At 49.6% G+C, this 116,347-nt stretch overlaps 16 protein-coding genes across 22 annotated transcripts; 9 read left to right on the plus strand and 7 right to left on the minus strand.

The window, feature by feature from the left end:
• Nucleotides 1-7,576: 7,576 nt before the first annotated feature.
• LOC112874266 lies at nt 7,577-9,112 on the minus strand. The gene has a single exon (XM_025937495.1). The coding sequence runs from the start codon at nt 8,914-8,916 to the stop codon at nt 7,708-7,710; it is 1,209 nt and encodes a 402-aa protein (XP_025793280.1). The 5' UTR covers nt 8,917-9,112; the 3' UTR covers nt 7,577-7,707.
• A 6,894-nt stretch (nt 9,113-16,006) lies between these two features.
• Nucleotides 16,007-19,741, minus strand: LOC112874264 (tubulin beta-3 chain). Its single transcript, XM_025937494.1, has 3 exons — nt 19,261-19,741; nt 17,127-17,396; nt 16,007-17,026 (listed from the first exon to the last, which is right to left on the minus strand). Exons 1-3 carry the CDS (start codon nt 19,652-19,654, stop codon nt 16,353-16,355), a joined length of 1,338 nt encoding a protein of 445 aa, XP_025793279.1. The 5' UTR covers nt 19,655-19,741; the 3' UTR covers nt 16,007-16,352.
• A 14,403-nt stretch (nt 19,742-34,144) lies between these two features.
• Nucleotides 34,145-36,220, plus strand: LOC112878172 (homeobox protein B-H1-like). Its single transcript, XM_025942596.1, has 2 exons — nt 34,145-34,625; nt 35,389-36,220. Exons 1-2 carry the CDS (start codon nt 34,488-34,490, stop codon nt 35,944-35,946), a joined length of 696 nt encoding a protein of 231 aa, XP_025798381.1. The 5' UTR covers nt 34,145-34,487; the 3' UTR covers nt 35,947-36,220.
• Nucleotides 36,221-39,224: 3,004 nt separating this feature from the next.
• Nucleotides 39,225-39,608, plus strand: LOC112872719. The gene has a single exon (XM_025935785.1). The coding sequence runs from the start codon at nt 39,225-39,227 to the stop codon at nt 39,606-39,608; it is 384 nt and encodes a 127-aa protein (XP_025791570.1).
• A 6,813-nt stretch (nt 39,609-46,421) lies between these two features.
• On the minus strand, nt 46,422-47,014 carry LOC112872571 (auxin-responsive protein SAUR71-like). Its single transcript, XM_025935607.1, has one exon. It carries the CDS (start codon nt 46,896-46,898, stop codon nt 46,596-46,598), a length of 303 nt encoding a protein of 100 aa, XP_025791392.1. The 5' UTR covers nt 46,899-47,014; the 3' UTR covers nt 46,422-46,595.
• A 3,368-nt stretch (nt 47,015-50,382) lies between these two features.
• LOC112877730 (auxin-responsive protein SAUR71-like) lies at nt 50,383-51,178 on the minus strand. Its single transcript, XM_025942086.1, has one exon. The coding sequence runs from the start codon at nt 51,032-51,034 to the stop codon at nt 50,723-50,725; it is 312 nt and encodes a 103-aa protein (XP_025797871.1). The 5' UTR covers nt 51,035-51,178; the 3' UTR covers nt 50,383-50,722.
• A 4,587-nt stretch (nt 51,179-55,765) lies between these two features.
• On the plus strand, nt 55,766-56,407 carry LOC112877015 (auxin-responsive protein SAUR71-like). The gene has a single exon (XM_025941212.1). It carries the CDS (start codon nt 55,910-55,912, stop codon nt 56,261-56,263), a length of 354 nt encoding a protein of 117 aa, XP_025796997.1. The 5' UTR covers nt 55,766-55,909; the 3' UTR covers nt 56,264-56,407.
• A 6,778-nt stretch (nt 56,408-63,185) lies between these two features.
• On the plus strand, nt 63,186-74,282 carry LOC112872655 (membralin-like protein At1g60995). Of its 2 annotated transcripts, XM_025935723.1 has the most exons (15): nt 63,186-63,791; nt 64,915-64,977; nt 65,142-65,304; nt 65,398-65,564; nt 66,021-66,102; nt 66,247-66,308; nt 67,342-67,436; nt 71,368-71,447; nt 71,652-71,732; nt 71,976-72,092; nt 72,190-72,275; nt 72,396-72,502; nt 72,798-72,889; nt 72,988-73,064; nt 73,408-74,282. In XM_025935723.1, the coding sequence occupies exons 1-15, from the start codon at nt 63,627-63,629 to the stop codon at nt 73,867-73,869; spliced, it is 1,899 nt and encodes a 632-aa protein (XP_025791508.1). In that variant the 5' UTR covers nt 63,186-63,626; the 3' UTR covers nt 73,870-74,282. The 2 variants fall into 2 exon arrangements, with proteins under 2 accessions (XP_025791508.1, XP_025791507.1); XM_025935722.1 differs by having other exon boundaries at nt 63,627-63,791; nt 65,142-65,564.
• Nucleotides 74,283-75,022: 740 nt separating this feature from the next.
• LOC112872656 (uncharacterized protein At4g15545) lies at nt 75,023-77,903 on the plus strand. 2 transcript variants are annotated; one of them, XM_025935724.1, is made up of 10 exons: nt 75,023-75,593; nt 75,698-75,766; nt 76,245-76,298; nt 76,398-76,467; nt 76,558-76,632; nt 76,740-77,003; nt 77,091-77,136; nt 77,215-77,293; nt 77,409-77,518; nt 77,620-77,903. In XM_025935724.1, the coding sequence occupies exons 1-9, from the start codon at nt 75,315-75,317 to the stop codon at nt 77,499-77,501; spliced, it is 1,029 nt and encodes a 342-aa protein (XP_025791509.1). In that variant the 5' UTR covers nt 75,023-75,314; the 3' UTR covers nt 77,502-77,518; nt 77,620-77,903. The 2 variants fall into 2 exon arrangements, with proteins under 2 accessions (XP_025791509.1, XP_025791510.1); XM_025935725.1 differs by having other exon boundaries at nt 75,025-75,593; nt 76,401-76,467.
• Nucleotides 77,904-78,087: 184 nt separating this feature from the next.
• Nucleotides 78,088-81,075, minus strand: LOC112872657 (LOB domain-containing protein 4-like). 2 transcript variants are annotated; one of them, XM_025935728.1, is made up of 2 exons: nt 80,289-81,075; nt 78,088-78,849 (listed from the first exon to the last, which is right to left on the minus strand). In XM_025935728.1, exons 1-2 carry the CDS (start codon nt 80,511-80,513, stop codon nt 78,475-78,477), a joined length of 600 nt encoding a protein of 199 aa, XP_025791513.1. In that variant the 5' UTR covers nt 80,514-81,075; the 3' UTR covers nt 78,088-78,474. The 2 variants fall into 2 exon arrangements, with proteins under 2 accessions (XP_025791513.1, XP_025791512.1); XM_025935727.1 differs by lacking the exon at nt 80,289-81,075 and adding an exon at nt 79,057-80,278.
• Nucleotides 81,076-86,103: 5,028 nt separating this feature from the next.
• LOC112872653 (E3 ubiquitin ligase PQT3-like) lies at nt 86,104-91,115 on the plus strand. The gene is made up of 7 exons (XM_025935721.1): nt 86,104-86,745; nt 87,886-87,988; nt 88,302-88,442; nt 88,531-88,580; nt 88,986-89,375; nt 89,545-90,304; nt 90,432-91,115. The coding sequence occupies exons 1-7, from the start codon at nt 86,562-86,564 to the stop codon at nt 90,823-90,825; spliced, it is 2,022 nt and encodes a 673-aa protein (XP_025791506.1). The 5' UTR covers nt 86,104-86,561; the 3' UTR covers nt 90,826-91,115.
• A 620-nt stretch (nt 91,116-91,735) lies between these two features.
• Nucleotides 91,736-94,145, plus strand: LOC112872662. Its single transcript, XM_025935735.1, has 3 exons — nt 91,736-92,202; nt 93,630-93,715; nt 93,943-94,145. Exons 1-2 carry the CDS (start codon nt 91,821-91,823, stop codon nt 93,674-93,676), a joined length of 429 nt encoding a protein of 142 aa, XP_025791520.1. The 5' UTR covers nt 91,736-91,820; the 3' UTR covers nt 93,677-93,715; nt 93,943-94,145.
• Nucleotides 94,146-94,205: 60 nt separating this feature from the next.
• Nucleotides 94,206-94,869, minus strand: LOC112872660 (ferredoxin C 1, chloroplastic). The gene has a single exon (XM_025935734.1). It carries the CDS (start codon nt 94,797-94,799, stop codon nt 94,365-94,367), a length of 435 nt encoding a protein of 144 aa, XP_025791519.1. The 5' UTR covers nt 94,800-94,869; the 3' UTR covers nt 94,206-94,364.
• A 1,730-nt stretch (nt 94,870-96,599) lies between these two features.
• Nucleotides 96,600-97,730, plus strand: LOC112872720 (cytochrome P450 87A3-like). Its single transcript, XM_025935787.1, has 5 exons — nt 96,600-96,737; nt 96,979-97,057; nt 97,197-97,303; nt 97,414-97,544; nt 97,640-97,730. Exons 1-5 carry the CDS (start codon nt 96,600-96,602, stop codon nt 97,728-97,730), a joined length of 546 nt encoding a protein of 181 aa, XP_025791572.1.
• Nucleotides 97,731-102,957: 5,227 nt separating this feature from the next.
• On the plus strand, nt 102,958-104,799 carry LOC112872659 (probable WRKY transcription factor 3). 4 transcript variants are annotated; one of them, XM_025935733.1, is made up of 4 exons: nt 102,970-103,091; nt 103,269-103,353; nt 103,609-103,833; nt 104,206-104,799. In XM_025935733.1, the coding sequence occupies exons 2-4, from the start codon at nt 103,346-103,348 to the stop codon at nt 104,411-104,413; spliced, it is 441 nt and encodes a 146-aa protein (XP_025791518.1). In that variant the 5' UTR covers nt 102,970-103,091; nt 103,269-103,345; the 3' UTR covers nt 104,414-104,799. The 4 variants fall into 4 exon arrangements, with proteins under 4 accessions (XP_025791517.1, XP_025791518.1, XP_025791515.1 ...); XM_025935732.1 differs by lacking the exon at nt 103,269-103,353 and having other exon boundaries at nt 102,958-103,091; XM_025935730.1 differs by lacking the exon at nt 102,970-103,091 and having other exon boundaries at nt 103,103-103,353.
• Nucleotides 104,800-105,709: 910 nt separating this feature from the next.
• On the minus strand, nt 105,710-109,961 carry LOC112872658 (TATA-box-binding protein 2). Its single transcript, XM_025935729.1, has 9 exons — nt 109,651-109,961; nt 108,287-108,374; nt 107,894-107,965; nt 107,455-107,505; nt 107,324-107,368; nt 107,145-107,237; nt 106,938-107,039; nt 106,785-106,858; nt 105,710-106,232 (listed from the first exon to the last, which is right to left on the minus strand). Coding segments are annotated over exons 1-9 (603 nt in total). The 5' UTR covers nt 109,728-109,961; the 3' UTR covers nt 105,710-106,231.
• Between the last annotated feature and the right edge of the window lie 6,386 nt (nt 109,962-116,347).

Here is a 116,347-nt window from a genome sequence, read left to right on the forward strand (position 1 = left end):
TGCTCGTTCCACGCGCACACAGGGAATCTTGTTGCAGAACAAAAGGTGAAAACAAGCTGTTATGCCTCGCCAAGACAGGATGAGGGGGATGCAGGCCCGGCAACTGAATGAAAGCTCTGTCCTGCCACATTGGCATCATGCCAAGAGGGGTGAGGAGGGGAGCTGCCTGTGCCTGATTTGAAGCTTCAGTAGCATGAACCGGACATCCACGTCAGTGAGTGTGTCTGACTGCCCAACTTGGAACTGAAAGGTTCAACCAGTCGCTGTCCTTAACAGATTGTAATCATGCTAGTAGTTGATTACCAAGCTTTCGCTAGCTACTATTTATTCAGCTAGCAAAAACTATTAGCCATGAATTGCTCATAACGTTTCACAGACGATCTTAAAACATAGCACCCCCCCCCCCCCTCCCTCTATTTCTTGTTTGAAGGTGTTAATGCATTCAAAGATTTAAAAGTTCCTAATCTCTAATAAATTAAAAAATATATATAATTTAACATCAAATCTGTATCGATAGATTCATTTTTAGAAACGGAGGTAATACATGACAACTCGCCAACTCGGTAGCAAATGAAGTATGGATTTATAAGATGGTTTAAAAAGAAGTGACCTTGGTGACCAATCTGACGTAAGGGTAGATGTTTTTCCCTTGCAAAGAAAAGGCCCCATTCGGCCGTGCGGTTGCTGCCCAAAGCGGAGGAAGTTGGGGGGCGGAGCGGCGCAACTCTCTTGCCGCTTTACATTAGTTTCCCGCAATCCAATCATAAAAGCGGAAAAGGGAGGGCGGGTCGCCATCCTCCCCGGCCGGCCGTATCCTATTAGCCCTAGCTACCCTGCAATTAGTAGTTGCATGCTTTGGTGGCCTCCGTTCATTCCACTTGATGATCTCTGGAGACGGGTACTCATTGGCGAGCTAACGGCAAAGCGAATGAAGCATCGATCGGAGGTCAAAACAATAACCCGGACTATTGTTTTGACTGGATTGGACTCCGTAATAACGCCTTCGTTACAAAAGAGCACAAGCTGTAAATCAAGCATGACGTCAGATTTTCCATTTTTGGGGAGTATATGTGCCATTGCCTTGGTTTGTTGGCTAGGGAAGGTTATATTATATATCTTGTGCGTGGGAATTTAAACGTAACTAGTTCCACGACCACATGTGTATAACGAAAACAAAAGAATCGGTGCTACTTTTATAAAGAAAGGCACATATTCTGAAAATGACTCTACTATTGGGTGATGCTGACTGTATTAGAAATTTAAAGCTACATACATTCTCCAAAAAAAAATGTATCTATCCACGTGTGCTCTTCTTTGAGGAAATTTAGCCAGAATCAGGGCTCCCACCATCCTTTTCTCCCTCAACTCCGTATATACGCAGAGAATGTATCCTGAGTTACGAGCAGATTAGATGTTACCGCACGGCACCATATATATAAATATAAATCGGTGCATGTAAAACTGTAGAAAAATCCGGTTGTGAAGGATGTCGCTGGTCGAACTTGCTAGGGGCCGAGACAGTGGCAAGAGAGGAAAACGAACACCTCTAGGGACAGTGGGAAGCAGGCCATCGTGCGGGGACGAGCACAGGAGACGCGGATAGAAAAGGAAGCTAGAGCTTGAAGATGATGATCTGGCTGTCCAATCACGATCGAACAACTGCTGAGCATCACATGAGAGATGAGATGACTGCTTGCTGGCATCTGAAGATTAGCATCTCCCAACATTAGCCGTTGAACTTGCTGAAAGCTTCGCCTCCACACACCAGTCCTAGCCACCCGTTGCGTCATAAATAAAGAGAGGAGAAAAGACTTGGCCGTGACGCCGGGCAAACCGTCGATTAACAACATTCCGTCGCCATTACCTGACGCTAGCTCGCAATGAATGAGAAGCACATGGGGAGGCCATCATGCTGTTCAGGTGCGTGACGCGGCCGGCCTCATCACATCAGCTCCAGCACGCCCGTCAAATCCCGCGACGCGTGCTCATCTCACGTCGTGGAGCCGACGACGACGCCCGCCAGCCCGCCCGCGCTCGTGCAGCTCGACGTGTCGACGACGACGACGCGGCGGTGCCGGTGATGATCGATCGACGGGGAGTCCCACGTCCATCCGTCCGTCCGTCAGTCAGTCACCGTGCGCGTAGCATGGTCCTCCATTGCGATGGCCGTCTCGTGGGCCACTTGGCGGTGGTCGGACTCATGGCTGCTGATCTGAGGTCGATAGATTCTGCGAGCTCATCCGCCGCCGCCCCACGCCTTTACTGGTGATGGTGGCAGCCACCACCTGCGAGATTAAAAGCGTTTTCGATTTCAATAAGCGCATCATGATCTCACCTTAAGTACCCCGCAACCATGCATAGGGCCGCCGGCCGGGCAATGATGCTCAGGGTGCCACGTCACTGGCCACGTGGGACCGCCACGGGCTGCGACGCGATCTGGGCCGTGCGATCGGTGCGGATCAGGCGAATCGGGGCTGTCGGTTGCTCGACAACATCTGGCTTTTAAATTGGAGCTCACGCATTCACCCTACTAGGCTAGCCAAACAGAAGTGCTAATACGGTGGGCTAAATTTTAGTTAAAATTAAAAACTTAGCATAGAGTATAAATGCTAATAAATACTAAAATTTAGCATTCAACTTTAGCCTATCCAAATGAACCCTAAGTCAGAGATGCAATAGATACATGTGGTTATAGGTTATAGCCACAGTCATCAGGAACGTGGTATACCGGGAACATCGTTCCCGTACCGGGAACGCGGGTACGTTTCCGTCCCAATAGTATTAAAATTACTCTTAAACAACGTACGATGTCCCATGTTCCATATTTCTCGATACATCGATCCGGAAACTTCCGTGACTGTGGTTATAGCCCATCCATGATTTTCACGCTTGCAAACCGGATTGATCGCTACAGGTTTGAATTGTTTTAAGTTGCTATGGTTAGAACATACATGCTTGGCGAATGTCGATCGACCATTGTTGGAAGGCAAAAGGGCTTATGGTAAGCATGGGTTTTGGCTTTTTGCTACAGTAGTCACAAATGTTTTAATTACTTTGTTAATGGTTCAGAATATTGCGAGAGTGATTCAAAGTTCAAACAGCGTCTTGCTCAGGATTACAAGCCAAGACCACACACAAGCTCCAAACGAAGAATCCAATCTGTCACATCCCGTGGTACAGCCTAGTACCGTAGTACGTACCCCCACATATGCCGGCACGCAATGGGGGTTCGTGGCGCCACAGGCAGGCAAACCCGGCAGCGCCCCATGTCCTGAATACAGGGGGGATTCGGCATGCATGCAGGATCGCGGCAGACGGAGACGCTCCGCCAGATGCAGGCCCAGGCCGGTAGTAGCTCACACGGCATTGCTCTGCTTGCAGCTTGCAAACCGGCAGGCGGCAGCAGCAGCACTGCTGCATTTCACTGCTCTACATTTTCACCTTGTACCGGCGACCGTTTCACCTTTGCTTTTTCCAGACCTGAGACGACGACGTCCGATGTGCAATTACTGGCCGCCTGTCGCCTGTGGTTGTGCAGTAAACTTTCGCTCCCTAACTGTATCTTTGTTCTTCACCTTGTCGTTCTCATCTCTCGACGGAGACGTTGGTGGAGCCGTGCTGTGTGCCTGTGTGGCCGTAGCTGCACGGCGTCAGGCTGCTTTGCCAGCTTGGGGGGCAGGTTAAATTCCCAGCAGCTACCGTTCAAGCGCGGGCGGAGCACTGATCGAGCAGAGTAGACCGGCCGGGCTGACGACGGCAACGGGCCCTGGTCCCTCGTTCACTGCAGTGGTCACCACACCTTCTGGACAGAGCTTTGTAGCGCATGGATACCCTGCGGCGTCCCCGCTCGTTGTTGACAGGTCGCGGGGGTCAAAACATGGTTTGCTGCGCGTGGCAGAGCAGCCATGCAGGTGGTTACATATGTAAGCAGTCGACCTCTGCCTCTTTTCTGATCGCCTGTGCAAGTGCAAGGTCAAACTAGGAGGAGCAGAGAGGAGGGCTCGGAGCACCACCCGCCGGCTCTCGGGTCGTTTTCTCGCACGGCTCCACGGGCCACGGTTGGCGACCGCCCGTATGGCGCGGCGGTAAGCCAGAGAGAAGCAGGCAGGCAGGCAGCCGGCGCAGCGCAGGGCTCGGCGTGCCACGCACAGGCTCGGTCCCGTCGGTGCCGGGGATATCGCGTGTGCGTCATGACAGCCGAGGGCTCGCCTAGGCCAAAGGTAAAAGGCCACGGCCAGTCGGCCACTCCATTCCCAACTTTTTGTGTCCCTTGCTTGCATCATCGCCTGAATGCGGCGCGGTTGATGACTCGGCCGATCCTCCGGGCCCGGGAGGAGGAACGAGACGAGGTCCCCCCGGCCCGGCCGGCCGGCCGGCGCGCAAAAGGTGCACTCGATTGTTATGAGCAGCCGAGCAAGCCGGGGCTCTGCTGGTTCAATCTAGCCGTTCATTAGGCGCGCCACGCGCGGACGCCGAGACCGAGGCGAGGCGAGGCTCGCGCGACGCTTTCCGACTCGACTCGACGAGGTGTCCCATGCGTGCACCTACCGTCCGTAAGGGCCGCATGGTGGCATGCCCCCATGCTCATGCTCGACCTTGATAAATGAGGCACACAAGCACGGCCACGAGCGAGGGGCTCTCTCAGACTCTCAGTCTGCCGAGCTCCGGGAAGGAATTGTGGAAGCACGAGCACGGGAGGAGATGGGAGCTGCGCGCGCGTGAATCACTGGATGGGACCGTTGCCGAGGAGCCCGTCCGTGGGCCGTGGTCAGGTGGAAGTGTGGTGTGTACGAGGCGAAAAGATTGGGCCGCCTCGTGTCGCGGATTACTGGCCCATCTCCGGTGTGCCGTCGTTAATAAATACGGCGGGTCATTCAGCTCTGGGCCCGATTTTACGTACATGCCGATTGGTCACAGTTCCTTCCGGCTACACCAGCTGTATTTTGACTCGGTCAAATGAGCATACGACGGATCGTTTCCGGAGGCTGTGGGATGCGAGTCATCGCGGAAGGTCCATAAGGCCCATCACGAGCATGCCCCCACCGCTGGCCACCATCCTGGTCTCCAGCGGCTCCCACCGCACGTGGGCTTCCGTTCTAGTCCTAGCCCACCCATTGTCTAACCGACCGTCGACCGTCGGAAGGCAGTGGCTCGCCGCCTCCTCAACCCACCACCACCGCGGCCCTTTTTCGAATTTTAATTTTTTTAACCTTTTTTAAAAAAACTCCCCACCACCACCACGGCCCTTTCTTTTTTTTTTGAGAAAGAGAGCTGGCTTGGCTGCGCTGCGTCTCGGCCTGCCCGGGGATCAGCAGGGCCTCGCGGCGGGCCGGCGGCTACCAAGTACTAACTAATTGGGCCTCGCCTTGCCGTGGGCTACCAGTTTCATCGTTACTGATGATGGGCCGTTCGCAGCTCCGTCCGTAGAAGGACCGCGGCGGCCATGAGACGGGCCGTAGTTTCGTCGGACTGGGAGGAAGCCGTGGTCGTCGACCTACCTACCTTTTCTTCTTTTTGCGTCCACCCATGTGCTACTGCTGCTGCAGTGCTGTAGCCGGCGCCGGTCGCCGTCGGTCGGTGGTCCGGGCACTACGACGCTTCACCACCGTTTTGAGTTCCATGGGTCATAACCGTGTCAAGGTTGGGTCACCGTTTCAGTACCTAACGAGCGTCAAGCGGGCCATTTTTCTTTGGCCCAACTTTTCACCTGCACAAACCTTCCCCTAACCACCCTCTCACCTGTTTTCTTTTCCTTTTCTTTTGGACAACCTTCCCTCCCTCTCACCTTGGTCAGCGCCTCGAGCCGTTCTGCCGCGACTCCCGTCCGTTCTCCGTTCCGCTTCTCAATCTCATCACCCCTCCTTTGTTGTCCCGTCGCTACCGCCTTGGAAGGGAACCAGCCAGCTGCACGAGCACCACAAGGCTGATTCATACCAAGCTTGCATCAAGTAATTAGCAACCAACACAGTCACTTGGCGAGACTACTAGTGCACAGAGTTAAGAACTGAATAAAATGAATGACACCTATCTGCAAACTGAAATTGACCTTCTAGTATTTTACAGCACAGGGGATAACTAACCAACCTTCATTCTGAAAAACGATCCATACGAAAGCGACAGTTATTCAGCTCCCTTCTTTCATGTCACCGTGAGTCCATCACGACTACAGCTCGTTTCCTCAGACGCTGACGCATCACGAAAACGAAACGCTGCAAGATCTGATCGGAACATGTGCAGGAAAAATGGCCGAAAGCTCCGAACGTCTGAATGGAAACTTGCAGGTACGGTACTCCAAAGTAGCTTGGCGTTACCTAGTAGCACAAAGAGCTTGCTAGTTAGCTACTGATGATGCAGGTACCTACGGGCGGGGTCTTCTTTTCCCCAGCTCCTATACCGGCTATAAACTTGCTGAACGGAACAACGCGCCGTAGTCCACTGGTCCGTCCGGAGCTACGGGGAAGAAGATGTTAAAGTCTGACGCGTTTTCTCGCCAGGAATTTCAGGACGCCAACCTATCACGGCCGGCCGGCGAGCGATCACAGGGAAAGCATGGCCGCCGGGTTCTAGTTGAGTCGAGTCGCCCTCTTGAACCGGTCAAAGGGAAGAGATCTCACACAAAACTAGCGCTTGACCTAATGACTTTGGGTGGGTGACCTTCAGGTTCGAGCTGAATGGATTTGCCAGTCTCAGGATCAAGGTGCCACGCGGATGCCAAAAGACGCCATGATGCCGTGCCAGACACCAGGAAGGAAGCGGATGCGTTTCGCTCGCTACCCACCCATGCCGCCGATTTGCGCCTGAACGGACGTGACAAAACCTGGCAAGGCGACAAGGGCACAAGGCCGGAGGGCTCCCCGGATTCGGGAGAACGGCCGCCAGCCCGGACACGGTGCTGCGGCACTTCCAGTTCGGGCGGCGGTTCAGCCAGCCCAGATAAGGCCGTCACCGTCAGGCCGTGCAGGTGCCGCGCCGAGCCAGTATCACCACCGACGCGACCGGCGGCGCGCGGACCAGCCTCGCGCGCGGCCGGGACGTGGCGGCGGGCGAGGCCCGGCACGCTCGCGTGGCCCTCGGGCGCGGGGTCGGCGATGCACGCCGCCGCGCCGCGGCCGCCGAACGCTATGATACAGGGAAGCTGGGCCTGCCTGCCTACTGCCGCTGCTTTGGAATGATGGAACCCTGCCCGTCACCGTCAGATCAGGCTTTGCTCGCCTGCCCGCAGCTTTTGCGAGCCCGTGGTCCACCGCCGGGGAAGGAAGAAGGATCCAAAGTCTCGCGACATTTTGTTTTGGCTGGCACGGATCGGGAGCGCAGCCGCAGCCGCAGCGCGTGCCTGCCCTGCTGCTTAAGAAGTTTGTCGGACGAACGACATCAGAGAATCAACAGTGCGTGCCTCTGTTCATCTTGGGGAATCGAACGCCCAATGCGATGAGAGAGTCTCACATTCAGATCGGAGGACGCGGCAGGCGGAGCCTGGAGTTTGGGGAATTTTGAGGGTGCGGTGAAAGACGGAACGGCAAAAATGCGAGCTTGGCAGCGCCAGCATAATGTAAAAAATGCACCGAATTACCAGCAGTTTAGCAATGAGTTAAGTTAATGTTGCTCCGACCCAATCAGCAGGGGGATGCAAACACAAACAGCAATAACTGAACTGAACCAACACGTATCTTTTCTCCTCTTTTGCTGCTCACTAATTTACAACAGTTACTACAACATGGGGACCTCGGATCGCCTCCCCGGCGGGCAACCGCCACCGCAGGGCGATCCCTGAACCGAGCTAAGGAAGGCGTAGCAGAGCACCGTGAGCGCCACGGCAGGGAGCTTCCCGGCCACCAGGCCGGCGAGGGCGACGGCGACCAGGACCAGAGCTGCAGGGAACCGGTTTCCTGCTTTGCCCTGCTCCTGCTCTTCCTCCTCCGCGACGAGGGCCACCGGCGCGGCGACTATCTCTATGCCCCCCTGGCTGTGGCGAGACCCCCTCAGAGAATCCGGCTCTTTGGCCACGGCGGCATCCGTTTGATTGGTCGTGCCACGGCGGGAATCAGAGGGATCCGCCGCCGTGGCATTGCTGCCGCGCACCGTGGCGTCCGCTTGGTCGCCGTCGCTGCGGAAAGAGCCTAGGGAATCCGCCTCCTTACCCTTCCGGCCCTTGTGCAATTTTTTGGCGCTGGCGATCAGCTTCTTCCAGGAACGCTTCTTCGTCTTCGCCTTTGGGCTGGTTGAATCGTCGAGGGCGCCGCTGTCTTCTTCCACGGCGAGGATGGAGACCTCGCTTCCCCTGTCGGTGTCCGAGCAGCTCGGCCGGGACGGCTCCGTCTCCGCGTCCACCTCCCGGATCGGCGAGACGCGCCCCCGGCCGTCCAAAAAGTGCAGCCTCTCCGTCGCCGCCGGCCGCGGCAGCCGGGGGCGCAAGGAAGACCTCACGGACTCGAGCAGGAAGAGCGAGAAGGAGGCCAAGGTGACGGCCGCAACCACCTTCTTGCTCCAGATCACGAGGAGCGCGAGGGACACCACGCCGCTGAACGCGAGGAAGCCCAGGCCGAGGCCAAAGCCGCCGCCTTTGCCGCCACGCGCGCGCCGGGCCGGCGGAAGGTCGGGCCTCGGTCGATCCGACGGCGAGACGGCGACGGCGGCCGCCGGGGGTGGCGGAGGCGGAGAGGCAGGCGGCGGGGATGTCGCGAGCGAAGGGGAAACGGAAGGGGGCGGTGAAGGCGAAGCGGCGGCGCCGCGCTTCCCGCGCTTGGAGGACGGGGAAGAAGGCTGCTTCTTGAGGCGGCCATGGTTCTTGACGACGAGGTCGGCGAGGGAGGTGGGGAAGCCGGTCTGGACGGGGAGGGGCCCGGCGCGGGAGGGGCGGAGCGCGGCGAGGAGGCGGCCGAGGCGGCCGGACGGGCGTTCCTTCGGCGGGCTGGGCATCGGCGGCCGCGCCCCTCGCCGGCGAGCATAGGAGGACGCCGGCGCGCGGGCCGGGGCGGGGCCGGGGGGCGATTGGGAGGGGGTTCCTGGCTTTCTGGTTGGGTTTGGTGCTCGTGCTCGCTCTGGGTTGGTGACTTGGGTGGCCGAGTTCTTCTGCGCTTCTGGGGTGTCGGGAGACCGAGGGAGAATAGGAGGGGGCGCGAGTGGGTTTTGTTTTCGTTCAAACTTTCCTTTTCGTGTCTCTTTTGGATGGAGGACAGGTATTGTGATTGTCTAAATTTGAAATGGGTGAAAGGGAAGCGTGTTTGCGATGCTTTTTGCAGGGAGCGGTTGAGGATGAGGATGGCGGTTTTCAAGAAAAAAATGGAACATGTGTATGTTACTTTTTTTTGAGGATTCATATGTATGTTATTTAAAAGCATTATACATGTCTTGCATAAAAATACTACGAGGTCTACAATAAACCCCATTTAAATCAATCAAACCTGAATGCTATCAACTTTTTATGAATTTTTTATCCCACACAGGTAGATTCACAACCAAACAAAAACCAAGATGATTGCAACTGGCATAGTTGTCGAGATCTCTTTCCAAAGATCGTTACCATTTATGATGGGAGGCAATGAAAAATGGCACCAATGACCTTCTAAATTAGACCCTCCAAATAATAAATGCAGGCTGCCTCTAAAAATCTTCAAATTTGCTTTAACTCCATCAATAGTCTTTAATTCTAACTTATAATAGAGAGTCCCTAGATAAACCCTAGGAATGAAGGGTGGAGCATCTTTTAATCCTCTAAACTTGAGATGCAGAGTTGTTTATAGGGTTTGCTGGAGTTACTCATTTCAACAATGGATGACACATCTTATTTCTCTATGTCATTGTATAGGGTAGCAATGCTTTTATATTTTCTATATTAGAAAAAAATCCAATATGTTGAATGGCGTGAAACATTTCAAAGTACATCCATTTGGCAGCAATGGTGTTCTTGAATCTTGACTACAACAATATAGATCTTTATCAAATGTTGCATCACAATTAGCGAATAAATTGGAGTTTACTAACTAGCTACATGCTATCTAAGTCCTCAATATCAATCCATCATAGTCATCGTCATTTGGGCGATGATGACATGCTTTCCTTTTCCTGATTACAAGACCAGAAATAGGGAAGCAATCATAATTCATGCAAACCTCGTGCCATCAGGTCTATCACCTTAGCTAGCTTTTTCCATACGTTACCTTCATACGAACGGTTTGTTACTATAAGAAGTTTTCATATGGATTCGGATAAGGATGGTGGTGGACCTCAAAATTACATCTTACATCAAAATTTAAATATTTGTAATGGCCATTTGTTTTCCATATTGTGAATTTCTTCTGGTCCATGGGTTTTAGATGGTCAACGCAACCATGCATAACCTATGCATATTTTTGACCATGATCCTACTACAAATAAAGAACAGAGGTCCAAACCATCCCACATCCTAGGCTCTGCTAGATACCAAACAGAAAAAAAAAATAAAGGTGTGGTTCACTAAATTCCACCTCTACTAGTATCTTTGTGAAATGTTCCATGCAGGAGTCTTCTCAAAGAAAAGGTCAATACATTTTCTTTCTAGGGTTGTCACATGCTTACACGTGAAACTATCTGTGACTGTCACATTTTTTTTTAACCGGGGTTCGGTTCCGGTGCTTTCTGAAAGACGATTGGTGGACATATATGCACTATGCTTCATCATCTTGTAAAATAATAATGTGCATTTCGTTATAACAAGGATTCATGGAGTACGTTAATGAATAACAAGAACTACTCTTATATTATGATTATCACGGGATCTTGGTATCAACGAGTGGTTTATGGTCACACTCACACGATGATATTATTGTTGCGTTGCTTGCGTGATTCATCAACACGACGGGCCAAGAGGAAAATTAGTTTTCTGCGTCAAACAAGAAATGGGAGCATGAGCGAGCCAGCTGATCACTATTCAGCAGTTTGACATTTATAAGTGCATGCATCAAAATTGTTGGCAATTAAGACGGAAGTTTACTAAACTAGCTGGTAGAAGTGCAAGTAGCTGCTAGCTCCTACCAGCAACTTGTGTACTCAATCTGAACCCGCCAGAGGTCTCTTGCTATTTGGGCACTGATGATGCATGCGTGCTTCCTTTTCTTAACTGATACCAGACAAACCACGTAGCGAAGCATTCGCAAATCATGCAAACCTCGTGGCACAGGTCAGGTCTGTCACCTTGCCTCTTTCCAACGCGCGCGTCAACCTGTATTGTATCACTAGGAGCTTCGTATACATGCATGAACAATGTTTCCCGTCTCTTTCAGGCAGCAGGTAAGGCCGAGGCCGCTCACATAATTTGCAGCATGGATACCAACATCCGTGGTTTCCATAAGATCACTGCGGACTCAGCAGTATGTACAGCAATGCATGATTGCCGGTGGACTCAGTCCGTACATGATGCAAATACAAATTTCTAGAGATCATGAACTTCTTTGGGTCCATGGTTTTGTTGAGAATTATACTGGTCAAGTAAACCACGGGCGACGACAGCCGCTGCACACGTGTTTGACCTCGGAGACGCGGCGCAAAGATAAACAATGCAAGCGCATACTCCTTCCGAATCCCAAATGTGAGTGCTAGGTTTTTGCCTTCTCAAGTTTGATCATTTTACCAATTTTCTTACTCCCCTGCTAAGATTAGTAAATGCTACAACTCTCACGGTTTAATGGGTCATCTTTATGATATACTAATATAGATAAAATGCACCAAAGACTACTTTTTTTAATCCTTATGTACAGTCTAATTAATGTTTCCACAGTCTAAACGACTTACATTTTGAAAATAGGAAGTACTAGTAACACACAATCTTCTTTTAATTTCCGTGGCCTTAAATTCATCCTCGAGTGAGCATGTATCTGTTACAGAAAAAGTAGGGTAAATAAATCCATCGATAAATCAGTGGAAATCCATTAGTTTTCCCAGGTTCTCTTTCTTCTTATCAAAAGATTGAGCCAAATATTTTGTGCCGGGGACTTCAATTTACAGATAGCCCCTTGAGAAACCATGGAGGTAAGAGGTCAACCCAATTTTTTAAACGGGGGGCATGTTGAGTTGTGTTCCAAATTCAGTTGCACAAAAAAGGCCGACTCGTGACGAAGCGGAGTGGAGGCACAAGTGGCCCATGTGGTTCGACCTAGTGTCGCCTGACGGGGGTGCGGGGGCCACGGTACATATTATATACCCGATTAGGGTTTCTCCTCAACTATGATGTTCTTGTAAGCCGCCGCACAGCGCTGTAACCCGACTCTTGATATATTGAAGTTCTTGATGGCTGGTGCCCGTAGTTTTTTCCTTCCACATTGATTGAGTTTTCCACGTTAAATCTCGTATCCCCTTTCAGTTGATTCTGTTTACTTTGATCGTTTATTCGTCGTCGTTTATAACAGGGCAGCCACATGCTCGCACGTGAAAGCCGGACGATATCTTGCGGGCTTCTCGTGCTTTCTGAAAGAGGAAGACGACGGCCGGTTGACAAATGACGTGCATGCAAGTACCTGCAATCTGCCCCTCGATCCTCTTAAAATAATGTGGGTTCTGCCAGAGAACCAGTATCCATGCTACCAGGAGTTCGTATTACGATTCTTATTATCTCTGGAACGAGTGGCCGCGCGTAGCCAGACGATTCTGCCGCGACGCTAGCTAGCTAGCTGCAGGTCCCTGACCCTGTGTGATCCGTCGAGGCACGATGGAGTCCACTTCTCCTATGATCTCCCTCCCTTATTTTTTTCCAGGCCGTCTCCGTCCCGCCGGTCTCGTGACGTAACATCGTGCGCGACTTCAACGACCCTGGCGAGCCGGGCTTTTCTTTTCTTTCTTTTTGAGAAACCCTGGCGACCCGGGCTTGGTACAGTGCACAGGACCTACAGGGCCATGCCGTGCGGCGTACGAGCAGGGGCGGGGGCAGGAGCGCGCGCCGCCGGGCCGGGCAGGACCGCATGCTACTTCTGACTTCTCCGCGGAGGTAGGGGATTCCGAGTCACGCGCTCGGCCGGCGACTCCGGTGCTGATGCCGCCGGGGTGCGGGCGCAGCCTTGTACTAGCTCGCCAGGTTATCAGTCGGTCAGCAACTCAGCATCATCCAGCGCGAGGAAATTCCAGGCTCCTCAGGAAATTCGGCTACCACTCGGCCTCGGTCAGCGGTGGAGAACGTAACCTAACCAGGTCCAGCCGTCCAGGTGCAGTCGAAACGATGGGGTACGGTCGATGACCGCGAAGTGGCCGGCCGATGTCTGAACGGACGCAGAGCAGTACCGTATCAGTTATACAGAGAAAGAGACCCGGATGAGTACAGATGAGGGCGAGGGCAGGTTCTAATCTGTGCAAAATTTTGAGTACAGATGAGGATGTAAGGCTGGCAAACTTTGGTCGTGGCTACCAAACCTACAGTTTTTCGTATGAAAATCGTGCAAGCCTATGGTTGAAGTCTTCTTTTGAAAATCCGAGGATTCTTTTTGGAAATTTGTGCACATCGTCGCTTTTAACAGTTTTCAGTTGTTTGTTATTTGCAGGCATTCCAGGTGTCCAGGACGGAAGCATGGGCGAGATGGAACCTGCTGCCTGGCCTGCCCCTGTTCATCATCATAGCAGAAAAAAATGTAACCACGAATCTCCGAACCTCCTCAACATGCCGACTCTAGTTGTCTCTATCATGCTACTTAAATACAAGGAAAAACCTAGCTAATTTTCACACTCTTGAGAGTCCCCAACAATGGTGTCCAGGCCACTCATTCAGATTTCAGGCCATGCCTTTGTGCATGGTCTAACCTACTCTGCATGCTAAACACATCATGCGTATCACTGTCGGTTTGTCAAGTCACCGAGCCCTTTGCACTTGCACCGCTGCGCATCATTGTCCGCGAGACAGAGACGCGTACAACGAGCAGAGCTCGGACCAGTTTATCTCCAGGAGGAACAACTTTGGAGGGGAGCATAGAGCAAAGCAAAACTCGAACGTACCAAATCTGCCTCTTTTCTCTGTTGCTTTCTGTCACATCTAAAAGCCTACCTTTAGTTCCCCCTTTTGAGTGCATATAAAATCAAGTCACTTGTATATTTCACAAATTTTCACTTCATAAAGTTCATTAATTACAAATATCTTAAAAATCAAAGAGCAGAAGAGTTTTTTTTTATAGCAAGAGCAGAAGAGTTGTATACCGGTCGTATTTGAGTTACGCTGCCTATTCTGCTAGCCATGTGAATATTCGGCACCCTTTTGTCTCATCTTCTTTTGCTGTCTTCTTCCCTTTGTTCTGGCCTTGTCACTAAAAATCTCAGCAAAAAGGCTCCTGCTGTTGTCAAAGGGAAGATCCCAGGCCCAGCAGAAAGTTGTGACGAGGGCTGCAGCTGAGCACCTGGCCGCTGCTGCGTTCGAATCCCTCAGGAATGCATCGCACTTGAGGTACGGCGAGGAACCATTTGCCGACGGTGACGACGCCTTGGAAATAAAAGCAGATGCGAGTTCCTGAACCCAGCTTGATTGGACGCCGGAAAATCGCAGCAGCGGCTAGACTGCTGCTACATGTCGGTGTCACCCGGCCCCGCGTTTTAGTTTCAACGAGCTCTGAAGATGTCCACGTTTCAGATTCAGAGGAACCCCTGCGAAAACGGTGACGACGGATCCGTTGCCGGGGAATATAATGTTTGTTTCGGAGTCCCCAGTGTGTTGCGGCGACTTTTTGGGGGTTCCCTTGTGCTGCTCGTAAGCTTTGCCTTTTCACTTGAGAAGTTCCAAGGCTGCCGCCGGCCATGGCGTTGCAGATCAAATGACAGCTGAAGCCTGCTGTCATTCATTTTGTTCCAATTTGTAATCTCCTGCAGTTTTTCTTCCTCTCATCGCTATGCATTGTAAAATTGCTGAACTCCTGGTATTCCCAAAAGAAACTTCAGAAGTTGAGTTTGGCATTCCTGATCCACGCTGCAAGAATTAAGAAAGGAGGAAGGTGAGGATATATCTGCTGACGGATTTGGAGAAGGGAGAGGATGTGGTCAGAGTTCAGTATGCATGCCGCAACACTGCCGTGGAAAAAAGAAAAGACTGTAGCAGATGACCTGCGTCCAGGTCTTGGGCACCGGAAGGGATCGGAAGAAAAGGTCTGCGCGACGTGCTGATTAGTATTTCGGGTTCGAGAAGATTCTTCTCGGTCGAGAGATAAGACCACCCCATAAAAAAAGGCAGCAAAATGATGGTCTCGTCGCTGAAGGACGTCACGGGCTCACGGCTTGGCTTGGGCAGATCTCACTGAAGAAAGTTGCATTGGCATTCTCAAATGAATAAGCCCGGTGCCTGGAGCACTACGACCCAACCCTGCCGTCCTTTTGTTTGTGCCGCGACAGAGACATCTGAACGAGCAAGCAAGAGGCGGCGACGCAGGGCCTGGTTTTTTAGGCAGGCGGACGCAGACAAGCACGAGCGGCCTCTTTCGATCCTGAACCCCTGCATGCCTTGGCCACCAGAAGTGCAGCGTAGGGCAGCCTGCCAGTTCTTTCGGTGACACACGTTCAACTCCGGCGGCGAGCGAGCGATGTATCGGTCCCTGCTTCTTGACGTTGGATCTGCACTAGCTGAGTGGAAAAACTTTAACGAATGGGCCATGGGTACCTTGGCCCGGTCACGTGAACTGATCAACTGAAACGTGTCTCTGCTTGTTGGCCTTGTCCACACAGTTCTTGCGCTAGTGCCTCGTGGAGTGTTCGTTGTTCGTTCCTAGTGGAATGACCTGAACAAAAAGAGAACGACGGTCGACGAGCAGGTGCAGACCTTGGAGACAGGCCTAGCCCGAGGTTGGGCTGCATCTTCCTCGGCTGGGCCCTCCACCGCCTCCTGATGAAGAGCTTCCTTCTTCTATGGGCTCTTGATCCTAGGCCCAGGGCTCAATCCACCACTTATGGAGTGGTACAAGCCCTAGCATAAACAAGCATCGGTATCAGGATGACACGGCACATTGAGGAATTTTGGCACCTCAAGCGAAAGCGATAAATCAGACATCTACTACACAGGTGCAACAGGGCGACAGAGGAAACACAGCAGGTTTTCAATAAAAATGGATATTCCTAACATTTGCACAGGAGAGAGTAATCCCCAACACACATGAATAAACAAATTTAAACTCCTGAACAAAGATGGCCATAAAAAAGTTGACAACAACACAAACCAGCACTAGCACTCACACAATCATAGGTACACACACACACAAGCTAGAAGCAGCAACAAGTGCAGACACGGCAGTACACGCATATACGTACAATACTTTAGCCTTTGGGTAGTAGGGATGTATATATTGAGAGCGCCTCTCGATTGGCATAGCGTAGGTGCGAAGCTGAAGAGACCTTCGTGCAAACGATGGGTCGACGTCCGGTCCTCAGGCGTGGTCCTCTTCGCCGTCGACCTCCTCGTCGTCGTACTCCTCGGCGGTGGCGTCCTGGTACTGCTGGTACTCGGCGACGAGGTCGTTCATGTTGCTCTCGGCCTCGGTGAACTCCATCTCGTCCATGCCCTCGCTGGTGTACCAGTGCAGGAAGGCCTTGCGCCGGAACATGGCCGTGAACTGCTCGCTCACGCGCCGGAACATCTCCTGGATGGAGGTGGAGTTGCCGACGAAGGTGGACGCCATGGACAGGCCCACGGGCGGGATGTCGCACACGCTCGACTTGACGTTGTTGGGGATCCACTCCACGAAGTAGGACGAGTTCTTGTTCTGCACGTTGATCATCTGCTCGTCCACCTCCTTGGTGCTCATCTTGCCCCGGAACATGGCCGACGCCGTCAGGTACCGACCGTGCCGCGGGTCCGCCGCGCACATCATGTTCTTGGCGTCCCACATCTGCTGCGTCAGCTCCGGCACCGTCAGCGCGCGGTACTGCTGCGACCCGCGCGACGTCAGGGGCGCGAACCCCACCATGAAGAAGTGCAGCCGCGGGAACGGGATCAGGTTCACGGCCAGCTTCCGGAGGTCCGAGTTCAGCTGGCCGGGGAACCGAAGGCAGCACGTCACGCCGCTCATCGTCGCCGAGATCAGGTGGTTCAGGTCACCAACTGCATGCGCGTTCGTTATTAGGATTATTAAATCATCCATTAGCTGCAGATTAAAGCATTGCAGCAACTAACATGCATGGAAGAGAAGATGCATGCTTACACGAGGGGTTGGTGAGCTTGAGGGTGCGGAAGCAGATGTCGTAGAGCGCCTCGTTGTCGAGGACCATGCACTCGTCGGCGTTCTCCACGAGCTGGTGCACGGACAGGGTCGCGTTGTAGGGCTCCACCACGGTGTCGGACACCTTGGGCGACGGGAACACGGAGAAGGTGAGCATCATGCGGTCGGGGTACTCCTCGCGGATCTTGGAGATGAGCAGGGTGCCCATGCCGGAACCCGTGCCTCCGCCCAGAGAGTGGCATACTTGGAACCCTGTCAGCAACACGGGCAATGTCGGTGGCAGTCAGTTTCAGTTTGACAGAAAATGATCAGAGATTCAGAGTTTTGCTTTATAGTTCAGTCCTGTAAAAGCTCAGGCCGTCAAAATAGCCAGACAACTGTAGCCTTAATCTCAACACATACACCATTTCATGTTATTCATTGCAAGTTGCTAGCATCTTATTAGGTTTTTTATGCTTCATTTATTAGGTGTATGTACATTTCACCTCATGTAAGTCCAAATGCAATCATGCAAGTATACACACTAAGCAAGTAAGCAACACATGAGTAATCGACCCAACCACCAGCCACTTGGTACAGCCTGTCTCACTGTCTCATTCGTCGCAACCACCACCGACACTATTACAGTAGTAGCAGATCCAGATACTTCCTTTTTTTATTTTGGTAGGTCGTACCACATTGTCATTAATCAGAGCATGATTTGTATCATAAGTGGTGCGTTATTGTGATAATCTCAAATACTTTCGCCATCCCAGGAAGATGTTGACAGGTGATATAACGTTTCTTCAATACTGAAAACTGGTATTGACCGACAAAACCAGGTGTTGGGCACCTCAAAGGTCTGAAAATCTTCTCTGAACAACAAAAAATACAATTTTACAAGTAGCAATGATTTTTTCAGTAAAATTAGCTTTCACAAATGAGGTGACATTTGGTCAGTTAAATCTCGCATTAGTCATAGCCTGGTAGGACAACAAATGCTTGACAATAAGTTCTGCTTGGCTGTGATGATGTTCGTCTGTACCCAATGAAAGATTATTAAACTGAAAGCACTTGGCCCCACGGCCAATAGCAACGTTGCAGGACAGCTTGATGAGAAAAAACTGGGGAACAGATGAGACATAGCCTAATCTAGCTTACTTTCAGAACTGCGCCAATGCATGTCTGAAGTCATAACCTCATGATTTCTTTTGGTTAGGAATTAGCTACATCCACACACGCACATGAACGTAACTTCCAACAGATTAATCAAAGGTCCAGGAATGAAAGAATTCATCTATATTATGCAGTATTGTGTATCACCCTAATGGTCACATCTGTTATGTTGTGTAGCATCTAATATTAATCAATTTGCGAGTACTATTCTGTGACTCTGTCTAGCAAAGTTTCAGTCACGTAATTGAACTGAAAACAAGCATCCAAGATGAATTCAGACAAGTACTGATCCATTTTGATCCCAATCATCTGAATGGACATTAGACAATGCGGCGACCTGTGAGGCAATGGGAGTATCATTCGAATAGTACCAGTACAGTACAAGGGCAACACAATAGCTGTGAAAAATTCTTGGCCTTTCAGTTCATCCTGCTAGTAAATGAGGTGAAGCTTAGATTTCAAGGGAAAATATCAATTCCCTGCTTTGGCAGTGAATTAAACTCTATATTTATATAATGTCCTCCAACCTATTTTCGTCCAGACTTTAATTCGCTAAATCGACAGCATTGATACCTGTCGAGGCCTGGCCGTCAACGCTGCCAAGTTGGCATAGCTGTGTTTAATGCAACCGAATTCCCCTGTAGGGTGTTAATGTTGTGGTATTCCCGTCCTCGCAAAAACATAAAAATCAAACCACGGTCCAACAGTTGCCTACGTCCCTCTTTGGCTACTGGGCAGGGCGATTGCGGCAGATTTACAATTAACGTGACAAATTTCAAAAGTTTAGTGCCAAATTTGAACCAAATTGGTGGTCTTCTGCCTGATCCGATCTACGCACGAAACAGGGAACGATCACGGCCGAATCCATGTATGGAAACGGAAGTACGGAACACGGGATCGGCGAGGGGATCGAACAGCGCGAAATAATTGATTGATGGGTAGCGAAGATGTGTGTCCGCACCTTGGAGGCAGTCGCAGTTCTCGGCCTCCTTGCGCACGACGTCGAGGACGGCGTCGATGAGCTCGGCGCCCTCGGTGTAGTGGCCCTTGGCCCAGTTGTTGCCGGCGCCGGACTGGCCGTAGACGAAGTTGTCGGGACGGAAGATGCCGCCGAAGGGGCCGGCGCGGATGGACTCCATGGTGCCGGGCTCCAGGTCCATGAGCACGGCGCGGGGCACGTAGCGGCCGCCCCCGGCCTCGTTGTAGTAGACGTTGATCCGCTCGAGCTGCTGCGCGGAGGCCCCCGAGTAGCGGCCCGTGGCGTCGACGCCGTGCTCCCCGCATATCACCTCCCAGAACTTGGCGCCGATCTGGTTGCCGCACTGGCCGCCCTGGATGTGCAGGATCTCCCTCATCTTGGCGGTCGTCTGTGTTCCTGGACGATGGTGGTGGGTTGGTTTGTGGAGGGAGGCGAGGCGAGGAAGGGAAGGGAGGCTGAGGGAGGAAGGAGAAGCGGGTTGGGCGGAGGGCGTCGTGGGGGGCGGTTATATGGCCACCCCAGTTTGGAGGGAGTCACGGATCGATCGATCTGTTCATGGGTCTCTCTCTCTCTCTCTCTCTCTCTCTCTCTCTCTCTCTCTCTCTCTCTCTCTCTCTCTCTCTCTCTCTCTCTCTCTCTCTCTCTCTCTCTCTCTCTCTCTCTCTGTAGGTCATGCTGTTTGCCCCGTCGGTTGTGCATGGACCAGGTGTATCCACAGTTCCGCTGGTGCTGTGCATGGACTCGATCGAGATTTATTATACGCCTTTTCGAGTGAAAATCGTGCGAGTGGAATGGTTTCAGATACTACGACGAATGCATCGAAGAAAGAAAAGCAACTGAAAAGCATGCAGGGTTGCGAGCGGGTCCGAGGGCGATCTGCAGGTGGAGTATTTTCTACTTGGGGGGTCACTGGAGAGTGATGGTATTCTCAGGCACCCCCTATATATGTGATCACCTCCTCAGCTACATGTGCAATAATCTCTTTCTGCTGAAAATTGAACTTCAAAGAAAACCGTGATACGATTTGTGCGGTTCGAACTGTTCTTTTTTTCTCTCTCTCTTTTTGATTGCCGAGAGAAGCAAAAAAGGAAAATATTCTAAAGACATGCAAGGATAAATAAAGTGCAGAGGATCTGGTTCCTCCACCATTTCCATGGTCTCTCACCCCTCAAATGGGTCGCTTTCAATTTTGCAATAAACTTGAGGCCAAGCTCTTTCAGCTCAAGATAGTAATTGCTACCCAGATCGGAACACCATGCGTTCAACCGAAACCCAAGGCCAAAAATAAAAACAATTGTGCATGGGCAATGTGGGTGTGTATGTACTAGAACCTTGCCCTCCGTCAACTTGCCAAGCCATCGTTCGAACCGTCGGTGTATCCTTTTTCTCCATTTGATTTGGAAATTGCAGTGAGCCGGTAAGCATCATGAATTTCTTTTGCGATGAAGTAAGCACCATATTTAACTTGCGCGCAGCCAGATTTACGAGACGTCTAACGTCCTCTCCTAACAAATATATCTCCCGTCCAATGTATTTATTATGCAAAAGGTTAATTTGGCCCGCCTAGCTCGCGTGGGTAACGTACGCACCAAGACAACGGGCTGGTGCGTGCACAAGCCAGGAAGTGGATTCTGGGGGGAGAAAATAAAATACCAGTCGGTGCGGCTGGGCGTCGCTTCTGTGTCGTGCATGCTGAGCTTGTTGACGTTTGGGTAGCATCATTCGCAATGTTTTCGTGGAGATATTCTTCCCCGGCGTCGTCGTCGATCATTATACCGGTGAATAGAGATAAAAATGGTAGCACCACCTACCAATAATTCCGCGGGGGATACGATCGAGCGAGACCAGCGAGTCCACATGCGCAACCACATGGACTGTCTCGCTCTCTGATTTGGACCAACCAACTCCAGGAAGGCGTGTGTGTGGGTGCGCGCGCGCGCGCGCGTCCTGTATGATTTCGAGAGAGAGAGAGGGCACGGGTCCTAGTGCCCAACAAGCAACGAGCACGGGCCCGCTGGGCCTATTAGCACAACTTTTTCTCTCTCACTTTTCTCGGCCTCATGTTTCATTCTGGGCTTCCGTCGATTAAGATAATAACAGGCTCCCGGTGCATCCTTGGGCCAACATACTTTCTTTTGGCCCGTTGGACTAGCCACGTGACGTTTGGGTGGGACCGGCCCAGAAGTGATTAGTAGGAGGACGCGGCGAGGCCCGTTTAGAGCACCACTCCTCCGCTGCACGCCTACGCTGACCATATCGTGCTGCTCCTCCGATACGCTGCTCTGAATTTTACTGGGGCCATCCGTCCATTGATGACGAGCGCACCGTACCAGCGTCGTCACGACCTGCGCGTGATGGCTGGCGGGTGCGTGCGCACGCTGACACCGATTCCCCAGTCGCCCGCACACGTGTCACTCGCATCGTGTTGCCGTCGCAGAGGATTGCACGTACGGGCGTACCACCGGTACCTAGTAAAGTGCTACGTACCGAAGGTGGGTGCGTGCGTGCAGGGGCATTCAGTGCGACCGATCGGGCATTTGATCGCGTCGAGCCGGTTGCAGATGGGCAGCTTGTTGCATGAGGCGAACCCAACGGCGTGACTGTCGCCATCAACCTGTCGAGTACATGCAGAAGCGCTCACTGGTCTTCTCATTCCCACTCCCTTTCTCGTATCCTTTTGTACAGAGTGTGTACGTATATGCTGCACTATCGTTTTCTGACTGAATTCGTCAGCTCCCGGTGGTAGTACGTGTGCTACAAAACTTACACAAAAAAAGATTTTTTTTAATGGAAACTAGATTCATTGTGAAACATAATCTCATGGTTCACACAACTGCATGCTCGATCTCCATCACCCCTTACTGTAGCGAGTTGGGAGTGCTGTCTCTTAGTGCCTGATAATGACACCAGCTGTGGTTCTGAAACACATTGATGCGGACGGTACACAGCCGAGAGGGAGGGCCATGCGTGCATGCAGTGATCTGCACCGGCCTTCTGTAACTCGACAAACCTATTGGGAAGAAATAGCGGTAGCAGCATGGTCGAGTTTGAAACACTAGGTGGGTGCTCTGCCTGGTAAAAGGGGTGGAGAAGGATAGTGCTCTGACGTCTGCATCTAAGTGGGAAAAGGCTGAACTGCAATTTTCACAAACTTTTTGTGAACAAACTAGCATTTGTAAGCATTCTGTGGGACACAGCAAAGCCTGTGCACACATTTTATTATGCTCCTGCCAGCCGTACCATTCTCAATGCGTTGCTCGTGTACATACTCCCGGAAAAAGGACGGAAGCTACGCTGCTGCGCCATCAATAGTTTCCTGCCGAAATCAAAACGCTGCGCAATCAATGAGCCGCGTTTAATCCTTCGCTATGGTCGCAGGCGTAGCTTCAATGCGACCGGGCAGGGGTGCGGGCTACCCATTCTCTTCGTTCCATTCTCCCTATCCGGACGGACGAGGGATGGATCCATTGTTCAGAAGCCAAACCATGTGGACGGACGATTTTTCCTTTTGCCACCGCCCCCACCACCCCCCCCCCCCCCCCCTCAATCTTCCGGCCGCCGCCACTTGTACGCGTCGACGTCTCCCAGCACTGGAGCCGGAACACGATCTGCAGGCTGGGAAGATGTGCCCTGCTGGATCGGAGTCGGAGCTAGCTAGCCAGTGATGGCAGCTCCTCTGGGCCGGGCTACGAAACCGGGAGGTAGCGGCCGGGCTTGAGCGGCACGCGAGGCCGGAGCCCCGCGCAATGTACAACGACGTCGAACGGCCGCCGGCCGGCCGGACAACACAGGGGTGAATGGAAGGTGCCGTTTGGTACGTGCGCGCGTGCAAGGACATGTTTGTTTCGCCGCGCACGTACACGAACGTACGCGTGCCGCGGCGGGGCCACGGTGCCCCTGTAGGCCTGGACAGCGGTATCCGGCCGGCCGATCGGGGCGGCGGGTACCACGGCCCCCGGCTTCAAGACGCGTGCCATGCATGTATCTCCCGCAGCTTTCAGCCTCAGGTGCGATCATCAAGCATCGACGTTGCAGCGGTTGCTCGTCGTCAGTTTCAGGCTTCAGAACAGTACCACGTTGCAGCAGACGGACGCTACCAATCTCTGTCTTCAGGAGCATGCACACCTGCCAAAGTGCCTATCGGCGAGTGTTTACCAAAGCCCAGAGCACAGGATGAAGGGGGTGACCTACTGGTACTGGATCCTACTGATGGGATGCTCGTTCTGCATCGTTTTCGTCTTCAAAAACCGAGGTTGCTGCTTCACATCCTGTTTCGTACTCCTCTCCTACTCCTGCTGGTCCTGCAGGAGTACCTGGAAATGCACTGTGCCCTCATTAGTGTGTTTGATACGGAAGCGAAAACGATCGGGAAACCAAAGCCCTACTAGTTCGCGCATTAATTCGGCCCAAACCGAGTGTTTAATGGGGTGCGCAACTAATGAATGGGCGTGTTGAAGCCCTGCCATGGTCGCGGGAATAAATGAGCTAGAGCGACCGGTATCTCCCCGTTCACTCCGAGGAGGAGGAGCTCGACAGGAAAATCAGAACCTGCTGGGATTTGCTCCGGCACCGTTGGATGTGCGCCGTCTCCGCTCGACAGTTCTGCCGTGGCCCACGGCCAAAAAGCCCAAAAGCGTCAGCCGCCTTCACGCAGGACGACGACAGGACGCGATCGGCCATGGATTCCGTGAGATCTCTCCCTCTGCTGCTGCTGGTGGTGGTGGTGGTGGCGGTGGCACGAGCGAGTCATGAGTTTCATGCCCCCGGCCTTGAATGTCTCCTCCCTGAACCCTGATGGACGACGCATGGAGAGCATTCAAGGGGCCGGGGGCTCTGCTCTGAATCTGATCGACCATAGTAGGAGTAGTGGCTTCGCACTGTTGGTCTGTTACTGCACAGCAGTCCTGATCCCCCAGATCACACGGCCAGGTTTTCAACTGATGCCCGTGTCTAATCGTCCATCACTGCTCGCCACGCATTGATGCGGGGTAGGGTAAAGCTGTGGATACTGCATGCATTATTACAGTACCCCAGTGCGTGCACCGATTGATTGGCACTTGTGCTGTGGCGCGGCAGTGGAGTGGTGTTACAGTACGTGCGAGAGCACAACCTTGGCCGGCCAGGGCACGGAAGCATGCGTAAAGACAGTGGTATTATCATGCACTATGCATGTACCCAGCATACACTTCATGACGCAGTAACCGCCGTCGCCGTAGTAAGTTACTTGTACGGTGAGCAGATCAAAATCAGAATTCAGAAGTACCGCCCGGCCGCCGGGCTTGAACAGGGCGCAGGCCGCGACCGACTCGTTAACAGCGATGTCCATCGTCCGGGCCCCCCGGCCGTAACTTCTGACGAGCGAGAGCCTGCGATGGACGGTCGTAACAGCGACGCCGATGTCCCGTTCTCATACGACGCCGTGTCTGGACGTGCCCGTTTCGCTTTCGCGGCGACGCTGGGCCACGCTGCCGGTAGTACCCGGGCCGGCCCCCCTCGGTGCGCGGTGGTTACGGGGCTACCACGGCTACGGGGCGTTGCTGCGCGCGCGCGCCCGCTCCACGTTTCGAGCCGGCACCAGGACTGGAGGAGGAACATGGATGGATACTTGGCGCAGCAAGTGATCCATTACCTCTTTGGTTTCGCAAAAGGTGTCCAGCAAATCAGGTGGCGCTGGACGGATCGTTCTCCGAACACTATAGCACTGCACGTCTGCGTTACGTAAACTGGACGCCGAGAAGGGGGGAATCCGGGCGCAGGCAGGCGAGGGCAACGGCCGAGCAACTACCAGTCGTCCCAGGCGTTCACGCATCGCATTGATTGGAGTCTGCTAGCCTACCTGATCGATAGACATCCGCCAGCCCGCTCCAATGCTACTGACCTGGACACAATAGCCTCGACGCAGCATGGCCGAATTGCTTCTACCATTCTCTCTCTCTCTACCCAAACCAAATTTGCCACGCCCGGGCCCACCCCGCAGCGACCACACTAGATTGCATGCGCGCCCCCATGATTGCGTGAGGATTTGCTTTGCGGAGACGCGAGCGCCTCCCCGTGGACCCAGGCACCTAGCGCCATTGAATTGCGAGGCCGGTCTGACCCGGCCCCCGGGCCGCATTAATGCCGCTGCTGGCCGCGCTCCCCTTGACCGGCCTCCATCTCCGTCTCCGCCTCCGTGACGAGGGTGAGGTCGACCTCCTCCGCCACCGCCCGTGACCCTCTCTCTGACTGCGCCACCGCCACCTACCACGCCCAGCCACCGCGCCCAGCGCGGGCGGGGGGCGCCGCCCGTCTCGAGCTCCCCTCCAACTGCTACACTCGGCCGGGCCGGGGAGTCTTCCTTCAATGTCGACACGCCGTCGCGCGCGCGCGCGCCTCATTAAACTCGTCGCCGGCCCGCCAAGCCCAGCTGCTGCTTGATCGATCGAGCGATGGATCGCGATGGGGTCAGTGGGTCTGAATTGGGTCTATTTGGGACCCATTTTTTTCGTGAAGGAGCAGGGAAAGGCAGTTCAACGGTCTGCAGCGGCAGAGGGGTGTTTGCTGGCGCGTATTTAGTGCCGGTCGCGACTCACGTACACGGCGGATCAATCACGTCAACTTTAGAAATTGATTCCATGCGACGAAAAATCCTAGCGCGCTGCTAGTATCGTGTCACGTTAGATCAAGATGAACGAACGACGGGGAGGGTTCTGCTTGCTCCGACTTTTTCATCGAACCTGAACGAGTTGAGCCGGCCAGCCGGGCCTCCTCTGATGGTGGAAAAAAATTGAATTGGGTCTGTGGGTATGAAACCATCGGCAGCATCATTCAGGGCCCCATGAAGACAATTGAACATCATAATGCTCGTATGGACTCGTAAAAACCTTTAATTTACTAAACAAGATAGCTGTACAAAAATGATTTTTCTTAAAACTATTTGGCAGAGTAGTTGATTTCATCCTCAAACATTCCGCTGAAGCTCAACTTAATCCCTAAACTCCAAAACGACTGTTTCAGTTTCCAAACTTCTCCATAAGTCTAAATTTAGTTCTTCGTAGTATGCTATTGTCGGTACATACGAACAGGGGTACCTTCTGCTAGGGTGTCCAGGCCTTTAGCGGCTCACAATCCGTAATCTCCGGACCCTCCCCGTGCTCTTCCACGTCCGGGGCCTCCGCGTGCCCAGGGAGGCTGGAGAGGGTAGCTCTCGCGGACCCGGACTCCCCAGGGAGGTCCGGGGCCGCCACGTGTGATGGCCGGACCATCACAGACCTGGCCGCTCCAACCGGCCTCGGGGGCCCGGACCCCTTCCCCCGAGAAAGGGGTCCGGTGCCACCACGTGCCGCCCCCGCGGTGGGAGCGCGGCTGGCCCTGCCACGCGCCCGTTGCCGGGGGCCCTTCGTGGGTCTTCAACCCACCTACCGGCTTTTAATGCGGTAGCTGGGCCGGGTGTGCCTAAGTCAAAAAGCATGGCATGGCACTGACACACGGGGCAGGTAGGCTGATACCACGGTAAGCCCGCCTGTTTCCGAGGCGGCGCGTCATGTCACCGTATACTGTGCGCAGGCGGCGTACAGCCCCGTCACAGCGCCGCACACGGCGTGATGATGGCCCGTAACAGAAGAGCCAAGGCGTGCGCTCCCACAGTGCACGCGAAGGCAACGGCATAGCGGGTCAGCGCTGCTCCTTCGCCTGACAGGTTCCCACCCAACAGTGGTAACACAGCTCCACTGTTGGGTAACACTGACAGCGGTCACTATGCAAGACAAGTCTGCACACGGCCATATCCTAGCTGTAGATACGCACATCAACTTCTCGATAGAGAAGACTACGGAGAGGAGCTGGAGATGAAGATCTCCATATCTCTCATGGAACAGGCTCCTGTTGGCCGGGTCCACCTGTCGGGGCCCCGCACAGTGTAAGCATATCCCTTGGACTATAAAAGCGAGAGTGCACTCGTTAGAAGATAAGGTTCACAGGACTCACAGACAGGCTTCTACAACCAATACAACTTCTAAGTGGACGTAGGGTATTACACTCCGGCGGCCCGAACCACTCTAAATCCTTGCGTCTTTCCTGCGTTCATCTGTTCACCGATCTAGCGCTTCTAAGTCTCCTCCAAACCCATTCTTAACTAGGATTAGGTGGGTGCATTCCGCCACCCGGCTGGAAATTTCCTCCGACAGCTATGTTGGCACACCCTCGTTACATGATCTAGTCAGCTATAATTCATAAAAAAAACTTTATTTCTATAATTCTTTTAACAAACGGGCACGAGAGTGTGCCTATTTCATTGATAGAGAAAGGAGAGTTAACCGGCAACCGAGTAAAAAGTAAAGAGTTTAATCTCGCAAAAAGAGAGACGCTAAACCCTTGGCTCTTGCTAGAGCCCAAACAGGCGCCTCATTCTTGATTTTGGCCAGTAGCCCTGGTACCGCCTCATTCTGCAGATAGCAAAGTCGTGGCGTACTTAATCGCCTCCTGGTTGCAGTCGTACGACTTCTTCAGGTCACCACGGAGTGTGAGTACACCTGTCTTGCCTGGCATCTTGAGTAGCAGGTAGACGTAGTGGGGCACGGCCATGAATTTGGCTAGTGCCGGTCTGCCAAGGATGGCATGGTACGACGAGTCAAAATCCGCCACTTCAAACTTTATGTACTCGGTGTGGTAGTTGTCTTTTGTCCCGAAGGTGACTGGCAGGACCACTGACCCAGTGGTGTAGCCGCGTTACCTAGGACGATGCCGTAGGAGGGAGTTTTGCTGGGAGTGAGCATCTTGGAGATGTCCAGTGAAACGCCCCGATCTAAACAACCGGAGCTAAACATGTATTTAAACACCAGAAAACAGTCTCTGGTGAAAATAAATTACACAAGTAGTGCCACAGTCATACAAAGCTTTATTTAATACGTTCGATTACAATAATAATACAAACTAGGAATATAACAATAGCGGTGATAAACGCAACGCCAAACTCTTCATCTGACATGGTGGCTTCTACTGCAACGGCACCACTCCAGACTTGGGTATAGGGCACGAACTACTCATCTTCCTCAGGCATAAAATCAGGATCCTCTGCAATAAGTCATAAACGGGTGAGTACAAAATTACTCAGCAAGTTCCACCTCACCCTACGGGAGGGGAATGACATGCACGACACACATTAAACACAATGCATTAGCAATGCAACTCATGGTATGCGACTCTTTCCGACACAACTCACAGTAGGTAGCTCACTAGTTGTCAGGACCACACCGTAGCCTATCCATTCCGTGGACACGGACCATTCGAATGGATTCTACACTCTGCAGAGGTCGTACACTGTACCCACAAGCTCGACTGCCCGAACGGACAACCGACATAGCCGACACCCAGCCGTGGTTACACCCCAGCCCGGCCGCACAAACCCTCGGGTCCTGACCCCAATGGTCTATACCCGTGAACCATCCCTGCGACCGTCAGGCTAACCAGTGGGATTAGGCTAAGTCCGGCCCATAACGGAACCTGTGGTCGTACTAAAATAAGCTAGGTGAGATGTCAAAACAACTCGGTCCTTATGGTTCACCAGGGCAGCAACCATCCCTCAACATGTTAACTCGAGCCTACCTCCACGGTAGCACTCACCTGCTAGTCTACCACCACGGTAGCGCCGGCTCCAGCGTACCCAGCTGCCCTAGCCTCAGCCAAATTCCTTCATATCCTAGTCTCAACTCTGGATATGCATAACTACTTATATGCATGGATGAGCACACTCAATCACTCAAGTACCGGTATATGTAATCGATCCTACACCAGCGCTACAACTAGACGTCCTCACATGGATGCAACCGCTCGCCTAGGGGTCGATGAAACTTGCCTTCGCTTACGTACGCGTCGGTGGCGGCGGCTTCCTGCTCGCGGTACGGGTCTTCTGGCTCCGGCCCGCTGTACTGGCCTTCGTACTCCTTGACAGGCTCCTCGTCGATCACTCCGTGATCTACGGTGGAAACGGCACAACCGGCAAACAAACACAAGCAAGCTATAAAATAAGCTCAAATGGAGATGAAAATAGGAGGAATAGATAGTATATGATTTGAGGAGAGTTTAGGAAGAAGAGTTATGTGAAAAGGAGTTGATATGAAGGAGATATTGGGTTTACAGTATTGGCTGGTATTCAAATAGAATGATTTGGATTAGGTGCTCACGGCCTGGTGGGTGTTTTGGGTCTTTATTAGTATTGCGGAGTTAATAGTCGGGGAGCTGCCTGCTATCTCACCTTGACGCGGAACAGCTCGATGAAGAGGGTTAACTGTTGGAGCTTCGTCTCTTGAGTGAGCTGGGCTCGTGAGAAGTGGTTTAGCTAGCGGAGTGAAGCGGCTCGGTGTGCTTGGGCTGATGATGGGGTTCGTCACGGCCTTGCTCCTTTTATAGGCGAGGGGAGCAGCAGCGGCATCGCGCAGGGACGGGTGCCGGCGTGGGCTGCGGCAGCTCGCCGTCAACTCAAACAGCGGCAGCGCTGAAGGCGCGAGCGTCGAGGCGGCTACGCCGGCGAGGACGCTGCAGCGGCGTGGGCGAGGTGGGGACGCAGAGGTGGGCGGCACGGCGCGGTGCCGACGGCAGTGCGCAGTCCCGTCGTGGGGCCAGCGTGTCGCGCGTGCGCGAGCGGGAGCGAGTGCGGGTGAGGACGGCATGGAGGGGCGTCGGCTTCTTTTATGAACGAGGTGAGGCGGTTCGCGCGGTGGAAAAATCTAGGCCGGCACTGTGCGCGACGACCCCGATTTATGGCGAGGTGGAGCCTACCAACAGATGAATCACAACCTATATACTAAGTAGTCAAGTTTAACCAGGAGACTAACACTTATCTTATTGGAGCGACAAAGTCACGAAGGAACGCACACCTTTAAGTGGCTAGTCCAACACTCACCCTTCTAGCCTTACCACAACTTATCTACCTTGCTCATGGGTGGATGGCATGGCAAAGGGGGGCTCTATTTATAGGTCAAGGGAAGCCATGGTACTAGGACAAGTGTCCCCTTTCTAGAGAATTCCAAAATATCCTAGCATTTTTAAAATTTTACTTATTACTAATTCTAGAGTATTTCTTGAAAATATCCCACTCTTGCTTAATGGAGAAGTAACTAGAGGGTTGACTTCAAAATATCCCACTCTTACTTAATGGAGAAGGAACTGGAGAGTTGCCTTGAAAATATCCCACTCTTGCTTAGTGGAGAAGGAACTAGAGGGTTGCCTTGAAAATATCCCACTCCTGCTTAATGGAGAAGGAACTAGAGGGTTGACTTGAAAATATCCCACTCTTACTTAGTGGAGAAGGAACTAGAGGGTTGTTTTGCATTTCTTTCAATAGTGATGAAAACTGGGATGTTACATCCAGTACTATCTTCTTCAGAGTACACGCAAAGAGCAGGTTGAGGCCGCTCCCACCGTCGATGAGTACTCGGGTGAGCTGTGAGCCCACCACGATAGAGTTTAGGACGAGCGGGAACCACTCGAAAAGCGTGTACCCCGACTTCGGGTGTATCGGGTATTGTTTGTGCATGACTTACTCATATTCTGAGTGGTTGTTCCACGACTTCTTGCCACGCGGGTTGCGCTCGACAGCCGTGATTTTATGGTCTGAGTTGCGCTTTCGGGTGTTCCCCGAGTGGTTCCGCTGGCTTTTATTGAAGTGGCAGTTGCCACTGCCGTGCTTGTCGTGGTTGCGCTTGGGGAAGCTGTCATTTTTCTCGTCCTCCTGGTCAGCCCACCGCGCCATCATGTCGCGCAGCTCCACGGCAGTAGTCGGATAGTTGCGCCCGAAGTTGTGGTACGTGTTCTTCGAGAAGAGGTCATTTTGGAAACAACGGATGATGTCCTCATCGGTGATGTTAGCGATGGAGGCGCGCGTCTCGAATAAACATCGTGTGTAGGATCTTAGGGTCTCGTTCAGCTCTTGCTTCACCTGGGACAGGTCGTGGTGAGTGCCCGTCCTGATCATGGATCCCTAAAAGTTGTCGATGAAGGTCCTCTTGAGGTCCTGCCACGAGTTGATGGAGTTTGGCTTGAGGCTTTCAAGCCACCTGAGGGGTTCGGGCTCTAGAGCCATCGGGAAGTAGAGAGCCTTGGTGGAGTTGGATCCCGCTGAAATTTCAATGGTGATGGAGTAGCAACGAATCCACTAGTGCGGGTCTTGCTTTCCGTTATACTTGGGGATTCCGACTGGTTTGAAATCCTTTGGGTAGGACTTGTCGGTGATGCTGGTGGTGAAGGTGGGGAAACAGTCGCTGTTGTTGTCATCGTGGTGCCTGCCGGTATGGTCCCTTCTCCTTGCTTCAATAACAAGCCACATCGCGGCCTTCATTGATCTTCTACCTAAGGTCGATCGTAGGAGCATCGTGGAGGTTGGCCTCGATTGGATCATGGCCGTGATGCCTTGCCCCACGCTGGTTGCGAGTGGGTTGTTGTACTTCTTGTTCATTGTTGCCATACGCGGATGGGGGGGCCCTCATTGCGCTGGCGGTTGTCGTTCGTCCGGCTCCCGGACCCTCCTCCAGGGGTGCGACTGACCAGCGCGGTATCACCATAGTGCTCAGACCTCGAGGGCTGATTCTGAGTATAAGACACTGGATGTTGCCCATCGAGTTGCACAAGCGCGCGCTGGATCAAGTACTATAGCCTTTGTATCTAAGGATTGGATGGGAGTTGTTGAGCTAGGAGCCGATGGCGCCAATCGGCGTACGGTACTCACGATCTGCGACTGCTGCAAAAGCGTTGTTGAGATCCCTTGGTTCGCAGGCAGGATTCTATGTGTTGCGCCTACGTTGAGCGGGCTTGGCGTTCTTTGCCTGCCGGGTCTTTCGGTGCTCCTCGTCTTCATCTTGTGGAGCATTAGCTGTGGGCTCATCGGCTGAGATATCCGTGAGTTGTTCATTGTCATACTGGGTGCCCAGCTCATCTTCCTTCGTGTTGCGAAGGGAAGCTATGCAGATTTGGCGATCCGGTGACTGGTTAGCCCTAAGACTGTACTTAAGTAGCTATGTGCTACTCTCTCCTTCTTCCGCAATGGGAGAGAGGTGTCTACCCTCCTGGAAGGGTAGCTCCTGCGTGAAGGCCACAAGGCGGGATTTGTAATCGAGTAGTTCAGAGGGCTCAAAGCCCTTCCAGTACATAAAACGTCCTTATGGTGTTGATGTGGCGGTTAAACCGAGAAAGTTGCCCGAAAGCGTTTCGGTGTAGCCGTCGGGTTACAAATGGTTTTCAAGGCGGGGGCTGTGTGACAAGCGGTGGCTCCCTCATCTCCGAGTCTTTTTCAGAGCCGACTTGAAGGTGTAGTGTTGCACGGAGAGTACTCTTCGTTAGAGTCCGAGTAGATGTCAAAAATGGGAGCCTCCCGGCAAGAGGTGGCGCCCACGTCCTTGATCTTGAGCGATAGTTCCAATTCTTCTCCAAGTTGGAGAGGGATTTAGATCGTGTGGTTTTTACAAATCGGTTTGGATCCGACCCGACTAGACCTGGTGCGTCACGAGTGGAAATCGCGTTGAAAACAGACATCTTTTCGGTCTGCTGGGCTAGATCGGGAAGCAGCATATCATCGAGGTTGCTGCTTGTAGTTGATGAAGAGTCCTCCGGCTCCTTGGAGTTGGCTAGGTGGCTGTTAAAGCCACCCAAAAGGTTGGCGACGCAGATCCAGGAGCCGAAGATGAAGGTTGTGCCCTCGTCGAGCATAGCATTCGTGAAGGATGCCATCGAATTCTCCGGTGGATGCTCGATGAACGCCCCTACCTGGCGCGCCAGCTGTCGGTGTTTTACCGCCACGTCCACTGAGGGATTACCCTCGAAGTGGTGAGTTTGTAGGTAGGGTGTCATCAAGATCAGGAACTCGAATGTGTAAAGGAACATAAGGTTTAGACAGGTTCGGACCACCGAGAGTGCAATACCCCATGTCCTGTGTGGTTTGTATTGCCTTTGATGATGATTCTCCCTGAGAGGGTCCCTGTCCGCCCTTATATAGTTTGGGGTACAAGTTTACATGGAAATTCTAGTCGGGTATAACCCAGGAGTCCTACCCGAGTACTTCTCGGGTAGTTTCACTGTTGTACGGGTAATCATACTGCATTACGAGTAGTTACAACAGATGTAGGGCGTGGGCTATGTCTCATCCCGTATCCTAGAAGAAGTGTGCCACGTGGACAGTCCCGTGTGCCGAGATGTAACGAGAACTCTTGAATGCTATTATAGCACACTAACATGGCGAGATATGTAGGACGAAGAAGTAAATTGAACTGCATAGAGGAGTTTGAGGATTGAAAAGGTAATTTGGTAGTTCATGGATGAAATTATCCTTCATTAAAATTTGAGGATAAAATCAGCTATTCCACCAAACTATTTGCAGCATAAAGATTCTAAAATGCTTATCATTTCCACATAAAGGACCTATACGGCATAGGATTGCATGCTGCGAAAAAAAGATTATCGTAAAGGAACTTAACAGACCGTAGCATATTAAGTTTTTTGGCATAATGAACCTCTCTCTCCTCTTTCATCCCCTGTGCTCGAATAATCCTCAGGTTACCGGGTCTGTATTGTTTACCGATCCCAAAGAAGATCTCGGGGCGTGGGTCCCGCGTGATCCCCACGCAACGCGCACAACCCAACTGCTGCGCATGGAGTTGTGGCTGTACGACCAGTTCGGGCTACGATACGGCTCCTCCCCCTTTTATTGGTACGCGTACGCGAGAGGCGTGACGAGGGCGAGGCGACCCCAGGCCTTGGTGAGATGGGAGTACTATGCGGGCCGGAGCAGCAGTAGGCAGCAGCGAGTGGTAGCGTAGGCTGGTCCATCCCCATCACACAGCGGGCGCCATCTGCCATCAATGCGGCCCTCCCGGCCTACCCCGCTCGCATTCATTGCCAATCTTGTCCTCATGCCTTGCCTTTCCAACACCTTAATTAATGGCGCGCCCATACGTGCCCCGATGCCTCCAAGACCCGACCCTTTATCATTCCCTCCCTCCTCCTCCCCTGCTCGCCGCCACACCCTCCTCCCGTAGCCGAGCGTCCTTCCACAGTTCCTCCTCCCTCCCCTGCTCCTCCTCCTCGTCATCTCTGCTCTTCGGTTGCTCGCCTGAGCCACGCTAGCTCCGTGTCAAGAACAGCCGCCGCTGCTGCTGCGAAGGCGTGATCGGTCGAGAGGCCCTGCCCTGCCCTTGCCCCCCGCTGCATGCTGCTGCGGTAGGAAGGAAGGAGAAGAGGAGAAGATGGCGGCCGAGGCGGTGGGGTTCATGGCGCGGGGAGCCAGCGGCGGCAGGGCCGCGGAGCTCGTCACCAGGGACTTCCTCGGCGGGTGCGCGGCCGCCGACGACGCCAGGGACGCCGCCGCCAGGCCTGACGCCGTGGTAAGCCCCACCCCCCCGGCTCCGTGTTCCAACAACTCTCTCGCGGCTCCAATCTTCCCTCCGTTCCGTGGCTGATTATCTGAGGAGCAAGCAAGGAAATTCTGAGCGGAAAAAGGAAGCTGATCGGCTCCGCCGCTCTGGGTTTCTTGCGTGCTTGCTACTGGCGCAAATTATAGAAAGAAATGTTTCGTTGAGCGACGGCACCTGGATGTGGAACAAAAAATCCTCTTTTTTTTTCGCTTCTTTTGGTTCATGTTTTCCAATCGTAAGAGGTAACGTGGAAAAGTCTTGTCCAAGGCTTTCAGGTTTCAACACGCTTACTATATCGGTATTATAAGTTGCAAGTTTGATTCCAAAACTCGCTTGTTCTACAACAGGCCCATTTTTTCTTTTTTGCCCATTGTGATCTGAGCCATTCTTTTCTGGAACTCTGAATTTTACATGAAACAGTTGCTCCACCTGAGTCAGAAAAAAATTCCCACTAGATTCTGCCCAATAACAAAACGCAGACTACTGACACCAAACGAGAAGAATTCACAGTATGTGTTTCCCGAAATACATGTGGTACTCATAAAAAAGAAGAATCTGTACTTGCACACGGAGTATGTTCATAAGGCGGAGTCGTTTAGAATAAGTACCAGCATCAGTAGCTGCATTAGCTTACGCTTTCATGGAATTATTATTTTATTCGTACCCCGCTGAGGAAGTATGGCGAACGTGCAGCTAAAGCTAATCCTGTCTGACTGTGTCTCCCCCCGTGCAGCCCGGGAAGGTGTCCCTGCAGAAGCACGCGTGCCCGGCGGCGCCGAGGGACCTCAACCTGTTCCCGGTGGCCTCTGCCGCGACCAAGCCCTGCGCCGTGACGACGGCGCCCGCGCCGGCGGCCTCGTCCTCGGGCACCGGCGGCGCCACCGCGACGTACCACAGCGTGTGCACGATCGAGAAGGTGAAGACGGCGCTGGAGCGGTTCGAGCGCGGGAAGCAGAGCCACCACCACCACAGCCACCAGCAGCAGCACAGCGGCGCCGGCGCGTCGCCGTCGTCGTCGTCGGTGACCACGTCCTCCGTGAAGCGCCGCGGCGGCGACAGCTGCGGCGGCGCCGTGGAGCAGGGCGACGGCTGCGACTCCCCGTCCGGCGGCGGCGGAGGGGGAATGGTGGCCGCGGCTTGCCCCAGGTGCTTCCTGTACGTGCTCATCTCCCGGAGCGACCCGCGGTGCCCCCGGTGCGAGTCCCACGTGCCGGCTCCCCCCGCGCCGGCGGCGCCCGCCGCGAGCAAGAAGCCCCGGATCGACCTCAACGTCGGCTTCCTCGGCACCTAGCCGAGCCATGGATCGATCCGTCGGTCGGTCGCCATCCCGCGTCGTAAAGTTAGGCAAGCTGTTGATCGATCCGTATAACCTGGTGGGGGGTACAGGGGAGTCGCCTCTTTTTTGGCTCCGATTCCGTTTCTTCTCCCGGAAATGCGTCTGCTAGGAAATTTATGGCCGGCGATAGAACATGAATGGTGATACTGCTGAAACTACTCCTGTTCCTGTAGGGGCAATCAATCCTACCACAATTGATCAGAGCTCCCTAGTATAGTGAGCATGTTCAGTTCAGTTCGTTCGTCGTGGGTGATTGATCTTGCCAGTTTGAAACGGTTGCGCGGCCGTCCACGACTCCTCGGGCGACGCATTGATTGCGCACGCGCCGCGCAGTCGCTCGCCGGTCGGTCGCGGCAGCGGGTGCAATGATGCGGGTCAGTGCCAGGCCTCGGCTCGCGACCTCGCGTCTCCTGCCGCCGTTTAATGCCGAGCAGGGAGTTGACGCCGCGGCCGCCTTGATGGCGCCCGCCGCCCATCATCGCCGCCGTAGGCTAGCGGAGCGCGTACTCCTCCGATGATCCGTCCGAGTGTCCGACCGACCTGTGAGCGGCGTGAATGCGCGAGGCTTTAATGGCCGCGACGGCGACGGTCTACGCCCGTGCCCCCGCTTGTCCCGGTCGCGGAAAGAGAGGCGAGCCCCGCCCGCCTGCCTCGCCGCAGGCCCCGCAGCGCGGGGTGTTTCATTGCGCGCAGCGGCAGCGTCCAGTGCGCGCAGGCTGCACGCGTGAGCGAGTACGGCGTGTACCGGAGCTGCAGCGTTATGGCAGCAGGTCCAGGCCAGGCTCACTTCGCTGGCTCCGGCAGGCAGGCGTTACCGTTAGCCGGGCATCGCGGCAGATACGATCCCGGCCGTGCCTACCATCAATGTATCTGCGGCACCTTTACTGCGTTTGTGCCGTTCGTGTGCCGTCCCGGGAAGGGGGAGATCGCGTCGCTGCAGGTTGACGTCGATCGCGTTTTAAGGCCTCGTTTTTTTCATAATCCTGGCCCGATTTGCAAGTTGTTAGCGGCCCAAATTGCGAACTGGTCGACGGGTCGGACGCGTGCGCGGCGCCTGGCAGGAGAGGCGCTGCAGGGGATATGGAGAGCACTGGAGATGCCGTGGCCCGTGGAGTTCTGTCTACCGTTAGGCCCACGCTCCCGTGCCTCTACGACGGGGAAGGAGATCTCGGTGCCGTTTGTTTCCGCTTATTTTTTATTTTGAAGGTTCGATTTTAGAAAATTTAAAAGTTGGATGACTTCCAGAATTGAGAATCGAGACTCCCAGCTGATTATGGATTCTTGATTCTTGATTCTGGAAGTCATCCGACTTTTGAATTTTTTAAAATCGAGCCTTCAAAATCGGAAATAAGCGGAAACAAACGGGACCTCGAAGCACTCGTGGCCTACTGGTCTCGTTCTACTGACTGCTGACCGGGTCTGGTAATCCGCTGCTGCATGAGCAAAAGGATGGATGTCGAAGTAAGACGGGAATACAGCTCGATGTTCACCACCCGCGGAATAGGAACTTGAGGGGAAAATATGATAGAAAACCAGTTGTCATGCTCCCTGTTCGTTCTCAGCACATCGAATGATCCGTTACAGGATGCTCAGCTCACTGAATCGTGAAAGCATTCGGACAAAGAAAAAAAAAAGGCACATAATCTGGTTGCTACTAGCACTAGCAGATTCGTTTTCATGCTAATGTATCAGTAAAAATGCTTGCGTCATAAACCCGATCAGAAGGGAATGCTCGCAAACCACACACATCATCAGCAAACAGCTTGCTAACGGAATAACACGCGCCAGAATTCAGAAGCAATGTTCATTCAGTAAGCAAATCATGTCAGTGTATTCAGCAATTAGCAATTAGGATATCAGTTAATGATGACGTATGCTTATGAACACACGAGACTGTCGCAGGCATAGCAGCACTTTGGAGCAGCATTCGATCGGTTGCTTGAGCTGCAGAGGAGAAGACCCCTGCGCGCTTGGCGATTCAGAAAAATGTGCGGGGGGATAACCAACTCCCGGGCAACGCGCGGCGCGCCAAGTTTCGGCGGCGGCGCAGGCACGCGGTTCCGTTGGAGGACGGACGAGGAAACGACTGGGCCGCGGGGACGGCTTCCAAGGCCGACCGGGCGAGGCCGCCTCCACGGCAGTGTGGTTGAAGGCGCCGGCGCGGGGGCCCAGTTCTGCCACGGCTGTTCGCCCTGCTAGCAAGAGGCCGAGCCGCGTGCTGCAGCACAGGACGGAGATGCGGCCGCCATTGGCATATCGGAGCGCCCTTTGGTTGAAGAAATCGCGGCGGCAAGGCATCCGTGGGGCAACGCCGCCTGCATCGGACGGGAGCCCGCGCAGCATCCGGGCCGTCGAGATGAACGGAGGTCAAGAAGCGAGAAGAGGGTCTATTTGTAAAATATGGAGGCTCTATATGCAAAATATCCGATTCAGGGGGTATTTTTAAAAATATCGGATCGCGATTAGTAATCGCGAGCCAAGGAGTTTTCTAAAATATTCCGGATACAAATAGGGGTTAATCTGTAAAGCCGGCGACATGACAACGGCGCAGCCACCGCCGCCGGCCCGTCCACCAACCTCGTCGCCGCCGCGAAGCTCTGGCGCCCACGGTTTGGCGTACTTGAGCTTGGTGACAGCGAGCCCAAGGTCCAGGTCGTCGATGGAGGCAGGCCCAAGCCTGTGGGAGTGCAACCTGTGCGATGGTACAGGGCCTCCAATTTTGAGGGCCCCAAAATATATATGTATTAGTAGTTTGTATACAATATTTTTTTAGTAAAAATATAACAACAGCCCACGTCCATGTATTAAGGCCCAGCAAGTTTGTTTAAGGCCCAGGTGGCTAGGTGTATTAGAGTTCTGAAGTAGGAGATTAGAAGTTCAAAAGACGTCTCACGCCGCGGCCATCGTTTCGTCTTCTTGTTTGCTTGTTACTCGGCGACGCGGACGGCGGATCTCACTGATCGCTCTTGCCTCCGATCCCAAAACTCCCCACAACACGCTCCACTAATCTCATCGTTGATCGCTGGTCATTCAATTGATCGTGCGGCAGCCTTCTGCAATCCAGCTCCGGCACGGTGCAGAGACCAGGACAGGAAGCCAATCAGGCCTGAAGCCGATTCAGATTGGTACGTGCTGCCTACAAGTTCTTCACTGCCTTGCTAACTAATTTATCACATGTTCATCTTTTCTAATTAGTGCTGCATATATATTATCAATTTTGTTAGAAGTCTAGCATGTCGACTAGGAAGCATGAATCTGGTTTTCAAAAGCGCAAGAAAAAACAAAGAATTGAGAAACTTGTGCAATCTCAGAAAGGGGATATGGATCGGTTTGTTTTTAAAGAACCGCAAGTATCCTCTGTAATTGAGTCCGCAAATCAACCAGCTGATCTAGAACCTGCAACTGCAACTAATAATATAGGTGACAATGTGGTTGAGGATGTGCCTATTGATAGCACAAATATTCCTGCTAGTGTTGATGTTAATGTCAATATGTCACCTGATGGGGATGTTAGTGAATCTTTTCAACAAGATATATTTGATCCAAGATATTGGGATTCTCTTAATCCTAGACAGATTGACATTTTAGCAGAAAAGGGCCCTAGAAGAACTTATTAATTCAGAAAGATCCTAAGGATAAATTTTCTAGAAGGTTTTCTGCATTATTCTATAATAGAGTTTTGTCAAACGGGGAGCTTTGTAATAGAGATTGGCTTGTTTATTCTAAGGAGCTTGATAGAGTCTTTTGTTTTGGTTGCAAATTATTCACAAAAGGGTATCGGAAAGGTCTATTGGCAAATCAAGGGTATAACGATTGGCTACATCTTGCTAATAGATTTAAAGAGCATGAGACAAGTGCTGGTCATGTCTTAAGTATGACCACTTGGTATGAGCTGCGTAATAGATTGCAAAAGAATCAAACTATAGATAAAGATGCTCAGCGACAGCTTGAGAAAGAAAAGGACCATTGGAGAAAGGTTTTGTTTAGGCTTGTTTGCATTGTAAATTTCCTAGCCAAGCATAATTTGGCTTTCCGTGGTACTAACAGCAAACTGTATGAAGACAGCAATGGAAATTTCTTTGGTTTGGTAGAGATGTTAGCTGAATTTGACCCAATTATGCAAGAGCATGTTCGGCGCATCACAAATAATGAAACTCAAAGTTATTATCTTGATTTCAAGATTCAGAATGAGTTGATACACATGCTTGCTCTTGCTATTAAGTCAGAAATTATTAAGAAAATAAAGAAGGTAAAGTATTTCTCTATCATTCTTGATTGTACCCCTGATGCGGGTCATCAGGAACAAATGTCTTTAATTGTAAGATATGTGGATTTATCTTCAGGCCATGTTTGCATTGAAGAATCTTTTCTAGGATTTTTGGATGTAAATGATACAACAGGGCAGGGATTTTTTTAATGTTCTACAAAATGAACTAAAAAACTTGATCTTGATATAGATGATGTGAGAGGACAAGGATATGACAATGGGTCAAATATGAAAGGAAGCAAAAATGGGGTTCAAAAGAAACTTTTGGATGTAAATCCTAGAGCTTTCTATTCTGCTTGTAGTTGGCACAATCTTAATTTAACACTTTGTGATATGGCTCAGACTTGTGGTAAAGCAAAAGACTTCTTTGGAATCATTCAACGGATCTATATAATTTTTGCTAAGTCTACTAAGAAATGGCAGATTCTTAAAGATAACATAACAGGATTGACTCTTAAGTCAGTGTCAGCCACACGCTGGGAGAGTCGTGTTGAAAGTGTTAAAGCTATCAGATTTCAATGTGGAGATATTCGGGAGGCTCTACTTCAGGTAGCTGATATTGACAATGATCCAAAAACAAGCAGTGAGGCTAGTGGATTGGCAAATAATGAACTTGGAGAGTACTCGTTTATAGTGGCAATTGTCATTTGGTATGAGATATTGTATGCCATTAATTTAGTAAGCAAACATTTGCAAGCAAAAAATATGCTTATTGATGTTGCTATTGAGAAAGTGCAGGGCCTGATTTCTTTCTTGAAAGAGTATAGGAAAATAGGCTTTCCGCAAGCATTGGAGATAGCCAAAGACATTGCACTTGATATGGATATTAGTGCATCATTTCGTAAACCACGACAAATTAAAAGAAAGAGTTTTTTTTTATGAGAACCCAGGTGACACAGATGCTAGCACGCAGTCTGCAGAAGAGACATTTAGAATCAACCATTTCATACCTATTGTTGATCAAGCAATTTGCTCACTTACAAGGATATTTGAACAATATCAAGGTTTTGAGAAAATTTTTGGGTTCTTATTTACTTCAGAAGCGCTAAAATCATTGGACAATAAGAGCTTAAAATCTTCTAGTGATAATCTAGAGGCTGCCCTTAGAAAAGATGGGAAATCTGATATTGATGCCAATGAATTGCATACTGAGTTGAAGTTCCTTCAAAATTTTCTGCCAGATGAAAATATGGGACCTGCTGAAATTTTGAAATTTCTAAAGCGACATGATTCTTTTCCAAATGCAAGCATTGCATATAGGGTTCTATTAACTATTCCAGTGACGGTTGCATCAGCAGAACGAAGCTTCTCTAAACTAATGCTATTGAAGTCGTATTTGCGTTCTACAATGACACAACAAAGACTAACTAATTTGGCTACAATTGCTCTTGAGAGTGCAATTTTGGAGAAGATTGAATATGAAAATATAATTGAGGGTTTCATCTCAAGAAACACTAAAAGAATGATGTTATTCAAATAAAGAGTTCAACAGATATGTTTTATTCTATTATAATGCAAAATATTATTATAGTACATGTATCAATAATTCTATTATTTAACTAGAGGAAATACCTCATTTTAATGTCTTGTACAGAGCCACCAATTTCCCCGGCTCGGCCCTGGATGGAGGCCTCTCGCCGCGAGACTGCTAGCTGCGCCGTGCGCCCTCGCCGCGGCCGGCCACTCCTTCGCACTCTGCGTCTGCGCGCCGCGGGACGGCCTGGTGCTGGCGGAAGATGCGCTGTGCCGGAGGTAGGACGGACACCGTGCTGATTCTATCCGTCATGGCGACGAGGCAGCCGCGGAGGCTGCAGGGCGGCGCGGCGGACACGCCCGGACCAACAACTTCCCTGGCCCCGCCGGTTCCCAGGTGAACCGGATAACGCTGCTGAGCGATGAGCTCGCCGCGCGAGTCTCTCTGCCTATTGAGGAGCATGTGACCGTTTTGATCTCTGGTGCGCGACCATCTATCTGTGCCGCCTTCATTTCGTCTGCTCCATCGAATTCCACATTTCCACAACCAGGTACTATCCCAATCCGATTCGCTAGCTTCTCTCATGAGATGTCACTGTCACTGGTCAGCCGATTACTCTCTGAATAAAATTGCATTCCAGGATGATAGACAGGCGAGGCAACCGCCTGAAGTGTTGCGTGGATTGTCTGTCTGTTCCCACATGCAAGACTGAATAAACTGGAGTACTGGACGATGCGTGCTGAAAGTTCATAGGATGGGAATGCAGGTAGCACTACTAGCAGCAGGCACGCAGGTTCATACTACTACCAAAGCTACACTACAGGCATCAGAAGTAGAACAGCAGAAAAATGCTGGTGCAGTACAAGCATGAAGCATGAGAAAACCCCAATCAAATTAAGCTAAGACGGCTCAGTGTATTCAATCTCCATGCTTCATATCAAGCCGCAAGAGTACCAGCTAATCGGCTTCAAGCACCGCCGGGAGCAGCCTTCTTGCCGAGGAAAACATCGGTGAGGACAGTCTTGGACTGCAGCCAGGCCGCGAGGATGCACAAGCTGCCACCGCCCCCGCCGGTCTGCTACCGCACCATTGCTCAAGGATCCTCCCCTCTATGCAGCCCATACCCTCGTTGGAGACTAGTAGCTTCGTCTGAACAAGCTGAACCTGAAGTATACCATGCGGGTACCGACAGGAGCGTGGGAAGAAAGAGGAACAGTGTGGACGTGTAGGGCCCACCATCAGCGAGTGTGACCCCGGCTCGTGTCAGGTTAGAGTCAACCAACACGACGGCTTACAGCTTACAGGCTGCCTGTTAATGTGGCGTGCGGGTGTGCTGCGTAGTGTGGATTACATGATGGCGCCCAGACGCAGGGTTTACGTTGAGGAATGAGAACGAGGAATTGTCAAGGTTTTGAAGATGTCGGCTGCGGAAAGAGAAGTTGCTGTTTGCTCAAAAAAGAGAGAGGAAAATTAAGGAAAGAGAAGCTGGATTTGAGATCAGGTCTCTGTCGACTCGATCGTGTGCAGCAAAAGCAAGACCTGCGCTGACGGCTTTCAGGACCAGACGACGCTCCCATTTCTACGCCGCAGGCTATTACCACTGTTCGTCCGTTGACAGTATAGTAGTAGCTTGTGAGGATGCACCATCAGTGGCGCTCGGTTCAGATGATGCGCCACCAGGTTGTTCGCGTACCAAGTGTTTGAAGGCCCTGTAATTGTTCGTGCCCCCGGTCAATGATGCGGACTGCTCACCGGGTGAATGTGAATCCGGTCAGGATGTACTCTGCCTTCCATCTTTCGTCAGAGATGGCATGTTGCTGAGCTATGAAAAAAAGGTGTAGTTCAGCTAGATTTTTTTTTCATGTTAGCTTGAATGCCTGCGTAGATAAAGCATTGGACAAGAGGCCAGGGAGAATTATGTTGGCACAAGCATTGTGCTTCCATGATCGATTTGTCTGCATTTAGGGACTTGCTGTTCGCTTTCCACGCAAATAAGTAACACCGCGGCCGGCGGAAGAACGAGGGCTAGAGTTGAAGAAGAATCCTAACGGAGGCCAGGCTACTACGTCTCGAAGAGAAGATGCGGCACGTGAGGTTCAACCCCTCGGTCAAAAAGGGAGGCCAAAGAAAGGCAGGCTGCGACGACGATGGCTGCCACTGGCACAAATTAAAGTCGCAAACATTCCTCTTGCGGCTAATCTTTCTCCAAGGGAGCGTATCAACTTGGATGGAAAATAAATTGACTTGAAAAACGTTTCGCCTTTCTTTTCTTTGTAGTATAGTTGAAGACCTTGCCACTATAACGAGCCAAGACTTTGCACCAATAATGAAAAGGACAAACCTATAGTTCATTGCGGTGGGTTCCACCGCAACCGGCCCACATCATCCAAGAATTACAGTGATCGGGGAGGCCTGGACATGTGATTTGAATTTCAAGAGACACTGGTTCGTCAACGGAACTATGATTGAGAATGAAGCCTCGAACGTCATAAATCAGCAGCCAGCGACCAAGCTAGGAACGGAAACGGGACGCCAAAGCAAGTCTCAACTGAAGGTCCAATAAGCAAATGCTGGGAGATTGCAGAAGAAGAGGAGGAGGAGGAGGAGGAGGAGGAGGAGGAGGAACATCTATTGCCAAATGCCCAAAAGTCAGGGCATACTAGCTAACTGTGCCCCAAATAAAAATCAATGCTTCCGAAACTAAGGCAGATTTCTAGAAAGGCAGCTCCAAATTTCTTTTCTGAGTTTTGCTTTGATGGTCATATATTCGGATTGATAGGTGATACCACATGGGGGAGGGATGATGAAGCAACAGAGATAGGGGTCTCATCTGAAAGATACCTACTTGAGATTGTTGAGGTCGTAATGAGGTGAGTCTAACACTAGATTGTAAGATGTTTGTTCCCGAAGCTTGAAAAAAAAAGAGATATTTGTTTGTTGCTGCTAATATAAGTAGCACGTGGGTACGGACGGACTTCTTAAGGGCTGTTTGGAGTGCCGTTTAACCCGCTACGGCGCGCCACATTTTTTCCGCCGCAGGTGTGGCGGCCGTTTTGAGCGCCACAAGTTAGGCACGCTGTGGCGGGTTAGGCGGCACTCCAAACAGCCCCTTTGGTTCTCACTACAGTCTCTGAGATTTCAGAAGTCTTTCTGCCATGGTAGCAGCCCGGGACCGTCAGTCAGCAGACCGATGGCACGGTAGAATTGAAAATCATACCCCAGCAACGAAGCACGGTCCGATAAAAATAGTAAAAAAATTTCGTATTTACATGAAAGAAGCAGCACCGTTGAAACAAGAGCGCCATCCACGAAAAGTTAATTCATTAACACTTTGGCAGAGAAAAGTACGTCGAATTAATCTCTGTCTCGCTTGAAAAGAACGCCCAGGTTATCATGTTTTTGAAAACAGAGAGAGAAAACTAGAAGTATAGGCTTCCTACTTCCAAGTGAGAAAACTAGAAGTATAGCCTTTTCAGTAACAGCTGACAGGACTTTCTGAAACGACCTGATATCTTATCCGCAAAACGGACAAATCCAAGCACACCAGGACCAGAGAGGGTAGGGGTGACGAAGAAACAGAGACTGATGAGAGACACAGTCTTTCTGTATGTTCCGTATGCCTAGCTGATGTGGGTGGGTAGGACACAGATGGTTTATACAGGGTGTGTTCGTTTCGTATCAGAGGGGTCTAAAATATAGATCGATAAATTAGAGGTATAAATATTTTAGAGGTCTATTTAGAGAGGTGTTCGTTACACCCTCTAAAGCCTGCCTTGATGAACCACGGCACGGCCGGGGCGCCTAACGCGCGCACGCGGGGGGAGGAGCAGGGGGCGGGGCGGCGGCGCACGGGGGGAGGAGCAGGGGCGGTAGAGGAGCGGGCGGCGGAGGAGCGGGCGGCGGCGGAGGAGGGGTGGGGGGAGAGAGGGGGCGGCGGGGGGAGGAGCACGCGGGCGGCGGCGGAGGAGCGGGCGGCGGAGGAGCGGGCGGCAGCGCGCGGGGGAGGAGCAGGGGCGGCGGCGGAGGAGGGGTGGGGGAAAGAGGGGGCGGCGGGGGGAGGAGCACGCGGGCGGCGGCGGAGGAGCGGGCGGCGGGGGAGGAGCAGGGGCGACGGCGGCGGGGGAGGAGCACGCGGGGCGCGGGGGGAGGAGCAGGGGCGGCGGCGGGGAGGAGCACGCGGGGCGCGGGGGAGGAGCAGGGGCGGCGGCGGCGGGGGAGGAGCACGCGGGGCGCGGGGGGAGGAGCAGGGGCGGCGGAGGAGCGGGCGGCGGCGCGCGGGGGGAGGAGCACGCGGGCGGGGGCGCGTGGGGAGACGAGCTGTAGCGAGCGGATTAGAGGCGTTAGAGCCCTCGCGGCCTCTAAAATTTCTCAGGGTCTAAAAGCTACTGTGCTCGCGGAGTAGTGCCGTTCGTTTCCGGGCCTCTAAAGTTTAGAGGTTTCGGGCTTTAGAGGCCGGAAACGAACGGACCCACAGTTCACCGTGTGTGACTGATAACAAGAATTGCTATTGCTTACTGATACGCACAATTGCACATTGTCACTTCGAAATTCGAATCAGCACTTTGAGACGTTGGGTTTGAACTCGTTTGCTTGATGATACTTGCGTTGCGTGTTCTAGAATTCAGAAGCAAATTATGAAAATAAAGTTGCAAATGAACATATGAAAACAAGCGTAAACCTTTCAAAAAAAATATAGACATCACTGTATTTGTAGATGAGTATGTTCTTTAAAGAATTTGATCGATTTAAGTAAGACCTAATCGTCTGTTTGTTTTTGTACAGATAAAATGCTAGCCCGCCGCAAGGTAAGGGGCCGGGCGTTGTCCCTGCACGGCGGCACTCCTCGCAGCTTGGCCAGCCTTTTCAGTCAGAGCTGGTCCCGCATCTCTGCACGGCGCCGTTGAGGACGCGGCGGAAGTGCCCCACGTCGCAGGGCACCCGCAGCACGCCCGGCTGGCGGTACCCGTACCGCTGCGCCGCCATGTCCAGCAGCTCCGCGACGCACGGGTCGACGAGCAGCCTCACCGGCACCAGCACGCGCTCGCCCTCTTCTCCCTCCCCGCCGCCGCCGCCGGCGACCATGGGGACGTGCCCCCTCGGGACCTTCTCCTCCTCGTCGGCGCCCCGGGATGGCGACTCGCCGCCGCTCTTCCTCTTCCACGCCATCGCGCCGCGCCGCGGCCGCTTGGTGCTAGCTCGCTCGCTCGCCGCTGCACGGACAGAGATCTGCGACTGCGTGGGGTTCAGGTCGATCTGCTCATGGGCTCGCTAGCTCTGTGGCTCTGCCGTCAGCTGCGGAGAATCCGAGCGGGAGCCGAGAGGTGGCCGGCTTTATATAGGGAGGCCGAGCGTGACACCACGAGCTCGCGCGCGTCCCCGTCCACGCGCGGTCGCTGTTCAGATTGGACGCTTTTGGCGGGCGGGGAGACTACGATTTGAGCAAGTGCGACGACCCCGGATGCCTCGCGCCTTCGGTCTTCAGGGAGATAACGAATATGGCACCGCTCTCTTCACGGTCTAATTTGATTATAATTTTAAGTTCAAAATTTTATAAAATTAGAGCTCTAATCTTTTAGAGACCGACTCTTAGATTATCTAGGCTAAATTTAAATCCTTTTACTATTTCTTTCATTCAGGATGCAATTTTTTAAGACCAAAGATACCTAACTCCTAGCCACGAGAATATGCTATAACTCCACGATTAGTGTGCGTGACTGTATGAAAAAAAAACTTGCCAATGAATTTCGGTCAGGGAGCTTCAACTTAGCGCCGCATCCGGCACCGGGTATGAGTTTTCGATTCACACGCACGTAGGCGCCCCGTGACGAAGTCATAAGAACTGTACGTTTTCCGTGATCGCACTATGGAGGTATGGAATTTGTAGAGAATTGATCGTGCGACCTGCAGGAGATCGAGAAATTTCAAGCACGAGATGACCAGATGGCACGGGAATCTAAACGTGTTCGACGTGATGCACAGAAAGAACGTGCTTAGGTTCAATTCAATATGTTACTATATCGGAGGGACTTTTGTAAGTTGGTCATACCACCATAACTGATGCTTTTGGAAAAGTTACTAATTTGGGCCAAGTTCTTAGGTCTGTACAAAGTGATGCTTGATTATTAGCTCATCGAAAATTCGAAAGGTTAGGCTGTTTTCCCCCTGCACAAACCGGTGGCCATCCGATCCCAAGGCAAAACGAATGGGAAATGGACAGCCTAACCTGCGCAGTTTGTTCAATAATTCTTTCCTGGCTATCCGTTTAACCACCGCGACTATATGTCGCTTGTGCTGCAAATCAAGACGTAATCGTCTGAAGCATCCTGATTTCAGCCCAAACGGCCCAGTAGCAGCCTTCTTCTTCCTTAAGCTCATGGTGCTCATCGGCTTCCCCGCCATGGTTAGGATTAGGGGCTTCGGGGTCGGGGTTGTTGCCGGTGGTGTTCCCGGCTATAGAGGGAGGAGGGCCTTTGGGCGGCGGCGGACCGACGGTGGCGACGGGTTGTGGGTAGGGCGGCAAGGCGGCAAGACGCCAACGGCCGCAGGTGGCGGAGGACATCCGATGGGCAGGGTTGGTGGCGGGGGAGTCATGCTTCTCGACGGAGCTGGTGGCTGTGGCGGCAGCCGCAGCTGAGGAGGATAGGGACCGTTGGCGGTAGCGGCTGCCACACGGGAGCCACTCAAGCCGAGGAGGACGGCGGGCGGCGCGGGGGCGAGGAGGACCGGGATGCAGGAGGCGGCAACGGCTCCGGCTGCGCGAGGGCGAGGAGGATGCTAGACGGCGCGGGGACATGAGGAAGAGTTGGTGGGCTTTTTTTTTGGGCCGCGGACATCCGCGTCTTCAGGTGATGGAATTTGTTTCCATCACCTGCAGTGACGCGTAGCTGCGCCCCGATTTAACAATGAAGATTAGAGTTCACTCCTAAGTAATAAATCACGTTCATCTCTGTTACGTACCTTTGTACATAAACAGCTTCAAGAATCGAACAACCAGTAAAAACTTATCTCCAGCAGATTTGGTATAATGGATACATATCCCTAAAAACTGTCAGGATACGTAAAATCCACCAAAAAATAGCTCCAGCAGATTTGGTATATGGATTGCTATCCCTAAATTTTTTTAGCACATTACCTAAACTTCTATCTCCTTGACCCAAATATACCAAAGCACAGGCTAGATTGCGACATTTACTTTTCACGCGCGGGAGAAGTAAACTACCGGGCCGGGACATTTCCCGTCACTCCATCCCATCCCCCGTGGCCACATCCCCCCGCCGATGCTGCCATCGGCCACCGTCTGGGTGCCGCGGTGCCTCACCAGCTCCCTACCCCCCCCCCCCCTACCGTGAGGGAGATCCGCGGCAGTCCATCTTCTCCGTCATAGGTCGTTGTCCGGCCGCGACCCGGGCACCGCAGTGCCACCAGCTGCCTCCGATGGTCCTCCGCCCCCACCTTCCTGCCTCGACCCTTGTGCCTCAACGTGGAGGAGGGGAGAGATCCGCCGCGATCAACGCCGCCGACACCGCCCGGCCCCAACTCCTCCCTTGGGCGGCACCGCCAGTGCTCCTCCCCGCTGTGGGCGCCAACAGCCACAGCTCCTGCGCCCCAGCTCGCGTCCCCCGCACTCCCCGCCGCAGCTGTGGGAGGAGATCAGCACGCCGCTGGGATCCTCCTCCCGCTAGTGCCATCCTTTGCCGACACCAAGACCCAAGGTGAGGATTTCTTTTTCATTTTTCTCAATTGATTTGAAGCTATGGAATGAAGACCGAATCAAGAAGTTCGTGCAGGTTCACTAAGAGATTCATGACCAGGTGTCACGTTAACAACTCCGTGATGTCTTTGTAGAGGAATTGTGGAAGTTCCATCGTCATCATTAGATTCTTTATGTATGATGTAATCATTAATTGTGTTGTCATGGTGCAATGACTTTTTATTTATGAATTTGCAATCATTAAGTTTGAATTTTAGTTTGTATGTATTGTGCTTCTGTTGAATTAGTTTTTAATCATCAAAGTGATTAAATCTAGCTCATATGCAAATGGCACGAAAGAGGAAGCAAAATGAATTATAGGTATCTAGTTTTACCAAATCTGCTGGAGAGGAGTACAAAAGCCATGTGCAAATCTTTCTCCCTCCTGTACCTAAAGCAAGTTTAGGTATCCAGTTTTACTAAATCTACCGGAGATGCAATAAGTTATGGCAAGAGTGTCTACGACGAACATGATATGCTATTATAATTGGATTACGAGCATGTATTAAGCGGCGACGGGACGGCCGTCTACACTGCTCAACCCAATGCTAGGAGCGAGCCCAATGCAACCGGCGACCTCGACAGCTCACGTGGAGGTGAGAGAGTGGATAAAAATCGCAGGACCCACTCGTACCAGATTCCTGCCAAAACTAAAAAGTGAGGTCCTAATCTCCTCTCTCTCTCTCTCTCTCTCTCTCTCTCTCTCTCTCTCTCTCGGGGGAAGAATTATTGTACTTGCAACCTGTGAGGAGGTTGGTTGAAATACACGATCAACTTGGGAAGGTTCACACACAAACGGTCGAGTAACCGATCGACTGCGGCAATGTAAGCCTCGAAGTAGCTAGTGGAAGAACCAAAAAGTTCAGGGGCGTGTTTCACATTGCTTACAGTTGGTGCATTATGTGCTCAAGATCGTGCAGAAAAAACTACATTTTTTTTCATTTTACAAGAGCAAGTATCTCTACTTAATTTGGATTGTACCATTTATTCGACAACGGAAAAGAACAGCTAAGAATCATATCATTCATTGGTCAGCTCCCTACATCTATGGAAATCATCTATCGGTCCTCATCTGAAACTCGATTTGCATTTCCGAAGAATTTGGTCGATCTATCAAATCACAGATTAGGCTAATCAATCATCTGGCAGGAGTACAAGCTACGATCTAGCAATGTCGCCGCACGGGGGGGCGCCTCCTCCTCCTCACAGCTCGCGGCCATCAGCTCTACCTGTCTCTAGCTCACGCCGGGGCGATCCCGCACCTCTGCATGGCGCCGTCGACGACCCGGCGGAACCGCCCCGCGTCGCAGGGCACCCGCAGCACGCCCGGCTGGCGGTACCCGTACCGCTGCGCCGCCATGTCCAGCAGCTCCGCGACGCGCGGGTCGCTGAGCAGCCGCACCGGCACCAGCACGCGCTCGCAGTCGTCTCCCTCGGCGCCGCCGCCGGCGACCATGGGGACGTGGCCCCTGGGCACCTTCTCCTCCTCGTCCGCGCCGGCCCCGCGCCCGGGCGACCCGCCGGCGCCGGCGCTCTTCCTCTTCCACACCATGGCTGGAACGAGGTGCGCGTGGTGTCTGGTCCGACGACGATCGATCAAGTCGATCGAGATCGCTCTCCGCGCTGGGAGAATTGAGGGAGGCAGCGGCAGCTAACCGCGAGTGGTTGTTGGATCGCGTCTTCTTCTTTGGACTCGGTGGTCGGCAGCTGCGGGAGAACGAGCGAGGAGCTGCGAGATTTATAGGGGAGGACAGAGCGCGACGACGGGGTGAGGGTGACGCGACGGGCTAGAGCTCGCGTGCGCGTTCGTCCACCACGTGCGGTCCCTCGTCCAGATCGGGATAAATAATTCGGGCAACTTTTTGAAGGGCTGGGAGACTGCACAAGCTTGAGCAACCGGGATGCGCGCGGCTTCGCGGCGGGTGGAGGTTCAAGGCGGTTGGCGAATCTTTTGACCGGCCGGCCGATGAGACCTTTTGAGCCGGGCCGTGTGTGCAAGTCCAAGATATCGAGCTGAGCAAGCTGATGGTCCGTCAATCCCTGGAAAAGGACATTGTGGATTAGGTTCGGTGCATGGTTGAACATGCCGGGTTGAAGAAACGGCTCTCTCCACGGATCGGGAACGTGGAGGTGAAGTGGCGTGGCGAGCGTTCTTTAGTTCAACTTGTGAGTTGACGCATTGAACAGGTCTCTCTCATGGCAATTTGGGTTGGGGAGCACGTGCTGCGCGGCGCAAATCTGACTACTGCACTTAGGTTGTGGACTGATGCTGCTTCCTGCTGCTACTACTACTAATCTATATATGGGCGCAATTGGATTGGACATTGGAATGAGATCACATATATATTACCTATCTGAACCGTTGTTGTATGGAGTACCTCTCCACCAAAGCCTTATAATTAATATCAACTAGCAAGATGTCCCACACAAATAGCACGGGAAGCTAATTTTTCGTTCTATATATTATTTTTTATTTAGATGATAATAATTTTTGATGTCATTATTAATATTTTTTCAGACCTATTTTTTATTTAGATGATAATAATTTTTGAATTGACGTCATTATAAATATTTTTTTCAGATGGTCTAAACTGAGGTAGCATCTATGTCTTTTCTCATCTATCATATTCTGCCAAGTATTTTTTTTGAACACTATGTAGTATTTTTGGAACACTATGTAGTATTTTTTCTATTTTTGTAGTATCTTATGTTTATATTATATGGAATATTATGGCAAGAATATAATTTTTTAAATTTTCAACTGGCGATACAATATTTTTTCTTGAGAGTTTTCATCAATGGCATGCAAAGTTATCCTCATAATTTTTTTAGAGAAGATTTATATGAATAGTTCAATGTACAAAGTAGAAACAAATAATCTCCTTTTTTTTCTTTGCTCCAATCTCCAGTACCTAAAGCCCCATGCATGCATGCTCCATAATATCTTCACTATTGCAACTAGTAAGGTATACTTTCTCCTTTGTGCTGGTCCCTTCTATCTTGCTTCTGTTCCCTGGTATCATCAGACGACGCGTGTTTTTCTCTTTTCAAATATTTCCTTCACCTTTCTATGGATGGCCATGAATGTAACACGTGAACGTAGTACGTGACTATATCATCTATCATTTCTTCTCCCCTAAACTTTTTAGATACATCTTGCTACTTCTCGTTGTCACCATAGGTGATCACCATGCCTCTGTGGCCATGCTAGGGGTGATACTCTGTCTTATGACCGGGCTAGTGTCACGTTGGGGCTTTGACATGACTATGCCGTCAACCTATTATTGTTGTGCTCGTAATCTTTGTATGCTAGGTTTTGTTGAACTTTCGAAGATGTAGAAACTCTCGTTGCTTTCAAGCCCAAAATTACTGATTGTACATTTATTCTCTCTATGTTGCTATGTAGCTTGACTCTTTGTGGCACCCACTGTTTTCTCTACGATCATCATCACTCTTTTGAAATCTGACCGCTTTGACTTTTTTTACTCTCCATTCTTTCGGTCATCGTTGTTCCCTATAGTTATTGTTTCTAAATTGTGCTTCTCCATGGCCGCTCGAATATTTTTCATCGCGATTATCATCACGCTCCCTAAATTGTGCTATCTCATAGTCTTTTAGTCTAGAATAACGCATACTAAAGATAGACCGCCGTGCAAACTAAGTGTCTTTTTGTAGGATATTGGGTCCTAAAATAGTTTTAGCTTTCGCTTCAATGGTGAAGCAATTTTTCCGGAGGAGATGAATGTTTGGTAGAATATCTTTTTAGCGGTACTGTGATAATTTCAAGAACACTTTAATGCTCGGGGAGCGAGGTGAAGTGGAGGTGAATAGTTGAACAGGCCGGGTTGAATAAACGGATCTCTCCACGGATCGGGAACGTGGAGGTGAAGTGGCGAGCGTGGTTTCATTGAACTTGTGAGCTGACGCATTGAACATGTCTCTCATGGCAATCTGGGTTGGGGAGCATGTGCCGCGCGGAGCAAATCTGACTGCAGTTAGGTTTGTGGACTGATGCTGCTGCTAATCTGTGGCCGCGGTTGGATTGGACATTGTAATGAGATCGCAATATATATACCTATCTAAACCTCTCTACCAAAGCCTAATTAACTTTGGGAATTGGGATTACCATCGCCGCCGGCTGCTCCAGAAGCCAGCGCTAGCCGGCTTCGTGGAAGGCAGGAGCGCGTCATGCAGACGAATCATCGAAAGCCACAGAGACCCGTGGCGGCGGCAGATTCCTCGACGACGACGGCTCGGGACTGGAGCGCCGCCGCACGAGCGACACGACAGAGCAAACATGGCCACATGGGTGTAACGAGATACCTGCGGCGCGTCCTGACAAAACCCGAATGGCGGCATGTTCCCGCGGCGGCTACAGGCTGGTCCGGTCCCTATCGTCGCCAACGACTGCTGTAACGTGACAGGTCGCTCAAGCACGCTCTCCGGCGGCTCGGCGGAGCCCGCCGGCCCTCCCCAGCTCGTGCGCGACGGGGGCGAGGCGGCGAGCTCATCCATCCCCTTCCCCATTCGCAGGTCGCAGTCGCAGCACCTGCCCCAGTTTTAGCCACGTGGTGTGGAAAGTCCGCTTGGGCCACTTGTACCTGTTGGACCGTGGCGCAGGCGATCGAGGCCTCGGCCCGTAAACGTTGCTCTCTCTACTCTCTGTTAAACTTACAGTCTGGTGGGCTGCCGTTTGTTGTCTCCAGGCTCGTTTGGCGGCCCGTATGGCCCGGGAACGTCCTGTTCGGCCGTACTGCCATCTTTTCTTTTCTTTTTTCTTTTGACGCCTCAAATCTAAAGGTCGATCGAGAATGGCATTCTTCCTGGACCCCAGGTGCGAAGCTGCTGAAGCTCGTTGGAACGTGTGTGGACTGCACCAAGGTCCACCCTCTCTTCGACTCTTCCGGACTTCCACAGCTCCACTCTCGGCGCTAGGAAATCATCGTAGGATGCTCATGCTCTTCAGCTTTGTCCGTCCGTCCCTGCGCAAAGGTAAGGTAAAGCAGGCAAAGCAAAGGAGAGGAGATGAACATGCATGCACCGCCGCGCGCCCCCGTACTGCGCTGTCGGCCAGCCGGCGGAGGCGGATCGGAGCACGTCCTCTCGGCGCACCGGCGCGCGGTCGACACGTCATGACGTCAACGGCTTCTCGCTCAACCCTGTTCCAGATGGGGCGATCGTGGTGGGTATTGATTGACCCAACCGGCCGTTGTACCTCGGACGGCTGGAGGCCTACCGGAGATGAGGGGAGCGCCAGTGACGGTGGTGCTCGCTCGCTCCACCCGCTCCGGTGATATTGTCGGTCCACGCCAAGCGCTGCCACTCCGGCTTGCGCTTAGGCCCTCTCCAGCAGTGTTCCCCATCCAGCACTTTATCTCAAAATATAGAAGTTTTGGTCCTATTCACCTTTCCAGCGGATCCCCCAACGGATCCCCCATTCCTACGGCTGCCCTCCCTCTCTCCCATTCCTACGCGTGCCCTCCCTCTCCCCACCCGCGGCTGCCCAATCCCGTAGCGACACGCGGCAGCAGGCCCCGCTTGCCGATGGAGCCAGCCGAGGACGAGGACGACGACGTGGTACGGCGCGCGGAGGAGCTCGGGGAGGAGGCGGTACACGGCGAGGTCGCCGGATCTGGAGCGAGGTCGGCGAGGACGAGGGGCGCGTTGGGGTGGCCGAGGTCGAGCGAGTGCCGGGTCCGGCCGCGGCTGCTGCTCGTCGGAGGAGGAAGAGGACGCGGGCCACGGAGCCGCGGCTGCTGCTCGTCGGAGGAGGAAGAGGACGCGGGCCACGGAGCCGCGGCGGCTGCTGCTGCTGCTCGTCGGAGGAGGAAGAGGACGCGGGCCACGGAGCCACGGCTGCGGCTGCTGCTCGTCGTCGGAGGAGGACGACGCGGACCGGGGAAAAGGACCGGCGCCGCGGAGCTGCTGCTGCTACTACTCGTCGTGGTGGCGGGAGAGCAACGGATGGGGGAGGAATGCGAGCGCCCGCTGGAGACCGTCTAGCGGATGGGGGAGATATGAGGTGGGTCCCACGCTCTTTTTCCTCAAAATGGGCAGCCGGAATGGTAACGCAGATATGAGGTGGGTCCCACGCTCTTTTTTCTCAAAATGGGCAGCCGGAATGGTAACGCTGCTGGAGATGGACTTACACCGTCAACCCCTCGGTCCTCCTGGCTCTTGTACTGTGGGACGGGTCCCACGCGTGCCATGTCATCCACTAACCTCCGCCCGCTATAAATAAGCGAAACCACCGCCGGCGGGTCTCCTCCGCCGCTCTGCGCTCCCTCGACTCTCCAGCTCCAGCTCTCATCGCGTTGCGCACGGGCAAATTATAAGCCTCGGCGAGCGGCCCGCCGCTGCCAGGTCAGCGCTGGCGCCACGCCACGCTGCTTCGTCGTCGTCCGTTCTCCGGTGACCGTACGTGGGGATGAGGCAGCTGGGGCGCCGGCTCTCGCGAGTCGCGGACTCCTCCTCCTCCTCCACCTCCTCCCCGTCGCCACCAGAGACGGCGAAGCGGCGGGGCGTCGGCAAGGCGGGCGCCGCGGTGCCGGAGGGCCACGTGCCCGTGGACGTCGTGGAGGAGGGGTCCGACGCCGAGGCGGAGCGGTTCCTGGTGCGGGCCGAGCTGCTGGGCCGCCCGGCGCTGGCCGAGCTCCTGGGCCGCGCCGCCCAGGAGTACGGGTACGGCCGCCGGGGGCCGCTACGGATCCCCTGCTCACCCGCCGCCTTCCGCCGCGCGCTCGCGAGCCTCGACGGCTCCGGCGGTGACCACGACGGCTAGGCAGAATTGCTGAATTGGACGGAAGGCGTCGGGTTACCTGGAAGGCTGGAAGCATGCATAGTGCTCGTTCTGTTGTAGCGCACCTGAAACTGAAGGTCGTCTGACTAGAAACTGAAGGCCCCGTTTGGAAACCCCTAGATTCTAAAAATCTAAAATCTAGAATCCGTTGGGCTCCCAAAAACGGGCCAGATTCACCACTGGATTCCAGAGGGGGGGGGGGGGGGGTGGGTGATTTTGGATTCTTGAAATCCTGGAAGCCGGAACATGGTTGCTTCCAGCAGATTTTGGTTGCTCAAATTACCGTTTTGCCCATCACGATTCCAAAAAATTACGCTAGTCTGCCATCTCTCTCCCGTATCCAATCCCCGCTCCAACTCCCCCGCCGGACCTCTGCTCCATCCCCCGCCGCCCTCTTCCCCTCCCCCGCCAGCCCCTTCTCCAACCCGCCCAGATGCTCGCAGACCTTCCCCGTCCGTCGGCGCACGCGGCCGGCTGGCTAGGAATCCGCCCGCGGCCGTCCACGAATCCCTGCCAAGCCGCCGCCCGGGCGGGTGTCCCCACGCCGGTGCCGCTCCCCGCCCCCGTGGCCGCTCCTTGCCCGCGTCCGGCCCGGCGGCAACCGCCGCTCCCCTACCGTGGCCAGCCACGCGCCGCTGCTTCTTTCCCGCGCCGCTCGTCGTCCGCGTTCGGCCCGGCGCCGCGGCTTCTTGCTCGCGCGCGGCCAGGCGGCTGCGGCTCCTCGCCCGTGGCCGCTCCCCCCGCGCGGCCAGCCTGGCGCCGCTCCTTCTTGCCCACGCCCGGCAGGCCCGGTGGCGGTGCCGGCGCCGCCGCTCCTCACCCCGCGCGGCCAGCCTGGCGCCGCTCCTCGCCACGGCGCCGCCGCTCCCCGCCAGCTCGCCGCGCGCGACCGCCCAGGCTGGCGGTCCCTGCGCCTCCCCGCCATGTGCAGGAAGGACGGCGCAGCGAGGGAGCTAACTAACGCACCTCCTCCTGTCCTCCAGCAGAGAGAGCTCGAGGATAAGGCAGACATGGGCCAAGAAGATAACGGGGTGTTTGACACAGTGACTTAATCCGTATTATATGGGATGCTTGATGCTAATTAAAAAGACTAAATATAATTTAAATATAGAATAAATTGCGTAAACAGAGATAATTCACATACGAATCTATTAAACCTAATTAATTCATTATTAGCAAATATTTACCATTATCAAATCATGAACTAATTAGGCTTAATAAATTCGTATCGTGAATTAGCATCCATTTATGACATGAGTTTTATAATTAGATTATATTTAATACTTCTAATTGGTGTTCAAATATTCAATGTGACGCGAACTTAGTTCTTAGAACGAAATAGGGCCTAAGCACGGTCGGTAAAATATGAAAAAGAAAAGTAAGGACGCAAAACCAATCTACGGAATCAGCTATTAAAATCCAAATTCCAAACACCATAATCTAAAATCTATATTTTCATAATCCATCAAAATCTTAGATTCTCAAAATCTAAAATCTAATTCAAACGGAGCCTAAAAGATTTCAGATGCACCGTCAGTATTAACGAACTGCTGCTTTCGTTTGTCACATTTTGGCATTAGTAGCCGTGTTCTTGCAGGGACACTACACCACAATATTATAACAACAAGAAATCACCGACTAACCGCTGATCGGTAAGTATAAGTATCTTTATCGATATATGGTTGATCTGCGAAATATGAATCACCGACCCATCGTATATCGGGAACCTTTACTGTCTGATTGTTCATTGGCAATGTTTGACTTTTACCGACTGATATGCATCGCTAATTTGGTGTTGTGGTGTAGTGGGAGCAGATGACATGTGGTAATACGAATCAGAACCACTGCACGTACTTGTTCCGTTCTAAAATGTAGATCGTTTTGGCAAATTTAGATACAGAGATTTCCTATGCATCTAGATAAACGTTATGTTTAGATACATAGTAAAAGTTATGCATCTAGATTTGTCAAAACGATTTACATTTTGAAACGGATGGAGTATCATTTATCCCCTTATTCGTATGTTTTCCTTTCCTCTACTACCTTTAACCCTTAACGGAGCTTAGCGTAGGACAAAAATTTGGCCATAGGAAAAGTAGTGATCGAGTTTCCAAATGAAAAGATTCAATAATTCTTAAGAGTGCGAGTGTCGCTCAGCAGTAGCTAAGGGTAAAGCTCACGGTGATTGATTCTTGGGAGATGACAGCTGACAAAGGAGCACGGGAATGAACAAGACATTTGCTTTTGATCATCCACAATACACGATTACGGTGACAACTAGCTGCGGCGCCCTTGCTCGCGGCCGTCGTTGGTGCGTCCGGACAGTAAGCTGCGGGCCACGGGTCCGAGGTGCAACCGGGAAAGCTAATAACGAAAGGTTGTGGTTAGTTGTTTCGTCGTTGCTAGCTTTCCACGCTCGCACTAACTTCCTCTTCTTCTGCTTCCCAACAATGACAATGATGCAAGGTCCTGTACTAATCAAGGATTTTTGCAGAAATTTTGGAGCTCGCTGTTGCTCTGAAAGGGAACTCTCTCCGTGTGATTTTTGTTTCACAAAAAAAGGTGTATACAAGAGTCAAATTTTGGTTCAACAAAGCTTGACAACCACCCCTCAGACTCTGTCTGTATACAAGACTCAAAGCTTCAAATACGAACCTTGTATTAAACTTCAACGAACTATCCTTGGCTCAGATTTGAATTACCAGGCAGACCCATGCTCCACCTCTACTTGTGGATGGGTTTCAAGGGAATATGCAGGGTCAAATTAGTAAATTATTACCGAGTAAATCCAACCTTAACAACACCGGTGTTTATTTATAAATGCAATCATGCAATCATCTAATCACCGTCATCAGATCTTAATCCAGCATCATTAGGCTGTTTTGCGGATCAACCCTCCCACCATCCGGACTGTTTTGCAACTCGTCTTGACCCAGAGCCGATCGGAGGCCTCACGAGCCGAGTCGATCCGATCCGATCGATCGGGGGGCAGAGCCTGCGCCTTCCTCCGGGATCGAGCTCCGGCCCGGCCGTCATCCAGGGGCACCGCTGCTCCCAGGCGCTGGTTCTATGCGAGCTCCGGCCCGGTCGCCATCCAGGGGCGCCGCTGCTCCCAAGCGCTGGTTCGATGCAAGCTCCGGCCTGGCCACCATCCAGGGGCGCTGCTCCCAGGCACCAGCGAAGGGCGAGGTCCCCGCAGGGCGAGCTCCGGGACCAGTACCGCGCCAGACGAGGGCGCCCAGGCCGCCGCCGCTCCAGGGGCCTGAAGCGCGCAGCGATGATACGAAGCCGCATCCCCTCCGTTCCAGGGCGAGGGATAGGGCGCCCAGGCCGCCGCCTCTCAATGGCTAGCGTGCCCAGGGCGAGCTCCCAGCCGCATCCCCTCAGTTTCAGCCACTGAAGAAGGCTTCTTGATTTTTTTAGGACTTCTGTTCTTGGTTAGGGCGTTCAGAGATGCTTGTTTGCAATTGTGAATACATGAGCACTGAATTTCGTTGTTGCATTGCAGGGCAGGGACCTAGTATCATCGAGCAGCAATTGCCACAAGCCTACTTGTAATTTGTAATGGCAGAAGTCTGTTTGTGCTTATAATTTGTAATGGCAGAAGCCTGTTTCTGCTTGTAATTTGTTATGGCAGAAGCCTGAAATTGCTTGTAATTTATAATGTCCTAGCATCAGGACCTAGTGCACTCTTGTCCATAGCTGTCTCTGTTCCTCAGACCTGGTATGAGTAGCTTGTCTTGTGATATACTAAATGAGTAGCTTTCAACCTGCCTAATCTCCTATAGAAAGATGTGAGCTTAAATGTCTCCTTCTGAGCTTATCTTGTACGAGATATGTGCATTTGTCTTGCTGGTCATAAGATGAGTAGAACCCAGAACATCAGACAAGAGATGAACATACCGCTTAACTAAAATAGAGTATTGAATAAGAATTATAATTATTTGGGCAAAACCACAACAAACCAGGTCCAGATTCTTGAAAATAAAATAATTAACTATCAAAACACTCTGAATTAACTATCAAAGTGAACCATGAAGGCAATGTGACAGCCATGAAGGCAATGTGCGAGCAGCAGATGTCTATTTGAAAAGAAAATCACCTCTCTTGGTCTGTTGGAGTTGTCGACCACTTTAACAATTGTTCTATCCTCCATTTCAGTTGTGGTCTGTACATCAGAGTGCTCTCTTGCTGCTAGCAACTCATTCTGAAATCTTCTAAAAACCTCATGTGTGAAAACGGCACCACCATTTCTCTCTAATTCCCATGATGTCAAAAGCTTTGGGTTGGTATGCATAGAAGTGTTATCATCGATCAATTCATCCTGCCACTGATATTTTAATGCTGTATCAAACCTTATCCAAAATTCTACAAGTGCAAGCTTGCGACCAATAAAGCGACTGAAAAACGAATTAGCACTTTCTGATCTAGAGGTTGTTCGGAGTATACCTCCAAGCCATATTTCCCTGAAGTATGCAGGTATCCATGATTTGCAGATTTCATACCTTCCAACTAACCATTCATTGTTCTCAAAGTGATACTTTGCAATCAATGCTTGTCATCTGCTCTCAAACTCTTCTATAGTTTCTGAACCCCATACACATAAGTTGATCGTCTTCCTAAACTCATCATCTTTCAGAAGGTTGGCATCAATTTTCTCAGGCTACTTTTTCATAATGTGCCACATGCACAACATGTGTATAGTGTAAGGAAGAACGATGGCAATGGCAGCCTTGATGCTAGCATCCTCATTTGTTAAAAAAATGATGGAGCCTTCCCTCCCATAGCTCGAAGAAAGGTGTTAAACAACCATACATAGCTCTCAATCTTCTCATCAGCTAAGAAAGCAGAACCAAATAAAATGGAACGCATATGATGATTGACCCCAGTAAAAGGAGTAAATTTCATGTCATACTGGTTTGTGCTGTAGGTAGTATCAAAAGATAACACATCACCAAAATGGACATAATTCTTCCTACTAGTTGTATCAGCCCAAAACACTCGAAACAACCGACCATCCTTTACCTCATATTCAAAGAAGAAATTGTGCTCCAACTTGTTGAGTGTATGTAAATTCTCAATAAACATCTGAGCGTCTGCGTCCTTTATTTTGTGTCTGAAATCACTGCAGTAGTTCTGCAAATCCTTTTTTGTGCATCCAACATACTCAAAACCCCCTGCACCAATCTGAAGTAACCTGAATGCTTGTGATGTTCCTATGCTAGCCTTGTGATAATTGAAAAGAGTAGTTTTTGCCTTCTCATTGACAGAACAGTTGGATCGAAGGAGGTGACGTTTGCTAGGTGTTGTAAAGGCATGGTTATGTTCCTCATATAGTGCTACAATGATATACTTGCCTTCAGGAGTGCGTTTAACATAAATATAAGCTGGACATCCACATCTCGACTCCCTACTTCTGCGATCCTTTGATGATGAACCACTAGCGCCTTTTTCTTTTTCTGTTTTATACCCTTCTCTTGCATACAAGAACCGCTTCCAGATAACCACTCCATTAGCATCTAATTTCTGTTGACCTATACGAACTGAGAAAGCAAGACTATGTGCATATTCCATGTAAAATTTATGGGCCGCTTCCATGTCATCAAACAACATCCCTTTCTGAAAAAATACAGCATATTAGCCTTTAAGCATTTGAACAAATTTGTAATGAATGATTTTCTGGATACAAATATGCCACCTCAAGAACATGTTGTTTTTTCTTCGTTGGTGTTCTAAATGCATCATTTATTTTGATAGTAGTCTCGTTATCTAATGAAAGACACGACGTCAAATTAGATCAGCTTACACACATATACGCATACGTAAAAAACTTGTTCATTGAAGCCAACAATTACCTTCACACAAGAAGTTCTCTTCGCGAACAGGCGATGATTCACTGTTAAAATCAGCGTTCACGAGTCCCAGTGCATCTACCTCTTCTACGGAGATCATGTTGTGAGGCATGGAAAGAGGCACGTCAATGTGGTCGACCTCTTGAATGTTCGTCGGTTCAACGACGACCTCCTGGCCTCGTCGATCATTGAGTTCCATGGGATCATCGAGACCCATCTTCCTTGTATCACCAAATTAACACGCACATACGGCGGCCATTAATACAAAAAAAATTCAGTTGAAGCCATCCCACACGTGACTTCTCGCATCGAAACAAGAACGCCAATAATGAGGACGCGGTGTGCGTACGTACCTCTGTACGTGGGTGTGAAAGGAGACGACGTTGAACGGCGTTGAACCAGGCCAGCTACGAACCCAAGGGCGTCCAGCGGTGGAGCGGCGGCCTGCCTTGGAGCGCGGCGCCCCGACGTGGAGCCACGGCCTGCCTTGCCCTGGTTCCCTGACGCCGAGCCGTGGCCTAGCTTGCAACGCCGCCCTGGCGTGTCGCTGCCTTGGAGCAACGGAGGAAGGACGCGCAGATCGATCACCCTGGCTTCGGGAGCGGCGGCCTGCCGGCGAGCTCCCTGGTTCCCTGACGTGGAGCCGCGGCCTGGCTTGCAGCGCCGCCCTAACGTGTGCGCAGATCGAACGCCCTGGCTTTGGGATCGCCGAAGGCCACGAGCTTCATGGCTGCGCAGGCTCTGGATCGGGAACGGCTCAGCTCGTGAGGCCCCCGATCGGCTCTGGGCCAAGACGAGTTGCAAAACAGTCCGGATGGTGGGAAGGTTGATCTGCAAAACATCCTAATGACGTTGGATTAAGATCTAATGGTGGTGATTAGTTGATTGCATGATTGCATTTAGAGTCTTTTTGCATAGCAGTCGCTGCCGTTTATTTTACCGGACGACAAGACGCCAAAAAAGAAAAATCTGGCATCCTCATCCGCTCGCGCAGCGCCAGCCATACGAAACGGCGCATCCCACCAGCCAGATTCGCGAGCCAACCCAACCACAGCCAGCCAGCCAACCACCGTGCCGGCGGCAGGAAAGAAGAATTGCTGCGTGCGCCCCGCCGCCCGCACACACGCCTTGGCCCATTCCCCAAGAAAGAGCCCCGCCCCCGGTACTGGCACGCAGGCGACGCGAAGCAAAGAGGGGGAACGAAAGCGAAACGTATTAAACTCGCACGCTCATCAATCGCATGCGCTGATGCGCCCTGCGCCCCCCGGACAAATTCAAATCCCCAGCCCCCGAAACCCGAATTCCCCAGCACCGGATTTTAGCGGGCGGCCGGCCGCTTCCCGTCGATCCGCTCCGGCTTCCAACCCCGAATAATCCCTAATCCCAAGCGAATCGAAGCTTCCTTCCTTCGAGGGGAGGTGTAGGAAGGCGCGGGCGCGGCCCTGCTTAGGGTTTGGAGGTGGCCGGCGCGGTGTGGCGGGGGCGGCAGGGGGATGGATCCGGAGCAGACGTTCCTGCGGGTGCACGCGCGCCTGTCGGGGATGCTGTCCCAGCTGCTCACCCCGCGGATCCGCCTCGCGCTCGAGTACCTCTACCTCGCCGGCGCCGTCGCGCTCTTCTGCCTGCTCGTCGTCATGCACACCAACTTCGTGCAGCAGGTGAGCCACGGCCCCGCTTTCCTGAGGATCGCTCTCAGTGGCCTGCCTAGCCTTTTCTATCGCTCCTGCTGCTGCTTCCGCTGCCGCTTGGGTGATTGATTGGGGGCGGATATGGGGCTTCTCGTGTGCTTCGGTTGGCGAGCAGTCACCGGGTTTTGGGTGGGGAATTCGTGCTAGCTTCGGTGTTTTTTCAGTTTGGTGTAAGTTGTGGAGACAGAGGTAACCATCGCTGCTTGCTGATTATTTTGCTGGCGTAATGCGGGGAACTTTTGCCAATCCTCTGCAATTTCTCACAATGGTATTTAGTTTGAACTACGAGGAAAAAAAAGTGAACTAATCACTTGATGTGTATACATAGTGTTCCATTCCTGTTCTGTTCATTATTGACATTTGTAATCTGGACATGCTTAAGTTCTGTTCTGTTCTGTTCATGCCTCCCTTATCATGTCAATACATATCTTGGTTGTTGATTTCATCGAGTTGCTGCTTGCTTGAATTAAGCTAATCTGATTGATATAGTCTGTCAGTGATGCATGGGATTGAGCAGAAGATAAATAATTTAGTGACCTATGAAATGTTTATATGCATATAGCACATCGGACCAGGCAATGCCATGCAAATATGACCTTATTCATCTAAATAATCTGTCTATATATCTGTACATCTAAAAGAAGGCTCACTGTAATTCAAATAGTCATAGTCACTAAGTTCCCTGGTCCATGGCATTGAGTAACGTGATTGAGGTGTGTTGTACGCTACTTGAGAAAGATTTTGATGAGGCAGGTACAAGAGAAATGTTTTGACAAGGTGTGTTGTACGAGACTGTTTCCATGTTCCCAGAACGGGAATATTCCCAGGACAACTCGGCATGGTTCCCCTTTCCTGATGATTACCCGTATCAACTGTAGAAACAGAAAGTTCACGGGCTGGAGATTTGTGACATAAAAATCTATATTTGGAAGAAAAAAGAAAGCATCTCTGTAGGAAAAGGAAAGGACAGGAAAGAAAAATAAATGATTGAAACCCTATGTGATGGGCTAATATTATTTGATTTTGTACCCCATTGTGTCCATTCCAGTGTTTATTTGTAGATTCACCTCTAAATTGTCTTTTGCATGCAAAGCCTGGCTGCTCAAGTGAATTTTCTGGAATTGAATTTGGAGAAGCACAACTGGTCCAAATCAAGGTACATGGTGAATTGGTGATGCTATGTTGCACTTTTCATTTGTTGTTGAGTTTGTTAAAACTCTGTAAATTCCATTTTGCATGTTTTGTCCTTCTTCCTTTTCTTTTATGTTTCCTATTTCTATTGGTGTCAATTTTAAACACTGCCCATGTTATGAATTGTAGATTATCAGTGGGGGACTATGGGCCAGCAGAGGCGCTTCTTACATCATGGATCTCCAGAACCTGGGACGTTCTGCTGAGAAAATTTTAGAGGTTAATGGTGATAAGTTCAACATTTTGGCATCTAAGTTTTGGTCAACCTGGGTTGGCCCTGGAGCTAGGAGGAGTAAGCTAATGTTTAGAACTTGGAAGGGAGACAAAGAATTTGAGCCTCAATCAGAGAACGCAGCTGACACAACTGTTACCACGACTATTCCAGGCGTACCAGATTTGAAGGCAGCTGGAGATGGTTCTGTCCACTACCCTTTATCTGCTAAGGAGTCGTTTAAAGCAGCAGTGACATATTTGTTCAGAAAATGGTATGTTCGTGCTGTGTCATTCTGGAGGAACATAAAGCAACTTTCAGAAAATACCCTCCAATTAATGGTAAGAAGTTTGACCAGGATTTTTGAAACTGCCGCCTTGTTTAATACCTACCAAGAAAGTCCTCCTTTTGTTGGTCCTAGGTCGATCGTTTCTGGTGCAGCAAAAAAGCTGCTAGATGTTTCTTTTTAGGAAAAAAGGGTTAGTTCCTAGGTGCTTGTTAGGCTTACATCTTGCTTTTTGAGAAGTGTTTCTGAAGGATCAAATTAGTGGCATATAGAAGTTTATTGTTGAGATTTGTTGGACCAATACTGTAATAGCATTAATCAATGTTCAGGTTAATAAAAGATGCTCATAACGATTTTTATTCCAGCTGTGTTCCATAAGTGGTACCAAATCTTTTTTGTTTATGTGTTTGCTTGTTCGTGATCTGTGTTGCTGGTTTTATGTATTGCCTAATTAGTCAAACATTCATGTATTTTATTCCCTAGGATATTCTCTTGTTTATTTGAATGACAGGTCAGATCAAATTGGAATGACTTCCTCCATATCATTAAGGATCTTCAACTGCCAAGCATGGATCATCTACTTTCGACGACAGGTAATGTTTGCCATAAACTTTGGTCATAGTCTATGATGCCTCGTCCTAGAATGATGTTTGCATGAATCTTATTAACCTTGTTACCTGCAAACTCCCAACACTAATTTTCTCTAACTTCTTGCTAGCTTATGTTGTTTGTTACAGTGCAGTGGTTTGAAAGGAGGAGTAAAGCATTCGAGCCTACCTATTTATATGGCGTGGAGAAGGTCAGGCTCTTCGTGGCATATTGATATCAGCTTGCCACTGTCTGCTTTAATATGTTTTTTTTGGTGATGAGCTTGTGTATTCTAAGAAAACGAATAGAAACCTTTTGTTGGACATATTTGAAACTTTTAGGCCACTCTTCAGTGAGGAAATAGTGTATTCAACTAGTCTATCCTCAGCTGATAAAAATGCCATAAAAAATCTGCTATGAATATGCCACTGCTTCTTGACATCTTCATTGTAAAGTTCCATTATGAGTACATTTTCTGTTAAATTTCAAAAAGTATCCTTGCTGTTACTTTGTTCACTTATAATTGTGAACTTCGGCATAGTCTAGTGTCCCTCCACTGCTGCTTCAGTGTGCTCTTCTCCAGAGAGCTCATAATGCAACCTCCACCAACACCACTGTGGTCTCCAGTGATGAGATGGAACACAGGATACAGATGGAAGCTACATGCCTTCTCTGTTGACCTTCATTGCTCTCTGACCTGCCACTCACCTTTCCAAGCCACAACTCAAGTTGTCTCAACATGTTAGTGAAGAGGCAGGCTATTACCAGCCTGCGAGCTCACCAAACTGTTGTAATGCACTCTGAGCAGCCACTATGCTTCTTGCCTGCACCTTGGCATTCCAACTACTCACAGTCATAGGGCATGAGAGCACTAACGTGGAAATTTATAGGTGAACTCACCCTTCACAGCACATTGGTGTATGCAATTATTTAATTTGGCAAGAGTAAAATAGGGAACAGTCAATTTAAGACAGTGAAAGATCTTTGACCTTTTTAGAGTGGCATATTCACCTGGGGAATGAGGATTTGAAAAGCAGTAGCATTCACAATCAGACAATTTTAGCAATAGAGGTATAACCGATGACATGTAGTCTCTTGAATTAACTGCATGCAAGCCTTGAGTTGTTAATAGATTGCAGGACCAATTTGTTGTTCCTTTTTTGTTCGTATATGCATGTACTAGCATTATATGTTGAATAGTATTCATTTTAGAAGCTTTCTCACGTGTTTATTTATTTTAGCAGGGTTATTTCTTGCTTTCAGAAGGTGCTAAAATTCGTCATGGTGTTCGAACAATTAATATCACAATTTCTGCTCTAAATCCTTGCTTCGGAAACAGGTTATTTTTCAGTCTTTCTCGAACCCTTCCTCTTTGCAAGCTTTTAGATGACAAGGACGGAAAACTTTGATCTGACATAGATTTTAAGAGACAACCCTTCATATTTATATGCAAGCACAATGCATATTGTATTTCAAGAGTATTAATGACCTTCTCTTGGATACATACTTGTCAAAATGTTTCCACTTGTGCACATATTTGTTGATGCCAGTTTGCTACTTAGATTCCATGTAGTATCCAGCTAACAAATTTTACAAATACGGTTGGTTAACAATACAACAACAACAACAACTTAGCCTTTTGTCCCAAGCAAGTTGGGGTAGGCTAGATATGAAACCCACAGAAAACAAGAATAAGAAACACAAAAAGGGTACGAGCCAAAGGAAGAGTTAGGGGTTAAACAAAAAGTAACAAAGGTCACGGTTCAGGTACGTTAATTGCTAATCTCCAAGCGCTCCTATCCATAGCTAATTCCTTAACGATATTCCACTCCTTAAGGTCTCTCTTGACCGTCTCGTCCCAAGTTAGTCTAGGTCTACCTTTACCTCTCCTTACATTATCGCCCCGCTTTAAAACTCCACTACGCACCGGCGCCTCGGGAGGCCTCCGTTGTACATGTCCAAACCATCTCAACCGATGTTGAATCAACTTCTCCTCGATAGGTGCCATCCCGACCCTATCTCGAATCTCTTCGTTCCGGACTCTATCCCTTCTTGTATGCCCGCAGAACCAACGCAGCATACGCATCTCTGCTACACTCAGTTGTTGGACATGTCGCTTTTTTGTAGGCCAACATTCAGCACCGTATAGCATCGCCGGGCGAATCGCCGTCCTATAGAACTTATCTTTTAGCCTCTGTGGCACCTTCTTGTCACAGAGGACACAAGAAGCCTGCCGCCACTTCAACCAACCGGCTGAAATTCTATGCCTAACATCTTCATCAATGTCTCCATCTTTCTGAAGCATTGATTCTAGATACCGAAAAGTATCCTTCTTGGCCACCACTTGACCTTCGAGGCTAACGTCCCCATCCTCATGCCTAGTCGGGCTAAAGTCGCACATCATATACTCGGTCTTGGTCCTACTCAGTCTGAACCCCCTCGACACTAACGTGTGTCTCCACAGCTCCAACTTCGTATTAACTTCTGCCCTACTCTCGTCAACTAGCACCACATCATCATCAAAGAGCATACACCAAGGGATATCACCCTGTATGTCCCTTGTGACCTCATCCATCACCAAAGCAAATAGATAAGGGCTCAATGCTGACCCCTGATGTAGTCCTATTTTAATTGGAAAGTCACTGGTATCGCCATCACATGTTCGAACACAAGTCATCGCATCCTTGTACATATCCTTGATGAGGGTAATATACTTAGTTGGGACTTTGTATTTTTCCAAAGCTCACCACATGACGTCTCTCGGTACTTTGTCATACTCCTTCTCTAGGTCAATAAAGACCATGTGTAAGTCCTTCTTCTCCTCTCTATATCTCCCCATCAACTGTCGTACTAAGAAAATCGCCTCCATGGTCGACCTCCCAGGCATGAACCCAAACTGGTTTTGGGTCACCCTTGTCAATCTTCTTAGGCGATGCTCGATAACCCTCTCCCAAAGCTTCATCGTATGGCTCATCAGCTTAATCCCCCGGTAGTTAGTACAACTTTGAACATCTCCCTTGTTCTTGAAGATCGGTATTAATATACTTCTCCTCCATTCCTCTAGCATCTTGTTTGACCGGAAAATTAGGTTAAAAAGCTTAGTTAAGCATACTACCGCCCTCTCGCCTGGGCATCTCCACACCTCAATGGGGATGCTATCAGGACCCATCGCTTTACCTCCCTTCATCCTCTTCAAAGCCTCCCCGATCTCTGCCTCCTGAATCCTCCTCACAAAGCCTCTGTTGGTATCATCAGATGAGTCGTCCAACTTGAAGGTAGGACCCTCATTTTCCCCATTAAACAACTTGTCGAAGTATTCTCGCCATCTGTCCTTGGTCTCCTCATCCTTCACCAGAAGTCGATCTGTCCCATCCTTGATGCATTTGATTTGGTTTATGTCCCTTGTCTTCCTCTCACGGGTCCTAGTGATCCTATAAATGTCCTTCTCTCCTTCCTTCGTACCTAGCCGTTGATAAAGGTCATCAAAAGCCTGACCTTTCACTATACTTACAGCTCGCTTTGCAGACCTCTTCGCTAATCTATAGCCCTCGATGTTGGTTACGCTCTTGTCGAGGTGAAGGCGTTTGAAACACTCCTTCTTCTCCTTAATATAGCCCTTTGCACCTCGTCATTCCACCACCAAGTCTCTTTCACTTCCTGCTTGCCTCCCCTACTCACACCAAACACTTCTGAGGCCACCTTCCGAACACATGTCGCCATCTTTAGCCACATATCATCTACATCTGTTCCTTCTTCCCAAGGCCCCTCGCCTAGCATCCTCTCCTTAAACGTTTGTGCCTCTTCCCCTCTAAGCTTTCACCACTTCGTTCTCGCAATCTTGGCACGTTTGTCCCGGTGGGCACGTACCCGAAAACGAAAATCTGCCACCACAAGCTTGTGTTGGGGGACAACACACTCCCCAGGTATCACCTTACAATCTAAGCATGCACGTCTATCCTCTCTCCTAGCAAGGATAAAGTCGATTTGCCTCGAGTATTGTCCACTATGGAAAGTCACTAGATGGGACTCCCTCTTTCTAAAGAGGGTATTCGCTAATAGCAGGTCGTAGGCCACCGCAAAATTCAAAACATCCTCCCCCCCTCGTTCCTACTACCATACCCGAAACCCCCGTGTACTCGCTCATATCCTACATTAGTCGCTCCCACATGGCCATTGAGGTCTCCTCCTATGAAGAGCTTCTCACTGATAGGCACGGTACTAAACATGCTATCAAGGTCTTCCTAAAACTGACTTTTGGAGCTCTCACTAAGACCTACCTGAGGGGCATAGGCATTGATCACATTCAGAACCAAATCTCCAATGACCAACCGCACTAGGATAATCCGGTCGCCTTGCCTCCTAACATCTACAACTCCATCCTTAAGGCTCTTATCGATCAAGATGCCTACACCATTCCTACCCGAAGTTGTCCCCGTGTACCAGAGCTTGAAGCCAGAACCCTCCATCTCCTTCGCCTTCTGGCCCTTCCATTTAGTCTCCTGCACGCATAGAATATTTACACGCCTCCTAATTGCTACATCGACTAGTTCTCTTAACTTACCTGTTAGAGACCCTACGTTCCAACTACCTAGATGAATCCTAGTTGGCTCGGCTAGCTTCCTTACCCTTCGCACCCGTCGAGAGAAATGCGAAGACCATTGCTCATTTTTCACTACACCCGGGCGCAGATGTAGCGCGTCACAGAGGCTGCGACGACCCGACCCTTGCTCACTTATCATCGTACCCGGATCACGATACGACGCGCCCCTGAGGGGATGACGATCCGGCCCTTGCCCATTTAACACCACACCCGGGTTCCGATGTAGCGCGTCGCTAAGAGGGTTACGCCCCAATGAATTTTTTATGGGTTTCATTTCCATTTGAGTGGCTGATTTTTTATGCTGGTTCGCCAGACCTAACACAACCCTCCACATTTTCTCATTGCGGGCTTGGGACCGACAAAGGCAGTGTTACGGTTGGTTAACAATCTGCACAACTATTTGTTTTTCATCTTGAGTTGAATGAGGTCTTTAGCAACATTAATCTTGAACTAGTGCCATATTTCAATGAGCACTACGATAATAATTCCTATTTCATTGCAAACATGAAATTTTCTGTAATTTAATAAAATCGGTCAATCGTGTGAGTTTGTACACAATGTATGAGAAAGACATTTCTTTGTCTCTGTAGTACTTATACGGAGTACTATCCAATTGGATTGTCTGCAGTTAGAATGACATCTGAAAATTTTCTACCTTTTCCCTTTTCAGGTGGCAGCAGCTTTTGATAAACAGCATTGTTGGCTATGATACTATACTTACAAACAGCTTGGTGAATTCTCCTGGTCATGGTATACTTCTGATCCTATTGTGCATGTGCCAACCTTAATCAATATCATCAGAGTAGTTCCAGCTTGGTTCATGACAACAAAAGTAACAGCACATTCAACTTTGTTGGAAGCATGTTGAACAACAATTTTTTTTTTCACTTTGTGTAACTATTTGCATCACAACCCTTCTTAAACTATTCTTTTGATCTTTGGTACGTTGTACAGGCTATCTATACAATTTTCAGACAAAGGAGCTCTATGATCTCAGTTATGGGCATGAACCACAAGGTCCTACACGATTTGGAGGTTTGTATAGTTAACTTTGTTTTCTCAATATGTTGACTTAAACCATGAGTGTTTCCTAAATGATTTATCAGATCTTTATGTATTCCAAATGCTAAATTGCAACATACTTTTAAATTGAAAAAATATGGAACCAAAAAGCTCTTAGTTTTGTTGAATCCTTTTGCTTGCCTTTCATAACATACATGACTTCTATCTGCCTCTCTGTGCATCAAACCTGATGCATTGCAACCTTGGTGTTTGCAGATTACTTTGTGACAAAATGTGGTGTCCTTCTAATGTCACTCTTTGTCTTTTTCACAACCACCATGTCTGTTTCATTTACTCTGAGAGAGACGCAATCCCGCATGCTTAGGTTCACAGGTTTGTGTTCCTTTCTGTAGGTTGCGACCTGGATGGCTTTGCACTTAAATATTTTATTTAATTCACCTAGTGTGCTGTTCTTCCTTGAAATTTTCAGTGCAGCTTCAACACCATGCACGCCACCAATTGCCCACTTTTCAGTTGATATTCGTGCATGTCATCGAATCATTGGTTTTTGTGCCGGTAATGGGAAATATCCTTTGGTGTTTTGAAATATTTGAAGTTTGTGATGAAAATGTATTCTCTGCAGGATTCACCAAACTTCTACATAACTCACTCATTGTTTTGTTTTGATCTTTGTAGATTATGATTGGGATCCTCTTTTTTCTATTTGAGTTCTACGATGATCAATTGCTCGCGTTTCTTGTTTTGACTCTTGTATGGTTATGTGAGCTATTCACAATGATCAGGTAATGTTTTACATGGAGGTAGTTCTGGAATTTTTGTTATTACTCCACGCCTGTTGTGAGACCTTTTATCCTTTTAGGGAGTAAATTAGGCTTTTTGCTCAGTAGAACTCTTGTGAAATATATATTTCATGGTAGAGAAAGCTAAAAAGTAATCACTTTGGTTTGTTGGAAATGTACAAGGCAGCTAGCCAGCTAGTATGCATGCATTTAGCAGAACTGATCTTGTGCAGGACAGACTTTGGAAGCTAATTATCTTATATACTTATCTTTGTATCCTTATTTTCTCATTTTGCAGTGTGCGGACATCTATATCGATGCAGTTCTTTCCACGCTTTTTCTTGCTGTATTTTCTTGTTTTCCATATCTACTTCTTCTCATATACTTATGGTAAGTTCAGTGGGTATCCTTTTTTTCTACTGAACACGGATTAACTACAGCAGCATTTCTATCGCTCTGACTTGTACAATTGATGTGTTCTCTTTCAGGCTTCTCATATCTGGCTTTCTCTGCTACGGCCGCATTTATGCAGCATCTGATTTTGTATTTTTGGAACCGGTTTGAGGTAAGTTAATGTCTTATTTTTGTGAATGTATTTCTCATTCTTCTTTATCCAATACTTGTTTCTACTACATTTCGATGTAATATCCTGTTCGCATTTTTTAGGAAATGATCATTGATTATTAGATGTTTCGAATTTAACATCATTCATCAATTTTTAACTTCTGAACATTTTTTGTATGCACTGCTTGTCATAACTTTCATGTAATGAATCAGAAAGTTCTTCCAATATCGGTTGATTCACTAGATAGATAGATAGTACGCATATATTACACATTGATTTCATTAGCTCCAATAAGTCTTGGCCACCCAATATGTTTACTTCATGTTGATTTGTGGTGCTTCAGGTGCCAGCTCTCCAGAGATTCATTCGCAATCGAGCTCACATTCACCAACAGACAGGTGTCCAGATTGCTACCTCAACCATCTACACATCTACCTTACACATTGCTAGGGTAAATGTGAGGGACCCTGGCACTATAAATGATGGCCTTGGTGCTGTTCGTGAAGCAGATGCCCTATTGGTTCAGGATGAGTCTACCAGGAACCAGCAAGAGGGTCCACAGAATGGAATTGCTGAGCCAGCAGCCAACGGTGCTCTCCAATATCAAGAGCAAAACCCTCAGCAAGCTGGAAACGCCCCTGCAGGCTCAGGCTCCTTGAATCCATTTGGCTCCCTTTTGTTGTGGTTGTTAGGAGGCGGTGCTTCTGATGGCATAGTTTCTTTCTTCTCCATGTTCAGAGATGTCCGTGATCATGGTCAAGATTACACCGATCCACCTCGAAACGAAAATGATCAGGTGACTTAGAATCATGAAGATGAAACGTGGAGCGAAGATGAATGGTACTCACGGTGGGTGCTTGGGCAGAGGCAATCTATTTGTTGCTAAGATGATATAAAGCCAGCACCCCCTTCAAAAGGATAATGACGAATACTGGTGGCAGCATATACAGACTGGTGTCGCTGGAGATACCTGCTAGTATTATCTGTTTATCAGTTTTTTGGTTAGTTGTTAAGGATGTTGAATTGTATCTATTCATGAATCATGATATATGTACATTCCCTACCGTCTGAATGGGGATGCCCATTCCAGTCTTGTACAGAAATGTCAACTCACAGCATATTGACTGTTGTGCAAATTCTTTGTACTTCATGGGCGGTTCTGGAACATCACTTGTGACTGAATCGACAAATTAATGATACGGATTCATCGTTGCTTCAGCTGTTCCAACTTTAATGTTAGTGCTTGCAGATTAGTTGTTCCTCGCGATTGTCTTATTAGGTGTTCTTTGAAATTCCGAACAAAGTCATGCTCTCGCTTGGAAACTCAGGGGTGTCCTTGCCGTACAACACAACATGCGAAGTAGATTTAAATGTTCGGGAGTAGCAGAAGTGCATATCAAGGCTACCGCTTTAGCCATTTCAGTGGGGACATCTTCTCCTTTTATCGGGGAAACTGTTATATAAGCCTTACAGTCACAGGGATGCACAACCGTACGATTTCAAGTCATTTCATTCGTAAGCTTGCAAACTAGCTGCTTGAAGCTGACATTACTGTGACCCTTTATCTGGGATTGTTCCATTTGATTCGGGAAGGGGTGCTATTCTGCATTGCATCGTATGTGATTGTCGGTGGCGCACCTTTCACAATTTCATTCAAGTAAGTCTAGTCTCTTCCCACGAGAGACTAGACCTATTATATAATAATGATAATCTAAAAGATAATTTGTACTGTTGCACCAGTAGGAACCACCTAAACGCGCAGCAAAGTCGTCGTGGCGTCTTCTCTCCGGTTACTTCAAGTCGCTAAAGAGGATAGTCGGGAGCCGAAATCTCTCGCTCGGCTTGATGATCACCGTCCTTTTATACGAAAAATGCCTTCTCTCATCAAGCTACATCAGCTTATTATTCCCATTTCGTACCGCATCTCCCTGTGACCACAGGCACGAACCTCACCGTCCCCGTTTCAAACAATTGCCACTCCGGGCGCCCACCCCAGCAGAAACCGAGGCGAGGGGGCACGGCGCTGCGCAGCGCAGGGACCCCCAAAACAATTTCAAACCTCGCGTCGGCCGCCGAGCCCATTTCAAACCCGGAAAAACCCCAAGCGCACCGAGGAAGCGGCGGCGGTGGTCCCTTTCCCCCCTCACTCCCCTCCACTCCAAAGCGGACAAACCCAAGCACGCGCCCAATCCGATTCGGGTTTCCTTCTCGCCCCCCATCCCTTCTCCGTGGAGAGATCTGGCGGCGGCGATGCCACTGGGGGAGGGCGCGGCGGGGGACTTCGCGCTGCCGGACGAGGTCCTGGCGGCGCTGCCGCGGGACCCCTACGAGCAGCTGGATCTGGCGCGGCGCATCACGGCGATGGCCGTGGCCGGGCGGGTGTCCGGGCTGGAGCGGGAGGCGGGGCGGCTGCGGGCGGAGGCCGCGGAGAAGGACCGCGAGAACGCGGAGCTGCGGGAGCGGGTGGGGCTGCTCGACACCGCGCTGCAGGAGACCAACGCCAGGCTCCGCGCCGCGCTCGAGGACAATGTGGGTGCCGGCGCTCCGGGGGGGCCTGCTGTTCATTTTGGATTTGGGTTCGGTTGGCGTCTCGATTTGACTGTGGGGATTGGGTGTTTGCGCTGTGGGTGCAGATTAAGCTCAGCAAGGAGCGGGACTCGCTGGCGCAGACGTCTAAGAAGCTGGCGCGCGACCTGCAGAAGGTGCCCTCATTTGACCCCTCTTCTGCGCCTTCTACATGCTTATTTGTCGGTGTAGTGCTGTGTAGCTAGGACTAGAAACTTCCACGTTAGGAAACTTATTAAGCAGGGAGATTATAGCAGTTAGGTAAGGGGAACAATTTATTCGAACCATTTATTAATGGATTCTAAGATCATAATGGAAGGATTGAATTATTCAGACGTTCAATAGCATGGTGAAGTCAAGGCTGTTTCATGGAATAGTAGTCACTGTAGATATCAAGCAAAATGGTGTTTAACTTGGTTTATGCTGATGAAATCAATCACCCAATCTGCAGCCATGATCATTAATCTGAGTGAATAAATTTTGTCTCTTTTTTTTCCTTTAAAGTTCTCTAAGGACCAAGCCAGATGATATTCCAACCTATCAGCCATACTTGTCTATCTTTTTTCCCTAACCTTTTTATGTGGAGGCATTCTGATATATCTGCTCTATTCTCAGCTGGAGTCATTCAAGAGGCATCTGATGCAGTCATTGCGTGATGATAGTTCATCGGTGTGTTCATCTGTTTACCCAGTAGATCATTTTGATTTATATGTGCTTCCTAATTTATGGTAAGGGTTGAGGTTGATTGTGTACTGAATCCTTCTCTAGCAGCCTCAAGAAACAGTTGACATTACAACATGTGATCAGTCAGTAGCATCAAAAGCGTCGTCATGTGGAGGTTTTACATACTTTAAAATCTGTCATTTCTGTTAACTATAGAATATTTCTTACATTGATCCCTAACTGTCATCTTCTTTGAATGTTGAAGATGGTGGATCTTTCAGTCACCCTACACCAAGTATATTGAGCGAGTCTTTGGATGTTGGAAGTACAAACCGAGAAGGTCTTGTTAGCTACTTAGCTGATCATTTGTCGATCGTTTTGATAGCCACCAACTCATTATGCTAGCAACATAAGTCTCAATCATTTGCATTCTTGAAAATCTATTAGGTACAGCGACAAGGCCTCCTATCCAAAAATATGCCCTCTCATCACACATCACTCCTCGCCTTACGCCAGAAGCCACTCCTAAAATATTATCCACCTCAACTTCTCCAAGGCGAATGTCTACCACAGCAACACCAAAATTGATGTCTGGTGCTACCTCACCAACAAGAGTTCGAATTGAAGGGCACATGTCAATGACACCATGGTATCCATCAAGCAAGCAATCATCTGCGGCTAACTCTCCTCCACGAGGACGACCCAACCCAGGTTACTTTTCTTTTGAAGACATGATGCTATTTGGCACTACAATGTTATATGAGTAGAATAAATATGGTTAATGCTTGGGGTTTTCAGGTCGCACTCCTCGCATTGATGGAAAGGAGTTTTTCCGCCAGGCCAGGTCTGCCCTCTTTTCTGCACCATAAGCAAATGAGATGGATGACTTATCATTATTAACTAAACCTTATTAAATTTCTAGGAGCCGTCTATCATACGAACAATTTGGAGCATTCTTAGCCAACATCAAAGAGCTCAATGCCCATAAGCAGTCACGGGAGGTTGGTCAATTGGGTCCATTCGCTAATTTTTTGAGTTGGGTACATTCGCTAATTTTTTGAATTGGGTCCTGTCGTGGCATAACACAAAACTTGTTCATGTTTACATCACAACCAGGAAACTCTCAAGAAAGCTGAAGAGATCTTTGGTCCAGATAACAAAGATCTGTACCTATCTTTCCAAGGTTTGCTAAATCGTAGCATGCCGTAGGCTTCTTGTTTCTCTTGGTAAGTTTGGTTTCCAATTACATGAACTGAAGTAGTCCCTTAATCCATGATTATGTACCACAAAAGCTAACAAGATGCGCTAATTTATTGTTGGATTGCAGATAATTAAGTTGCTGCATTAGCAACTTATTGCCATCTAATTGCCGATTGCAAGGTCCAGTTGCAAGTTTTGCCCCCATAATCCACATTGTGTGGAACGATCAGACTTCTCTGAACAACTGAGTGTGCAACTGGTGTAGCTTCTGTAAGTGGTGTACTTGCAGAAATCGGATGGCCTTTCATTGCTTAAATTAGGATGCAGTCTCCAGTCTGTCTTGGTGCCTATCCTTGTAAAATCGCGAAACAAACAAACATGAGATCGAGTAATATTTTCATTTATCCGTAACTTAATCTTCACCGGTTATTGTTAGCTGCTTCTTGTTCCGAGCTAACCAGAAGCTTCGGTGCTGCTCTGGTTGTGCTCAAGTGTGGAGTTTTTCTCCAAAATTTTGTTTCGCAGCTTAATTACAAAGGTTGGCAGATAATTTCCAAAACACAGACAAGAAAAGGTTCACATTAGGACAAGCATAGATACTAAAAGTTATCTGCATTTTCCATGGCAGAGTTCAACTGTTTAACCAAGCAAATGCTACGAGCAAGGGAAAGGTTCTTGCAATGCATTGCATGATGCACACCAATTACTGTAACGGTGTTCCACCTCGTCATGGAAGGACAGCCAAAAAACAAGCCCTGGACATACTAGAAGAAGGTATGGGAGAAGGCCTCTACGCTCATCTCCCTTCCTCCTAGTGCCACGCTGTTACAGCGCGCGCGCACCATATACCTGATACTATATACCAATACTACTACCAGACCATCATCTGTGACTCAAAAACAGCACCTGATCACACACTAAATCAGCTAAAAAGAACCTAGCTTGACCTGACCCAGAAGCACCTGATGCAGCGCCTCCAATCCTAGTAGGACCAGAACTGGGCGTCGTCCATGTCGGGCTGGTCCACCACCATGTCCAGCAGCTCCGGCGTCGCCTTGCAGTGCGCTTCCGGCTCCGCCGTCTTGGGGGAGGACATGGACGACGGCGAGCCGGCGTAGCTGCTGCCCCCTCCTCCTCCGCCGCGCGCCGCCTTGAGCCGGTGCACGATGTAGTCGTTGCTCATCTTGAGCCTGACCACCTCGGCCTGCGCCAGCGCCAGCTGCGCCTGGAGCGCCTCCACCTGCTGCTGCAGCGACGAGATGGCGCCCACGCAGCCGTAGACCGGGTCCCGGACGCGCGCGTTCGCCTCGTACACCAGGCTGCTCACCGCGTCCCCTCGGTGCTGCGCCGGGATCTCCTGCAGTTCCAGGGGAAGAAAAGTTTGTCTTTCAGAACATGAGCACCAACAGTGCACGGATCCACTGATGGACATCACAAGTAGTAGAAGATATACACACACATGACAATGTAGAAAATTTTTTGTAGAATACAGTTTCAAACATGACAAAAAGAAATACACTATCAGATTAGGACCAAGAATACAAGAGTAGTAGCTGCCGATTACCACTGGAGTTCTTGTTCCGAGAAAGAAAAATTGACAGAAAAGGCCGACGACATGTCTGCATGTTTGGTGCGGCCGAAAGTTTCTTTCTCGAACACCATGTGCATTCCATGCCTGGCGACGGCGACGGCCGTGCACTGCTGCCGGCGGCGCGACACATGGGGGGAAATCTTTGAACTTGTGGATACGGTCAAGAGCCGGGGGGCAGGTCCCTGTCGACTCTAATAAAGTTTGTACCAAATAGATATCCATGTCGCCGGGCACATGCTGATGAAAACGCAGCCGCAAATCTGATTGGCCGCCTCGCCTCCTCGCGATCTCTGTGTTTTGGTTCGGTTTGCTGCTGCCCTGCTCATGATTGGATCGGGTGGCAACATGACGGGCCCCGGCGTGCGTGCAGCGAAAGCGACACACTGTTTGCCCATGCCATGTCGAGCTCATGATGAAGAGAGTTCTTGGCAACGGTAGCTGAAGAGGCTGGTGTAAATTTCTAGTGATCAGTTGGTTTGTGCCCGAGGACTGTTCATCTCAGGAACATGACTGTGGAGGTGTGCAGAAGCTCGAGAGCAAGAAGGTTTGGGGGAAAGCGGATCAAGCTTCTGGATCAAGAGTGCATGCAAGTGGCTAAAGCAGCATAATCCCTAAAAGTGTGGCCAGTAGGTAGGATCGGAGAAGGCTTTGTTAATCACTAGATAAAATTAAAGCTTGATACTTTTGGCAAAGCAGTATACCTGAGACGCAGACAAGTCATGAGTTTGATTGTCTCGAGTAATTTAACGCTTTGAACTATATCCATCCTCTACAGGACACATTGACAAACTGTAGTCTAGACCAAAGCAAATAACACCGTATCTGACTGAAGAATCAGCACAAGGGGAGACTTGAAAATACAGTATATTGCTTCCGTTGGCCACACAGGAACATGAGAAGAACTACTCCAACTGTGGAATCAGAAGTAACTCTGCCTTAGATGGCTAGGAACCAGAAGACACATGGAAAGTAGTTGACTGAAACAACGGACAGTATCTCCAGTGCAGGAACAGAGTAGCAGAGTGCTATATGGTGGCATGATCATGCAAGTGGACGACTAAAGAGGCACGGAAGCATCAAGCTAGGATGAACATTCATGGTGTTAAGAGAGAGAGTGAAGGGCTCAAGGCTAAGCCGTCCCAAGTGCGACGGCCAACGATCGTGCAAGCGTGCATAGTAGAGCAGTGGGCGCGCATATGACATACCTGGAGCAGCTTGCTGACATTGCTGGCCCCGAACACCTTGTGCACGTTGGCGAACTTGTGCGGCTCCCCGGGCGGGAAGTAGGGCGCGAAGACGCAGCTGGCCGCGCACCGGCGGCGCAGCAGCTTGCACGCCGCGCACGGCGCCGGCGCCGACGCCGCTCCCCCTCCCCCTCCTCCGCCCGCCCTCCCGCCGCCGGGCGTCGCCACCGCCACCTCGTCCCTCATCGCCAACGCCAAGGCAGCAACGATCGACGGACCTCTCGCTGGATTGGAGACTCGACTCGGCAGGAGCAAGTAGCTAGATGTGGCTGTTGCCAAATTGGGAGGCTTGGCTAGATAGGTGCGCAGGCACGAGGACGGGGCAGGTTGGTTGGGCTGTGACTGCCTCTGCCTGTGCCTGGCTGGGGTCTCGTCTCGACGTCGTCTAGTATCGGAATCGGGAGCCCCTTTTAGTGGAAGCAGGAGGGGCAGGGGGCAGGCGGGCAGAGTTCAGAACAGAGTAGAGCTCCAGGGGAGAAAGGAAAAAGGCTGGGAGAGGACAGTGGCAGTTGAGGCGTCTGTCTTCTTGGGCTAGAGAGAGGGAGAGAAGGAGAGAACAGTTGAACAGTTGAGGCCGGGACAGGCAGAGATCGTGACGCGGCACGTCGCATCATGCGTGCTCCCCCTCCCTTCGACGCACACCACCATCGATTTGCGTCGTTGCGCTGCCTGCCCAGTCCCGTGCCCTACCTTTGACCGATCGATCTCGATTGATCCCCCCCTCCATTGATGCAATTGCAACGCAATGGAGCGCAAGGAAGGACACACGGAAAAAGAGACGCCACAAAGCCATGGCACGCATGCTAATTGCGGCCGCGCGCCGTAGGAGTGGATGGGGTGCCGCCGTGCTAATGCCTGTCGGCTGCGGCTGTCGGCCTGCCTAATCATTCGCGCATGATCCACCGGCTTTGCTCCCAGGTTGCTGCCTGCCCCGTTGCACTGTCAGTAATTCAGGATGCGTGGCCGTCAAGAAGGTGAAATCTTTCAGGACGGAGTTGATCTGGAAGGTGAATGTGAATCTAATCTACCGGTGAATGTGTCGCTCGAGTGAGTGAGATCTGTGCACTAGTGAGTTGTTGTGGAGCAGAGCCGAGCTGATTGACGCGGACGGATAGGTTAGCCCGTCGGCTGATTAACCAAAGGGGGAATCTCTGTCGATCCTTGTTTGATTTCGATTCTCATCAGGCCAAGGCCAATAGGCTATCACCATCAGGCCATCGGCCCCATCATTTCCATCCAGGTCTCTGTGGGACGGCGGGCGATGTCGTCGTGCCGGCGGGGCCGGAGCGGAGAGAGGCTTCCGGTAGCTAGAGGGAGGACGGCCGGACGGCCCCGCGGTGCATGGACGGACGGACAGGATGGGTCACCGCACCTCGCCGCCGCAGCCCCCTGGCGTGCCGGCGTCAAACCAGCTTCCTTTTTGTCTGTACCGCCCGCGCCAGCAGCGACCGCCGTCATGCCCACTTGATTAGCCGTGCGCTCTCGCTCTCTCTCTCTCTCTCTCTCTCTCTCTCTCTCTCTCTCTCATCGTCGTCCTCCTCCCTTTGGCCTAATGGCCTTTGCCTTTTGGAGGCACCAATCCATGTTCCGGCCCGCCCGCTTTTGCTCCCTTCTTCTTACATTGCCATTGCTTGCTTGCTGCTAAAGAAAGCCATGAGCGAGCGGGCCAGCATGATAATTGACGTGCTTCAAGTGGTGTGGCGATTAGGACGGCCGCCGTACGGCGTCTCGTCGTCGCTTTTCATCTAACCTCCCAGCACCAGTCTCTCTCGCTCCAATCATCCGCCGCGGTAATCAGCGCCGAGGAACATCAGGACCGGCATCATATTGGCACGCCATGGATCCGTGCCATACTGTTGAGGACAAAAGAACAGTGGCGAGCAACCGTTCGGCTGGGCTGCTTCCTGCTAGCTGCCGCTGCTGTTCGGCTGCTGGCGGCTGCTTGGTTGCCTGCAGCAGTAGCTGCAGCCCAACCACCACACAAGTCTTCCATGGCAGTGATCTCTGACGCAGACGCCCCCCACACGTCGCTGTGTCGGGGGCGAGCGGCCGCGCGCCGGCGAGGCAGGCAGCAGTTGCGTGACTCGCGCGTGGAGGAGAGGGAGAAGCAGCGGCAGCCGGCAGCAGGTAACTGCAGTCCGCAGCAGCAGCAGCAGCCGTCAGACTTTGCCCGCGTGTAGCCATGTATACTGGCGACAGTGCTCTGCGGCGCGGCGGAGGCAGACAGCCCAACCGCACGACAGTGCCCCCCCGGTTTCTCGTGTCCTTTGGACACGAGCACGATCATGTCACTGCAGCTCCGCTGTTCTTCTGAGTTCTGAGTCCACTGAATCGATCCACACGGATCAGAGAGATTCAGAGAGAACGCTCCCCGGTAGACAAATTCTTCGGCTGTACGCCCCGTGGAGCGTACATGGAAGTGGAACAGACTCGGCGGGTTCCTGAACCTGTCTGTCTTGCACAGGTTCATTGCATCATTCATGATGATTGTTGAGGGATTATACATGTAACTGTATTTTGCACATGCATGGAAAATCTGAGTGTTTCTTCTAATGTTTGCTTTTGCTTCGAGTCTTAATGCATACAAGGAGATAACCGCGAGTTTAATTAGGTTCAAGTACACTGTAATGTTCAAAAGAGAAAGTTCCAAGGCCAGTCTTTGCTCTTTCTGGCTAAAACAAAACTGCGCTACTGTACTTGGTTTGAATGCTTTCTCAAGCTTTTCCTCTTTTCAACAACAATCTCCTCCTGATCCTCCCACATGCATCAGAGATTCAGAGCAGCTTCTCCTTCCTCCTCTTTTTTTCCGCCCTTTCTCAAGTGATACCAAAGAAACTTCTTTTGCTGTCAGCAGCTGAACAGCCCAGCTAGTAACATAAGCTATTAAGCCATCTCCTAAAAAAGAAGTACTTGTAACATAAAAAAGAACTTGTTAAACCCATTATACATGTAGTGCTGCTGACCAGGCCATGGAGTCTACTCCAATCATCACGTACGGGGCACATGAGGGTTGCTGTCAGTGATCGGTGCTAGCAACTCTAGACAAAGACTAGCTCCTAGGCGTGGAGTAGCCGGCCGGCGCGTAGGAGACAGCGGCATTAATGAGCAATACAACCTTGGACTTCTCCTTTTCCTTCTCCTTCTTCTCCTTCTTTTTTTTTTTGAAAAAAAATCTCTTTCGTCTCCGGTACAGACAAACTAGCGATACTCCTACCTTCTGCTGATACACTGTCAACTGTGTGTGTCCAATGTGTAACATGATGCTGCTTTTTCTTTAGAGGACCACATGATACTGCTGTGCTTGGAAATTGAAAAGGTGTTCAGCCTTGCTACTGACAAATGGAAAAGGAAGGAAAAAAATGCTAGGCAGATCCATCCCCTAGTTTCTTCCCACGTTTGGGTCTTGGGGTACCAAGTGTTGTTCCTGCAGTAAGGAAGAGACAATCCATCATTTGTTTTTTAAGTGTCATATGGCCAGGTGCCCAGGTTCCTATGGAACATGCTGGTCATTTCCTTTGGCATTCAGCCACCATCCAGTATATCTAATCTGTTTGGGTCTTGTGGTAGAAGTTTTCCTTCAAATCTTAGAAAGACAATTCTAATTGGAGCTTCAGCTCTTTGCTGGGCTATTTGGCTTAGTAGGAATGATGTTATCTTCAAAAACTCTACCACTAACTCATTTTTGCAGGTTATCTTCAGGGCGACTTACTGGATCAGATGTCGGTAACTGCTATCTGAAGAGGAAGAGAGGAGCTTCCTGAAGAAAAATTGCCAACACTTGGAGAATGTTGTGATGGAGATCTTTAACAAGTTTGGCTGGAAATTTAGAAATAGGATTGAGAACCAGTGCTTGTCTCTCGGTCTTTATGTCTCTTTTTTCCATCGTGGGCTCATGCCCGAATTTCATTACTCCCGCAACGAAATTACAGTCTTTCAAGCAAACGCGTGTAACGCGTCCAAAGCAGTAGCGACGGAAAGAAAAACAAAAGCAGAGTACCAAAATAAAGGACACTCCAGAAACGCCCAGCCCACTCCGCTGGCTCACACACCAGAACTGACCCTTACAAGAGCAGCAACGCGGGCTAAAAAGATTCAGGCGCAAGGGCCTAAGGCTCTCCTCACTGGAGCAGAACCACGCCAGCGTCCCTCGGCGACGCCTCCCTCGGATGGAAGTGCAGGCAGCCCCCTTCAGCGCAGCCGCACCAGTCTCCAGCTCCGCTTGGAGGTATTTATGTCTCTGAATTTTGTAGACGCTTAAGTCGTTCTAGCAGGCTTAGAACTGCATGGTCTGTACTCATTGGCTGCAAGCTTTCATTCTGTGATAAGCTGAGGCCGGATATTTTCCAGATTCTAAAAAAAATAGTTTCTTCCCACGTTTAATTCGAGCTTTGTCAGGACTCAGGTTAGAATCCATGTGAATTGGTGGGTGCAGCCATTTGCCGCAGGGCATGCCTGTCTAATCTGGGATTTAGATCGAACGGAGTGAAGAAACTGAGATGCTCTGAATCTATTGCGAAGAGCACGTTCAGGGTAGCAGCCTCAGAGCATGAGGCATGGAAACAGTCGTGCTCATAGAACTGATTAACTGAAAAGGCACACTGCCCCCAGTGACTTTACCTGGAGGGCTTGACGACCAAACATCTAGGCAGATCAGTACCATGCTTCGTATGAACAGCAGGAGTACGTGTATGACAGGCGGCCGTGCAGAAGACGTTCGTGGCACTGCGCGGCAGACGGCGCCGACGACGGTGACCACTGCTGCACGTAGACGGAGAGGTGAACAGAAACATCATACACGGTGCAGTGCAGGAAAGGGACAAGCGTAGCTACGCAGGAGAGCTGCGTATCTTTGTATTAAGAAGAAATAGAGTTTGTTACACAACATGAGTCCTGCTCGTCAGGATCCAAATACTCAGACTGAGCTGGATCCGGTAGAAAAGAAAGAAAGGCCTGTTACACGCTAAACAGACAACCCAACTGCGAAGCTCCCGCGGCAATCCAAGCTTCTCCTTCCTGACGAAGCGTGCTAAGTAGCGCGGCCGGCTGTAGTACCACATTTCTGAAGAGACGAGCGTTTCGCTCTTTCCAAAGGTGCCAAACAACCAAGACAAAGAGGGTATCAAAACCTTTGCGTTTCCAAGGTGGAAGCTGCACGCGAAGAGAGTTCCACCAGCCAGGCAGGTTTATGCCAGTAGGTGCCGCGGTCCTTGCACTTATTTATATTTCAAATGGTTTTCCATCTAAAATTTAGTCCATAAATCCAAACAGATAGGACCTAATGTTTAGTCACCTAAAGTTTCCGGACTAAATTTAAGTCCTAGGTAATCCAAACGAGGCTTTAGAATCACTGGAGTTAGTCAATATCTATTATACTTACTTAAAGTAATTGGTTAAATTTTAAAACATAACCTAGAACAAACTAAAATGATTTGTATTTTGGATCGGAGGGAGAGCTAGCAATTCCATAGTCAACGCAACACGCGCAGTAACTATTTGGTAATTTTATCATAAAATTTATACCAAATAGAACACCCATTCTATTCCATGGCAATTTGGTGTAAATGATCATCTTTTACACTATTTATATTACATCATGATAATCTAGAAGGGCAGCCCCTACAAAGAATTACAAATCTATTCTTGGGTTTTGGGCCACCTCAGCTCTCAGGCTCCGCTTTGGCGCTTTTGAAGCCTGGCCCAAGATCACGATGGTGAGGGGCGTGCGGAAGGGTCGGCTCGGTAACACACAGCTCGTTCACGCGTTCTCAGTTCTCACCTTTCTATAAAACTCCAGCGCCCCCCGCCGCCGCCGTTAGCAGCCGCAAAATTCTCCCAATCACCTCGCCTGCCGCACGCACCTCGGAACCCTAGCCCCGGCTACACCCACAGATCCGGCGGCCTTATTCGGCGGAGTCGGCTGCTCCTATCCCCGGTCGGCACTCCGGCACCACCGCTCCCCGGCGTCCCGCGCCGGACTACCCCGCCTGCGCACTTCCCCCGGCGTCGTCCCGAGGAATCGCGCGGTCTTCAGGCTTCGTCTCCGCCCTACCGGCCTCGACTCGAAGGGATCCGCGAGCTTCCCGCCGTCGTCGATCGCCTCCCGTAGATCGATTTGATCTGTGATTCTTCTATTGTTGAATTTCCGTGTATTTCATCTAAGAAAAAAGAAGATTCAGGCCATCTTGTGAAAATTGTGAGAAAAGAGAGGCCTCGAGGTCTCGCCACCCATCCATCATGGGTGTTGTGTATTACCAATATAAGAGTGAAAAGGATATCTATTCGATGCAAGTGCCCCATGCTTTTATCTCTGTCTCTGAGCTTAAGCAGCTTATCAAGACGAGTGATAAGCACGGTCGTGGGCGAACCCGCGGCCGTCCTACAGAGGATATTATCATCTCCAACGCCCAGACTGGCGAAGGTTCGTTTTAACGCCAATAGCTTCGTTCTACTCGATTTCTTATACAGCCGCACATATGATGTCTTAAAACCTCATTTTAGTTGCCTTTGCTCGATGCAGCACAACATATTTAATAAAATTATGTGCAATCCGCCATTTAATATCACAGTTGTGGAAGATTAGCTATGATCGTAGCTGCTGAGATGTTTGGATTCATGCCGTAGTCTTTAGGAGTTAGGACATGTAGTCAACATCAATTTGTTCATGATCAGGAGACCAGGTCTATTCAAGCCTTGCTGGTACACTTTGTTTTGGAGTTCATTTGTGGATGGCAAGTGCGCAATTGTTGCTCAGAACATTGCAACTGGCATACTGTTTTATTGGGCCTGTTTGGTTCAAGACCTGGCAGGCAGCTCTGTCACCAGGCAGTGCTGCCAACCGCCAGGGGTCTGAAATCGGATGCCTGGGATCGATGCCTGCGCCAGGCAGCTCCGCCCAGGAGCTAACCAAACAGGCCCATCGTGTGTTGTACTTTGGTCCCATTGATTGTGGGGCTATTTCTTTGTTGATTCAAATTGAAGGTTATCAAACAATTGCAGCCCAGTGTTTTGTGGTTCTTGTTTGCAATCACAAAATATTCTGTTAAGGCTGTGGATAGGTATTCCGTGCAGTACAATGGTGGTTTACTTGCGTACATTGCTGAGAAAAAGATGGGAGCTGTAATGTAATATATGGCCTCCAATCTCTTTGCATGCATGCCCATGGGATGTGCTTCAGAAGGTGTTCAGCGAAGCTGTAATCCTTGATGAAAGATGTTCCATATGTAACTGAACATCCTCCTGGAGATTGCACCTTGCAATCCTGATGGATACCTTGTATTCGTAAATTACAGTGGATTCTAGCACCCTTTTTTCAATTTTTCCTTTTCCCGATACTTCGCATGGATCCGGTACATCTCAATAGCACACTGAGATATCCCAACTGTGAAGTTAAGCCAATCTGTCAATCAAAGAACATAGTCTGCATCTTAACAACTCAATTTGGCTTCTTAAATGCATTATTTGGAGTGCATGAGAAGAATTCTCTTGTCACTTACAAGAGTATGCTTGTTTTAGCGGATTGGTTAACATTTCTGTTTTCTGTGTTTGTTCTTGAATCCAGAATATACAGATGAAAGAGCATTGGTACTACAAAACACCACTGTGCTGGTCCGCAGAATTTGCATTCCTGGACAATTATCAGAGAAAATTATCTTGTCCCCTGTGTAATGTCTCCTCAATCTTTTACTTCACATTTAAATTCACTGTTGCCCTGTTTGGATGGAGAAGTTAGGATACAGACATTTTAAATCATAGAATGATCCTGGAACCTGCACTCACTGGAACTTGCTGACCTGCCCCCCAAAAAATAAATAAAAAATAAAAAACTGGTTGTTTCTTTGAACCCCTTCTGTCCAATTAGATTTCAATTGCAATGTCACCTTGCAATAGGTCAAGTCTCAATTAAATTTGTATCAAATGAGAAATGCAGAGAAGAAATGATAACTAAGTATACTAACTTTATGTAACTAATTGCAGGCGGGAAGTCACAGAAGGATGTTCTGCACCTTCAAGCAAGTCAGTGGTTACTGACTCAAACTCAAAATCATATTCCTCTGTAGGAGTGCAAGATGAAGATGCTGCAATCGCAGCAGTGATAAATGCAGCTGAATTGAAATTGTAAGCATATCATATTCCTTTTTCTTACACAATATTTTTAGTTTTTTGTTGCCTTCATTCTGACAATCTCTTTACATGGTGTATGTAGGGAGCAGCACCTGTCTAAAAGAGGGCAAGGCAGTGGAAGATGTAACTATGGTAATGCCGATTCTTTGTTACTTCAATTTCATTCATGTTCTGCTAGCTATGTTAAGATTGCAGACCAAGTAGGTGCCCTGGGAAAAAAGATAAATCAATTTCTTTATAAGGAAAGGTGCAGTTATGAAGTACTTTTATAGATGCCACAGATGCAATAGTAATCATTTTGTCATGTTAATGAAAGAGTTTTTATTTGTTAAAAATTAAGATACTTTCTCAGATCAGATTCCATATAACTCTTTAAGTTCTAACTAAGAAGATGATCCTGATATATTTGACAGTATTTGAACTGATTTTCATTACAACAGCGAAGCCTTTAATTTCAAATTGATATGCATTGTTATGGATTATGTATTGTAATGTGTTTCTAAACATTTTTTGACGTGTTCTATTTGATGAATGAAGGTCATGGACCATTGGAAGGGGAGACACCTCCACCAGGCTACGTCTGCCGCTCTTGCAGCGTTCCAGGCCATTTCATTCAACATTGCCCACGGGAAAGCAAGACACCTCCACCTGGATACATCTGCTACAGATGCCGAATCCCAGGGCATTTTATTCACCATTGCATGACCATTGGTGATCCCAAGTTCCACAATAATAAAATGAGTCGGTCTCTTGCCCCAGTAGTAACTGTAAGTCCTGTCAATGGCATTCTGGAAGAATTTGTCCCAGCTGCACCAGTGAGTGCTGTTGATGACTTGCCAGCAGAGCTCCACTGCCGACTGTGTAAAAAAGTGATGATAGATGCAGTGTTGACAAGCAAGTGCTGTTTTGACAGTTTTTGTGATAAATGTAAGTGGTTTTCATATACTCCATATGCATGTCTTTAGGATCCAAAAGTATTCGAGATGTGTTACAGTCCGAATTTGTTTTAGTAATAGCTGTATCTATCTGTTTCCGTGTCAAGTAAATATATGCTTCCAATAGGATGAGGAACAATTTTTTGTTTACCTTTTGTCAGGCATTCGGGATTACATTATTACGGAATCAAAGTGCTTTTGTGGAGTCAAGGCGCTAGCAGATGACCTCATTCCCAATCATACACTTCGGAGCACAATCAGCAATATGTTGGGAACACGGGCTAGCAGCGGTGGAAGTGGTACAACCAAGCACAGAAGCTCGTCAGGAAGCAACCTTGATTCCAGATTACAGAGCCATACCCCTTCTGCTACCTCAGAAAGGAAGATGAAGCAATCAACGAACCTCCAGCTATCAGCAGGATTTGCACCTGATGATGGACTCCAGGTTGCTACAAAAGGTGATCTTGTGAACCAGCCTCTAGATAAATCGGCCGCCAATGTTGATACCCTGAGCAAAGATGAAGGCAGTTCTGCAGAATTGTCAGTAGAAAAGGCTGCAGCAGGTGCTGAAGTCCTCAAAGTCAAAGATGGAAGTGGATCCACATCAAAGGTCACTACTATTTCAGGGGCCCTAGAATACAATGCCACTAGGACAAATCAACCCAAGAAGAAGCGGAAGAAGGCAGACTCAACTAAGAACGTTCAGCCTAACAATGTTGACTATGGTTACAACGTTCCATTTGACCCTGCATATTACAACCCTTTTGTCAGTGGATATCCTTGGGCACCTGAACCTTACATGTACAGCTCTATAGGGATGCCTTACGGTGGTTATCCAATGGACCCATATGGTGTAAATTCCTTCAATGGCATGCCATTGCAGGCTCATGCTATGCAAGGCTATCCAGCAAGTTATCAAAGGTATGTATTGTATTAGGCTCCTCAGTTTAGACTGGTCTTCTGCTGGCTGAATTGTACTCAGCTGCCAGTCATCGAGAGCTTCCCTATCCATTGCAAACCTAATAGTTCATATTGTCGATTTCTTTAGGCCCGAAACTCAGCCCATGCATTACCGGGGCAGTGAAGCTGTTGCAACACGTCCAAGGCAGGCTGAGAGACCTAAGGACAGTAGTCTTCAGCCCCAATCATCAGAGCGCAACCGCCAACTGGGATCGTCTCGTGGATTAGAATCAAGGAACAGAGCAAGGTCGGGCTCCGAGAGAGGGGACCATGGGCGTTCTGACAGGGTCTCCGATGACTTCTATGAGAGTCAGTCGAGTAGGAAGAGGATGCGCCATCCTTCTCCAGTGCATGGCGACAAGCAGAGCAGCCAGAGATCGAGGCATAGTTCCAGGATTCGTGAGGATTCAAGCGACGATGAACGCAACTTCAAGAGGAGATGGGGCCGCAGATCATCAGTCAGTGTGGAGATAAAGCACTGAGGAATGAAGATGGGACGTGGGAGTACAAGTGGAGCATTGCTGATCTCCAATGTTCGCTTATAGAATTATTTTACATGTAATTGTATTGTATGTATGCCCTCAAAAGTCGAAAGAGGAAAGCTTCTCAGAAAGCAGAGGAAAATTAGCAGATTTTCCCGAGGCCAAATGTAGTCAGATATTGATATACCGCTCTGTACTAATGAGAGCATTGCCAGCTCTCGTGTCTGTAATGCAATATGCAGTGTCTTCGAAGATAAATGGAGTTTCTCTAATTTCCGCGTGATTCTAAATATTTGGTCCACTCACCCTTCCATACCCGTTTTGCTGTTGGCATTGGTATCTGATGTTTTGAAATAGGGTTACTGGAGCGTGCATTCGTATCTGATGTTTTGAAATATACTACTGTGGCTTGCAATTTGTTGTTCCTCGGTAGCAAATGCATTCTCTTCCCTGTTCCTACGTAATTAATTAAGGAGGTATTTGGATCCAAGTGCTAATATCTAAAAAATGCTACTTTAGCACTAGCTTCTCCAAACAGAGGTATAAGTTTGGTATAAGCGCTAATAGATGCTAGAGTTTAGGATCCAACTTTAGCGAATCCAAACAAAGACAAGCTGCTTGACAAGCTTCTGTGTAGTCTCTATTTCGGGACTCGCAAGTCGCAAACAGCAAATTTGAAATCGTGTCGAAAAATAGCCGATTGTGCAAAATACAGATCTATGATACGAATCACTGAATCGGACGTCTTCAGTTCACCAAAGATGAAAAGAACACAAATAAGACGTGCTCGAACCATCCCACGCGAACCCTCGCCTCGCTCCACACGTGTGCAGCGCGCTGGCCTCTGCCTCACCACTTCACAGTTCACACACGAGACAATCACACCGCCACTGCTCCCCTAGTCCACTACTACTACTACTACTACTACTACCAGACGCCTCCTCGCCGGCCGCGCCGCTCCCAACCCCGCACGCTTCTCTTCTCCCTCTCCTCCGATGGCGACGCTGCAGCTCAACCACATCGCGCGGGAGACCTCCGACGTGGCCCGCCTCGCGGCCTTCTACGAGGCCGTGCTGGGGTTCGAGCGCGTGCCTTCCCCGACCTACTCGGGCTTCCAGGTCGCCTGGCTTCGCCTCCCGGGCTCCCCCGACGTCGCGCTTCACCTCATCGAGCGGGACCCGGCCGCGGCCCCCGTCGCGGTGGGGCCCGGCGCCGAGGGCGCGCCGCCGTCGCAGCTGCCCCGGCGCCACCACCTGGCCTTCTCCGTCGCCGACTACGACGGGTTCGTGACCGGGCTCAAGGCGCGCGGCACCGAGCTGTTCGAGAAGACGCAGCCCGACGGGCGCACGCGCCAGGTCTTCTTCTTCGACCCCGACGGTGAGAGGCGCCCTGCTCTTCGTGTCTCGATTTCTACTCGATTTACGGTGATCGAGAGAGGTTACAGAGATCGCACTTTGGCGTTGCTTTTCTCATCGTCAGATTGATGAAAAATTGGGTCCATGCTTGTTGCGATTGGCTAGAGAACTGTATCTCTTCAATAGTCCACAACCTCGAAAGTTGAATTGGATAGGGAACAGAGTACAGACTAGTAAACTACTGTAATGCAATACTGTTCCATTGAGTATCTACACAGACCACTTCTACAAAAACAGAACTAATAATCCTGTGACCTGTTGCTTCTGAGGGGGTGTTTGGATCACGGGACTACAGCAAGTATGATGTTTGAGCATAGTTCCGATGCAGTCCCCATTGCCTAAGGCTTGCTTGGATCTCAGTCCATGAGCTGTGCTATTTGTACAACTTGTGTATTATGATGTTCTTCTGAAAATTTGCAGAACTGTTGGGCTGTGCATGTTGTATGCCCTACTTATAGAATAAGTAATTGTTGCTAACTTGGCTTTTAAGTTATAGTGTTAGTTTCTTTTTCCCATAGGATTTTGGCTAGAGCTATGCATTTTCGTGCAATGCACAGTAATAAGGTCACTTAGCTGTTGACAATCAGAGAAAATATCTGTAACTAAGCTATGCAGTGCGTCCCTGATATGACAAAATCCGTTAAGGTGTAGTAATGTAATGCTCAATTGTCCTTTCTAGTGTATTTTCTGGTCAACTTGTTTCAGTGTACTTGCATATGTGCTGTTGTCAGTCCTAACTAGGTTCTTCTAAGAGTAGCACACATGCTCGGAAACAGTGTTAAGATTCCTGAAAACTGGTTGCTGCTTTGTTACCTGGTATCAGTTTCGCACTGGTAAAAGATGTAAACTATAGACAACAGATAGCAAACAAATCAGGGTTTAGGAGTTGAGTTAGTGATTGTAGACAGACCTGAGCCAGAAAACAGACTGGTTTTGACTGTTATCTGTTTGCGTGCTCTGTGTAACAGTTTAAGGGTGAAACACTTAATTGGTATAGAAGAATGCCCTCCCCCCTCCCCCCTCCCCCCAATATAAGGCTTGCTTCAGAGCCGCCTAAAACCATGTCCGGAAGAGCTTGGCAAGCGCTTCTTTGTTAATTGTAAAACTTATTGTGGGACACAAGTGTCAATTAGCTAGTGGATCGAGGTTCCTTAAAGAGGGTTTAGTCCATTGCTTTGCATATTTGTCCATTCTTCAAACTTTCTTTCACTTATAACTTGTTACTGGTCTGTGCAGCACTGTCACATTCTATAATGTTATTACCCATTTGGTCGTGCATTCAGAAGTTTATTGATCGCCAGTCAGTAGTGTTGCGTTTGTTTACCTTTACCTTTCGGTTACCTTTTCCTGCTACGCATAAACACAACCCCTGCTTTGGTTCTGTTGCAGGCAATGGCCTAGAAGTTACTAGCTCAGCTGCAGGCCGTGATAAGTAATTAGAGAGCATGATGTGCTAGCTACTTCTGCTTTAGCCTGTAAGTACATGTCTTTTTTTTTGGGGGGCATCCTTGTGTCCGATGCTCTTTGGTTTACTGCCGGCACGCTCTCAGTTCCCAGCAGTAGTCAGTAATCTGCTGTTGCCTGTTGGAAACTGAGAAGGCAGCTGCGCAAAAACCATAACGGGACGGAAATGTGACACCCAGCTGCATATGAGCACTACATTGATGATCTGATGCATCCCATTTCTGTGAATTGGTTGCAGGCAATGTAAATCGAAGATGTTACCAGACCAAGCTTCGTTGCGATAAATAAATCCGAAGCTTACAAAGAAACGTATATTTGCTTTCCTATGTTGTAACATGACTCTGTTCGCGACTGGACTCTACTGTATGACAAATGCTTGTCAGTTTCGGATCAATGGTTGTAGTTCGAGAAAAATTAATAAATGGTTGATTCTGTGTCTAACCAAATGCTAGCGAAATGATCGATTTTCCTATTTCCATCAAAATTCTTACTTCTCACACGGAACTGACAAGAAATTTGGCAAAAAGGCACATCGCAATAGCTATTCTCGAAAAAAAAATCGTGTCACTAGCACTAATCAACAGAGGAGTACTAGTCTCAGGACCATTATTATTACACACTGCCGGAGGTTGTTGCCCGCTCGCCGCCGGCGGGGCGTCATCAGTCGTCGGCGGTGGCGAGCTGGACCTGGAGCAGCTCGTCCTCGGGGATGACGCGGATGGTGCAGTCGGAGCGCGGGTACGCGGCGCAGAGCAGCGCGTATCCCTGCGCCACGACGTCGTCGCTGAGCATGCCGTCGCTCTGGTCCACCTCCCCGGAGACCAGCCGCGCCGGGCACGTCATGCACACGCCGAGCTTGCAGTCGTGCGGCACGTCCAGGCCCTCGTCCAGCGCGCGGGACAGGATCGTCTCGTCCCCCTCCACCTCCACCACGCGGGACTCGCCGCCGTGCTCGATCGTCACCTTGTACGCCCGCGGCGGCGGCGCCAGGCGCGCGCCTCGCGGCCGGGCGGCGGCGGGGCGGGAAGGGAGGCCGAAGCGCGGGGAGCGGGTCGGGGTGGCGAGGCGGAGCAGTGACGCTGAAGCAGCGGCCATGGTGTGCGGCCGGGCGCGTGCGCGAGAGGGTGTGACTGAGAGCGAGGGTGGCGGCGTGTGGCTGTGGATAAGGCCCTCCCGTTTTTCTTTCCTTCCTTTTTCCTTTTCCCCCCTGTGTATAAGTTGAGCGTATGTGGAAGTTGCGCAACAATACTTGATGGTAGGGGAATTAAAGAAAATGTGCTCCAAGTTTTTTTTCCTCGAAAAATGTAGCTATTAAGGATGTTATGAACCACCATTTTTTATGACGATGGAGTACTTCCTATCGGTTAGTATTTATATTGTATACTCAAACTACTTATACGATTTGTGACACGCCGCGTACTTCTTGGAGGAGATAAATCTATCACTTATTTGTTAGATTTTAAATATGCAGCGTTTAAAATAAATTTAAATTTATTTGCTCTAAACCTCATATACCAAAAAAAAAAAACAAGGGAAGTAAGTCTTCAGCTCGAGGTCCTCACCAGCTAGGTCTCGAATTAATCTAAAAAAAGAAGAATCTTCATCTTTTAAGTACATAACGAAAAAACCACCAGTATCCAAACATCAAAGTAATCACTAGTCCTCACCGACTCAATTGCACGGCCGATCTTTTGATTCAACCGAACCGATTAGAGCGCTTTTTTCCGTGCCCAACCAGTGAACCGGTTTGACTTTTTGTTCTATACCTTCAAGTCTAGATCACCAGCTCCCTTCTCCTAAAATATGCATGTCTGCTTTAATTATTTGCCGCCGGCGTGAACCGACACTAGATTAGTCAGCCGGCGGCGGTGGCCAGGGAAAAGAATAGATAAACCCTGCACATTGTCTAGAAAAAAAAAAGAAACGACCTGCATGAAAGATTCTGTGACATACGGGTCCTATGACAGGGAGATGCTAATTGAACTGCCTTAAATTTTTATTTTTTATTATAACAAGTAGACGTTCGATTGCAATCCCATGATTGTTTCCATCTTGCTGTGACGGCGCGACCGCGCGACGCGCTCCCCCGTCCTGCCAGTGCCACCGCCATGCGCCTATCTTTAGCGGCTCCGCTGCCGGATCTTCTTCCTCACTGGCCGCTACAGTGCTACACTAACCACGTTTTCCTCACTTTCTAAAATTACTCACCACGACGTTCACGTACGCTTTGTCGTCTAATTTTTTCTTCTAAATTTCAAACACTTGTACTTATTAAGGAAGATACGAGTAATTAAAGTTTGAACACTCACACTTACCGAGTGAGCCAAACACACGCCTAGAAACCTGCGAAACGTGTGCTAGCAAGGTTTGACTACTATCAAACAGGCCTCACCAACCGGGACAGGGCTGAATCTAAGTCCCATCTACAGACAAATTCGACGCCTGTACATGCATGGTCTGCGACTGCAATGATACCTTTATAAAAAAAGATAAGACAGGCGCTCAGGGAGCTCAGGCCGCCACACGCTGCGACAGATCAGCTTTGATTGATCAAGCCCAACACCTGAACCGGCTGCAGGAGCTTGTTGCCGAAAATTCTCCTATTCCTTTCATTCTAGATAGTCCACACTGCGACCATCAAGATAGCCGCCACCGATCATCTTCTACGAAGATACCTAAGCCTCCGTTTTATTTATAATTTTTGCCTTCTTCCTTCAACTAAGGCTCAGCTTAAATAGAGCTGCCACTATACATTCGTGTGATAGCAAAGTCGTAGGGTGTACGAAGGACGAAAGAGTACATGCATGCAGTTCTGCTAGAAATGGCCATGGATCACCTAGCAGCTGTGTTCGTGGCTTTAGCGCTAGCAACCTTGCTGCTCCGCTTGGTCTTCGGATGGAGGGACGGCGGGGCGTGCGAACCGAGGCTGCCGCCGGGATCGAGGGGCCTGCCGCTCGTCGGGGAGGCGCTCGAGTTCTTCACGGCGTCCCCGACCCTCGAGCTGCTGCCATTCTTCAAGCGACGGTTGGAGAGGTAACGCACCTCACTCTTTGGTCCTTTCCAGAATACTACAAAGGTTCGTTATTTAATCTGACTCTCAAGAGTCTGGAAAAAAAAAGAAGATTTCGATAGATTTCATTTCATTACATCATTAGTAAATCGTAACAACAAACTTGGGATCACAGGAAAGGGTACTTCCAATTGTATATGAATCCCAACACTGTCAAAATAGAACTTCCTGTGCATTGATCCGCTTTCTGCATCACGTGTACAGGTCATACACGAAGCTCTTAGGCTGGCAAATATCGCTCCAGTAGTGTTCCGGAAAGCAAAGCAGGATGTGCAGATAAAGGGTATGCATCTTTCTTTTCACCATGTTCTTCAGTAAGAAACAGAGAGCTACATTTTTCCACATATTATGCAATTGGTCAATGACTCAATGTTCTAGTCTATCCAGGGATGTGTGTGCTTACTTTAAACTTCCACATGCAGGTTACACTATACCACAAGGATCAAAGATCATGATCTGTCCATCTGCGGCTCACATGAATCCGAAGGTTTACAAGGAACCTTCAGTATTCAATCCGTGGAGATGGAAGGTACACGAAACTCGAAACTCACATGCCCTCAAAAAAAGAACAGAGTTGAATCTCACATCAACAGCAAGTGTTAGAAAGGGGAGTTAGTGTCACTGCATGTATATGTGTAGGGTACTCCTGAGCCGGTTGGAGGCTCCAAGAATTTCCTGGCCTTTGGAGGCGGTGTGCGGCAATGTGTGGGTGCTGACTTTGCCAAGCTGCAAATGTCTATCTTCCTCCACTGCTTACTCACCAAGTACAGGTACTGTATTTCAAACTTTCAAAGCACATGTAATGTAATACTGTGGGAATAATTTCGAACCGTATGGCAAGTTAATGTTGTGTTGACATGAACAGATGGAAAGCCATCAGTGGAGGTACCATGGTGTTCCATCCAGGGCTGCGATTTCCTGACGGCTTTCACACCCATCTTCTTCCAAAAGATTGAAATGTTTCTTTAAAAGAATGATTATTAGCAGAACTTAAAGCATGATTATGCTTTGCTAGCAATAGGGTCCGATATATCCTTATCCGCAAGTCTTCACCACACAGCTGAACAAAGTTGGCATTTGTCGCATTTTCGTTGACTGAAAACAGATTCCGCTGCTCAGCTTGAAGAATTCTCTACAGTTTCGACAAAACGTTGAGCGAAAACTTGTCTAGTTTACTCAAAGCTGCACGAGCGCTCGTGCATTAGGGAGTAAAACCCTGGAGACCTAGCTAGCGGGCTACTCGCGATATAATAGAAGCTACCACCAAGACGCCGTGGACCTGCCGCTATACATCCGGGCCCATACGGCTGCACAATGTAAACGTGCCGAAACTGAAATAGTAGGTGAAATTGCGCCGGGCAACGAACTGGATGCTTGCCAGCCTCGGCTCATGTCGGCAAGACGGAAAGCACTGCGACAGGACAGGAACACAGACGACTCGGACGCTGACTGGCTGCTCCGGCACCGGGCCGGGAAACTCAGGATCGTTTCTGTCCCCTTCTTTTAACCGAATCCCTGGCTGCAAGGAGACCAGCAGCAGCAGGATGGTCGATGGGAAACTTCCACGGCACACGATCTTGTCGCTCCTGCAGCAGCAGCAGCAAGGTCCAAGGCGGCAGCAACGCGGAAGCAGCTAGCTCGATCCGTCCGATCGGGGCCGGCAGGGCGTCCGGCGCAGCACCACGGTCCGCGGCGGGCGACGACGGCTGCCGGGTGCCTGGGAGAAATAAAGGCGAAAGCTACGTGTTCTTCAGAGACGGACAGGGACGCGACCCGCTACTTGTACTAGTCGCCTGAGGCGTGAGGCCTGACGACGGCGATCGTGATCGATGCTGTCAATTCACTCGCTTTCTCGAGCCGCTTTTCCTTGCGGGATCGATTAGTAGGCTACTAGTATTCACCAGAGGCGAGCAGCCGAGGGCGAGTCACCGGAGCGGCCCCCGCATCGACTGGCTCCGATCAGGTCTCTGAAACGTTTGGCACGGTTGCTACTTGCTAGCATCTATCAGTCTTTTTTTTTTTACGCTGGCAACAGAGACCTGATCGGAGCCGTGGCCGACTTGGCGCAGCACAGGGGAGAGCGCTACTAGTCTCGCCCTTCTAATGGATGGAGAGAGAGAGAGAGAGAGAGAGAGAGAGAGAGTAACAGCTTGGTAAAACCACATGTGGATCACGGATGAAATGAATTAATTGCACGTTGAACTGGTACACTTCTCTTGTCATGAATCATGTTTACGTTTTCAGACGGCTGATGATCATGTCCCATGCATGCGTCTCCTCCCAAAGTTAACGCTGTTATCTTGGGCATACGTAGGAATGAAATTTTATGGAGGGGTATATCAATTTCATCCTCATCTCTGATAAAATTTATAAAATATTTTCATATATTTATTAGGACTAGTGAAAATAGAATCTACACTATCTAGGCATATCTTCACGGCATTGGCAGAACCAGAATTGAAGGCTAGAAACCCTTCTTTCCTTCTTCCTCATTAAAATTTTCTCCTTCCTTCTTCTTTATCCTCAAAGTTTGTAGGGAGGCTTCCATGGGAGCCAGGGTGGTAGGAGGGGGGAGGGGCTCGAGGCCCCCCCCCCCCCCACCTCAACCCCACCCCCCGATCCGTCCTTGCTTCACGGGTAAAATACAAGTGAATTTGTATATATTGCACTATACCTGTATTGCCCTTCTCTATCATCATGAAAATACAAGCTAAAATAAACAAAATCTGTTTCTAAATTATGCAACATGTATTTTCACAATAAAAATGGAAATGTACAGGAATGTAGCACGGACTGAGTTTACGGGCTAGGATATATATATATATATATATATATATATATATATATATATATATATATATATATATATATATATATATTGTATCGAAAGCTGAACCTATATCATCACCATTTCTTTTTCAGAAAACGAAAGAGCAAAAGCCAATCTTTTTTTTTTGCTAGAGTTAGAATTTATAAAAGTAAAAGATAACTTGCATCTATATATGAACAGAAGAAGCCTGTGCATCTCGTATCAATTTGTCACGATGCATAGATACGCCGCAAGAGACGAACAAAACTAATATGAATTAAACAAGGCTGGAGGTTGCAGATGATGGTGAAAGCCCAACGACAGAGAACGCAAAACACTTTCTACTCATGGCGCACAGATCTGTCTGCCCAAAGTGATGAAATTTTTGGCGGTTGGGCGGGGCCAACGCCAACGGATTCCGGCCGCCGCTTCATGTCGGCACGCTGACCGCCCGTGGACACGCAATCTTGCCGCGTCTCCTCCTTTTCGCCGGTTCCGGAATCCAGATGATCCAACCTAACGAACCCAAATGAGCGGTGCCTTTCAGCTCGAAGACTTCACCTGCTCACCGCCGGCGTGGTCGACCGAGAAGCAGCAGCAGCAAGCAGAGTCTGCCGGGGCCGCGGCAACGCGGAAGCCGGCCTGTCCGCGCGCGCGCGGCTGGCAGGTGGCAGGGCTCCACGACGTCCTCGTTGACGACGACGACTGCTGGAATTTGGAGGCAAAGCTCTTGCAGCTCAGAAGCGGACACGGACGCGACTAGGACGACGACCGCTACTAGTCTCACCGTGCTCGATCGATCAAATAATCCTAGTGTTATTTCACTCGCTTTATTTCTGCTACCATTCTGATCAGAAATTCAGAATCTTGCGATTACCGCGACTGCTAGAGTGGGACAGAGAGGCGCTGGTACGACGACTCATCGTCTCGCGAAAGATCGCAGCTTCCACACGAGGAGGCGAGGTGTCAGCGGCGGCCGGACGCATACGTGCGTGCGGCCTGGTGGGGCAGCAGCCCATCAGGCATCAGCTCACCTGTCTCCGAATGTTTGGCAGGATTACTGCTGCGGCAATTTTTTTCCCCTCCTACAGACTATTTTTTGACGCCGATCTCGTAGCTAGCGAAAAGATGTGGTCAGTTGCAGTGTCGTCCGATCCTGTGTTGGCACTGGTGTACTTTGGCAGGAGACCAGTTACCAACATGCATGAAGTGATATGATGGGCCTCTTGTCACTTGTCATGCATGCTAATACCCACAAATGTGTGTGGTAGTGACAAAACATTAGTAGTATATGGTTTGCCATCCACTGTCAAGGGGAGATTTCTCTCTGTGGTCAAAGATGGTGCAACAACTGTACCATCATATCCTTGAATCTTTTCTTAGTTCTAAGCAGAATTAAATGATCAATTTTCATCAAAAAATATGAGTGCTCGTATCAATGCGTCCGATGAATCTATCTCTGTAAGTCATTCAAAACTGTTGATCATGTACAAGCTAAGATTTGACCTACGTGTCCGCATGAACTCGAAATTTAAGATCATCAGCGATATTCCCGGTTGATCCCTTTTGTCATAAAGAACTGTTGTTTAATTTTCAACATCAACGTGGCCAGCAAATTGATCACAGATAGAACCTGATAAAAATGTAATTGTGCGGAAAAGTACGCTCGCGCATATCATTTTCAGATGTTCGGTTTCAACATATCATAAAGATATTAGTTGCTAAATTGATTTCATTTTTATAATAAAGTTTGGTTAATTACTTTTTTGTTGGCAGAATGACATTTCTTTAATAAAGGGAGTGGCAGGGCAGTCCTATGTTATGCTGAGCGAGGGCACAAGCAGATACACAAATTTGAAAAACTTTAATATTTTTTCAATTTTTTCCCTACCATATATACATATACATATATATATATATATGTATGTCCCCACTCAAATGATCTGGATGCCTCTATCAAGGGTGGTAACGGATCATGGCCCATGTGGTCTCTTCACAATCCAACTTGGCTCTTATATATTTTTAGCTCAAAATTGTATAAGATTAGATCCCGACCCTATTAGTATCCGGCCTTTAAATTATCTAGGCTAAATTTTAAAATCATTTACCATTCACCACCCCTGTCTTCCGAGCTACAAATATATTCATAATTTCTCTTTTCTTGATGTATCAGCCTCTCAGTCAGGTGCGGTTCCAAGAAGGATTAGGCTGTATCTTTCTGATTCAGTGACATGTATGACTAATCACTCTGACAAGTCACAGATACTTTATGCATCATGACGTTTTATTTTCAAAATTAAACTTACATATGATTCAAGAGCGAAGGACTACATTAAAGATTAGACCAACTATGTACGAACATTCACATTCGAGTGGATATGCGTGGAAAATGCACTGAATCCCATTAACCATCGGTCAGTAGAAGCATACATCCAACACCTAGCTAGAGTGACCTTAAGGGTGTAGGCAAAAGAAAAGAGGCAGCAGCTTCTTGGAACAATGCCGTGCAACCAGCGAGCGGGTGCTGACGTAGCACAAGTGACGTCGGTCGTGTCCCCGGCGACACGCATCTTCTGCTGATCATGCGGGGCCCACTAACGGCCGTTCATGGGTACACGAGCGCCGTTACTAGCAGGGAGATAATTCTTCGCGGAGCACCGCTTCAAGCTTGCTGGCGTGCAATCATCACGTCACTATCTCATCATAAGGTAAAATTCGAAGGAGGAGGACGTCGACACGGTCTCCAAAACAGAACTTACTATATACAATTAATACTCTTTTGCAGTATATTTATAAATCATGGCAAATGTATAATTTGTAAGGTTGCTTCTTAAGGTAAAAGTATTCCAACCATGTCATTAGAATATGAAAACCCAATACATAAAAGTGATTTTATAACCAAAGAAAATAAGTGGTTAACTACATGTATAGTCTACATCTAACCTAAAACATGTTATTTAGTCAATGGAGGGAGTAATGCCCATGAATGCTGGTGCAGGTTTGTGGCTACAAAATCAGTCCAACCTCAAGGTGTGGCTACGAGTGTAGAATTTCACATGTCAGGTAATGTGTGTCATGTGTGTGTTTTTACTCTCTGCATCTTACCTGATACAAACATTGTCCTTCGATGTTTCAAATGTCTTTTTTTTTTGCAACTAGCCGCTTGGAAATTGTTAAATTTTATTAGACACCTAATGTATAGGAACTCCCTTTATTCAGTCCAAGAAAATAGTGGCGAGGTTGGGTAGAACAGCGTGTGAACCCAAAAATTTGCTCGACGACGTTAGCGTCGCATCTGAGAAGCTTCCATACGATTGACTAAACCTTGAATCCTTGATAATAAATACAACACCCAAAGAGCTTCGTCACTACTCTCTCTCTCTCTCTCTCTCTCTCTCTCTCAATGTTTCGTGCACTTGCGATAACATGGGAGTAGCAGAGCACAGGACGTAGACGTACGGAGACCGGCGTCCATGGCATCATCATCAAGCTCGCAGCCCAACGCAATGTTATGCATCTCTCTCTCTCTCTCTCTCTCTCTCTCTCTCTCTCTCTCTCTCTCTCGTTGGGAATGAATCAATTTGGCTGCCTATTAACAAGCAGGAATTAATGGTTTGAATGTTTTTGTTCACCTTCTTCTCTCTGCGTTGTTTTGATGTTTGCCTTGCATCAAACTCGGTTTTAGGGTTGGCAACTTATCATGGCTTCGGTTCTCATGCATGGTTCGCCATTGGTTTTTCAAATTTTCATGTAGCAACATGCATGGAGAGGTATCGTCCAGAACAGATGTACAAGTTCATGGTATCTGTATGGCCTATTAGATTTAATTTATGTATCACATATTTAATTTGTTACCAGTAGTAATTTTCATAACCAGATCAGCTGATCCTGCTATTTCGATCAACTTCTGCAGAACTGTAGAAGCTAAATATATAAGCACCCCGGCAGAGAGATATGCTACAGGTTGTTATGTGTACATATTGCTGATGTTCTTGACACAAAAACTACTGCAATGGTGCATGCAGAGGGAGCGCAGGAGACAGAAATCAAGAGAAGGAGGACGAGGCGGTGGTTGCGGCGGCGGCGGCGGCGGCGGCAGAGGCCGGCAACGGCAGCCAGGAAGACGAGGCGGTGGTTGCGGCGGCGGCGGCGGCAGAGGCTGGCAACGGCAGCCAGCTGGTGATGCCTGAAGACGGCTACGAGTGGAAGAAGTACGGACAGAAGTTCATCAAGAACATCCAGAAAATCAGGTTTTTTTCCGATCGATGATCGATAACATGCTTGCGTTAGTTTTTGGCATCGATCCGATCTCGAAAATGCATAATATCATTTTGTTTTAATTTCCCGCCACACGTGCACATCAGCTTATGAATTGCTCGCCGTCGACGAGTTTTTACCTGCCTCCATCCCTCCCAGCATCAATTCAAATCCTTTTGATTGAATATTTCAATCGATGTGACGGCCACTCATGAGTAGCCTTGTGCATACAATGCTCGCTCGCTGCCGGATCTTATCGCCAGGAAGAACAATCAGCTGAAAAATCGCCGCTTTATTGCGGTCAAAGCTTGCAAATTGCACAAGTTGCTCTTACGAATAATTGACGCGTGGGCTGAATGGTGCAGGAGCTACTTCCGGTGCCGGCACAGGCTGTGCGGAGCCAAGAAGAAGGTGGAGTGGCACCCGAGCGACCCCAGCGGGGCCCTCCGCGTCGTCTACGAGGGCGCGCACCAGCACGGCTCCCCGCCGTCGTCGTCAGCGGCGGCCGCCGGCGGCGCCTCCAACAAGTACGAGCTGGGCGCGCAGTACTTCGGCGGGGCTCGGCCGCAGTGACCCAGGAACGCTCGATGTACGTGAGCGCTCGATGTACGTGAGCGTTGGGATGGGGAAGAAAGGCCGGCGGCGGCGGCATGGATCTGGCCGGTCCTGCTCCTGCATCTATCTCTTTCACTGTGCACCGGACGGCAGCGGCAGGTGGCCGGCGGTGGCCTTCAGGTGGCGGTGCCGGTGCCGGTTGACGCCTTGCGCCGGTGCAATGTGATGTTGAGTGTGGGGAATAGTTATTGCTAGTCCAGTCAACTCTGCGGTCTAGTACCTGTAGACTATAGTGCAGTATGCCAGTATGCACGAAATAAGAGTATACTTAGAAGTTAGAACTCTGATGGTCTCTAGGTTTGTTCGCATGTGTCGTCTAAATTCCTGAACTTCATGTCTCTAAACCTGTTAAGTGTTTCATTTGAGATCAAAACTTGCTTAATCAACAAATATGCAGATTTATAGTTTAAGGATATTGGTAAGGCTCCAAAAGGTTCAGGTTCTGCTGGTGCATTTAGTTTACAGCCGGAGAGCTGTTTCACGCGCCAAGCACTGCTCTCTCCCTACAACTGCTTGATCGACCTCAGAAGAGAGATGCCGAGCTGGGAACACACCTGAAATGTTTGGGTTTCCCTTTTGCAACTGAAAAGTTGAACCTCAAGAGCGACTTGTTGGGTACAAAAGCACTAGAATTGGGTTTGAGTATCTATGCAACTGGCGTACACCAGCAACGGAAGTCCCCGTCGCCGCCAACTTGCATCGTTTAAGGGCTGATTGCGACACTTCCAAGGTAGCTTTGGCACTTTTCTCTGAGACAGATCGGATAAAAGGCCACTACAAAGGAAAGGTCCAGCATTCAATCATTGGCAAATAGCAAGGCCTCAATGAGTAACTAGGGATATGCACAGACACACAGACCCAGCTGATGTCTGCCGACAATGGATCGCTAACTGCTGGATATGCACAACCCAACACAACTTGATCGAAAACAACACAAGTTAGCATCACTAGTCTCCTTTGACCCAATAGTATTTTCAATGAGGCAGACATGGCGACACCATGAATACAAACACCAATGTAGAAGCGTGCCACAAAACAGAGTTTTATGCGATATGCAACTCATTCACCGAGCATCCCCACAACACGTTGAATTCAGTTCTTCACCTCAGCAAGCAACTGCAGCACAATAAGAATCATAACTGTAGCAAAATTTCAGAACAGAAACGCAAGAAATTCCATGTCAATCAGCGACCACACTTGCACAGAACCAGACCAGTAGCATGGATAGGTATCACAGGTTCAACCACACAATGATAGCCAACAGGATCAGCCCACTGCCCGAAGTCTCAAATACAACAGAACTTATTATCAGTCACAGTTCCAAGTTCCAACAGTACATAGTGGTTGCCCCAACATACACTGCAGCCTTTTCATCATTGCACAGCACACTGAAAGATACTCAGAAAAGACTTTTAAGGGACTCATGTCTCAAAGACAAACTAGGGCAAAATTTCTCTACTCTTGTTAGTACTTGAGTTAACACTGCAACCACATGGGACATGCATGTACCTTGCAGTTCACACAAACTACTCAAATGACACATGATAAGGTGTACCCGATCACTAAGGCCTACCCAAACAGACCAACCCCAGACAAGTCTTCCACGGTTCCACCACCTTCCATAACAAACCCACCCAACCACAACACACACCGAAGCATACATAAATTACAAGATACTATAAGCTCCTCCAGACTTTTAATGTACAGTTAAAGTTATGGCCACAACAGAAAAACCTCAAGGAAGCTTGTAATTAGGAGTACGTGATCTCCGAGCCATCTGCAAAGAGGATGTCACAGGAAAAAATTAGTTTTTTATAGATAAATTATAGTGTTGCATGTATTGTGACGAATTACTAATTAGAAGAGAAGGAAACATTCGCCCAAGCAGCTACTAACAAGCTATAGCTGGTATAGCATATTATTTGCATGCATCATTGGAACGATGTAAAAGAGCAAAACATTTCAGCAACGTCATAATCATACATAAAACATACTAAGACAGTTGAATATTTCAAATCACCCAACAAGATTGCTGTATCCTCAGCTTCTTGCTTATCGCCGATCGGGTCATCTAATTTGAATAACCAGAATACCATGACAAGATTGTTTGAAGGACATGTTTCCAAATTCCAACATTTTACTACTAAGTCTAACAGTAAAAATCCCCAGTGCCCAGTCCCACACCACATGTTCCTAACAAGACATAGTGAACTGCAGCTATCCAGATTATTGCAAGCATTTTATCAACAGAACAAAAGAATCTCAGTTCCAGTAAAAAGTCTTCTACCATGCACATTGGATTTAAACATAATAAAAAAGAACTGCATACCATTGCTGAACTTTTCGGAACTCTGTCAGTACAGGATAGATGTTTTCAAAGGCAGTGTACGTCTCCTCTCTCACCTGTAAAACAAAGTATAAAATGAAGGAAAAAGAAAAGCGAATGGAGGGATATTAACATATACAAGAAATGGCTGCTAACCTTTGCGCCAGTCAAAACAATCTTGCCTGAAACAAAAATCAATAGAACAATCTTTGGTTGTTTCATCCGATAGATCAGACCAGGAAACAGTTCTGGTTCATACTGTAAAACAGTGGAAAATTTCATTAGCATTAGCAAAGAATGGAGCCAGAAAGGAATGAAAGAAATAATTGTGATGCTAAAAGAAGCATGGAATATTCCACGTACACTTGAGAAGGCACCATGCGAATATGCAAGGCCCTCAAGCCTAATTGGAAACTTGACATCACAAGAGCCAACGATATTCTGAATCTTGAAGTCCTGGCATAGTGAAGCAACTCAGTAACAGTCACACAAAATGAAACTGCTCAAAGCTCAGGTGAATTTAGACAAGTATTAAAAAATACCTTGAATTTAGCTGGAAAGCCAAGTTTCTGAATAATACGAGCATACTGGAAATAAGATTGGCGTTAGAATTCAGCGACCTCTAAGTAAAGTAGATCCAACTTAAATAAAATGAAAGCAAGCCATATGTCACCTTCCTTGCTGCAAGCTTAGATTGTTGTTCGCTCTTTGCTCCAGTACAGACCTGATGATACAAAATTAAAGGTTGCTGCTTCAGATACACAAGCATGATAAATTGGTACGAGATTGTAGTTAAATGCAATATAATAAATACATGCTACTGAAACTTCATTTGTTCAGAAGAAAAATATTACTGCATCACCACATTTAATTAATGTCACGATATGACAACCAAGTCATGACAAACCGACAACAAAAGATGCTACTTTTTCTATCTTATGATAACAGGGAATTAAGGCAATAAAGTTATGTCAAGAATCAGATAAAGCAGCAGGTAGGCGCTATGTGCCACAAGAATTTTGATGTGCACAGATCTAATACAAGGGAAAATAGTGCCACCAAAAGCATGTACAACCTTGAAAATTTGAAAGTTTATGACATTGATGCCATACCATTTTGCCCGATGCAAATATCAGTGCCGTGGTTTTGGGTTCTCTTATTCTCATGATGACTGCAGCAAAACGCTGTTTACAAAGAGAAGTAAGAATACAATATATATAATAGCAGAGAGAAAAAAGGTTGCAAAAAGCATACAACTGACAAAAAAAGTTTAGTAATCAAGTTGCTAAATTCTACTATTAGAAGTGCAGCATATAGTAGTAAGGAAAGCGCAAGTTCTTACTAAATTCAAAGTTTTACAAGATACTGTAGCTAGTATGCTATTTACACTTATGGACAAGGTTGAACAGTATTACAAAGGTTTGTACTTTCATAAAATATCATGTGCTCAATAAAAACACTAGGAAATACAGTGCAAAGCCATTGCTTTGAGGTAATCATTATACCTTTGGGTTATACTCTGCATTGCGTGCTTGCAAAGCTATGGCTTTGAGGTCAAGTTTACAATCCAAATTAACTGTTGATACAATATTCCTGCCATTAACAAAATGACAGTATATGTCAAAGAGGCCATGATCAAAGCCCTGCAGCCTAGATGTGGATTTGTTCTGTAAACAAATGCAATAACACAGGACTGACCCAAAATCAATACACGCCAGCAAGTATAACAATACATTCATGGACCAATCGAGAAGTTCTTACTGTAAATTAGTATAGATTTGTAGGGGGGGGATGTTTCTCGTAGACTGAATTGGTCAACACATACATGACACAATTTGGCATTATAATGCGTGTTATTAATTTGTTCTTCATGGCAATTTGCAGCATGTGCAGCTTATACTAAATGTAAGACTATTACTCCGGTAACCTATAATTCACATAGTTGGATCGCAAATGTTTTGTATTAATCAAAGTCATTCCAGGACCCAATATGGCACTAATAAGCCCTTGGCACCTAAAATCCCACAAGAAGCATAAATCTCCCGCAGATATAACATATTACACCATTTTCATTGCAACAACCGTCACCTAGACAACTATTACTTATGATCAGCTCACAGCCTTGCCCACCAATGTATTTAGCCCTCTCCCTGAGGTAAGATATCCAATCAGAAGGCTCAACCCATATCATACTAGACAATTTGTGCATCAAGGAGTCAAAACATGGAATGGAAATGTTGTCAAGAAGCAGTTTTGCTTGCAGCGACCAAGTGACTATAGCACAAAAAAAATATGGAGGCTGCTTGGTTGCCGGCCATAAATGGCCACGCCGCAAGTGCGTCCACGCCCAAGGTTGGGTGTCAAAAATCGGCGCCTAAGCTGGCGTGAAAAACACCTGCAAAAGCTGTGGCAGCCAAATCCTAGCAGCCAACCAAACATATGCATTAATTTGTGTGGCTGCCAAACTCTATGGCGTGGTCAGCTGCGGCGGGCAATCAAACGCCCCCCACGAACTTCGAGCAGAAAACAGATCTTCGTTGCCGCTGCAGTTTGGCTCCTGCTGGGTCCGTCGCAAATATTCGGCGATGTAAAAATCAATAAACAATTACCACCAAAACCCCCCAATTACCTAAGTCAATATTAGCTTATTTCGATGCTCCAGGCACCAGCCAGCTGAACAAAATCACGATTTCACGGCACAAACTAATCACACGACTACCCACGATCAGGAGGCGCCCCGCTGCCGATAGCCAACCCTCGGCCGGCCGCCGAACACTCAAGCACGGCATCCCCCGCGCGACCCAAGGCGTACGGTACGGGATCCCTCCGCAACCCCCACCCCCCAGACGAACCCAGATCCGGGACTTACTGGAGCGTGGGGACGATGCCGGAGGGGTGCTTGGACAGATCCACCGGCTGGCTGCCCTCGAGCCCAGGCTCCGCCATCGGGATCGCGCACGCAGCACCCGGCGGCTCCGCGCCGCGAATCCGCGCCGATCCGGGGCCGAAATGGGGCGGGAAGGAGCGCGCGGGACGCGGGTTCGAGCGGGATTTCGAAATTCGAGGTCTTTTATAGAGATCAGGAGCGGGGTTGGAGAGGAGGGGAAGGAAGGGGAAGGGAGCTAGGGTTATCTATCTCGCGAGGGGGGGGGGTGGGGGGAGAGAGCAGGCGGCGCGTGAGGGTGGGGAGAGGGGGGAGGTCGTCTGGTGGTGGTGGTGGATGCGTGCGGGGAGTTGGGTTGTATCGGTGGACGGGGAGCAGGCGGTGGATGGGGAGCGCGTGGGATTTGTAGGGGGAGCGGGTGGACCGGCTGTGGCCGGTTGCCATGGGTGCGGTTTGGTGACGTGATGGTTTGATGAGGTGCGCTGAGCTGCGGGGTAGGTGTCTGAGCGGGACCCAGCTGTCGGTGTATGGGTAGAGCGTCGTTCGCGTGTGGATGGGCATGGATATCGAGGATTTCTCGGGAACGATCCTCTGCGGGTTCTGGCTGCACTTCTGTTGGAGCTTGCAGTTTTTTTTTTGATAAACCTTGGAGCTGCCGGTTAATTCAGCATTCGCATTCCGGAACTTGCATTCGTATGAATCCAAACCACGCTTCGGTTGTAAGAAGTAGATAGCAATACAGTTACAAAACAGAGTTAGGTTCATTCTAGGATTTACATATTTTAATTAAAGGGTATAATTGCAAAAATTAAAGTTGAGCAGTCAGGAGGCTATGTAAATAGGCCACTTGATACAACTTTTAGATAAAACTGGTTAGACTTGATACATAGCTCGAGTTTCGCTGTAGTATGTGAGATATGCATCAATATCCTTTATTAAGACAAGACACACGTGGATATAACAGTCCTTAAGATATAACCCACAAGGCTGTGAATTGAGCAAAACTAAACTTATTAAGATTTTGATATAGTTGATTATGTATATATTATGTTTGGTGCTCATTCAATTATAATGTGCAATTTTTCAACCTTAGCATAATCATAGACATATTCGAAAAAAAAATGTCAAATTTTTTGTCTAAAGATAATGAACTTTGTATAAAATAGCTAAGAATAATGAAATATATCTTTTAGAATAAATATAAATTGAAGCACTAAGAGATATTACTTTAATAATAAAATCTTTTACTTGTATAGCTTACAAATTTATTGTGTTGGGATGTTTGGAGAATATCTTTTTCTACATTACAAAAATTGGAGAAGAAATTAAGATCAATATAGCATATGTAACACACTAAATAAACGGCAAGAATTTATGGCAAATGCATGATTGGATTGATCCTAATAGTTACATTGTGAGCAAAGCAGTTTTCTTTCTAGATTATTATGAAAAAAATAGAATTAAGCCTCAACCAACCCCAATTCGATCACTCTAAGTTGTTTCTATGTTCTGGCCGTCAATGTCCCTACTCTCCACCGTCGAGTTCATGGCTTTGCCATCATCAAGGCACGTGCATTGAGCTCCGTCGTCAATAGTTTATAGGTTGCGCCTTGCCTCATTGCACCCTTCGTATCACTAACTTTTTTTGACGATAGTAATCACCTACTTTTAGAGAAAGCAAATAAACAGTTCGAAAAGACCACCTGTTGGGGTTAACTTACAAGAAGCAACAAGCAACAGAGACAAAAAGAAAACAAAGCTGCGAAAGAGGCGGGCTAAGGGGCTGTTTGGATACCTGCCTAACACGTCACGCCACGCCACACATTTCGCGCCACAGGTGTGGCGGCCAAATCGGCCGCCGCACCTTAGACGCGGTGTGGCGTCTAAGGCATGCATCCAAACAGCCCTTAACACCACTAGCTTGAGAAGAACAAAACTAAGAACTTAAGGTCACCACTCTTCAGTAGGTAGGGTCCTCTTCTCCAAAGTCCTTCAACCAGCTTTCCACATTCTTGCGGATCGACTCCATCTTCTCCCGATCAGGAGGCCGCAGCAGTACCGCCCATCTCTGCACAAAGAAGTTGATCTTATACAAAACTGCAACAGGTGAACGGGGATAGCGATGCTGAATTCTGATTCCATTCCGAGTCACTCATAACGCCCATGCTGAATTCTGATCCATTCTGTTTGCTCGTTTGCAACTTGTTGGACCAAAAGGATACAATTATATGGGTTGTTATATGGTTCGAGCAATTTATTCAAAGTAAAAAAACCCACATTCATCCTTTTCTTTTTCGGTTCAATGTGGTAATTTTTAGCCTTTGGGAATGAACATGAAGCTTCTTTTAAACTTAATATTAAGAAACACTTCAAATGCAAAAGATGCTATATTTCTTCAAAAAAACTCAAATGAAGATAAGACGTTCTTATAATTTGCTCCACGACATAGATATTTGGTTACACATCATGTGATGCATGCTACAAATAAAAGGTTACATTATTATGATAAGCACAATTGAGATCTACTTTGTAACGTTGCCATAGTCATCATATCTGCCCATGCTAATTTCTCATCCGGCACAATTTGGATCTATGATCTGCACCACCCAAAGATTTAATACGCCCTGAAGATTATCGGGCCTCGGTACGGCAACCTAGCAATCCGCAAGTCCCTAGGGTCGTCGACCTCCTCCAGCCATGCCAGCGCCCGCCCGTGCCTCTGCGTCTCCGTCAGCCGCCCGCTCCTCACAGCACCTGTTAGGCGACGATCAATGCAAACACCAACCGACATGAGATCACATCAAGCTCCGATCCTGTTCGATGCATGGAGCTAGCGAGTGGTGCTTACAGCTGCATGGCTCGTAGGGGATGTTCTTGTAGTAGGTACAGCGCCGCTGCTCCGCCGGGGCGTAGGGCGGCGCGAGGACGTCGAGGAACGCGCAGTGCCTCTCCTCGCCGGCCACGAACCGGTGCATGTTCCCGCCGGCCTCCGGGAACAGCGCCCAGGTGCCGGACGACGGCGTGATGTCGCGGTCCAGCACCTTCTCCGCGAGCATCCTGGAGCCCCGGCCGGAGACGCGGGGGCGGACCCAGTCGTAGCCCTCGACGTGCGCCGACCCGATGAGGAGCTTGCTGAACACCGTCATGCCGGGGTGGTCGTGGAGGGGCATGACCGTTCCCAGGGGAAGGAAGAACACCGCGATCTGCAAGATCGATCGGGACAATGATCACACACACGCGTTCCAGATCATCTTTTTTCTGATAAATTCACAAGGCTCCATGCATCGATCTAGTTAAAGTTACCGCAAATTTTTGGCACTGAAGAATGGTTTTGCAAGTGATGATCGGTGGATTCTGGCGACCGGCGGCGTTCATCCTGTGGAAGAAGTCCACATCGTCCCTGAGCCCGACGTCGTACGGCCCGATCCGATCTGAAAACACCACCATCCATATATCATCGCAGAATTTAAACAGCTCGCATTCAACGAGAAGTGAGAGGTCTATACGGCACGTACTCATCATGCCGCTGATGAAGTGGACGACGGGGGCCATCGGCGGTATGCAGGAGCCGTTGAACACGGCGCGGCAAGCGTGCACGAGCTGCAGGAGAGGCGGCAGCGGCAGTGGCAGCACCACCACGCGCGGCACCGGCGGCGCCGTCGCGGGATGGCGCCGCCGCTCCGCCACCAGCGACCAGTTGTCGCCGCCGCTCTCCCTCCCGCTCCCGCTCCCGCCGTCCTCCGCTTCCCGCTTCCTCTTCTGCCCCGACAGCGGCGCCGTCGCTGCCCTTCCTGGCCTCGGCGCCACCTCACGGCGCCGCTCCCCAGCTCCTCCGCCCTCAACCTCCTCGTCGCGCGAGCGTCCCGCACCTCCGCGCTCCGCCACTCTGGCCCGGGAGCAACGGCATTGGGCGCCTTCCCCGCCCCTTGGGGCGCCGCCAGAAAGGCGTCCTACCAGCGATTCCTCGCTCCTCTGAACGCCAGCTGCGCTGCTTTCCATCGTCACCGTCGACCTCGACGCGGCGGCAGCCACAGCACAGCGCTCAAAGCACGGGTCCTGCAATAACCAAAAAAAAGAGACAACGATCAAGAAGAGAAAAAGGTTTCTCCGTGCGAACTCTCTGATCGAGCTAAAGAGATCGCCGCCTGACCTCTGAGATCGAACCGACGAGTCGGCAGAGCAATGCAAGCAGAGAGAAGAAGAAGCTAGCTAGAACACAGCGATGGGGGTGAGGAGCAGGAGCGGCAGGGCCCGGCTGTTTATACCCGCGAGCTCTCGAGTCCTCCGCGGCCAAAACCGGGGACGGACGGCACGGGGGAGGGTGCTGCCGGTGGTGAGCGCGCGGATAAGCGTCGTTCGCGTCACGAAACTAAGCATTCACGCAGGGGAGAACCGGTGGATTGGACGAAACCGCCCCCCGGCCCCTAGCTAGCGCATCCCGTTTGAGGCCCACCGGGAGCGCGCGCGCGCTCGTTTCCAAACGCCTCTCACGCAGTTCTCCACCGGGGCCGGCGAGCGCTGCGTGCCACGGAGATCCTCTGTCATCGTGCTCGGCCGATCTGGTGCGTCGATCGGCGAGGAAGACAAGAAACCATCAGCCGTTTCCAGCTGCTGCATGCTATCTATCCTTTGGCTGGTGCGATCGATCTTTCGGCTTCCGGGATCTTTTGTAGCTATGCGTACATCTGGCCATGGATGTAGCGGATGGGTGTGCGAGGCGCAAAGATACCAAGGCCTCGCGTTCCTTGCCGCCATGCCCATCTATCCACTGGCTTGGCAGTGGTAGCTAGAGGATAGAGCCGCGAGGAAGAAGAACGTGAGGGGGGATGCGTGCAGCGCGCTGCTGCAGTGGGCCTTGGAGGTTTCAGGGTGCAGGATGGTGTGCGGGGGCGGCAAAGGCTGTGCTGGGCTGGGCTGCAGTCTGCACTGGCCGGCTGCCCGTTTCTGTGTGCTGGGCTGCTGGCATGGCTGTGACTGTGAGGATGGTTAGGCAAGCTGCATGCCCCTTGTGACTGGTGATGTGGCTGGAGATTGTTGGTACGGTTGATTTTGCTTGCAGGATGGATGAACGTTGCTCAGTGGTTTGTATGCGAGGGCGCCGTGCATGCTTGATTGCTGGTTAAGATATCTCAGGAAAGAAAGATGGACTACTCTAGTGGGGATTAAAAGAGAAAAATCACAGAAAGATCTAGCATTAAGATAAAAAATCAAAGACCGGTGCTGTTGCAAGGTAAAATGGACATGTGAATTCTAACGTGGAATATATTAAACTCCCATGTAAAAAAAGAGAGAAAATGTACTGCTAAAAGATTCACAAAATAAATTTACCTTAGATTTGGTACGACGGACGACGACTCTATCCGATAAAAACCATGATTCCAGGCAAAGATATGAACATGCCCTTGCGAGTTTTGGTTGAGGGAGGTATCCAATCCGTCGATAATATCTTGGTGGCGTATCTGCGGCAGAGGGAGTAGGAGAGATGCGGATGGAGATCCATGAGGAAGAAAGGGAGCATCTATGGCTGAAGAGATTAGCGGCGAGATTAGCGGCGACGTTAAGGTCGGGGACCGACAGATAGGTAGGGCGAGGGGAAAGGGATGATGGCGGCGGTGGCGCTTCGGAGCCGGTGACAATGGTTGCGGATGGGGATGGACGCTTGACGCTACATGGTAGCAAGCAGCGGAACAGAGAAGAGGGGAATAGGAAGCGCCGAAATTGTAAACAAGGATTGAGATTCATGAACGGGGAATGAGAGCATTCCTTTCGTTACAGCGGCTATATATAGAAGCGAAGTCCTATGGTGGATTGGTGGTCACTAAAACCACGTGAGAGCACCGTTGGTTTACTCTCGTGCATACAAACGTCATCACAACTAAATTTTGTCGCCAACGAAAATGATTATGGAACGTTTGGATTCCGTGTAAGGAAAAAAGATTTGATATCACTAGCATTTTTCAAAGAGTATTGGGCTTAGTGACATAGGGAAAATATAATCAAAATATAATCTAAAAAAATCTAATCGAAATAATGTGAGGTTGGCAGATGGGGTTTGTCCATGTGACACAATGTTATTCTCAACATCATGATTTTTCCTTAGAAACACTTTTTTCGTGAATTGAAGTGTTAATGGTTATACTAAGATTTGTCTTGCATTATATTATTCTCATTCTCTATTGGTACGAGAATGTCCTTCAAATTGCTATATGAAGATGTTGAGATAGTTATTTTAACAACTTAGATCGTTTAGTTAATTTGAACCTCAAATGCATTTGTGTCATATGAATATATAGTTACTAAGATCTTTGCTACCACCTGTAAAACATAATGAGTTTTTTGCATCCACTTTATAGTTCATCCAAAAGTTAATCTATCGATGAATAGCGTGTGAATTTGAAATGGGCCTGAAGTTTCAACTTCTATTTTTTTTAAAAGCTTCAACGTCAACTAAGTAAGAAACATGCAAACTAATAAAACCATCTGAATTACAACATGTCAAGCCTAAATATCCAACTAAAGGCATCAAGCACCTTCATGAAAACATGAGGGTTCCAGATTTCTCTGAAAAACATCGCTGAACACTTCTTATCCATATGTAATATTGGTTGAAGATAAAGAATCACATGCTGTATTACAAGCTCAATACATTATACATTACCATTAGCCACAATGGACAAATGGA

Source organism: Panicum hallii, chromosome 9 (genome assembly GCF_002211085.1).
Source record: "Panicum hallii strain FIL2 chromosome 9, PHallii_v3.1, whole genome shotgun sequence".
Taxonomy (NCBI): Eukaryota; Viridiplantae; Streptophyta; class Magnoliopsida; order Poales; family Poaceae; genus Panicum; species Panicum hallii.

What these genes read in the sequence shown, in the direction of transcription:
- LOC112874266 (XM_025937495.1), bottom strand. Translation starts at nt 8,916, where the DNA reads ATGCCCAGCCCGCCGAAGGAACGCCCGTCCGGCCGCCTCGGCCGCCTC.
- LOC112874264 (XM_025937494.1), bottom strand. Translation starts at nt 19,654, where the DNA reads ATGAGGGAGATCCTGCACATCCAGGGCGGCCAGTGCGGCAACCAGATC. An exon ending in GAACTGCGACTGCCTCCAAG is followed by an intron (nt 17,397 to 19,260) that starts GTGCGGACACAC and finishes TGTTGCTGACAG; the next exon opens with GGTTCCAAGTATGCCACTCT. An exon ending in CAAGCTCACCAACCCCTCGT is followed by an intron (nt 17,027 to 17,126) that starts GTAAGCATGCAT and finishes ACGCGCATGCAG; the next exon opens with TTGGTGACCTGAACCACCTG.
- LOC112878172 (XM_025942596.1), top strand. Translation starts at nt 34,488, where the DNA reads ATGGCGGCCGAGGCGGTGGGGTTCATGGCGCGGGGAGCCAGCGGCGGC. An exon ending in CCGCCAGGCCTGACGCCGTG is followed by an intron (nt 34,626 to 35,388) that starts GTAAGCCCCACC and finishes CCCCCCGTGCAG; the next exon opens with CCCGGGAAGGTGTCCCTGCA.
- LOC112872719 (XM_025935785.1), top strand. Translation starts at nt 39,225, where the DNA reads ATGTCGACTAGGAAGCATGAATCTGGTTTTCAAAAGCGCAAGAAAAAA.
- LOC112872571 (XM_025935607.1), bottom strand. Translation starts at nt 46,898, where the DNA reads ATGGCGTGGAAGAGGAAGAGCGGCGGCGAGTCGCCATCCCGGGGCGCC.
- LOC112877730 (XM_025942086.1), bottom strand. Translation starts at nt 51,034, where the DNA reads ATGGTGTGGAAGAGGAAGAGCGCCGGCGCCGGCGGGTCGCCCGGGCGC.
- LOC112877015 (XM_025941212.1), top strand. Translation starts at nt 55,910, where the DNA reads ATGAGGCAGCTGGGGCGCCGGCTCTCGCGAGTCGCGGACTCCTCCTCC.
- LOC112872655 (XM_025935722.1), top strand. Translation starts at nt 63,627, where the DNA reads ATGGATCCGGAGCAGACGTTCCTGCGGGTGCACGCGCGCCTGTCGGGG. An exon ending in ACACCAACTTCGTGCAGCAG is followed by an intron (nt 63,792 to 64,914) that starts GTGAGCCACGGC and finishes TTGCATGCAAAG; the next exon opens with CCTGGCTGCTCAAGTGAATT. An exon ending in CCGCATGCTTAGGTTCACAG is followed by an intron (nt 72,093 to 72,189) that starts GTTTGTGTTCCT and finishes TGAAATTTTCAG; the next exon opens with TGCAGCTTCAACACCATGCA.
- LOC112872656 (XM_025935724.1), top strand. Translation starts at nt 75,315, where the DNA reads ATGCCACTGGGGGAGGGCGCGGCGGGGGACTTCGCGCTGCCGGACGAG. An exon ending in GCGCCGCGCTCGAGGACAAT is followed by an intron (nt 75,594 to 75,697) that starts GTGGGTGCCGGC and finishes CTGTGGGTGCAG; the next exon opens with ATTAAGCTCAGCAAGGAGCG. An exon ending in TGGCGCGCGACCTGCAGAAG is followed by an intron (nt 75,767 to 76,244) that starts GTGCCCTCATTT and finishes CTCTATTCTCAG; the next exon opens with CTGGAGTCATTCAAGAGGCA.
- LOC112872657 (XM_025935727.1), bottom strand. Translation starts at nt 79,494, where the DNA reads ATGAGCTCGACATGGCATGGGCAAACAGTGTGTCGCTTTCGCTGCACG. An exon ending in TCGGAACAAGAACTCCAGTG is followed by an intron (nt 78,850 to 79,056) that starts GTAATCGGCAGC and finishes CTGGAACTGCAG; the next exon opens with GAGATCCCGGCGCAGCACCG.
- LOC112872653 (XM_025935721.1), top strand. Translation starts at nt 86,562, where the DNA reads ATGGGTGTTGTGTATTACCAATATAAGAGTGAAAAGGATATCTATTCG. An exon ending in AAAATTATCTTGTCCCCTGT is followed by an intron (nt 87,989 to 88,301) that starts GTAATGTCTCCT and finishes AACTAATTGCAG; the next exon opens with GCGGGAAGTCACAGAAGGAT. An exon ending in CAGTGGAAGATGTAACTATG is followed by an intron (nt 88,581 to 88,985) that starts GTAATGCCGATT and finishes TGATGAATGAAG; the next exon opens with GTCATGGACCATTGGAAGGG.
- LOC112872662 (XM_025935735.1), top strand. Translation starts at nt 91,821, where the DNA reads ATGGCGACGCTGCAGCTCAACCACATCGCGCGGGAGACCTCCGACGTG. An exon ending in CTTCTTCTTCGACCCCGACG is followed by an intron (nt 92,203 to 93,629) that starts GTGAGAGGCGCC and finishes GTTCTGTTGCAG; the next exon opens with GCAATGGCCTAGAAGTTACT.
- LOC112872660 (XM_025935734.1), bottom strand. Translation starts at nt 94,799, where the DNA reads ATGGCCGCTGCTTCAGCGTCACTGCTCCGCCTCGCCACCCCGACCCGC.
- LOC112872720 (XM_025935787.1), top strand. Translation starts at nt 96,600, where the DNA reads ATGGAGGGACGGCGGGGCGTGCGAACCGAGGCTGCCGCCGGGATCGAG. An exon ending in TTCAAGCGACGGTTGGAGAG is followed by an intron (nt 96,738 to 96,978) that starts GTAACGCACCTC and finishes TCACGTGTACAG; the next exon opens with GTCATACACGAAGCTCTTAG. An exon ending in TGCTTACTCACCAAGTACAG is followed by an intron (nt 97,545 to 97,639) that starts GTACTGTATTTC and finishes TGACATGAACAG; the next exon opens with ATGGAAAGCCATCAGTGGAG.
- LOC112872659 (XM_025935730.1), top strand. Translation starts at nt 103,202, where the DNA reads ATGTTTTTGTTCACCTTCTTCTCTCTGCGTTGTTTTGATGTTTGCCTT. An exon ending in GTAGCAACATGCATGGAGAG is followed by an intron (nt 103,354 to 103,608) that starts GTATCGTCCAGA and finishes TGGTGCATGCAG; the next exon opens with AGGGAGCGCAGGAGACAGAA. An exon ending in AAGAACATCCAGAAAATCAG is followed by an intron (nt 103,834 to 104,205) that starts GTTTTTTTCCGA and finishes TGAATGGTGCAG; the next exon opens with GAGCTACTTCCGGTGCCGGC.
- LOC112872658 (XM_025935729.1), bottom strand. Translation starts at nt 109,727, where the DNA reads ATGGCGGAGCCTGGGCTCGAGGGCAGCCAGCCGGTGGATCTGTCCAAG. An exon ending in GCTTTCCAGCTAAATTCAAG is followed by an intron (nt 107,238 to 107,323) that starts GTATTTTTTAAT and finishes TCACTATGCCAG; the next exon opens with GACTTCAAGATTCAGAATAT. An exon ending in CGCATGGTGCCTTCTCAAGT is followed by an intron (nt 107,040 to 107,144) that starts GTACGTGGAATA and finishes ACTGTTTTACAG; the next exon opens with TATGAACCAGAACTGTTTCC.